Below are 144,179 nucleotides of genomic sequence, written 5' to 3' on the forward strand. Positions count from 1 at the left end.
AAGGGAGTTCCACAATCTCGTATTATATTTTTGAACCTCATCTCTGTGAGTTCATATCGTTGGCTGCAAAATCATCGACCAATCATTCCTTTCACGTTTCTTTTTCAGCTCTTGATATGTCCTGATGTTAGGTATGTCTCATAAATATACCGAGAAAGTCTCGTAGTGGGGGTTACGATTATGTGGGCTGGGGGTGCGGGGGTTACGGCTACTCAGTATGATACATGGTTATTTTTGTAAATATGTACCAGGGTTTATTTATTATAAAAGGAGATGTAACCTAAACCTATGAGACATTGAATTGAATAAAAATTCTAGCGCCGCCTAGGGCACCAATGACGTAAGCAGATTGTTGAACCTCGTTAAAATTCTTGTATTTTTTCATTTTCTTTTCCCGATTATTCAACAATTGACATCAGATGTCAGGAGCAAAATTTGAAGTTGCAAAATTCGATGGTCAGGGTAACTTCGGATTATGGCAAACAAGGGTGAAGGATCTGTTGGTGCAGCAAGGGATCCTGAAGGCTTTGCGACCGACCTACAAAGCCGGCGTCGATGGAGGAGGAAGCTTGAGAAGAATTGCAGCAGCGATCGGCAGGAACCATACGATTATGTTTGGCAGACGAGGTCATGTATCACGTCATGCATCTGTCATCTCCAGATGAAATTTGGAAGAAGTTGAAAAGTCAGTTTATGTCCAAATCCTTAATGACTAAATTGTATCTAAAGCAGCGACTGTATGGGCTGAAGATGCAGGATGATCATGATTTGGCACAACACGTGAATGTATTCAATCAAATCGCTTCTGATTTGGCTCGGCTTGATGTGAAAATTGAGGATGAAGACAAAGCGATGATTTTTTTGTGTTCGTTGCCTCCCTCTTACGAACACATGGTGACTACTCTTACATATGGGAAAGAGACTATCAAAGTTGAGGAGATTACTGCAGCTTTGTTGGCTCACAACCAGCAAAAAGCAGAATGTAGGGGAAAACTCTCAAGCTGATAGCTTATATATCAAGGGTAATCGAGACCGTGGACGGAAGCCAGAGAAGGCATGGTCTGGGGAGAGGAATTTCATATCCAAATCTAGGGATAAGAAGACAATTCACTGTTACAAGTGCAAAGAGGCGGGACATATGAAGCGAGACTATCTGAAGTTGAAAAAGTAGACTGATGAGAAGAGTGATGACTCATCCAAGTCTGTGAATGTGGTCTAGGATGACAATTCTAATTACAGTGAGGGTGATACGCTCACTATTTCAACGACTCAATTGACGGATGCTTGGATTCTTGATTCTGGATGTTCTTATCACATTATGCCAAATAGGGATAATTTTCGATATACAGGTCGGTTAATTCTGGTTCTGTCTATTTGGGTGATGATCGATGTTGCAATATTGTTGGTATTGGTGATGTCAGAATTCAGATGTATGATGGTTCTGTTCGGACGTTGTGTGGTGTTCGGCATATCCCATATTTGAAGAAGAATTTGATTTCTCTGGGTACTTTGCACAAGAATGGTTTTATCCCTAAGGCTGACGAGGATAGGAAAACCATTCAGATTGTTAAAGGAGCTTTGACTGTGATGAAAGGAAAGATGAATACAGGGAATATTTACAGATTGTTAGGGAGTACTGTTGTAAGTGGAGTTCATTCTGTTGAGTCCTGTGATGATACTACCAAACTGTGGTATATTCGTCTTGCTCATCTTAGTGAACGTGGTATGGCTGAATTACATAAAAGAAATCTGGTGCATGGTGTTAAAAGTTGTAAGCTCGATTTTTGCAAGTATTGTGTTCTTGGTAAACAGACTAAAGTTCGTTTCAAGACTGTGAAGCACACAACTGAAGGGATTCTTAATTATGTGCACTCTGATGTGTGGGGGCCTTCCACGACATTGTCTTTGGGTGGATCTAGGTATTATGTTACTTTTATTAACGATTTTTCACGGAAATTTTGGGTGTTTTTTTTGAAACAAAAGTTTAATGTTTTTGAGAAGTTCAAGTTGTGGAAAACTGAGGTAGAAAACCAAACAGGATGAAAAATCAAGCTTTTGCGATCTGAAAATGGTACGGAGTACACAGATTCACAGTTTCTAAACTTCTGTAAGGAGCATGGGATTAAGAGGCATTTTACAGTGCGCAAGACACCATAACAGAATGGTGTTGCAGAACGGATGAGCATGCCGTTGAATAAAAGAGCCAGATGTTTGTGGTTGAATGTGGGGCTTCCCAAACACTTCTGGGTTGAGGCTGTTAACATGGTGTGTTATCTTATCAATAGATCGCCAAGGGCATCATTGGATGAGAAAGTTGCAGAAGAGGTATGAACTGGTCATGATGTTACTTTTGATCACTTATGGATTTTTTGTTGTCCTGCTTATGTACATGTACCTGCTGATGAGAGATCCAAACTTGATGCAAAATCGAAGGAGTTTATTTTTCTGGTTTACAAGAAAGGTGTCAAAGGATTCAAATTCTGGATTCCAATTGCGAAGAAAATTGTGATCAGTAGAGATGTTCTTTTTTATGAACAACCCATGTTGCAGCAGAAGAAAGACACGACAGTGGTGGATTTTGAGCAGTTTCCAGTTGAGAAAACAGAAACTTCTCAACCGACTTCTGGTGGTTCTACTACGGATGATTTGCAGGATTATAGTCTCGCCAGAGACAGGGTGAGACAGACGAATATAAAGCCTCCGAACAGATTGAGTTTTGAAGACTTGGTCTCTTTTGCACTTACTGTTAGCAATGATGATCCCGTTACTTTTCATGATGCTGTTATTAGTCAGGAAAACGACAAGTGGATGGCTGCCATTATTGAGGAGATGGAGTTTTTGAATCACAATCGTACATGGGAGTTAGTTCGCCTTCCTGAGGGTAAGAAGCCGATTGGTTGCAAATGGGTGTATAAGAAGAAATAAGCAGTAACAGAAAAAGAGGGGGAGAAGTTCAAGGCTCATTTGGTAGCAAAAGGGTTTTCACAACATAAAATAGTTGATTATGATGAAGTTTTTTCTCCTGTGGTCAGACACACTTCAATCCGAGCAATACTTGTATTGGTGGCTAGCTAGGATTTGCATTTAGAGCAGATGGATGTTAAAACTGTTTTTTTTTTCATGGTAATTTAGAGGAGCATATCTATATGTAGCAGCCTGAAGGTTTCACTCAACCTGGAAACGAGCATTTAGTTTGCATATTGAAGAAATCTTTGTACGGGTTGAAACAGTCTCCGAGACAATGCTACAAACGGTTTAACTCCTATATGATCAAGATTGGCTACAAGCGATGTGAGTATGATTGTTGTGTCTATGTTAAGAGCCTTGATGATGGTTTTTTTATTTTCTGTTATAGTATGTTGATGATATGTTAATTGCTGCGAAGAACATGGATGATGTTATCGGTTTGAAAACTTTATTGAGTCAGGAATTTGATATTAAAGATTTAGGTGCTGCAAAGAAAATTCATGGAATGAAAATTTACAGGGACAGAGACTCAAGGAAACTGTGGCTATCTCAACAGGGTTATATTGAGAAAATGCTAGAAAAGTTTGCGATAAGCTGCGCAAAACCAGTGAGCATTCCATTGGCAAATCACTTTAAGCTCTCATCAGAACAGTGCCCTAAGACAGATAAGGAAGATGAAGATATGGAAAAAGTTTCGTATTCTAATGTTGTTGGCTGCTTGATGTATGCAATTGTATGTACTCGTCTTGATTTAGCTCATACTGTTAGTCAAGTTTGTAAGTACATGTCTAAACCTGGTAAGCAACATTGGGAAGCATCAAGTGGATCTTTATGTACTTAAAGGGTACTGTGGGACATGGAATTATTTTTAGTAGTCAACGGGATAATCCTTTGGTTGTAGGATATGTGGATTCAGATTATGTAGGTGACTTGGATAATAGAAGATCTACGACAGGATATGTCTTTACTCTTGGTGGATGGCCTATTTGTTGGAAGTCTATTGTTCAATCTGTTGTGGCATTATCTATAACTGAAGCTGAATACATGGCAGCGGCTAAAGCTACAAAAGAAGCTTTATGGCTTACTGGTTTAGTGAAGGAGTTGGGTATTCAGCAAGGTGGAGTTCAGTTGCTTTGTGATAATCAAAGTACTATTCACTTGGCTAAGAATCATGTATATCGTGCTAGAACTAAGCATATTGATGTAAGGTTTAACAAGATCAGAGAGTTGGTTGCATCTGGAGAGATTTTGTTTTAGAAGGTACATACTGATGAGAATGCCGCTGATATGTTCACCAAGCCAATTACGACAGAGAAGTTCATGCATTTGCTTGGACTTGTTGAGTGTTTCAAGTTGTTAAAGAAGTAAGGTAACCCAGCCCACATTGAATGTTTCCTAAGGGGCATGATATTCGCCAAGGTGAAGATTTGTTAGGTATGGCTCATAAATATACCAAGAAAGTCTCGTAGTGGGTATTACGATTATGTGGATTGGGAGTGCGGCGGCTACGGCCCCGCGGTATGGTACATGGTTATTTTTGTAAATATGTATCAGGGTTTATTTATTATAAAAGGAGATATAACATAAACCTATGAGACATTGAATTGAATAAAAATTCTAGCGCTGCCTAAGGCACCGAGGACGTAAGCACATTGCTGAACCTCATTAAAATTGTTGTGTTCTTTCATTTTCTTTACCCGATTTTTCAACACCTGATCTCATTCCTAATTTTCTTTTATCCACAGGCACCTAAAGAAATCAATTGTGTTTGCAAACGGTTCCAGTCGCTTAAAATGGGTACTTCAGATATTGATGATGCATTAAATGAGCAATTCCGTGTTATACCAGGCTTGGGTGAGTTTGGCGACCGCTACTTTGGCACTGATGCCTAATCCACCATGGTCTGCAAGTTGCAATTATAACCAGTATCAGACGCACTAGCTGCTTGAACAAGTAATCTTATAAAGCATATACAGGCAAGATGAGCTTACCCATATATTGTAGCTACATGCTTGGACCATTGTACTTCATCAAGCATCTTGAAAGAAGTTGTATGAATTCTGGGATCTTTTAATTTTGGCTTCGTGCTACAGTTATTGCTCGGTGATCGAGCTCAGATGGAAGAATACTCGAACAAAATAAAGTAATTGGAGTGTGTTTAGAAACTCCAGTTAATATCAGACAAATCCAAGCTAGTTATTGTTCTTTTAAGTTTCTTTTCTGAAATGAGTCAACCCTATATAGATTAAGTTGGACTTGTCAGACCCTTGTACTAGTATGGTTGGCCAACTTGGCACTATATCGTACGAGAAGACAGCAAACAAATTCTTTGTAATATATTCCTAGGATCTTTAATCACATGGAAATTCATTTCTTATTTGACTGGAATTGAATATAAAAGTAATATATGATCGTTGATTCTCTGCTACTGGCAATAAAGTAAACTACAAAACTTAGGAAAGAAAGTAGAAAAAGCGAATGGACATGTGTGGTTCAAACTTCATTCAGATTACCCTCTTTTTCCTTAATGATGAGACATTATTTAACTAATTATGTTTTTTGTGGCTCTTTGTGATTTGCCAGATGAGGAAATACAATCAAAATGTTGTATGCCCTCAAGTCTGCCATGTCAGGATCCCAACTACAGCAGGCACCTGCCAATGTGTAAAGATTAACAAATTATGTCTAAAATATGCGAGTAAGAACGTGAAACAAGAAAAGAGAAATCATTCTGAGATTTTTATTATCTTCAAAGGGGTAAATTTTACAAGGCTTAAGGAGTGTATTTATAATGAGTACTATAGTTGTAACTAAAGATGTAACTGACTTCAACAAACTAATTGCTTCAACCAATCTGCTGCAGTGTATCAATCCTTAGCTGCACGATCATCATGCACAGCAGTTGCACGTGTGCTTATATGCCACACATTCATTTACACTAACATTCTCCTTGCAACCTTCAACTTTAAACCTTTTTTAAAACTCAAAACTAAACAACCATGATCAAAGCTCATTCAAAACTCAAAATGAAATGAATGTTCATTTACACTAACATTTCCCTTGCAACCTTCAACTTCAAAACTTTTCCAGAACTCAAATTGATATGCTTTTAAGTTGTATCACCAGCAACCGTTGTTTGTGTTTGAAAAACAAAGGTGTTGATAAAGGCTTGTTCAGCACATCAGCAACCTGCTCAACTATAGGAACTTCATGCACTTGTAGCTGTCACATAGCCACCATTTCTCGAACAAAAAATAGATCTAACTCAACATGTTTAAACTTGGAATGAAGTACATGATTATCACATACTGCCACTGCACTTGTATTATCACACCACAACGTGACCTTGCCATATGAAACTACATGTAATTCCCCCAACAACGATCGAAGCCACACCATCTCAACAACTGCACAAGCTACACTTCTGTATTCATCCTCAGCAGTTGAACGTGCAATAACCTGTTGCTTTCTAGAGCTCCATGAGACCAAGTTCCAAAAAAAATATATACAGAACCCTGAGGTTGACCGTCTATCATCAACATCCGAGCCCCAATTCGTATCTGTAAAACTAGTCAAAGCCATTCTCGATGAGAGTGTAAATCGTAGTCCAAAGTCAACTGTGCCTTGTAGATAACGAAGTATTCACTTGATTGCCTGAAAATGAACATCCAGTGGGGCTTGCATGAATTGACACACCCTGTTCACAGCAAACGCTACATAAGGTCGAGTAATCACAATGTACTTCAGGGCACCTACAATGCTTCTTTATCGTGCAGCATCTTCAAGTGGTGTTCCGTCCTTGGCCGACAGCTTGATGTTAGAGACCATAGGGGTGGGAAGGCTTTTCACTTCACCAAAACCATGCTTCTGTAGAAGATCTTGAATAGACTTTTATTGACTAAAAACAACATCACAACCTTCATAACTGACTTCCACTCCTAGGAAAAAACTCAATGGTTCAAGATCCTTCAACGAAAATTGAGCATTCAGTCTGTCTATAACACTTTGAACAACCACCTCTTTATCCCCTGTTAATATGATATCATCAACGTACACCAGTAAGTACACCAAGCTATCTGATGTCTTTCAAACATAAGGAGAGGCATCATATTTAGCTAGGCAAAAACCTTCAGACTCCAGGTATGCCATCAGTCGCTCAAACCAGGCCCTCGATGCTTGTTTGAGCCCATAAATCACCTTGTGTAGCTTACATACTAGGTCACCATTTCCTTGCTCATATCATAGTGGTTGAGTCATGTACACCTCTTCAGTGAGAAGCCCATTCAAGAAGGCGTTATTGACATCGATCTATCTCAACTTCCATCCTCGTGAAAATGCTAAGGAAATGATTACCATGACCGTTGTAGGCTTGATTACTAGGCTGAAAACTTCACCAAAGTCAATTCTCGATTTTTGAAGGAAACCCTTTGCCACTAAACATGCTTTATACCTTGAAATTGAACCATCATAATTTCGCTTTATTCGAAAAATCCATTTACAATTTACTGCCTTCTTGTCTCTAGGAAGAGGAACTAGAGTCCACATGTCATTCCTTACTAGAGCATCAAACTCAGCTTGTACAGCTTCTTTCCAATGAGGACTCATCAGGGCCTTTGTTATACTTGTTGGTTCTCGATCTGAACTTGCAACGTTGTAAACTTTCGGCTTCCAAATTCCATGCGTACTCCTGGTCATTATGGGATGTACATTGGAGACTGCTTGTGGTACATCAATCTTCACACCTGGTTAAACTTCTACACTCATTTCTTGGACCCCATGTGAGCTGCCATTTCCACTACTCTCATTGTTTGTATTTCCCTCACCATTACAATTTCCCTCTTGGACCCCACGTGAACTTTCATCACACCTACTCCCATGTACATGGGCATTGAATTCACGTATATAATGGTCGGTCCCATTTCCATTATTATTTGCCGCACCACTATCTCTTCATTGGACCACGCCATGTGCAATTCTCCCATGTGCGTATGCATTGGAATCTCGCGTATAATGACCTGTCCCATATGTTTGTGCAATTCTTCCATTAAAATTACTCACATTATCAACGTTTACCACACCTTGGACCCTATGTGAGCCACCACCACATTCAATATTTAAATTTGTATTATTCTCTTTTTGGACCCTTGTGTTTGTCTCACCTTACTCTGCACCATGCGTACGACTATTTAATTCTTCAACAGGTGAGCCACCACCACTTTCAATATCATTTCCTCCCAGGACCCATGTGTTTGCCGATCCTTGGTCCCCATGTTCATCATGCGTATTTAATCTTTCAACATGAGTGCCTTTATTTAATTCACATGTTCCTTCAACATGAGTGGCATTATTGTTTAATTCACGTGCACCTTGGTCCCCATGTGAGCCATGCACATTTAATTCTTCAACATGGGATGGCACCATATCATTTGCATCAATATTTAACTCTTCAATGCATGCATTTGTTGAAGTCTCAACACGAGTGGGCACCACACCAAGAGCACTATTACTTGGACTTTGCGCACCATCATGCATATTGTGGTGAATGGTTATTAATTCAAGTGGTGTGGCCCCATGTTCATGCGAAATATCTCGCAAAGCTCCAAGCGGCGTAGTCCCATGGGCATGAGCATTGTCTCGTATAGCTCCAAGCAGTGTGGTCCCAAGGTTATCACCATGTGCACAAGATGAGGTGGCTCCAACCCCATGCGCATTATGATGATTTCCAAGCAGTGTGGCTCCACGCTTATTATAGAATATAGGCAATTATCCAGTAGTGACAATTTCTTGTCTATAGCACTTGTACACAAGTTGATTCTTATCAAAAGGAAATCCTTTCTCGTCAAACCTCACATGTCGAGACACAAGGACTCTGCCATCACTGTCTAGACATTTGTACCCAGGATGTGAGGTGTTGGGCCCAAGAAACACACACTGCCTTGACCGAAAATCCAATTTATGTTGATTAAACGGTCTCAAGAAGGGAAAGCAAGCACGCCATAACACTCTCATTCTCGATTAGTCAGGAGCTTTCTGATAGAGAACCTCAAACAGGGTCTTGCCTGAAATGACCTCAGATGGGAGCCTGTTTATGATATACACTGCCAAAGTAAATACATGACTCCATAACTTTATTGGCAGTGATGCTTGAGCTAACATGGCTAGTCCTATCTCAATAATGTGGCGATGTTTACGTTCAGCCTTTTAATTATGCTCTGACGTGCTGGGACAAGAAATTCGATGATGTGCTCGTCAACGCTTTGATTTTCTTCCCAAACTGAACCTTGGCTATTTTAACAAGATTGAGAAAGCATTGGATGACTTCATATTTCTTTCTAATTAGATACACTCAGGTATGTCTGCTGAACACATCAATAAATGATACATAATATACGTAACCTTCAATCGAAACTACATGAGCAGGTCCCCACACGTCTGACACAACCAATTGAAAAATTTCTTTGTATTCAGTCAACGAATTACAAAAAGGCAGGTTGTGAGCCTTGCCATGTAAACATGCAGAACAAACATTGTTCAATTTGTTTTCACTAGAAGAAACATTACACATTTTCATAACATCTTTTACAATCTTCTCACTGGAGTGTCCTAAGCGCCTATGTAACATCCTCAATACCGGGTTAGTGACTAAATTGGAAAGTTTCAGTTTTTGGTGATTAAAATAGAATGAATGAATAGTATAAAGATTTATATGTAAATGATTGTGTAGGATTGAATTGAAAGGAAGAAGGAATGGAAGGGAAAAAGAGCCATTTGCAAGGAAAATTAATTAAAGAAGGGATAAGGATATATATGAGTACAAGTAGGATGAAAAGAAGAGAACACCAAAGCCTTCCAGAGTTATATTCTTCTTCTTTCTTCCTTGTACGTGTGAACCAAAGCAAAGGTAAGAATTCTGATTATTGAGTTTCTTGTTAAATTTAATATTGGGTTTTTATTATTAGATGATAACTAAGCTTAAGGAAAGCATAAGTTATCTTAACATCAAAGGATGATTGAGTTAGGAGAGATTTAAGATTTGAAGTTCTTAAATGAAATCTTGGAATAGAGTTCATAACTAGAATTGAAAGTTATATTTGACTTGTCATCAATCTAGTTAAGATATACGAAGTGTTAAAAACGGAATTCAAACATGTTGATTTATTAATGTAATTCTTGAATTACATATGAAGGATATGATTTGAAGGTTTAAGATGAAATAAATGAGTATAAATTGGTTTAAGGATGTGTACTAGAGTTAAGAATGAAAAAGGGGATTAAACATGAAGGATTTAATCCAAATGAATGAACTTTCGGGTTCAAAAAGAGGATTCTGGGCAGAGTGCACCGATGCACATTCATGGTGCATCGATACATCAAGGTTAAAACCCAGAAATTGTATGAATGTGCATCGATGCATTGGTAGTGCATCGATGCACTCTTTTAAAATAAAAACATCGAATGCAATTGGTGCATCGATGCATAAGGAGTGCATCGATGCATCCCAGTAATAATACTACATCGAATACCTTTTATGCACCGATGCATCAGTAGTGCATCGATGCATACCTTTATTAAAAGATGAAATTGACTTTTCTCTTAGTCTAAAGAGTGAACCATTAGAGTATATTAGTTATAATACTGATATAGATCCATGTGTGATTATGTAGATACTAAAAGTAAGCTTATTCCGGAACAATCAAAGGATTAGAATCGAATCAAAGAAAAGCTAAGGTGAGTGCTACGGGACGAATACTGAACTAAGGTTCGGTGCCCCATGAGGGAATAGATACGAGCTGTGGTGACAGCATTAGTGCACAACCTCAATGCACTCATATACCTCTAATCTCAATAATATACATGGGCTATGCAATTGAAATACCGATTTACAGTGAAAGTGATACAAGAAGGTAAGTTTCATATGTGCATTATATGTTATCGTGCGATAGATACATGCATATTGAAATGTCATGATCTAATTGTAAGTATGAACATTCATAAGTTTATTGTTGTATATTCATTTATTGCCTCACTAAGTCTATGACTTAGCGTGTAAGTGATTTACATGTAGGTACCAAGAATCAGGAAAAGTGGAAATAGAAGTAGCACAGACAGCAATACTACTAAGAGATCAGATCAGAAGTAATTGACAAAGTATGTACTTGGTTATGTATAGAGTGTTGGCATGTAATAAGCGTTAATTACGAATACTCTGATCGATTTTATATTTTATGGTCTTATGTAAATTAAAATATTTCGTTTTAATGAAAGTTTTAAAAATTCCCGGGATTTTCTATAAGAGTCAAGGTTTTGAAAAGTCAATGTGACACCTCAGACTTGTATTCGGGTCAGATATGAGTTAATGGTGTTACATTTAATGGTATCAGAGCTACGGTTTAGTCGATTCTCGGCATAAACCAAAGTCTAGAGTATCTTATAAGGTATACATGCCAAAAAAATAGTGGAAACTTCTGATCTGATGGAATAGTAAGTATGTTGTTTTACTAATAGAACTATATGGTTGTATTTTTATAGATGTCCGAACAAAGTAGATCTAGAAATGAAGCGGGAGACGATAGACCCGCTGAAAGCAGTAATTCACCTGCCCTAGCCAGGCAGAGTGAAGAACAGACATCCTCTGGAATGCCTCTCAATGATCAAGATATATTCTTTAGAACGTTAGACGCGGTATTGACGCGTTTCCGACCTCCTGTTACTTCAACTCCAAAAATGAATGTTGCGAAAGAGTTGAAGGGATTAGGAGCTCCAGAGTTTAAAGGGGAAGCCAATGAAGGTCCTGTTACTGTGGACCTTTGGCTTAATGACATGAAAGAATCATTTAGGGGTATATCGAATGATTTCTAGAGTCTGCTTTAGATGTGGAGACACCGAACATTTCATTCGAGATTGTCCAATGTCAACCAGTGAATCTGTACAGCCAGAGAGGTCTATTTCTGTAGCCCAGAGGGGAAGAGGTAGAGGCAGAGGAAGAAGTCAGTCAGAGTCCTCTGCTCAACAGGAGATACACTCCACTGCTAGAGTGTACAACCTCAAGACCAATGAGGATTGTGATGACCCAGATATTATAACATGTACCTTTCTATTGTTTGACAAAGGTGTTATTGTATTGATTGATCCGGGATCTACATATTCATATATTACTAGTACGTTAGTAAGAGAATTGAACATTCCTTTAGAAACTACTAGTAATGAAGTAATAGTGACGAATCCACTAGGGCACAGTGCTCAGGTAAATATGGTGAGCCGAGAGTGTCCCATACGGATTCAGGGAATTGAATTTCCTGCTAATCTGATGGAATTACCTTTTGACAAATTCGAAGTGATACTGGGGATGGATTGGTTATATCGTTATTACGCTAATGTCGATTGTAGATTGAAAAGAGTGATGTTGAGAAGTTCTGAAGGAATAGAAGTTATTGTATTTAGTGAAAGATGGAATCCATTAGCAAGTGTGATTTCAGTGATGACTGCAAAGAAGTTACTGCTACAGGGATGTCAAGGGTTTATTGCTAATGTACTGGATGTTAGAACCAAGGAGAAAGGGATTGAAGAGATTCCTATAGTCAGAGAGTTTCTCGATGTATTTCCTGCAGAGTTGCCAGGTTTACCTCCTGACAGAGAGGTAGAATTACAGATTGAGATAATACCAGGAACAACGCCCATTGCAATGGCACCATACAGAATGGCTCCAAAGGAATTACAAGAATTAAAGATTCAATTAAAGGAGTTATTGGACAAAGGGTTTATTAGACCAAGTATATCACCTTGGGAAGCTCCAGTTCTATTTGTTAAGAAGAAAGATGGATCAATACGTCTTTGTATCGATTACAGACAACTCAATAAAGTGACCATCAAGAACAAGTATCCACTTCCCCGAATCGACGATTTATTTGATCAATTAAAAGAAGCTTCAGTGTTCTAAAAAATTGATCTACGTTCGGGTTATCATCAATTAAAGATTCAAGAAAAAGACATTTCGAAAACGGCGTTTAGAACAAGATATGGTCATTATGAATTTATCGTGATGTCGTTTGGAGTTACGAATGCACCAGCTGCTTTTATGGATTTAATGAACAAAATTTTCCAACCGTATTTGGATCAGTTTGTTGTGGTGTTTATTGATGATATTTTAATATATTCAAAGTCAGAAGAAGAGCATAGTTCACACTTACAGATTGTTTTACAGATTTTATAAGACAAGAAGCTTTATGCTAAATTCTCTAAATGTGAATTCTGGTTGAATGAAGTGGCATTCCTTGGACATGTAATTTCTGCAGAAGGAGTTCGAGTGGATCCCCAAAAGATTAAAGCTATTCTGGAGTGGAAAGTTCCAAAGAATGTATCGAAAGTTAGAAGTTTTCTGGGGTTAGCTGGTTATTATCGAAGGTTTGTTAAAAACTTTTCGATTATAGCATTACCCATGATTAAACTGTTGAAAAAGAAAGTAAAATTTGTTTGGACTCGAGAATGTCAAGAGAGTTTTGAAAAGTTAAAGAAGATTCTTACAGAAGCTCCAGTGTTAGTTCAACCCGAGTCTGGAAAGAACTTTATAGTGTATAGTGATGCGTCTCATAGTGGTTTGGGATGCGTATTAACGCAAGAAGGCAAAGTGTTAGCCTATGCTTCGAGACAACAAAAACCGCACGAGAAAAATTATCCAACACACGACCTAGAGATGGCGGCAGCAGTGTTTGCTTTAAAGATCTGGCGTCACTACTTGTATGGTGAAAAGTGCTACTTGTATACGGATCATAAGAGCTTAAAATACTTGATGACTCAGAAAGAGTTGAATTTAAGACAAAGAAGATGGGTGAAATTTCTCAAGGATTATGATGTGGTGATTGATTTCCATCCTGGAAAGGCAAATGTGGTAGCTGATGCCTTGAGTCGAAAGACGTTTGCAGCTTTGCGAACTCTTGATGCTAGATTATCGTTAAGAGAAGATGGTGCAATTTGTGCAGAATTGACAGTCAATCCCGTTTGGCTAAATCGAATTAAAGAATTGCAAGTTAAAGATGAAAAGTGTTTAAAGAGGATACAACAGATAAAGAATGGAGAGGGTACGGATTATGAGATTAAGTTTGATGAGAACTTGTATTATCAAGAAAGATTAGTAATTCCAGATGATGATGAATTAAAGAATGATTTGTTAACGGAAGCTCATTGTAGTCCATTGACAATGCATCCGGGAGGGAACAAAATGTATATGGATCTTAAGAGTCGATATTGGTGGCCGGGAATGAAGAAAGATATTTCAGAATTTGTATCAAAGTGTTTGACTTGTCAACAAGTCAAAGCTAAACATCAAGTTCCGTCAGGATTGTTACAACCAATTTTAATTCCTCAATGTAAATGGGAAAACATAACGATGGATTTTGTGACGGGGTTGCCTTTAACTCTGAACAAAAAGGATTCAATATGGGTAATCGTGGATAGATTGACTAAGTCAGCCCATTTTATTCCAGTACGAACTGATTTCTCCATGGATAGGTATACTGAATTGTATATTAGAGAGATTATACGGTTGCATGGTGTACCTATTTCCATAGTTTCTGATCGGGATCCTAGATTCACATCACGGTTTTGGAAGTCATTACATAGAGCATTGGGAACTCGGTTAAACTTCAGTACATCGTTTCATCCTCAAACCGATGGTCAATCCGAGCGAACTATTCAAATTCTGGAGGATATGCTAAGAGTTTGTGTTATTGAATACAAAGGATCGTGGGAAAGGTATTTACCACTTTCTGAATTTGCGTACAATAATAGTTATCAGTCAAGCATCAAAATGGCTCCCTATGAAGCTCTATACGGAAGAATATGTCGTACGCCCTTGAACTGGTATGAACTTAAGGATCGAGAAGTTATTGGTCCTAAGTTGATTCAGAATACAGAAGAGAAAGTTCAAGTAATTCAAAATAATCTGAAAGCTGCAGCTGATAGACAGAAATCGTATGCTGATTTAAAAAGGAAAGAAATTGAATTTCAAGTCGGAGATAAAGTGTTCTTGAAAGTGTCTCCGTGGAAGAAAATATTGAGGTTTGGACGTAAAGGAAAGTTGAGTCCTCGATTCATTGGACCTTATGAGATTACTAAGAGGGTAGGATCAGTAGCATATCAGTTATTTTTGCCACCTAAAATGGAAAAGATACACCATGTTTTTCATGTCTCAATACTTAGGAAATATAGATCTGATCCATCTCATATTGTGACTCCTAAAGAAATTGAAGTCCGACCAGATTTAACTTATGAGGAAGAACCTGTTCAAATATTAGCTCACGAAGTTAAAAAACTAAGGAACAAGACTATTCCATTGGTTAAGGTCTTGTGGAGGAATCACAAAGTAGAGGAAGCAACATGGGAACGTGAAGAGGACATGAGGATTAAGTACCCCTACCTCTTTGCATAATGAAAATTTGAGGACGAATTTTCTTAAGGGGGAGAGTTGTAACATCCTCAATACCGGGTTAGTGACTAAATTGAAAAGTTTTAGATTTTGGTGATTAAAATAGAATGAATGAATAGTATAAAGATTTATATGTAAATGATTGTGTAGGATTGAATTGAAAGGAAGAAGGAATGGAAGGGCAAAAGAGCCATTTGCAAGGAAAATTAATTAAAGAAGGGATAAGGATATATATGAGTACAAGTGGGATGAAAAGAAGAGAACACCAAAGCCTTCCAGAGTTATCTTCTTCTTCTTTCTTCCTTGTACGTGTGAACCAAATCAAAGGTAAGAATTCTGATTATTGAGTTTCTTGTTAAATTTAATATTGGGTTATTATTATTAGATGATAACTAAGCTTAAAGAAAGCTTAAGTTATCTTAACATCAAAGGATGATTGAGTTAGGAGAGATTTAAGATTTAAAGTTCTTAAATGAAATCTTGGAATAGAGTTCATAACTAGAATTGAAAGTTATATTTGACTTGTCATCAATCTATTTAAGATATACGAAGTGTCAAAAACGGAATTCAAACATGTTGATTTATTAATGTAATTCTTGAATTACATATGAATGATAGGATTTGAAGGTTTAAGATGAAATAAGTGAGTATAAATTGGTTTAAGGATGTGTACTAGAGTTAAGAATGAAAAAGGGGATTAAACATGAAGGATTTAATCCAAATGAATGAACTTTCGGGTTTAAAAAGAGGATTCTGGCAGAGTGCACCGATGCACATTCATGGTGCATCGATACATCAAGGTTAAAACCCATAAATTGTATGAATGTGCATCGATGCATTGGTAGTGCATCGATGCACTCTTTTAAAATAAAAACATTGAATGCAATTGGTGCATCGATGCATAAGGAGTGCATCGATGCATCCCAGCAATAATACTACATCGAATACCTTTTATGCACCGATGCATCAGTAGTGCATCGATGCATACCTTCATTAAAAGATGAAATTGACTTTTCTCTTAGTCTAAAGAGTGAACCATTAGAGTATATTAGTTATAATACTGATATAGATCCATGTGTGATTATGTAGATACTAAAAGTAAGCTTATTCTGGAACGATCAAAGGATTAGAATCGAATCAAAGCAAAGCAAAGCTAAGGTGAGTGCATACTATATGTATATTATAATGGAATAAGACTTGTGATAAGTCTAATCCCTATATTGATTTTTATAATACAGTAGTTGTGAACATGCATACATGATAATTATTGTGATACATGCATAAGATATATATGTTATGTGATATGATATGTGATATGACCTGTGATATGAGAACATGATATGAAGTGATATGAGATACATGATCACAAGAGAAATGATATGAGTACATGAACATATGAAATATAAGAATAATGCCCATAGTATACGATATGAGAATTATAGGTGTAATTGGCATGCCAAGAGTCGAGGGTATAATAGTCCTTCGGGACGTAGTCCTTCGGGATGTAGGAGTCCTACGGGACGAATACTGAACTAAGATTCGGTGCCCCATGAGGGAATAGATACGAGCTGTGGTGACAGCATTAGTGCACAACCTCAATGCACTCATATACCTCTAATCTCAATAATATACATGGGCTATGCAATTGAAATACCGATTTACAATGAAAGTGATACAAGAAGGTAAGTTTCGTATGTGCATTATATGTTATCGTGCGATAGATACATGCATATTGAAATGTCATGATCCAATTGTAAGTATGAACATTCATAAGTTTATTGTTGCATATTCATTTATTGCCTCGCTAAGTCTATGACTTAGCGTGTAAGTGATTTACACGTAGGTACCAAGAATCAGGAAAAGTGGAAATAGAAGTAGCACGGACAACAATACTACTAAGAGATCAGATCAGAAGTAATTGACAAAGTATGTACTTGGTTATGTATAGAGTGTTGGCATGTAATAAGTGTTAATTACGAATACTCTGATCGATTTTGTATTTTATGGTCTTATGTAAATTAAAGTATTTCGTTTTAATGAAAGTTTTAAAATTTCCCGGGATTTTCTATAAGAGTCAAGGTTTTGAAAAGTCAATGTGGCACCTCAGACTTTTATTCGGGTCGGATATGAGTTAAGGGTGTTACAGCCTATGCCAAAGTTCCAGACTGTTTGAAGCCTTGGTCACATTTTATTCACCATACAACACGATTTCTTTTCTTAATACAGTAGCAACTGGTATAAACCTTTACGTGTGAGCTTCCCTCTTAACATAATGGTCCGAGTCTGTGCATCCTTCATCAAGCATTCAAAAGGGTGAAACTCAATAAATACATTGTTATCACGAGTGAATTGAGATACTGACAGCAACTTCTTCTTAATGTGTGGGACATGTAGCATATTTTGTAACACCAGAGGCCTGAAACTAGAAGACAGAAAGCCTTGACCAACATGATCAATTTTAATTCCTTCACCATTTCCCATTAAAAGAGTGTTGTTACCTTTGTATGACATACCTGAATTGAACGGTACAAGATCATTTGATACATGATGAGTGGCACTCGTGTCTGGATACCATAAAACATTGGAGTGTTTTGGAACACTGTGAGCTGGTGCCATACTAGGTACAGTGGATACAAAGGCTATAGGTGCAGTATGAACAAATGACTCTTGTCCTTCTGTTGATGTAGGATGAGCTACACAGTCCCCAGGAAAGGTATTCATTACCTGATTCGAGGAGGAAGGCACTCATTGACGAGTCAAGGCATAGGGCATAACCTGCATCGAGCTGGATGGATAGTGGTAGAAAACATGAGAATTCAGCGTGTGATTATACGCATGTCCATTCACAGGAATAATATGTTCAGATGGTTTCTTCCACTGCTCAGCAGACTGATCTTCATTGGCAACTCCAGTAAAATCTCGATCAAAATGACGATAACACCGTTGAACAATGTGCCCAAACTTTCCACACAACTGGCACTGTGGTCGATTTGAATTATTAAACCTTCCTCTACCTCGACCACGATAGCCTCCCTGCTGACCTCTCATGGAATAAAATTGTTTTTCTGTTGTATCCGTTTTAGTGACCGCTTGAGACCTCGACCCATTCTCTTCTTTTGGCTGAATAACCATATTTGCAGCAATATCATCGCTTAAAAAATCTTTTTTCCTAGCCTCACAGTCCAGAAGCATTTCAGTGAGACTATCCAAGGATACTACATCACGAGATGCTATAGCAATAATGGACTCGAATTCCATTGACAACCCAGCAAGAATCACACTTACTTGTTCTTGTTCAAGTACATCACAACCAACAGCATTCAACAAATCAAAGATTGTCTTGATCTTGGCTAAATAATCAATCACAATCAAGCCAACTTTCCTCTGATAGTGCAAATTGTGTCTAAGAGAAGAAATCTTGGCACTAGAACGAACTCCAAACAACCTTGAAACTGCATTCCAGATTGTACGAGCGAATGTAAACCCCGTGAGATGTAGCAAAACCTCCATGCTAACAGTTGTCAACAACCACGAAGCAAGCAACTTGTCTTGTTGCCTATGCACATCATACACTGGATTTTCCTCAAGCTGCCCAGACTCATTTGCAACAAACTGAGATGGAGCAAGACTATCACCAGATATATAGGCCAACAATCCATAGCCATCAATTATAAGGGTCACCTGATGCTTCCAAAAAAGGTATGTTGACTCGGTAAGTTTTATGACATCCTGTTTAGGTATATGTTGCACACTGGACAGGACTGAAGAACCATATGACGACGAAGTAACTGTGGTATTCACCGGAGACTGAACACTAGCTTGTTGCAAGTCCACCATCTTCAAAGAAAAGCAAGAACCTTCAAGAACCTCCAAGAAAAAAAGCAAAACAGAAACTGTAGGACCGTTTTGGCGACTGATACCATGTAAAGATTAATAAATGATGTCTAAACTATGAGAGTAAGAACGTGAAACAAGAAAAGAGAAATCATTATGACATTTTTATTATCTTCAAAGGGGTAAATTTTACAAGGCTTAAGGAGTGTATTATAGTGAGTACTATAGTTGTAACTAAAGATGTAACTGACTTCATCAAACTAACTGCTTCAACCAATCTGCTGCAGTGCATCAATCCTCAGCTGCACGATCATCATGCATAGCAGTTGCACGTGTGCTTATATTCCACACATTCATTTACACTAACACAATGAACCATAGCGTTGTCTTAGCAAGTTTATTTTTCTTTCCAAAACATGGCTGAATAAGCTGATTCTATAAGGTTGATAAACATAAACTCACCCCCGCGCCTTGATATTTTGGCACGATTAGCATATGTCGGATTCCGACTTGCCGGAATAGAACCATGGCTTTAGCCACTGACATGCTTTCCACAACTGTATAATGTGTTATATTGGTAAGGAGATGCAAATCGACGTACATTTCCATTTCTTGATGGATTAAACCATCCTGCTCTATCTTCAGTTCCCGTTCGGATAACTCGATCCAGTTGAATTTCTCTCTCACCTCCCATTCCATGGTTTGTCGTTTCTCGATCAGGAACCATTTCTTCTTCAGGGCTTGTACCAGGTGAGCTCTAAGGATCAGTCCATGCAATTCGGTTAGAATAGTAGCTACGGTGCCTGACACCAATACATCCTCATCAACGATAGGGAATGCGTTATGATTAGTGTTTTTCAATACGTCGATGATACGAGACACTTTTTCAATCCAGCAAAGACTGACCACCGATGGCTTGGCATCAACAAGTTAACCCACGGTGAGATTTCTCATCCAGGGTTCAGGATTTGCATCTAGGAAAGGAAGGCCTTTAAGTTCGAGTATCATAGATGCTCAAGTTGAAACAATCGCCAACGGTTTTCGCAATGAGAAGGACTATCATTGTTATTGGTAGCAAAAGAAGGTTGTTTGTGAGTTTGAGGAAGATCACACAAAGCGAAACCGCCATCCTCATCGAGCCAAACATTAGAGAGGCTGCACCCAGAACAACATAAAGCCCTTGATCTAAGTCTGTATACGGTCCCATGAGCATGCCGAGAAGTCGACCACACCCCGCTCCCATGAGGATGATAGGAAGGAGCTGCAATGCCAAAAGTAACGAGTCCCAAGATGCAATAGAGTGCAAAAAAGATTAATATTGAGGTCTGGTGAAATTCAGAAGAAGTGTTGCTAGAAAAAATGTTTCGAACAACATCGTTATTGGTTGTAAGGAGGAGGGTAGATAGATCATTGTAGTGGCTAGCCGGACAGTTCAACTGCTTGAAGTTCCCGGCTCAATCATTCGTAGGACAAGCCTTCGGAAAAGAGGGATCACAAGGTCTGCATTGGGCTAGAAATGAAAGAAAATATTGGCAAATCGAGGTAAACAGAGAGACGCCGAGAGCTAGTAGTTTATGCAGTTTCCCTTTTCTGCAACAACACAAAAATTATGTCATCACTTATTCAGAAATAAGATCGGATTATCGATTTCAGATTTGCTAATGAACTTACAGGTTAATGAGATTGTAGATCCTAAGGACCTTATGGAGAACATGATTATATAAGCTTCACAAAAGTCAACCAATAATTCCAATGATTAAATCTATGGCATGGTAGCTCACTTTAACATCACAAATATCAAATAAGATCAACCCTCCTGTTCCAAAAAGGCTACATTTCCCGGAACTGCAGATTTCCATGAACGCCCTTAGCACCACCACCACAACAGCTGTACTGAAGAAAGTTCTCCAGAGAAGGGCACTCCACCACGTTGCAACCTCTTAGAGAGAGAATAGAACACCTCCCACCGCAGCACGGAAAGCGGAACAAACACCCGATGAAGAACCACAGGTTATAATATCTCTGAGATCACGATCATTGTTGAAGTAACGAAGCCAATGCCACTTGAGACGGTAATTGTCGGGCCCTCCTTGCGCTAGTAAAGAAGCAATGCAACTCGCAATGTGCACTAAAGGCCCTTCTTTCCCCAGATCTAGATCAGCAGAAACTGCTCCAATGCTACCAACAATCTACAATTATTGAAAATTCATCAATATTGCAATTTTTCATAAACAAAACAAAGTGAAAACACTGTAAGTGGCTAGAACTTTCAAAATGCCTGCACGTATCGGAGTGGATCATTGACCAAAATCCAAATACGATCAACATCTACAACTAGTATTTCTATTGAATCTTAGAATCAAAAGGCAAATATGAAGTCAAGTCTTCAATTTTATTACCGAAACGTAAGTCGAAAACTCAAAATCAATGTGCCAGCCTTCTCAAAATTCCTTGCCTGATGTTAACCATCATTCCTACAGGTAAGTTTCCAGCAGCATGAGTTAAACCTATGGCATTCAAATTCCGAGTACATCATATCCATGTAAATTGAAAGCTAACCAACCTTGACAGGCAGTGTTGTAGCACCGAACAAGATTTAAGCCTTGATTTCGGGAATTCCAGAACCGGCTTCAGTCAGAGCAAAAAACACACACAAAACTGCAGCACTCAAGGTCAATAAAAGTTGATACCGGTGAAGAAAAACAGCCCCGATAAGTATCTGCATCAGTTCACATACCCAATATCAAAATCCAATTCAGATTCTCCTTAACATAAGCCAAAAGCTTTGTTATTAATCATATCATACACAATTTGATTCGTACTCGGGTATAGTTTTGACTTTTGAGTTGCTAAACTTGGAATGGAAAAAAAGGAATGTGAGTAAGAAAACTTACCTTTCATCCTTGATGAAACCGACAATGACAAGAAGCTTGTAGCCAGTAATTTTCTCGATAGCGAGATTGATGAGAGTGATAATTAATCCGGTAAGCAATCCAACAAGAAAAGCCAGTAACCATTTGAAGAATACGTATTGAAGAACTTGTACTCTGGACCTGTTAAGAGAAAGTCTACAGCCAAAAGGTCAACCGAAAGTTGCTGCTCCAAAATCTCCTAATTACATGCAATTACTATTAATTCTCTAATTGTAATTGATTGTAGTTTGATTGCTATCAATTCTCTAATTGTAATTGATTTTAATTTGATTATCATATTACATATAAGGTGTATATAAACCTATCTTTGTTAATAATAAAATATAGTCAACTTTTACATGGTATCAGTAAGCCTTTAAGCATCACTGCAAACTAGATCCTACCTCTATCCATGGCCACCGTCATCCAACTCATTCAAACTCACAAATAAGAATTTCCCTTCCTAGTTTCACCAAATTGAAGCACTTCTCATTGGTTCGGTTTTAATTGGCTATATCACTGGTGATACTCCCTGTCCACCAAAAATCAGTCTCTACAGAAAAGAATGATGCTCATGAATCTAAAGAAGTTCCGAATCCTGAGTACCTTCTTTGGGTATGACAAGACAAACTGATTGTTCACACGATAGGCTCCTCTCTTTCAGAAACTGTTGTACCGGTGATAGTTAGATGTGCCGCCACGTCCATGGAAGCTATGAACAAGTTGATTGTTGTCTTTTCTAGCAAAACAAAATCGAGAGTGATAGCACTCAAAAGATCCTTGATGTTAACGCAAGGAAACAAACGCGTCGTTGAATTAAATCGTCAAGACCTTGGCTGATGAACTCACCCTAGCCCAAGCCTCGATCCCTGATGATGAATTGGTGATTCATATCTTCAGCGGAATTAATCCTAAATTGAATGGTATTGTCACTGCGTTGAAAGCAAGGGAAACAACATTTACTTTTGAAGAGGTTTTCGATAAATTAATTGATCACGAGAAAGACTTGAAACGACAAGAAGGACTCATCACACCTCTTAGTGTGAATTATGTACAACGAGGAAGAGGTAATCATGCTTCGCGACCACCAAACAAGTGAAATTACCGTGGTAACAATTTTGATCCTAATTTCATAAATCGAAAGAAGCAAACTTTGGCCGAAAATTCTGTTTAAGTCCCCAACGTTCAACCTGTCAACTTTGTGGTAAATATGGTCATGATGCCAAGAGATGTTGGAGCTACATCGTAACTCAAAATCAGCAAGAGCAGGCAACAACAAATATGGTTCAAAAATCCCCGAAACAGCAGTCTTGGGTCATTAACAATGGAGCCACTACACATGTGACCAACGACATAACAACCTTGGATTCCTACGATGATTACGGGGGCAATGATTAGCTAATCATGGCAAATGGTAAAGGAATTCCTATCCAAAAAATAGGTTCCACCAAGATTCTCTCATCTTCAAAAAATTTACTTCTTTCCAATATTCTTCATGGCCCTAGTTTACATAACAATTTGATATCCGTTTCTAAACTATGTCAAACTAAAGATGTTTCTGTTGAATTTTGTGCAAATGGCTTATTGGTGAAGGATTTGGTCACGGGGACAACGCTGGCGAAAGGAACTGTCAAAAGTGATCTCTGCTATTTGGGTAGTGATAATTCGTCTAAAAAAACCAAATTTTTTCTTTAGATTTAAATCCAAATACATGGCATAGAAGATTAGGCTTCTAAAACTTTAAAGTTTATGTTAGAAAAATTTTGTTTGGATAAAAAAAGGCTCAATTAGTGATTGTAATGCTTGTCATTCAAATAAAAGTCATAAATTACCCTTTTTTTATTCTTACTTTATCTAGTTCAAAACAGTTGGAACTTATTTTTAGTGACATTTGGGGAGCCCAAAAATCAATTATCTTACAAATCATCACTATTATATAATTTTTGTAGACCATTTCTCTCGTTTTACATGGTTTTATCCACTAAAACATAAATATGTAGTTTAAACAATTTTTCCAATATTTAAGGCCAAAATTAAAAAACTTATAGGAAATAAAATTGTTACAATTTTTACCAACAATGGGGGTAAATATATGGGACTTACAAAGTATTTTAACTAACATGGGATTACACATTTAACTAGCCCACCTCACACTCCAGAACATAATGGGATTTCAGAGAGAAAAACACAGACATATAGTTGAGACAGGTTTAACCTTACTACATGATGCTCATATGTTTGATATTTTCTGAGTTTTTGCCTTTCAAACAGCAATCTACTTAATTAATAGGATGAACCACACCTGTTTTACAAAACAAAACTCCATTTGAACTAATGTTCCAACTAGAAACAAATTACAAAAAATTGAAAATCTTTAGTTGTTTGTGTTATCCTTAGACTAAACCTTTTCAAAATGGAAAACTCAAAGCCTATTCTAGGCCATGCGTTTTCGTAAGATACTCACCCACACAAAGTGCGTACAAATGCTTCAATCCTATTAACAATAAATTGTTTTTTTCTCGGCATGTTAAGTTTGTTGAAAATTGCCTTCCGTTTAAATAAAAATTCTTTTATACTCAAAAGACTACAATTGAAGCTACATAAGAAGGAGAAGTTGCTCAATTTGTTCCTGTAGTTTATGCTAACCCCGAAAATCAAATCATCACACTCTAGTCAATTACATACATCTATACTCCCTGATACTCACCCACCTAATCAGACTACATCACCACCTCTTGAAACTATACATTCTCCCGAACCACAACCTACAGCTGATACAACCCCCATCGATACCAATCTCACTCCTGATCTGTCTACATCCATATCCTATTCTATCCCAACATCAAACATCCACCCAATGAAAACAAGATCAAAAATAGGAGTTACAAAACCCAACCCAAAATACCTTTACCATGTCATGGATAGCTCAACTAGCCCTCAAATTAAACCTAGGTGTGCAACCGAAGCTATGAAGATTATCGAGTGGAGAGAAGCTATGACCAAGGAATTCAATGCCTTAATTTCCAATGAAACATGGGCCCTTGTTCCTCTAGACCCCAAACATAATATTATAGGCAACAAATGGGTGTTTCGAATCAAAAGAAATTCTGATGGTTCAATAGAGAGATTCAAAGCATGATTAGTTGCTAAGGGGTTTCACCAACATCTGAGAATTGATTTCAAGGATACGTACAGTTCAGTCATTAAACCATTTACTATACGAACAGTTCTAGCAATTGTGGTCTCTAATAATTGGGCACTCACTCACCTTGATGTCAACAATGCCTTCCTCTAAGAGCATCTTGAAGATAAAGTCTATATGGCTCAACCAAGATGGTTCAAGTACAAAGACAAAAGAGATTATGTGTGCAAATTGAAAAAGGCGATCTATGGGCTAAAACAAGCTCGTAGGGCTTGATACAAAGAACTCAGCAAGTTTATCGTTGACTATGGCTTCCAAAACACTTCTGCTGACGCATCACTTTTTGTGTACACTCAAAGAGGTAATATAATTTACTTTTTTAGCTTAAGTTGATGATATAATAATTACAGGTAATAACAAGAATGTGTTGGGAAATAACCGAGTAATTTCCCTATAACTAGATTAGTGAGAATGCGAAATAAAAGAGGAAAAATAATACCTAAAATTGATAACGGGGTTCAACCAATTTTGCCTACGTCTCCGGACTACTGCAGATCTTTTACCAAAGAGAGAAAATTTATAGGTGTTTATAAAACACTCACAACTCACAAGAAAGCTCTCTATTATTGGGAGAAATAAATTATTTGGGATGATTTTGAAGCTAAATGGGTTAGGGTATTTATAGTTGAAGCTTAAGGAATAATCTTATAAATACCCTAAAGTCTAGGGACTAAAATTTACAATTTTCCCATACCTAAATTCAACAAAATCAACTACCTAATTTTTGAATTCCTATAGCCACCGACTGCCATCTAGAATGCCATGCAAAATTTCAACAATTGCTGCCATGCAATTGTCAACAATCTCCCACTTGAAGACTAATTTTAACTTGTCTTCACACCTCGATCAATACAATAGCATTTCTGGTCTTGTTACTTTAGTATGCCAATTAAAGCTGAACACAACTTCAGTTTGTCTGTAGTCACCGTCCTATAAACCCACTTGTTATGGAGCGATTTCTCTGTGGTTGCCTTGTCCCTCAATGTCTTGGCTCCCTTCAAATATTGTCCACTAGTCTTTGAAGGATTGTTCCTCACTTGAACATCCTCGGTAAACCCCTGCTTCAACCCTTCTCTTAAGATGGTCTCTGAAGTCATGTTCTCTACACGAACATGCTCGGCAAACTCATTGGACACGGACAACTCTTCTTGCACTTGGCTTCTACTCGCCTTGGCATAAATGAACCTTATTGAGCCAACTCTCAACGCCTCTTCGATCCTAGGTTCGTCTTCTTCTCTGTACAATTCGATCTTGGGCTCATCCATCACCTTGGATGACTCATCTCCCCTCAGGTAATTTTGCAACACTTCTGGCATCTTAAGTTTGTGCCCCCTTGTTTGCTCGACTCTTACCCTCGGCTTAGCATATTTGACATTCGAACTTGTGCCAAGACTGCACATATCTTCCCCATACTCACCATCAAGTTCATCATTGAGTGGATTTTCTCTGCCACTCGAGGAACAACATTCCTCATCCTCTGACTTGCCTTCATCACGGAATCTCTTGCCGCTACCCTCGGATTTCGGATTTGCTTTAAAAATCTTGTTCTTCTTGACTCCAAATTCTTTGATGGACTCAACGATTGTCAAGGCTTTAGACAACTCTTTGACTTCCCTTCGCTCCAACACTCTCTTCGTCCATGGCTTCAATCCGAACATGAAGGTGAAGAATCAATCTTCTTCAGTCAAACTTGGGACTTTGAGCATGAGTTTTCTGAATCGACTCACATACTCCTTAACTGTCCCTTTATGCCTGAGACGCCTCAACTTGGACCACACCTCCATCCTGGCATACTGTGAGAAAACTTGCTCACTTTGCACCCTCGGCTTGACGGCTTTATCTCTTATTATCGCACCGGGTCCCTTCTTGTGCTCGACTGTTTCGACACCCGTAGTCTCGTCATGTTTCGATCCTGCGTTAACTACTTGAGAACTTGTAGTCAAACTACTCTTGCTCCTTGATTCGGCTACTTTGGAACATGTAGCCTCACCAAGCCTTTCCCCTGTCTTGATTGCTTGGATACTCGTAATCTCGAGCTTTCTTCCGAGTTCGATTGCTTCAACATCAACAACCTTGCCTCGTCTCGATCCTTGCTTGTCCGCATTGATCCCATCAATCGGGCCAAGTCTTTTTCCTGGCTTGGTAGCTTTAACACTTGTGACCGCGCCAATTCCCGCTTCTTCTCCTTCTTCCATTCTCTTCATGATGTTGTAAGGCGACGCTTCTCGGGACATCCTCTAATCAAATGAGGACCATCACAGAAGTAACACTTTAATTTTTCCTTGCTCCCATTCTTCTTTACACCGGACTTAGCCTTATCATTCTTTCCCGATGGCTTTCCTTGGCTACGAACAATCGATGGCTCACCTTGGCCATTCGAAGAGCTTTCTCTACCATCTCCTTACTGCACCTTTTCCTGGTCTCCCCCATTGTTGCCACTATCCCTATGCATGGGCCTGGACGACACATTACTACTTGGCTTGACTCTTGCAAGCTCAGTCAGCTTTCCAGCTACAGCTATGGCCTCTGAAAGTCTTTGGCATCTTCTTGCTCTCCCCCGAGCATCTCCCCTTGTCTAAGTCCTTCCAAGAAGGTCTTGAGCATACACCATTCACTCATTGTTCCCTTGCATATGAGCAGCTTCCTCTTGAGCTCATCCACTTCGTTTCTCAAAGTCATCGCTCTTACTCGAATCTGGCTTCTTTTGGATCGTTTCTAATAATTCCTGCGAACCACCGTGTATTAGAACACCTCCGTCGACAAATTCGTATCGCCGACCAAATTTTACTATTCACAAAATTCATACGTGAATAGTAACCTTACAGAAAAACCAAAAAAATCACCACCAAAAGCTCTGATACTAGTTGTTAGAAAATAAAACGAGTAATTTTCCTATAACCAGATTAGTGAGAATGCGGAATAAAAACGAAAAAATAATACCCGAAATTGATAACAGAATTCATCCAATTTTGTCTACGTCTCCGGACTGTTGCAGATCTTTTACTAAAGAGAGAAAATTTACAAGTGTTTACAAAACACTAACAAGTCACAAAAATACTCTCTAGTATTGGGAGAAATAAATGATTTTGGATGATTTTGAAGCTAAATGAGTTATGGTATTTATAGTTGAAGCTTAAGGATTAATCTTATAAATACACTAAAGTCTAGGGACTAAAATTTGTAATTTTACCATACCTAAATTCAACAAAATCAACTACCTAATTTTTAAATTCCTATAGCCACCGGCTGCCATCTAGAATGCCATGCAAAATTTCAACAATTGTTGGTTGCCATCTAGAATGCCATGCAAAATTTCAACAATTGTTGGTTGCCATTTAGAATGCCATGCAAAATTTCAATAATTGCTGCCATGCAATTGTCAACAGGATGCAACTCAACAATTTGTTGAAGAATTATCGAAAACGTTTTCCCTAAAAGATCTTGGAATCTTAAGTTACTTCTTGGGAATAGAAGTAATACAAACTAATACCGGTCTTCTTCTTCTTCAACGCAAATATATACTTGACATACTTGAGCGATTCCACATGCAGGGAGCCAAACCTAAGTCTACAACCACTGTGATCAAAGCCAACGAAGGTTAAGGCGTGACAAATGCCACTGAGTTTCGACAACTCCTAATATCCCAACAATACATACTTTTGACAAGACCGGACATTGCGTATTAAGTAAATAGATTGGCACAATACATGCATGATCCAAAGGTTAGTCATTGGGCAATGGCAAAACGTATCCTTCGCTATCTCAAAGGTACAGTAAATCATGGATTATTCTTGAGGAAAGGAAATGCAACAACAGTAACAACATTTAGTGATGCTGATTGGGGAGGTATCCTCTACAAGTGGCTATGCGTTATATCTAGGTGGCAATTCGATCTCTTGGAGGTTAACAAAGCAAAGAACCGTCACAAGAAGCTCAACCGAAGTAGAGTATCGGTCTCTAGCTAATACCGCAGTAGAAGTCAAATGGCTCATCAACTTGTTGCAAGAATTACATATTCCAATCGAGAAACCGCCAAACTTACTAAGTGACAACATTGGCGCAACATAATTGAGCGCCAATCCCGTCTTTCACTCAAGAATAAAACACTTATCTCTAGACTATCACTTTGTACGGCTACAAGTACAAGAGAATGAGTTGAAGGTCCCATATGTTTCCTCTACAGAATAATATACGAATGGACTTATGAAACCTCTGTCTAGGCAACGGGTCGAGAATCTACGGAACAAGAATGGCATCCTTGATTCGAGCTCATTCTTACGTGGGCATGTTAAGAGAAAGTCTACAGCCAAAAGATCAACCGAAAGTTGCTCCTCCAAAATCTCTTAATTACATGCAATTACTATTAATTCTCTAATTGTAATTGATTGTAATTTGATTATCATATTACATATAAGGTGTATATAAACCTATCTTTGTGAATAATAAAATATAGTCAACCTTTACAGGATATGCTTCTCCAATCATGCTTGAAAAGATCATTGTCGTTTATCCTGCATCAGCAAACACCCCTTACTGATCATCAGTTCTCCAAATAGATTAAAATACAATCAAAATTCAATAGAAAAATGAAAGGAAAAACACAGATGTGTTTTGAAAAGGTTCTTACTCGTAATCCAAGCTTTCTATATGGGAAACAGTGGCTCCAACCAAGGCTATGTTGCGGAAGATGGCTATCGGATAGAGCAAAATCGCAACTGATAATTTGAGAAAATAAAAATAAAGATAAAAGAGACATAAAATTTACGTGGAAAACCCCTAAAAATTTAGGGTAAAAACCACGGGCAACGGTAGAAGAATTTCACTATGAGAAAATAGGTTTACAACCTCTCTCGATCTACCAAGGAGAAAACAATGATAATTCTCTCTAGATAAAAAGGAGAAAATAACTCTCAAGAAACTCTCTAAAATCTCTCTAGTATTGGAAGAAAGCTAGAATGCTTTGGGATGATTTTGAAGCTAAATGAGCTAGGGTATTTATAGTTGAAACTTAAGGACTAATCTTATAAATACCCTAAATTACAATGACTAAAATTAATTATCCCATTACCCAATTTGAACAAAAATTAGGTTCCTAATTTTTGACTTTGACAAAGCACCATTTGGTGCCTAATTTGGTGCCTAAATTATTTGACTTTTAACAATCTCCCACTTGAAGATTTGATTGGAATAATCATATCTTCACACCATTCTTTCTACCTTGTACCTTTATGTTGCTTACGTTTCTAACAGGCCACAGGAGGATCGACACCAGGTAAATTTATCAGCATTGATTGCCTTCGTCATGAAATCTGCTATGTTGTCTTTTGTATGGATCTTCTGCATATCTACCGTTCCTTCTTCCATCTTTTCACGAATGAAATGGTACTGAACTCGTATGTGCTTAGTCCTTGAATGAAATGCTGGATTCCTTGCTAGATGCAAGGCGCTTTAACTGTCACAAAATAGAGAGACATACTCTTGATTGTGCCCAAGCTCCTCCAATAGCATCTTCAACCAAATTGCTTCTTTACTGGCTTGTGTAGCTGCTACATATTCTGCCTCTGTTGTGGACGTAGCCACAACTGACTGCAATTCTGAAACCCTGCTTACAGCTCCACCAGCAATTTTGAACACATATCCTGTAGTAGATTTGCTTTTATCCAAATCCCCTGCATAGTCAGAATCTACATAACCATTGATTAGTAAGTTTGATCCTCTGTAACATAATGCAATATTTGAGGTCCCTTTGATGTATCTGAGGATCCTCTTTACAATATTCCAATGCTCTTTGCCTGGATTCGCCATGTACCGACTAACCACTCCTACTGCTTGTGCAATGTCTGGTCTTGTGCATATCATAGCGAACATTAAACTTCCCACTACTGATGCATACGGTACTCAAGACATCTCCATCATCTCTTCTTCACTGCTAGGACTCATACTGGAGGATAATTTGAAGTTAATAGGAAGAGGGGTAGAAATTGGCTTACAATCTTGCATGTTGAATCGTGACAAGATCTTCTTCAAGTAATTCTTTTGTGAAAGCCAAATCTTCCTATTACTTCTGTCTCGGTGAATTTGCATCCCTAGAATCTTGTTTACTGATCCCAAGTCCTTCATTTCAAATTCCCTAGCCAGTTGTGCCTTCAATTCTTCAATATAATATTTGTTGGGTCCTGCAACCAACATGTCATCCACATACAACAGCAATATAACAAAATCGTTATCACCAGACCTCTTAAAATAAGTACAAGGGTCTGCATTAAGTCTGTTGTATCCAAGGCATATAATGAATGAATCAAATCTCTTATACCAACACCTCGGTGCATGCTTTAGACCGTACAGAGATTTGTTCAACCTGCAAACCAAGTTCTTTTTTTCTTTTTCTTCAAAACCTTCAGGCTGGAGCATGTAAATCTCTTCTTCAAGATTTCCATAAGAAAAGCTGTTTTAACATCTAGCTGCTCTAGATGTAAGTTAAATGTAGCACACATTGCCAAAACTACTCGAACTGTTGTTAGTCGAACCACAGGAGAAAATATTTCATTGAAATCAATACCTTCTTTTTGAGCATATCCTTTGACCACCAGTCTTGCACGATACCTCTCAACTTTATCGTCACCATTTCACTTGATTTTGAAGACCCATTTGTTACCAATTGGCTTCCTTCCTTGTGGTAGTGGCACAAGGTCCCATGTATTATTTTTATGAAGGGCTTCGATTTCTTCTTGCATCGCCATCATCCACAGTGAAACATCTGAGCTGTTTATTGCCTCCTGGTATGTTGATGGCTCACCGTCCTCTGTTAAAAGGAAATATGCAATATTACCTTCTATAACATAATCTGAGTGCCAATTGGGACATCTTCTCACACGATCTGATTGACGAGTTGTTGGAGCTTCAGAACACTCTGGTTCTTGTTCATCATGTGCTGGTTCTACTTCAGAAGAACCTCCTTCTTCAAACTCTTTTTCCACATATATCTGAGTAGTCTCTGACTTTTCAGCGCTATCATCGTCTTCTTTTCTTTGTAGTTTATCTTCTAAAAACATAACATCTCTACTAATGATCACTTTACGGGCAGTGGGATCCCACAAGCGATACCCCTTTACTCCATCAGCATACACCAAGAATTTGCATTTCCTGGATTTTGGATCCAACTTTGAAATTTCTTGGGAGTTGTACATCACGTACACTATACTTCCAAATATAGAGGTTTGAATAATCAACTGGTTTTCTAGTCCACATCTCCATTGGTGTCTTCAGCTCTATTGCAGTTGATGGAGCTCGATTCACCAAATAACAGGCGATATTGACTGCTTCTGCCCAGAATGATTTTTCTAGGCCTGCATCTCTCAACATTGCTCTTGTTCTTTCTAACAAGGTTCTTTTCATCTGCTCTGCCACTCCATTTTGTTGAGGAGTGTTCGCCACTGTGAACTGTCTTTTGATGTCTTTTTTCCTGTAAAAGTCATCAAATTCTTCGCTTGTGTATTCTCCTCAATTATCTGTTCTGAAACACTTGATCTTATTTCCAGAATCAAGTTCCACCCGCGCTTTGAAGTTTTTGAAAGTTGAAAACACGTCTGACTTCTTCTTAATAGGGTGCTCCCAACATCTCCTCGAGTAGTCATCAATAAATGAGACAAAGTATTTTGCTCCACCTAGGGACGTTACTGGTGCTTGCCATACGTCAGAGTGAACCAATTCTAGAACACTTTTGCCTCTAGAATTTGATGTGTTGAATTTCAACCGGTGCTGCTTACTTGTTATGCAATGCTCACACAAAGGAAGTGATACCTTTGTTAAGCCTGGAAGTAGCTTTTGCTCCACAAGGACTTTCATTCCTTGTTCTGACATGTGTCCAAGTTTCTGATGCCATAGCATTGTCGAATCTAAACTACATGAGGCAACATATGCTTCTGCTTCTACCAAAGTCTCTCCCTTCAGCATGTACAAGTTTGCAGCTATTTTTTCGCCTTTCAGCACCACAAGTGCTCCACGGAACACCTTCATGATTCCTTTCCGTGTTTCAATCTTGCTTGCATTATTATCCAACAATCCGTAGGATAATAAATTTTTCTTCAGGCCTTTCACGTACCGCACATCTCGAACAACTTTAATTGTTCCGTCATACATCTTCAATTTGATGGTTCCTACGCCAACGATCTCTAAGGCATGATCATTGCAACTATAAATAGATCCTCCTGAGACAGGTTCATAATGATGAAACCATTCTCTTCTTGAGGTCATGTGATATGTTGTTCCCGAATCAATGAGCCATATATCTGCAAATCGTTTTCTTCCTTCCACAGTGGTTGACGCTTCACAGCATAGAGCATCTCCATCATCTGAAGTGTTTGCGGTATTGCCTTGTGGATTGGAGTTTTTATTTAGACTCCAATAATCCTTCTTCAAATGACCCTTCTTTCCACAGTTGTAACACTTTAAATTCTTCTTGCTCCTTGACTTCGATCTACCATGTTTGTGACTGCTGCTTTGGCCACGTTCTGTTGATCTCCCTCTCATCGTTGTCAACGCTTCTGCTTGTTGCAGATTTACTTGTCTGTCTTCCTTGTTCTTGCGCCGATTTTCTTCTTGTAGAACAACAGCTGTAACATCATCAAAGACTAGACTAGTGACATTACTGTTTGTCAAGTTGATGATGAGTTGATCATACAAATCCGGTAGACTTTGAAGTAGAAGTTCAGCACGTTCTTGTTCTCCTATTTTACAGCTTAAGGATGTAAGCTGAGAAAATAAAGTATTCAGTGTATTTAAGTGCTCCGTCACTGAAGTAGATTATGGCATACAGAGAGTGTACAATTTTCTCTTAAGGAAAATTTTATTGTGCAACGATGTGGCCTCGTACAATTTGGTGAGATGGTCTCATAACTCCTTAGCTGTCTTCTTCTCCTCGATGCTTGACAATACTTCATCTGCTAATGCTAGATGAAAGTTTGTCATAGCATTCCCATCCATTTCGATCCATTTATTGTCATCTGTGAAATCCACTGGCCTTTCACTGATAGTTGCTAGACAACCGTCTTTTCTCAGGATGGCCTTCATCTTCAATTTCCACAATGAGAAATTTCTCGCATTGAATTTTTCAATATCAAATTTCATTGTCATAGCTTCTATTATTGATAGCTCTCACTATTTCACTATCGTGAATAGTTCTCTAGAACCTCAAAGAATGGGTAATACCTTCTTATTTTCTTATGTTGGAGGATCCACCTTTTGATGGCAACCACAAAGACAATAAGCAGATATTACACACTCAAATCTGGCTCTGATACCAATTGTTGCGGAAGACGGCTATCGGATAGAGCAAAATCGTAACTGATAATTTGAGAAAATAAAAATGAAGATAAAAGAGACACAAAATTTACGTGGAAAACCCCTAAAAATTTAGGGTAAAAATCACGGGCAACGGTAGAAGAATTTCACTATGAGAAAATAGGAATTACAACCTCTCTCGATCTACCAAGGAGAAAACAATGATAATTCTCTCTAGATAAAAAGGAGAAAACAACTCTCAAGAAACTCTCTAAAATCTCTCTAGTATTGGAAGAAAGCTAGAATGCTTTGGGATGATTTTGAAGCTAAATGAGCTAGGGTATTTATAGTTGAAACTTAAGGACTAATCTTATAAATACCCTAAATTACAATGACTAAAATTAATTATCCCATTACCCAATTTCAACAAAAATTAGGTGCCTAATTTTTGACTTTGACAAAGCACCATTTGGTGTCTAATTTGGTGCCTAAATTATTTGACTTTTAACAGGCTAATGGATTTGTGGAAAGGGTTCTGTTCTTCTTCAGGAGTGGTTCATTCAGAGAATTGCTTTCAGGGTCAGCTTCCATTGTATTGGAGTTTCTGGTTTTGCCAAATGCTTGAATCCTCCATTGTAACTAAAAAGAAAACTACTTTGGGAAAACGAAAGAATTAGTGGAGATTTTGTAGCTTAAATTTGCTTTTTGGATGCAAATGGATTGAAAAAGTGTTGTTAGTGCTTATATAGTGTCGGAACCTGGAGAAATATTTTTTTATATATATAAAAGATAGGATATAGTTATATTATATAAAATTTTATATTTTTACTCTAGAACTATAACCGTTTAATGAAAATAGATAATTAAAATTAACAATATTAAATAGAAATATATTTATAAAAAATAATAAATTAATTTTAACCGTTTATTTAACGATCTTAAAATTAAGATAAGATTGTCCATCAAAATAATTTAGGGTCAATAAAAGTATACATAATTAGGCTATCTTAAGAAAAGTTTGATTTTAGGAGATAATGACCGAAGAACGCTCAGAACAGGAACTTGATATCCTGACGAGAAGTAAAAAGAAGATCAAAGCCTCTTCTGATGATGCAAAGGCATCAATCTCTGAGATTAACATGGAGGAGGTTCCCGCGCAGACGTCAGTGGAAATACCTGAAGGGGGAAAACTATCTTATCGAAACATACTTATTGGGAAAAGTTTGATAAACGGATTTCAGGAAACAGATGAGTTTGGACCTATCAGAGAAAATGATGGCCTGATTTCGGTTGCTTCCAAAGAGTCATGGCCCTCGATCACCACCTCGGCCAAGTTGAGAGTCAGTCTACAGATTAGATGGACTGATTTTTTGATTTTGAATTTGCTTGGTAAGTATATAGGGTTCAGAGCACTTGATGAAAGAATCCACAAAATATGGATGCCTAAAGCTGAGTATGAGTTGATCGACGTCGGGGAAGGTTACTTTCTTGTCAAGTTTTCTTCTGTCGATGACCTTTTATTTACCCTGGAAGACGGACCGTGGATCATTTATGGCCACTACTTAACATTTCATAAATGGTTTATCGATTTCGATCCTTCGACAATGTCTATAGATTCGACCTCAGTCTGGGTTCATTTCCCTGGACTCCCTATCCATTATTACAATGGGAAGATGTTTTTTTTCTATGGGGAATACCCTCGGTAGTGCTCTGAAGGTGGATGCAAACACTAGCTATGGCTTTAAAGGAAGGTTCATGCGGGTTTGTGTAGAGATTGATTTTGACTGATCTCTTGTCCCGAAAATCGAAATGGATGGTACCCCGTTAAATACGAAGGACTACCACTAATTTGTTTCTACTGCGGTAAGTTTGGCCACCGTGACTGTTTGCTGAAATCCAATTATCTGTCTTTGAACGTCAACGCTGAGGTTGCTTCAGAAACCACAGGAGATCAAATGAAAGATATTTCCTCTGGCAAGACGGTCACTTTGGCAGTAGAAGATCCAGGAGTTTTCGATTTTGGTCCCTGAATGATTGCTTAACGTCAGAATTCAAGGAGAGCAACCAAAAATCAAGGAGCTAACAGTGGGAAAGATACCAATCAAGGAAATATTATCTCGAGTTTGAGATTCTCTCCTCTTACTGAAGTTTCGGATGGACAGCCTTCTCGTATGAAAATTTGCCAAATTAACTCGGATTTGAAGCAAAATGCTGTGAAAGAAAATATTGACCATAATATGCCATCATTTGTTTTCAGGAAAGGAAAGGCTCATGTTTCGAAGGCTGTTAATAAGCCCTAGTGACCAGCCCATTTCGTGCATGAAAAAATCGACCGCCAAAGACAATTCTTTGCATAGAACAGCCCCTGATAATTTACGTGTCCACTCCATGCAAGTTCCTTTGAGAATTTGAATCGATTAGAAGGTGCCACCAACTTTGATATTGCCATGTGTGAAGTGGAGAATATTGGTCCTTGTTCCTCAGATTATAGGATCTTGAAGCCCCCTCATGGTATTGCAACCCCTCAAACAACTAATGCTACAGTGGGTGCCATGGTTATCAATGATGCTGTTGAAGTTCCCTCAAGTGAATAGGTACAACTTGAAACCTCTCCAAATCTTTCTCAATGAATGCTTTAATGTGGAATTGCAGAGGTGCAGGGAGTAGAGCATTCTTACGTAATGCAAAAGTCTAAACTACACAAACTTCAAATCCTTACTATAGTTGAGCAACGAATTTCTGGCCGGTTGACTTATGTTGTGAAGAAACTAGGTTTTCCAAAGACTCATATTGTTGATCTGAGAGGCTTTGCTAGTGAAATTTGGATCGCTTTGGATGATCAAGTCATCTCTCTCGGCATTATCTACTCATCTCGCCAAGTGTTCATTATTCTCTAAAGGTTGAAGGTTCGGCTCCTTTTTTATTTTCTGTGATTTATGCAAGCCCAATCCTAGAAGTTCGCTGAAACCTTTGGACTATTCAGGAGGAGTTTGCAAGTTTTGTTTCTCTGCCTTGGGTGATTGCGGGAGACTTCAACGATGTATTTTTTCTTATGAAAAGTCTGGAGGCCGGCATTCTTTGTATATAAGAAAACAATTTTTTTTAAATAAAATTAGATTTATAAAATAAAACTTGTTAACTTAAATAACTCAAATTCTTTTAATTTAACTCGACCCGATCGAATGCTCAAATATCATGATTGAATCTTAACATTAAGCCCTCCGCAAAAACTTTTGGAATAGGAAATGATAAACTACATCCATCCCATTGAAATGAAGTTTAAAAATTTGGATGTGGTGAACTGACTCGATTTTGTCAGCCACGTGATCTTATATCACATACAATACCATGCATGTTTTGAGTGATTGTCAGTTTGTCACCATTGTCATGGTGGACTCATCAGAAATAATTGCATATGCATGCATGTGGTGGGACATGTTTTGCCCATTTGTAAGCTATCAATGTCTGTGTCCAACAAAAATGTCTGGATAATTTTGGACAGGTACAAAATAACAATGATTCACACTTCCTATCCTATTACAGTAAAAGGAAACATGAATGAACACAAAACTCCATTGCCATAGTATCTAAGTAACACTGATTGCCAAGGTAAGAGGAAGAAGATGAAGTTAGAGAATGGAGGAGCCGTTGTTTTGGATGGTACGAGCTTCAGCTGGTGGATATGGGAGTTTTTGAGGATGTTGGTTGTGGGGCTAAAATTTTTGTGGTTACAAAAGAAACATTGGGTTATAAAGTTTTCATTGGGTCAATTTAGGGTCCAAACAATTTAATAATCAAATACCTCGAAATAGAAATGAATGCAGCCAATTGTCCATACTTTAAAAAAACATTGTTATATCTTGTCTGAAACAGTTACAACTTATCTGAAACAGTTCGACGGTCGTTATTTGCTACAAATAAGTACATCTTTGATGCGACATTGACTCCTGTTATAGCTTGTAACGTGTTTGCCGCATGCACCGCCATTGCTATGTCATTGGCCCATTGGTCCATCAATCCTCAATCCCTTAAGAAAATAGAGAGAGCAGACTATCGATTTTTCCCCATAAAATCTTCATTTTTGTTACCGAATGTTAAAAATAACGTTATGATGATTTATGTTATTGATTTATAATATTTAATTATTTATTATCAAATTATAATATTATGATTATTAAGACATTAAATGATGTTAATTTTATGACATGGTATGTTAGTAAAAAATATTAACTTTTAATTTGACTCTAAATTTTACCTTTAAATTTTAGATAAATATTAATTTAACTCTTACATTTTAGATAAAATATAAAATGAATTCAATCAAAGTTTACTATCATCTATTAGTGGTGACCTTAGGGGTGGCAATCGGGTAGAAAAAACCCGAAAACCGTGAGGATCCGAACCGACGAGGATGGAGAATAACCAAAATCTTCACCTACAAGGATGGGGATGAGGGAAGTTTTATCCTCAAAGCTCAAATGGGGATGGGGATGGGGAAGGGGATTGGTATATCCGAACCGTGGGGATGACTGAACCGTACTCTTGTGAATCACAGTGGGGATCCTCGAAAAATATTCGTAGAAATATCTAATATTTTATAAAATTTTAAAAATATATTTATAATCATTTACCTATATACCCTTAATATATATATTAATAAAAATTATATATGATATGATTGTGAGATTATGTGTTGCCACTATTACATCTCAATAGAACTAAAATCGAAGTTTAGATCTTTTCTCATTTAATTTACATTGATTTGTTGAGATGGAAAATAGTTAAGATTGTACATATATATTGGGTATTAGATGAATATTGACGTTTGAAACTTTCATATTATAGATAGATACCAATTTAAGACAATATGATATACCTTACAAGTTTTAGGTGTTGCATTGATTTCAAAAATGTTTGTTTATTTTTTGGGATAGTGATTAATCAAAATCCGTAGGGATCTGTAAGGGATTAATATGGGGACAAAAAAATCCCTGAAACATATAATATGGATTCCCAAAATTGTACCCACAAATGTTGGGGACGGATTGGGTAATGCAAAACCGTCTTCGTCCCGTTGCCACCCCTATGTGACCATTATGGATCGTCATTCTTGATGATTGTTAGACCCTAAAATTCCAATTCACTCTTTTTTGACATTCAAAACGTGAATTCAATGTGCATTTCATAAAACGATGCCATGAACTTCATAAATATAACCTAAAACCCTTTACTTCTTTTAAATAAATCACAATAATAAATTTATCATTAATAATCTTTTAGAAATAAAGACACTATAAATGAAAATCTATATCATAATAAAATCAATAATATATATTTTTTATAATGATTTAGATTTAGGTAAAATTAAATAATAATACAAATGTTATGATGTAAATTCTAGACTTGTGATAATCGGGAATCTCAATATCATATTATAGTAACAAATTTAAACGGAATATTTTATAGAAGAATTTTACATCTTTATGCTCGCATTACATCTTTTCATGTTAACACATCTTTTTAACATGCATGTTATCATGTTCGAAATACATTAGTAATTGATTAAATCTTTTTTAAACAAATACTATCTTATAATCATCCTAAACTATTCAAATATATATATATATGTCACATGAATCATCAAGTATAAAATTATTATTTTTTTTAAAAAAAACCTTGAAATAAGGACTGCTGAACTTGAATTCTTATCCATCGAGTTGGGTCTATTGAACTTTTGAATATATGTAGACAAAATTATTAGATGTATACTAAAAATAGGCATAACTTACACAAATATATATGTATTATATCATACGGACACCTGGTCCAAGCCTTGGTTAAGCAGTACATGAACCTTAGAGATTCTGAAAGTGAAAGAGAACAACAACTATAATGGATAAAAGATGAATCAACAACCCTTTTCTTTCCTCTTCTTTTTTATGCATTTTGATTCATACTCAGCTTATATAGTAAGTTACAATAACTATATTATTGAAGGTTTGAAATAGGGATCTATGGTGACTTGTTTAGCTGACTTTTCTAGTTTAATGTTTTTCCCATTCTTCCTGCTTTTGTCGAGCAGCCATGTTTTTGTTTGTAGCTAGGTGTGGTGCAAGAGTATTGGCCTCTTAAAAGTAATAAAATTTCATATTATCATCTTTTAAACTTATAAAGTTATACATTATTTTCATATAGAAGTATATTTTAAATCTTCAAAAAAATTATTTTTTAGTATATTTTTTATAATAGCAATTCCTAACTTTTTCCAACATAATTAATTTAACATTATTAATTCCAAAATTAAAATATTTAACTATTGTTTATATATTGACTAAAAAATTAACATGCATAACAAGTAAAATTATATTGTCAAATTCAACAATTGAATTGTTAAAATATTATTCATATAAAAGTGTGTAAATTCACTTAATTTTGTATTCATATAACATTAAAAATATGGTTAATATCATTTAATATACAAGTAATTTATGTCACGTTTATGATTCGGTATATCCTATCCTACCTATGCGGGAGGGAGGGGATGAGTTAAGCAATAACATAAAAGCAATTGAAAATGGTGTAGCATTTCAAATGAAATATTCTAATTTGTGCACTCAAATTTGTGTGATGTCCATTACCTGCGAATAGATGCATTTTTCTTGATATCTTAAAAAAAAAGCATGCCATTTGTTTTATATTTTCCGAGCTTGGAAGCATCCCACTAGCCTCCCAAAAAGTGTTTTTGGTCTGAGTGAATCAAATTAATAAAGTATAATGTCCACCAGTAATCTTTAAAGTTTGATTTCTAATTAATTTTATCATTAAATTTTTAAAATTATAAATTATTATTAAATTTATCGAATTATGAAATAGTTACGTTATGACATCGAAATTTAATAAATTAATATTCCATTAATATTTCAATTATAACTATAATTTTTTTGATACTTTTTAATATTTTTTGAATAATAAATTTAATATTTTAAAAAAATATACATTTCTATTTTAGAAATATATATAATTTATTTTAAAAATTATAAAATTATTTTTTTAAAATATTTGACTCTCGATCAGTTATATTAGGGTTTATTTATATATATTGATTAAGTGCCTACAAGTGTAGGTGTATGTAAAATATTGTATATATATTAAAAATTTTATTCTTTATAATTTAACTTTTGTTTGGTGCTACACTGATTATAAGATAATATATGTTCTAAATATTTTTCAATTATTTGATAACGAACGATCAATCGTCTATGTTGCAGTTACTAGTATTCGAACCATGGCCTTTAGAAATAACAACCATTTTTTTTAACCACCGAAATAATTTATTTTGTACCATAATTTAACAATTAGAAAAAGATTTTCAATCAATATTTTGCCAGACCATTTTATTAATAACAAACTTTATAATAATTATATCTATTAATATATATAATATAATATCAAGAAACTTTAAATATAAATTCACTAACCTTGGAAGTTTAAATAGTATTATTTAAAAAATAGAAATAGTGTTAGTTTAAATAATCTAAAATGTCATTTTTCTAATTACTTTTATAGACAATCTAGTAAAATACATGTCGAAATGGTCCCACAGGCATTTTAGGGTTTTTTTCGATGATCGATCCAACTTAATTTTTAGGAACATGATGGGTTTTAAAATAATACATGTAACAACCCAGAAATTTGTAGAAAAAAATATTAATAATTTTAATTGAAATTGGACGAGTTAATTAAATAAATTAGTGAAATTTGGGGACTAAATTAAAAGTTTTTAAAACTTGTAGCTTGTTTTAGAGATGAAAGAAATTCAGGGACCAAGCCCTGAATTTACCCCTGAAGTGTCGGCATTCACGCATTATAAGCGTGAAATTCATTCTGATTCTGAAATCAGAATGAATTTCACCAAATTTCCTCCTCAAAGCCCCAACTTCCGACCACTATTCTGACGTCGTCCGACCTCTGATCGTCGATTTGAAAGCACCACCGTGTTCATCATCGAGCGAGGAACAAACCCCTTAAAGTAATTGAAGTGAAACGCTTCCAAACGTCGGGAATTTCAAGTCAAAGTCTCGACTTTTTTTAGCACAATCGCCGAGAAAATCTTAAATTTATCGCCAATCGTTGCTCCGTTTACGACACCTTCCGCACCATCGTGTTCCTTGTGCCGTTCCGAGTCCGCCGGTGTCATCCTTGGTCTCCGTAGACGACGGCGCGTGGGGAGGTGAAGTGGTCAAAGTTTCTGATTTGTTGAAATCGAGCTCTCTGCCGTTCAAAAATTTGAACCGAGCTTTGTAATTATCTCGAAATCGCTCAAAATAATTTTTAGAAATTTTTTCGTGAATTATAGGACACCGGATGAGGTCCCACGCGCCGCCACTGCGCGTGGGGAAGACTCGGCCAGTGCTTAAAACCGGTTTGACCAGTTTGAACCGGTCCGACCCGACCCGTTGACCCGACCCGTTGACTGTTGATCGTTGACCTCCTTTGACCAGAACTTTCACCGGCTTTGACCGGCCATTAAACGACCGTTAATCTTTTCCGAGTATACCTATCCTGACATTTTTCGATGTCCCAAATCTATTTTTGGGGTCTGTTTCACCCAATTTGAACCCTGAAAGTCTCTAAATTGTCAGTCAAACCTTCTGACTTTGACCTTTTGACCAAGAATTTAAATATCCGGAAGGTCATACTTTATGTTTTTCGATGTCTTGAATTTGATTCCAAAGTCCGTTTTGCTAAATTATGAACCGAATTTCCCAAATCGAGCACGTGAACCCAAAAAGGGCTTAGTATTTTAATATTTTAATTATTTATTTGAGATTTGGTTAAGGAATTAATTCAATAAAATATTTTATGAAGGTACTCGTGTTTCACCTGAGCGAGGATCAGTTAGGTCCGGAGTTATTCGTTCGTCAGATCAGCCCGAACCGCGTACTACAAGAATTACCCGTAGGTTTCCGTATATTATTTAAATAAAGATTAAGAATATTTATATTAGGATTCCAATATGGATTTTTCCAATTCGTAGGATCTAGCGCTGCAGCAGAGCGTGATCGACAAACCCAGTAGTAGGCTTCCCTATTTGATTTCTCAGACTGTTACAGGTGTGTTTCTTGACAGTATTACATTACTGTTTTAAAATGATTCATCTGAGTACCAAGTATTTGATAGCTGATTTACTGTATATTCCGATATAATTTCTGGATTAATGTATTTCATACCGATTTCTGAAATCTGATTATCTGACATTTGAATTATCGTATATTACTATTTTGAATTTTGATTTCCGTATTTCTGCATATGGTTTCCAAGTATAAAACATTTTTATGTTTTAAGTGATTAATCATTATTTTCACTTGAATATATTCATGTTTAATATTGTCATTGGGGGGTATTGTCGAAGGAAGATTAACTGCAGACTCCTCGGCTTTGTGCTCAGGGTCTAAATGGCATGTGCGGTTGGGTGTATGGTTCTGGGGAACCTACACATTTATGATGTGAACGGATAGGGGTAGTGTTCATGTTTTAAAAACATGTTGCATAAACTGATTTTATTGAAAGTTTTTATCTGTATGTTTTTTTTTATATATTGTTTGGAGCACACTGGGCTTTTTAGCTCATTTTGTAGTTTTTAACCTTTTTCATATAACAGCAGACCGTAAGCTAGCAGATTTGGCATCAGGGGAGATCAACTACTTATTTTGTACAAATATATATCTCTATATGTTTTTCGGTTATGCTTGGTGACATTTATTTGCTATCGTTTTGGATATATATGTATTATTAATATTTTGTTCTATATTATATCTAATGTATTTAAAAAAAAACTCTGAATGGGATATGTGACCACTTAGGTTTGGGTCTAACTTACAGACCGGGTTTGGAGGGTTACATTTGGTGGTATCAGAGCTTTCGGTTTTAAACACTCGGACTGTATATAGGTCCTAAACATTGGATTTTTAAGAAATTTTGAAGAGAAAAAAAAACAAGTCACCTTATTTTATGATTTAAAGTTTTCTCGAGATCCCTGATGCTAATCTGACGTATGTTTGAAATTCTTTCTGTAGAGCCTTATAGATCCAACGATGAGTGTTGCTAGGGGTCTTAGGACAGGACGTGGCCGTGGTCGAGGACGAGTCACTCGACCTTATGTTATGATCGACGATCCGATGTCTCCACGTGATCTTCCTGTTCTGCAAGTAGATCCGACCCTTTCTCATGATGACCAGTTTACCTCCTGTGAGAGACCCTCCCGTCACTGGAGATGAGGATACTGACATGAACGAAGACGCCATTAATAGAGCTATATTCCACATGTTTCAGAGAGCTGTCAGAGCCCCTAGTAATATGACTGCGGTTGAGATTTCAAATTCTCTGGTCGCTGCTGGTGTAGTTCCATTTGAGGGTATTACTGGTGGACCTCCGGCAGACGCTGAGTATTAGCTGGAGGACACAGAGAGGATTATGGATGAGATGGATCTCAGACCTGAGCAGAAGTTGAAGGGGGCTCTAACTATGTTGAAGGGGGCCCTAACTATGTTGAAGAAATGGAGCTTTAGATGGTGGCAATCAATTTCTGGTAGAATTCCTAGAAACTAGTTAACATGGGATCTTTTCAAGACACGTTTTCGGAGTCGCTATATTGGAGAGAGAGAGATCTGCAGGAGCGACACCATGAGTTTCAGGATCTGAAGCAGGGTAATATGTCTGTTATGGATTACGAGGTGGAGTTCATCTGATTGAGTCGTTATGCCCATGGACTTGTTGACACTGAGGTAGATAGATGCATGAGGTTCGAGAATGGACTTAGGTATGAAATCAAGAGCCGAGTTGATACTCACCGGGAGAGGAATTTTGATTCCTTGGTTGAGATAACCAAGACTGCTGAGGAAATATAGTGATTGGGTATGAAGCGCAAGAGAGACAGTGATCGGGCTCAAAGTCGATTTAGGAGGCCTTCTGGTTCTGTTGATTCTTCTGCATATCCTAGCAAGAGAGGAAGGGGTGATTCCTTTCAAAGAGGCGGTGTGAGTTTCAGACCTGCTGCATCTGGTTCTTCAGCTATTCAGCCTTCGAGACATGGTGGATCTTCTGGGTTACAATCTTTACATACATGTGATTATTGTGGGAAACATCATCTTGGGGAATGCAGAAAAAAATTTGGCACCTGTTTTAGATGTGGTTCTGGTGACCATATTATAAGGGATTGTCCAGTGTCAGTTACTACAGTTCAGACACCAGCTCGTATTCCCACTCATAATCAGAGTACTGTTCAGACTCCTATAGGTGGTCGTACTCATAAGAGATCATCGGGATTGGCTAGCAGAGGCCGAGCATCTCAGAGTAGGGGCCCAGTCAGATCTGAGGCCAGACAGCCTGCATTAGTTTACACTGCTAGACTTCGACAAGATCGTGATGGGCCTAATGTGACTGTAGGTACTATTACTATTCATTCAGTTCCCTACTTTGCATTGTTTGATAGTGGTTCTACCAATTCCTATGTATCGTATTCCATTTCTGAGGGTATAAATATTCCTGTTGAGAATACTGAGTATTCGGTGATAGTTCAAAGTCCCATAGGCAAGTCCATAATGTTGGATCATATTTTTAGAGAGTGTCCTATAGAGATCAATGGGGAAATTTTTTGGCCGACCTGATGGAGTTACCTTTGGAAGAGTTTGATTTGATTCTCGGCGTAGATTGGTTAGACAAACATCGAGTAAATATTGATTTTGAGACCAAGAGAGCTGTTCTGAAGACCCCAGATAATCAAAAAATTGTAATGATCAGGAAACACCGTGGATTTCTGACGAATGTTGTGTCTACTTTGGTAGCTGAAAAGATGATCAGGAAAGGTTCCGAGGCGTTTATTGCTTATATATTAGATACTAGGAGTTCCCAATCTGATATTGAATGCATCCGGATTGTTAAGGAATTTCCCGATGTTTTTCCCGAGGAGTTGCCTGGATTACCTCCGGATAGAGAAGTTGAGTTTGAGATTGAAGTCTATTCTGGTTCCACTCCGGTTTCAATGGCTCCTTATCGTATGGCCCCAAAGGAGCTTAAGGAACTGAAATTCCAACTTCAGGAGTTGTTGGATAGGGGATTTATCCGACCCATTGTATTATCGTGGGGAGCCCCAGTTCTCTTTGTCAAGAAGAAAGATGGGACATTGAGACTCTGTATTGATTATAGGAAGCTGAACAAGCTCATGGGTTAAAAACAAATATCCTCTGCCCGGGATCGATGATCTATTTAACCAATTTCGAGGGGATTATATCTTTACAAAAATAGACTTGAGGTCTGGTTATTATCAACTCAAAGTGAAAGACTCGGATATTCCGAAGACTGCTTTCTGTACTCGGTATGGGCATTATGAGTTTTTAGTGATGTCATTCGGGTTAACAAATGCCCCTGCTGCTTTTATGGATCTGATGCATAGGGTGTTTCGACCTTATTTGGACCAGTTTGTAGTTGTGTTCATTGATGATATATTGGTGTATTCTAGAAGTGAAGCAGAACATGAGGAGCATTTAAGGATTGTTCTACAGACTCTAAGGGAGAATAAGCTATACGCTAAGCTGAGCAAGTGTGAGTTTTGGCTCAGCGAAGTGACTTTTCTTGGACATATCGTTTCTGCTGATGGTATTCGGGTGGATCCAAGCAAAGTGGAGGCTATTCTGAACTGGAAGCAACCCATGAACGTTTCTGAGATCCGTAGTTTCTTGGGCTTAGCTGGTTACTACCGTCGTTTCATTGAGGGGTTCTCCCTTATTGCAGCTCCTCTAACGAAACTATTGAGGAAAGATATTCCATTTGCCTGGTCTGAGAACCAACAAGCTAGCTTTGAGAAATTGAAGACTGTTCTAACTCAAGCCCCAGTGCTGATTCAGCCTGAATGTGGGAAAGATTTTTTTGTCTACAGTGATGCTTCTCACTATGGATTAGGATGTGTTTTGATGCAAGATGGGAAAGTTGTCGCTTATGCTTCGTGTCAGTTAAAGCTGCATGAGCGTAACTATCATATTCACGATCTGGAGTTAGCTGCTGTGGTTTTTGCTTTAAAGATATGGAGACACTACCTATACGGAGAAAAGTGTTATATGTATACTGATCATAAGAGTCTGAAGTATCTGCTTACTCAGAAAGAATTAAATTTGAGACAGCATCGCTGGTTGGAGCTTCTAAAGGACTATGATTTAGAGATAAAAATATCATCCAAGAAAAACTAATGTAGTGGCAGACGCCTTGAGCCGTAAGACGATATCAGATCTCAGAGCCTTATTCGCTAACTTGAGTTTATTTGATGATAAAAGTCTGTTAGCAGAGTTGCAGGTTAAACCCACTTTGGTCAAGAAAATTAAGGCCAAACAACTTCTGGATAGCTCATTGCTTCCCATTATTGAACAAGTTAAGTAGGGAATGGGTTCAGAGTATACTGTGAATCAGGATGGTATTTTGTGTTTTCACGGTCGTTACTGCGTACCTAAAGATGATGAATTGAGACGGGTTATTCTTCAGGATTCTCATAGTAGTCCTTATGCTATGCATCCTGGCGGGGACAAAATGTACAATAATCTCAAGGAGCGCTACTTTTGGACTGGTATGAAAAAGAATATTTCAGATTTTGTGGCGAGGTGTTTGACTTGTCAGCAGGTTAAGGCAGAACACCAGCATCCATCTGGATTGTTACATTCAATTAAGATTCTTGAGTAGAAATGGGAGCGTATTACGATGGACTTCGTTACTGGTCTTCCTCTGACTTCTTCTAAAAAGGATTCTATTTGGGTGATTGTTGATCGACTCACCAAGTCAGCGCACTTTATTCCTATCCGGATTAATTATTCTCTGGACAAACTAGCTAAGTTGTACATTTCTGAGATCATTAGACTTCATGGTGTACCGTTGTCTATCATATCTGACCGAGATCCGAGGTTCACTTCCAGGTTCTGGAAAGCTTTGCACGAGGCTCTGGGTACTCGTTTGAATTTTAGTACAACTTTTCATCCTCAGACTGATGGACAGTCTGAACGAGTTATTCAAGTATTGGAGGATATGTTACAGGGTTGTGTGATTGATTTCCATGGTAGCTGGGAAGATTTCTTGTCGCTAGTTGAGTTTGCTTACAATAATAGTTATCAGGCGAGTATTCGTATGGCACCGTACGAGGCTCTGTATGGACGTAGATGTCGTACTCCTATATGTTGGACTGAGTTGCATGATAGAAAAACTTTGGGTCCATACTTGGTTAGAGAGACTGAAGATACTGTCAGATTGATCCGTGATCGCTTAAAAGAGGCATTCGATAGGCAGAAATCATACGCAGATAAGCGACGTAAGGATATCGAGTTTGAGGTGGGAGATAATGTTTTTCTCAAGGTATCCCCCTGAAAGAAGGTATTGAGATTTGGACGTAAGGGTAAACTGAGTCCGCGATTTATTGGGTCGTATTGTATTTTGAAGAAAGTTGGACCTGTTGCTTATCAACTTGAGTTACCTCCACAGCTCAGTCGTATTCATGATGTTTTTCATGTTTCTATGTTGAGGCGATACCGTCCAGATCCGGATCACATCATTCAGGTTAATGAGGTAAAACTGAGTCCTGATTTGTCATATGAGGAGGAGCCTGTTCAGGTTTTAGAGAGGGATGAACGAGTTCTTCAGAATAGGCGTATTCCAATGGTTAAAGTTCAGTGGAGTAATCGTAGTCCCTCAGAAGCTACTTGGGAGACTTTGGAGTCAATGGAGGCTCAGTTTCCTCATCTATTTTTATAAGATAAATTTCGAGGAAGAAATTTCTTGTAGAGGAGGAGAATTATAACAACCCGGAAATTTGAAAAAAAAATAATAATAATTTTAATTGAAATTGGACGAGTTAATTAAGTAAATTGGTGAAATTTGGGGACTAAATTGAAAGTTTTTAAAACTTGTAGCTTGTTTTAGAGATGAAGAAAATTCGGGGACCAAGCCCTGAATTTACCCCTGGAGTGTCGACATTCACGCATTATAAGCGTGAAATTCATTCTGAAATCAAAATGAATTTCACCAAATTTCCTCCTCAAAGCCCCAACTTCCGACCACTATTCTGATGCCGTCCGACCTCCGATCGTCGATTTGAAAACACCACAGTGTTCATCATCGAGAGAGAAACAAACCCCTTAAATTAATTGAAGTGAAACGCTGCCAAACGCCGGGAATTTCAAGTCAAAGTCTTGACGTTGTTTTAGCACAATCGCCGAGAAAATCTTAAATTTATCGCCGATCGTTGCTCCGTTTACGACACCTCCCGCACCATCGTGTTCCTTGTGCCGTTCCGAGTCTGCTGGTGTCATCCTTGGTCTCCGTAGACGGTGGCGCGTGGGGAGGTGAAGTGGTCAAAGTTTCCGATTTGTTGAAATCGAGCTCTCCGCCGTTCAAAAATTTGAACCGAGCTTTGTAAGTATCTCGAAATCGCTCAAAATAATTTTTAGAATTTTTTTCGTGAATTATAGGACACCGGAGGAGGTCCCACGCGCTGTCACTGCGCGTGGGGAAGGCTCGTCCAATGCTTGAAACCGGTTTGACCGGTCTGAACCGGGTTGACCGGTCCGAATCGGTCCGACCCGAGCCGACCCGTTGACCTGACCTGTTGACCCGACCCGTTGACCATTGACCTCCTTTGACCAGAACTTTGACCGGTCATTAAACGACCGTTAATCTTTTTCGAGTATACCTATCCTGACATTTTTCGACATCTCGAATCCGTTGTTGGGGTCTGTTTCACCAAATTCGAACCCGAAAGTCTCCAAATTGTTAGTCAAACCCTTTGACTTTGACTTTGACCAAGAATTTAAATATCCGGAAGGTCATACTTTATGTTTTTCGACGTCCTGAATTTGATTCCGAAGTCCGTTTTTCCAAATTATGACCCGAATTTCCCAAATCGAGCACGTGAACCCAAAATGGGCTTAGTATTTTAATATTTTAATTATTTATTTGAGATTTGGTTAAGGAATTAATTCAATAAAATATTTTATGAAGGTACTCGTGTTTTACCTGAGCGAGGATCAGTTAGGTCCGGAGTTGTTCGTTCGTCATATCAGCCCAAACCGCGTACTATAAGAATTACCCGTAGGTTTCCGTATATTATTTAAATAAAGATTAAGATTATTTATATTAGGATTCCAATATAGATTTTTCCAATTCGTAGGATCTAGCGCTGCAGCAGAGCGTGATCGACAAACCCAATAGTAGGCTTCCCTATCTGATTTCTCATACTGTTACATGTGTGTTTCCTGACAGTATTACATTACTGTTTTAAAATGATTCATATGAGTACAAAGTATTTGATATCTGATTTACTGTATATTCCGATATAATTTCTGGATTAATGCATTTCATACCGATTTCTGAAATATGATTATCTGACATCTAAATTACCATATATTACAGTTTTGAATTCTGATTTCCGTATTTCTGCATATGGTTTCCAAGTATGAAACATTTTTATGTTTTAAGTGATTAATCATTGTTTTCACTTGAATACATTCATGTTTAATTTTGTCATTGCGGGGTATTATCGAAGGAAGATTATCTGCAGACTCCTCGGCTTTGTGCTCAGGGTCTAAATGGCATGTGCGGTTGGGTGTATGGTTTTGGGGAACCTACACATTTATGATGTGAACGGATGGGGGTAGTGTTCATGTTTTAAGCTTGGAGTCGTCATCAATCTTTGGGTTAGGTAGGTAGAATACCTAAAAATACATTTTAAAATAATATTAAGAAAAATAATTTTAAAAGATAAAAATTTGATCTGTGTTTGACCAGAAATTCAATTTGAAACGGATTCTAGAGTCGGTTACGTGAGGAGAATGATTAGCACCCCCACTACGCCCAAAAATTGGTACTTACACGATTATACGTCATCTAAATATTAAAATTGGCAAATTTGAATAAATTTAAATTATTATACTTTTTATAGAAAAAAATAAATGGGATATTATTTTATACGAATAATCCTAAAAAATATCTCTCTAGTCAATTAAGAGGATATTTTTATAGATTCCTAGTACAAAGTAGTATTACCTTAAATTTTCAATACAATAAATATATAAAAAAATATTAAAATAATAAATTTAATAAATTTAAAGATCAAATTATAAAACTAACAAAAGATTAAGGAAACAAATGTAAATAATTAATAAGTTAGGTACTACAAATGTAAATAACCAATAATAATATTCAAAATTAAAAAAAATAAGAGGTTTAAATTGTAAAATAAAAAAAAATCATTGCCACAAATAAAAATAACATGAAATATAGGTACTGGCAATGTAATTTAACCATAAATAAATTTCAGGATCGAAATGGAAATTATTAAAATCTAAGCACTAAATCAGATATTACCCTAAAATATATACCAATACGATTAATGACTAAAATATAAACAAAATAAAATATATAGAAATTAATTTTAGTGACTAAATCGTAAAGTTACAAAATACAAAGGACCTGGATAGGGGTTTATCCATGCGCTAAATACGCAGATACTCCTCCCCTAAATGGCGTCGTATATGGGAGGGTATTTATACCCATTAACTGATCATTTGAGGCCTTCAACCTTCATTTCTCATTTATGCTCCTATCTCTAAAAGAGAGAAGCTCTGGCTTCTCTCTAAACTCCCTCGTCGGAGGGAAACCATAGGGAAGTCGACAGCCTTCGACCACCGTTCGACGGTGATTTCGACCGCCGCCGACTAGGGGTGGCGCTGATTTATAGCTTGGTGCATTTAATGCACCCAGATCTTCTAGATCTGGCCGGTGGTCTTCAACGGCAGCTGCTGAGAGGAGTATATGCCAATGAAGGCGGCGGCTGGCATAGCCCTAGGGTTTCATCTCCTTATCTGAACCTTTGGATCAAGGCAAGATCCAACGGCTGAGCTGGTAGCGGCTGGAGAATATGTGGAAAACCCTAACCTGGTTTGGGTCTTGGGCTTCTGGGCTTCGGGTCGAATCTACTTTGTAACTGGGTCTGAGTTTACCGTTGGGCCTGATTTGTTGTAATTGTAATTGGGCCTCTAGTTTGTTTATAAATGGGTATGTAATAAAATTATTATTTAATAATAATAATAATAATAATAATAATAATAAATGGGACAAAAACTATTGTCAACACTACATATTATAACTTGATACAACATATGTGATTATATTATAGATGTACCTACCATAATTTCGAAACGTGTTTAAAAATGGGAGGTGAATCTTTTTTTAAAATTTTTTTTTGCTTCGAATGAATATTAAATTGTGATTCAAGAAAGTCACCATCGGTTTTTGTTAGTGTGTGATTGGATCACTTAAAAAATTGTTAGTTTAATAAAATTAAAATAAGGGTAAAGTATATTAATGGTCACTAAAATTTTCTGAAGTTTTCATTTAGGTCCTCCAACTTTTAAAACTTGCAATATAGTCCCCCAATATTTAGTTTGTTTGCAATATGGTCCCCAACATTACACTACCGTTAGAAGATGCTGACGTGGCAGTGAGATCACCGTTTGTAGCTATGAAAATTAGGGTAAATTATATAAATGGTCACTAAACTTTTCATGTGCTTGCATTTAGGTCCCCCAATTTTTAAAACTTGCAAAATAGTCCTCAATTTCATTCTAAACCCTAAATTTCAAAATAATTCAATTATATTATAAACCCTAAATTCCAAAATAATGAAAATAATATTGAGTTAACCAAGATTTCATGTTAACCAATATTTATATATATTTTTTTATTTTTTATGTTTTGATTGAGTTCTATTCAGTGAAAATTGTTAGTTTGATAAAATTAAAATAAATCTATTTGCTTATTGAAAAATGATTCCGAACTAGAATTTATAATCTCTTCTCACTCATATGACTTGACCAATTATGTTATAGCTCTAGACATGAGTTATTGTATGCAACATTGGTCTCTCCCATGCATAACTTTTATTGTGCAATATATAAGGAGCCTTGTTTGATCAAGTTATTTTTTGTGAGTTTTTATTTTTATTTTTTCAATTTTTCTACTAAAGTGATTCATATAACTAACATATCATTTTTTTCTGCTAAAGTGAGTTGGTATTAGTTTTTAAGATGATATTATCAATACTCACAGTTTTGTTTGTTAATTGATTCTCCATATTCTTTTTTTCTGAAAAATGATTCTTCATATTTACTGTATTAATAAAAAAATCTTCTTGTTGGGTTATTATCATGACTAACAATCCATGAGCAATCATTATAAATAACGTTGAGATAATTTTATTCTTCAAACAAAAATATTCTTAATTTATCTTTTTCCGCGGCTATGACGATTATAACGTATATTATTCTTTCTCTTAGAATTGATTTAGTTAGATTCAACTGTCCTATATTAAGTTATATTCTTTTTATTATTCTTTCGGTTTCAGGATTTTCTCCTAACTAATCTAGAACGATCAGTGTCGCACATCTGACCTTGGTAGGTGGGTCTCTTAGCAAAGATTTTCTATATACATAATGATTCAAACTCAGAATTTATTTAAGGGAATATTCAATTATTTTTTTTAATATTTCTGTTGAGATTTTGACATTCCAATTTTTTGTGATTAAGTTTTCTATAATAAAAACATATAATTTCAGAGGGAAATATAGATCGTGTACATGTGTTTGTTATAACCTTGAGTCTTAAAATCTTGGCAATTCTCCCATTTTATACAGGACACTTGTTTTAAAAGTAGTGGTTAACAAAATGTGTGTTAAATTGTTTCACCTCGATGAACCTTGAGGTGCAAAATGTGTCACCCAATTAAGATAAAGATTAGTGGACAATGGATATTTAATAGAGTTTTCATGTTAACGCTAACTTCAAGGTTTAATTAGCATGGGTTTCTAAATCTATGAACTGAGAGCTGATTCGGTTTCGCTTGTCCTTTACCCAATCCTATTCGCTTAGTGACATTTTGGGTATTAATTTATCATCCACAAAATGCTAAGCCTATGAGATTATGCCAGTGGAGCTGTGTATTTTATTAGAAATCAAAGGCAAGTCCACTAATCGGTGGACACCTAAAACATTAGAAATATTGAAGAAAGTGTTAAAAAGGGCAGGGGTATCCAATGGAGTTGGGTTTTCTAGGTTGAGGGCGTGGCACCCTACTTTTCCTCCATTCCTTTTCTGATTAATTAACTCGTTAATATAGGGCTTGGAATTGTTGATTAACTTAATTATTATTTGATTAGTACAATCTGATTAGGACAGATGGTAACATAGGCCACATGCTTTATGCCCTACAGTTTACACTATTGTTGTTTGCTTATTGGCCACCCCTTTTAATTTCTATATATATTTATAAAAGAGAAATATTAACCAGCATTATATTTAGTAAAATTATCTAAGAAAAAGAGTTACAAATAACATTGAGTAAATAATGGTAAAATAAAAAAATATAAGAATATATTTTTACGTAAAAAAATTAAAAGAAAAAATTATGATTAAAAAGAGAATATTATATTATAATTTTTTTAATAGAATCAACTAATTTTATTCAAAATAGAAAAATCTTAAATTACAATAAAGATTTAAAATCACAATCGTAAATCAAGTTCATAATTAGGAAAATTTCCTATAATCATTGAAATAAAACTAGTAATTTAAGATCACATAAGAACCATACAAGGAAATACTAAATCTAACCAAGAAATTCGAGCAAAGATATATACAAACAGATCTTATTGCATCGACAAAAGAACCACAAAAGTGGATCAAACTATTGAAAGACCACTGACAAGCCGCAAATCAAACTCGAGCAACGTGAAAAATTATCCACGAACGCAGAACGGATATCCAAATCCAATTTGAGGATCTTAAACAATGAAAATCAACAAAATATCATATAAACATCATCTCGATCAGTCGTGGTGATGTCAAATTAACCACTTAGGGCCCGTTTGGTTTATGGAATGTATGATTACCTCGGGGAATATGATTACTGGAAATGTAACATTACCTAACACATTACTGAGAATGTTACATTATTGTATTTGGTTAGTTTGACAGGAATGTAAGATTATATTGTTTAGTTAAATGAATAAAAGATTACTAGAATGTGTATTTTAACAAATTGTCCTTGTGATTAATTTCTTTTTAAACAAGTTGAATTTTAAATATTCAAATGAAAATATTTATGTAATAATTCATAGAAATATATTATTTTTATATTTTTATATAAAATTCAAATTCATAAAGTTTATTTTTTACAAAATTTAAAAGATTAATGAGTAGAATAAAAAAATAAACATATCATATATTCTTTTAATCTTAATCAATATTAGTTTTTACATCAACTATCTAGAAATATATTAACATCAACATTTAACTATAGAAGAATATGAAAATTTTAATAGTTTATTTTAATCGTTTTAGTTCTAACGAAATGAACATGGATCACTTTATTTTTTTTAAAGATTATTTTCAATGTATTGATTAGAATACATATATATTATTAAAGAAAATTACTTTTTTAATATCTAAATTCGTTTAATTTTTTTTTGATATAACATTTAGAAAAGAGTTAGTTGGAGGTTTTAAGGTCTCGTAGCAACGTGGAAGATAACTCCAATGGCGGCTCTAAGAAAATAGTAGCAGCAATGGGGGCTCCTCGGCTCAAAGCAGCCAATCTATCCGCAACTCTATTACGCTCACGACATATGTGATACATTTGTGACCCATTCAAGTTCAAGCAGTTCATGGATCTTAAAGATCAAAACACTCCCCCACAAGCGCATCCAATGATAAATTCGTTTAATATTGATATTAAGTAAATCTTTCAAAATAATTCTTAAACTCCTATACACAACCAATTTAATATCACAATATTTGAGTATATGAGGGAATCAGTTGATTGAAGTTTTTTTTTTAAGTTTAGAGTTTTCATTTACCATAATTTATTGATTAGTTTCTTTATATTCTTTTTTAATTGTTTGTTTATAAGTTAGTTATACAAAATTATCATAATTATTTATAAACTAGTTATAGCTTTGGGCAGTGAACACAATTTATTTTATGATTTGTCAGTGTATATTGAATTTGGGTCTTGCTCTTCATTTTTGTTTATGGTAACACTAACAGAATATTAATGATGAATAAACAAAATATCTATTTTTTTAGTACTTTTTGCCTTTATTTAAACTTTTTGATATTAGAAAAGTGATGTTAATAAATAAATAAAATATAAACACCTAATAAAATTTGACAAACCTCATATTGTAAAACTCATTGTTGTTGGTAGCAAAGCAAGAACAAGTACAACAGGTTTGGAAAAGTAAAGAAACCACAAGTTTTGTACATACGCACTCCATATTCTATTGAAATATCCATATACTCAATATAAAATATGAATCAAATACTTGAATGAAAATCGCCTAAACATATGAACTATTCATGTTACATAAAAAAATTTCCCATATAATTTAGAGGCTTGCATTCTTGTTCAGTTTACAAACAAAAATAAGTAGAACATTAATAATAAAAAAACAACACCTATGTTCAGATCAACAAAAGATAATAGCATGGCATTATAAACTTAAGCATATATGTTGGCTATATCATATACACAAAAAATTGTTACATTAAAAGTAGTTTGACATATACTTAGATAAAAAATTGACAGCATGTTCTAAAGCCAAAATCAAAAAGAGGTGCACACATCTATAAAATGACCAAAGTCACAAGGATGGTTAATACATATGGCATTCAAGTAAGTGCTTAATCACAATCCCTTTTTAATTCTTTTGGCAAAGAAAAGAAGAAATCTACCTTGTTCGCATCTTTGGTGATATACTCTCATACAGAAAGCATTTCATCGTTAGAGAGGCCTTCAATTTTCATGATTTTTCGTTGAAAATTGAGATTCTTCAATCATTTCCTTCCGCCTCCTTTTTAAGATATACAGTAATGTTCTTAATTTATTGGGCAGTTTCTCGATATGAAAACTAAGTATTATTAATCGAAATGAAACAAGAAAAGGGGAGGAGAAATCTTACCAGAAGGAAAGGATTGGAAAAGAAAAGTGACTTTTCTTTATAAAATGAAGCTACATCAACGATCAAAGGTGAAGGAAAAAAATAATAAAACTAGGGATTTAACATACAATAGGAGCAAAAGGAATGATATTTTTGAAATAAGTCTTTTATTTCTAGGATATTTTAGTCCATATTGATGAAAATTGAGGAAAACCTAAGCCATGGGAGGGATTAGTATTCCCGGTAAAACACCCAAAAAATTGTACTGTTGGAAATGGTTTATTCCCACATATCCAAAATCTTTGCAAACCAAACATGGGTATTAAATTATTGAAAAACATTTTCCCCTAGTAATCATCTTTTCCACCATCCAAACAGCCCTTTAGAAAAAAAGATAAATAAAAAAAGTTTAAAGAACCGAAAAACATACCAAAAAATATAAGAAAACTTGTTATAAAGACAAATGAAAATGTGCAACACATATAGATTTATTAAAAATCAAAAATCAAAAAAATAAAGATACGATATAAAAATAAAATAATATTGATGATCGATAATCAATATTAAAATAAATGCCGCTGTCTATGAATAAAAACTAAAAAGGAAATAGATGAGTGACACACCAATAAGAGAAAACTAAGTTTTAGGATAAAAGTTAAGTAATATTATATTATAATTGACAATAAATATTACAAATTGATTATAAGAGAAAACAGTAAATCTTAGTCGAATAAAATTATAACAGACAACCTCAGATTCATCGCTCTAGATCCACTATAAATTCTTAATTTTTCTCTCAATTTAATTCTTTATCAAACAAATTGTATAATAATTTTTTTGGATCAAATCATATAAATTTTGAATTATAAATTCTTATAAAAATATACTTATGATATTATTTTTAATTTAAAATTATATAAAAAATTACATATCATATCAATATATGATATTTTAATCTATATGATAATATGTAATTATATTTGAAAAAAGTTATTCATTAGTTTTATTTAGAAGTTATTCATTAGTTGAATTAATAAGAAGCACTGTACCAGTATGTTGATTGAAGGGGTAAATAATTTGATATCTCTCTCATTAAAATTAATGTACGATTCGAATCGATTTAAATTAATTAGGTTGAAGTAATGAAACTGGAAGTTAAAAAAAAAGTACGGTGATTAATTTAGTGGTCTAAAATATAATATAGCTTCCATAGGGGTGCTAGCGATTGTAAATTAATCTGTAATTCCCAGTTCTTTATATTTATTTTATTATTTCCCCTATATATCGTCTCTTCTCTCTCTTCCTTTACTTCAAGTGTTGGTGCTTAAGCTCTACAGACTTGCAAGTCTGTAATAAAAATCCCTTTCCCCTTCCCTGGTAAGCTTCTCCTTCCCTCTCTGCTATTTGTCTTTGTATTTTGTTGTTTTCAGGTCTTTGTATTTTCTTATCTATGTTTATGAATGGATATTTATTATCTGCTTAACTTTTTCGATCTTTGATCAACTACATGTTATAGATCTTTTTTTCTTGGTTTATTTTGCTTTATTCAGTTTAGATTTCTACGTAGGATAGTGTTAAAAGATTAAATCTTTGCATTCCAAAGCCTGCATGTGAGTTTCATTATCTTTTGAATGTTTGATCAACTGCTGATATGAAATAACCTGGATTTCTCATCTATCGGGTTCTTCATAAGCATAAACTAGATTGTTAATCAGGTTCTGAAACAATCTGGTTTTGTTTTGTAGGGTGTTTTTTTCTTCTTCTTTTTATGTAATCCTTTACCTGTTTCTGTGAAAACAACATGGCTGCGGATAGCTTTCTTATGCCCCCATGCCGAAAGATTCGGATTCGAGAAGCTAAAGAACCGAATCCGAATCGTAGTGATTACTCAGGTGTAGAAGAACCTCAGGATGCAGATTACCCTTATGTTCCCCAGCTCAGTGATGACATCGAGAAATCGATATTGGCTCGATTTCCTCTATCGGAATATTGGAAACTTAACTTCTTAAACAAGCATTTCTCACGTCTTGTAAAGTGGTGAGTTGTTAAGGTTAGGAGGCAAATTGGGTTTAAAGAATCATCTATATTCATGTCAGCTAGTGGGGGAAACTGTTGGTGGGCATTTGATAGGCTATTCAAGTGTTGCAGGCAGCTTCCGGAGTTACCGTCTAGGGATGTGTGCTTTATCGGTGGTGATAAAGAGTCGCTTTGTGCCGGGAGCCATTTGATTGTGTCGGGAAGAGAGTTCACTGAAGGCAATGTTGTGTGGAGGTTTGAACTCGAAACTAGCAGATGGTTTAAAGGGCCTTCGATGATGGATCCTCGATGTTTGTTCGCCTCTGCCACTTGTGGTACATTCGGATTTGTAGCCGGTGGAATCGAGATGGGGTTACTAGGGGCCAAGGTGTTGAATTCAGCCGAGAAATATAATCCGGAGACCAAGTCATGGGAGAGTCTCCCATGTATGCATAAGAAAAGAAAGCTTTGCTCAGGTTGTTTCATGGATGACAAGTTCTATGTAATAGGAGGGAAAGACGAAAAAGACATGGAACTCACTTGTGGGGAGGCATATAACAAGGATAAGAACACATGGCAACTGCTACCTGACATGCTGAAAGACGAAGATAATCCGGTCGCGAAACGGCAATCACCACCCCTTCTAGCCGTGGTGAACAACGAGCTATACTGTCTCGAAACATCTTCGAATGAGCTCAAGGTGTACCTTAAGAACACCAACACATGGAAGAAACTTGGAGAGGTACCGGTTAGAGCCGATCTTCATAAAGGATGGGGAGTGGCTTTTAAGTCACTTGGCAACGAACTATTGGTTATTGGATACTCATCGGCCATTGCAAATGGCAACGGCAATTGCAATGGGATGACGATATACACTTGCAGACCGGAAGCCGAGAGAGAGGAATTGCGATGGAGGTGCATCGAGGGATACAAGGACCGTCTAAACTTCTTTCTCCTCAACTGTTGTGTGATGGTAGCTTGACCATACAGTGTTTAATAGGGTGAATAAAAGATGGAGGGAATTGTAAGAAACTTCCATATATGTTGTTGTTCCATGTGCTGTGTGCTTCAAAACTAAACTTTTATGAACATAATGGGGGGTGTAGACCGTGGGCAAAACCTGCTGCCTTTTCAATTTCCATATATTCTCCTACTCTTTATATAATCTTAGTTAATTTTGAACCAAATACGTAAAATTAGTTTTTCTTTTTATTTTCTATTTTCTATTTTTCAAAATATAGTTTTCATTTTTAGTTTTCTTTGAAAATTAAAAAATATGTTTTATTAATATAAATGAAAACTTTGCTTTCGGAAATAAAATTAATTAAAATATGTGTTTGACATCTATTTTTCAGAATATAGATAAACAAATAGTTATTAAATAATTGTATTAAAATATAATTATTAAAAAATTATTACATGAATAATATGTGAGTTATGCATATATAAACAATAAAGTTGATAAAAATTATAGCACAAAAATTATTTTAATTTATAATAATAATATAAAGTTAATGAAGACATCAATTAAATTAAAAACAAGTGTAAAATATTGTTGTAAACAAGAATATAGAAAAGTGTCGTTAAATTTTAAAAAAATATGTTTAGTGGTATTTAAGGTCATCAATGTTTTTGGAAAAAAATTATTGTATTCATTTAACTTTTTTACACTCAAATGTCTTTAAATTGAAAAAAAAATCAATCTAACCTTTGATTAACGGAATCAAACGTAGACTGTCACGACCGTTCACAAAGCTTACATGAAAACTTACTGATGTGATTGTTTATGATATTGTTGTGGTAATACATGATAGATGATGATGATGTGGCAGATGAGTTTAATTAAATTTTTGGTTAAGTTCAATGTCCTAATTTATTATTTTAGAAAGTTTAAAGATTTAATTTTTTTAGAAAATTAAAAAAATATTTAAATTTTAAAAAATAAAATATAAACAATTATTAAGATAATTAACACATTAAATATAAAAATACTAAAAAATTAAATTAATGAAAAAATAATTTAAGGATCAAAATGAGTGTAAAAAAAGGTTTATGGACCATATATATTTTTTTGCAAAAGTTTGAAGGTTTTAGATATCATTAAATCAAAAATTATTGTTAAAATGATTTGAATCTGTGTAAGTTAAGTTAAAATCTAGTTTCTATGTATTTCAAGTTTAGAATTTCGAAAATTTTTAATTAAAATAGTGAAAACATTTTTTTATATTTTTATATTTTCATTTATTTTGATTTCACTTTTCAAAATTATTTTTTAATTTTACAACTAAGGATATTTTCTTCACGTTTCTATTTTTAAAAAAAAGAAAATAGTCTATATTTTATAGAACCAAATAGACATTTAGTGTTGAATTATGATGTTTTGAAGTGAGATAAAAGAAATTTTAAATTCAAACTTTTATTAAAAGGATTTCAAAGAATAAATTACTTATTTTTACTTAAATTTAAAATATGACAAGTTAAGAGATGAATTAATTAGAGTGACTAAGGAAACATTGATAATTATCCGTCTTCAAATATTCAAATTCGATTCTTTTCCTTTAATCATATGAGTTATTATGATTAAATTATTTTTTAATACATTTTTTTTGTGTTTTGTAATTATTAGTTTCGATATTAATCTATTGAGATATATTTATATTTCTATTTCAAAATTAAACATGTAGAGACCAACTTATCTTTTATCGTAAAACTACAAATTGATTCCTTAGGCTACTGTACGAAGACAGATGATTTATTAATTGCGTTATTATTTTGATGTAAAATAGTGGTTAATTAATCAAAAGAATTGTGGTCAATATTTTTTCTATGTCAATATTTTTCTAGTTTTATTAGTATATTAAAAAATTACATTTATATTTATTATTATTATTATTATTCTATATAATAAGAATAATTTACGTAGATTAAAACATTTGAATAATATAAAATATATTTGATATATTTTTGAATAATATAATAAGAATCCGTGGGGGAATAAGGAGACCCAGGTATTGTGGAGTCCTATTGTGATCAAGTGGAGTCTATCAAGTAGGACTGTTTAAAAATATCTCATTAGATTGATTTGGTATGTTGACTCGACGATCCGAATTAAAAAAAATCGGGTAATTATATAAAAAAAACCTGACCGGGTCGGGTGTGTTAAAAATATATGATTGGATTGATTTGGTATGTTGACCCGACGATCCGAACTAAAAAAACTGGGTAATTATTAAAAAAATACATGACCGGGTCGGGTACCCGATCCGACTTTTCCCGAGTCGGGCCCGAGTCAAAAAATTAAATTTTTTTGAGTACCTGGTTACACGAATATCCTGTTATTTATATTTTTTATGTATATAATAATATTACATATTTAATTATTATAATTAAATATATTAAATTAAACTAATAAAATTAAAAAAAATCACCCAATGTATGTTTAATAATTAATATAATATTTTGTTTAATAGTATAAGTTGTATGTTGTTTTAAAATTAATAGTTTAAAAATAATAAAAAAAAACGGGTATCCGATTACTCAAATTACGAGTAGCCGTAAAATTGGATACCCACAACATTCCGGTCGGGACATGGGCAGGCCAATCAACTACCCGAAAACCCGGGTACCCGGATTTAAACACCCCTACTATGAAGGACAAGTTCAAGGACGAGATACAACAAGTTGGAGACGATTCGAGGGAGTAATGCTCATGCAACTGAGGTAATGACTTTGAGGAATGAGATGGATGAGGATGAGCCAAAGAAGGAGTTTCTTATGTGCAAGAGAGCAACAAGTGAATGAGATGAAGCTCAAGATCTTCTTAAAGTGACTTAAACCATGGGCGAAGCTCACAGTGGGCGCGCCCATATCCTTAGAGATCTTCAATCTAAGGAATGAAATGGGTTAATTGATGTAATTAGGTAAGGATTGATTTGATACCTTAGATTAGGGGATTTATACTCATCTGAGTCGTTGATGTAAATAGATTCAAGCCATTGATCGAGAGGGAGCTCAGTATAAATAGAAAATTTCCCCAACTCATTTGTATCATCTCTTGTATTAATTCATCCATTCTCTTGAGAGAGTAATAAAATTTTGAGGCATTTATGCTAATTCTCTTTGCCCCTTCTATTATTCTAATTCTCTTTGTGCATGTTGTCTCTCTAGATTACTAGAGTAGACCCTGTATTGTTTACACTTCCACATAAGGTGACCAATTTTGGTGACTTTCATAGCCACTTTTGTGTTAAAGCTTCCGCATCTAACAAAGCCTTGAAGGTTTGTTACCAGCCTTTATCAAGTTTGCATTCTCACAAGGTGTGGTTTGGAACTTAGACGCAGAACCTTCTAAGAAGTGTCAAAGAGCATCTAAGGCCACAAGTCTCGTTGGATCGAAACTTTGTGAGCTTGACAAACACGACTAATCAATTTTACAATAAAAAGTCTATCTAAAAATTATACATCATCAATGATACAAGAAACATAGTTTTACACGAAAAAACTTGCACATTATCAATAATACAAGATACATTATTTCACCCACACAAAAAAATCATTTAATAGAAAAGATAAAAACAACAAATATAAAAGGTCCAACTAAAAGGTGCATTCAGGATGTAACAATATTTTAAGTATCATGATAACTACAAAATTTACTTTTAGTTATGACTTTTTAAAAAAATTGATGATTGAGAATAATAAAATTCAAAAAAATATGATTTTTGTTTAGGGTATAGTTTGGAAAGGTGTATTGATTAGATGATTGATTCAACCATTCAATATTAGCATTTATGAGTCATCTAATTATTTAAAATAATTAGTTTGATTGATCACGAATGATGTTTCAATTGTTCATTTAATTAAATTTGTACATTAAAGGTAAATTATAAAATAACCCTTTAAAGTATCAGAATTAATTTACAAAAAAATAGATATAAATCGTAAGCAGCAATGTATTCACTACTGGATTTTGAAAAGAACAAAAAAGATGCTATATTTGCTTGATCCTTTTAAATGATGATGATATACAGTGTTCCTGTTCTTTAAGCACATGGTATACCAATCTCTGTCGTAGTTACAAAGATGAACCAGATAAGATCCTCTTACCTTAAATTTACCTTCTTTAAATTCTCGTGGTTCTTTATGGACAAATGTTTTACCACTGTTACAGATGCTCTTTGCAAAAGCTTCCTCCATTTTCTGTCTGGCAAAATTTCTTATATTAACATAAAGGGAAACAAACTTTGCAAGGAAAAGCAAATTCTGGAAGAAAAAAAATATCCCAAAGAAAAAAACACAAGTCATATGATAAAATGGTACAAATGCAACGTAATAGCAATGTAAAATTTTGAATATCACATTGCAAGTCCCTTCACATATGCATGTAAACTGATCTGGAAATCTGAAAATAACTATGCAACTCATACCTATTAAAGCTGGCTTTAAACTTTTGACTTTCTCCAGGTCCAGACGAAAGCTAAACATTTTCTACAGCGCTCATCTGAGTTGCACGTTTAAGAAGGCTTCTGTAGTCAATGCTTCTTGACCATTCATCGATCTCACGAGCTCGTAGAACAGGCAGTGGATGTGAGAGTTGTCGCGTTTGAGCATTTCTGAACATCATGAGACAATTAGAGACAACCAAAAGGGGATTGCTAGGGAGAATTCTAAATTGCTTAACTCAACCATTGCTTACCTTATATAATAACCAATTGGGCTCGAAGAAGCCTTATCATAAGAGCGAGCTTGCTCTAAAAATGCATCCACATTTAACTGGTCAGCCATGGATGGGCAGCCACCAGCTAACTTCATCAAAACAGAGATGACAACCTCTTGTCGGCACATTACAAAGAAAGTCAGATAATGGAATCTCAACAATTTAATTGCAGATTATGTTGGCTCAGGGAAAGCTGTTGCATACCTTCGGATCTTGTGCGACGAGAAGGGCTGCCCGATCGCAAGTAAGCTCTGCTGCCCTAAGCCAACGGAATAACTGTTCCTCTAAAGTCTGAGCTATAAAACCACCAAGTCCTGTGAAAAACAAAGGCATTCAACGCTATGCTGTATATTAACTGCATATATACTCCCACCTGATATACATATTCAACCAAAACTAAGGTCATATAGGGATAAAATAGTTATTCTTTTTGGAGGATAACATGATAATGGGCCATCTAAATTTTATATACTAGTTCCTTAAACATTTTAGTCCCTTGTAAATCATCATCATCATTCAGCATATGTTGATGATATAATTCTCACTGGGAGTAGTGAGAATGAGGTTCAAACTGTTATTGACAAATGGAATAAACATCTGGCTTTGAAGGATCTTGGACCTCTTAGTTTCTTCTTGGGAATAGAAGCGTGTCATGACAAGTGCACCAAACTTAAGCTAAGAACCATTTATCCTGAAAGTCCATATGCTGCTTTAGTATTGTCTGAGATGTTTTCTCACACTTCTAATGTGCTCTAGTTAAATAAAAAAAAGGTATCAGAGTAGCAAAGCTTCCACAAGCAATGGAAAGAACCAAATTCATACCAGGAATAGTATAGGCTCCAAGTGTGAGAAGATTTGCAAAGGTAAGCCATACACCATGATCACATTTGAGATGACCCAATTCATGGGCCAAAACAGCCTGTTTCAAAGTTGCAAAACACTAAATTATGGCACTTTCTTTTAAAACACACCACTACTATGAAAAATAAATCATATGTAATCCGATTTATACATTTATAATCATATGTGCATATGAAAACATTTTGTAATAATAAAAGATCAAAGAGAATTGAAAGAAACTAAATCAAACTAAAAAAAATGAACTTTTATCGTGAAGATTTCATGTAGCAGTCAATGTACTAAAAGGGGAAAACAAAAGGAATGGACAATCAGTTTAAGTCATTTCGTGAAAAAAAGAGAGCGGGAAAGAAGTGAAGACCTGCAATTCGTTTCGTGTCAGAAGCTCCACAAGACTAGTATGAATGACAACAAATGGTTTTTTACCACTTATAGCCAATGTATAAGCATTTGGAACAGGACTTTGCCGAACATAGAGATCTGGAGGTTCAATATTCAATATACCCGCAGCTTCGATAATCATTTTATGAAGTTCGGGAAGCTGATACAAGAAAAGAAAAAGACAGTAATTTGAAACAAGTTGCGGTGGATACAACCAGTATAACAAGTTTAAAAAACAACTTTCTCAACATCAAGTAACCTGGTCTTTTGAAACAAGGACTGAAGTCCCTATATTCTCAAGAAGCATGATTTGCTCTGTCATGGTTCCTGCTACAAAGCATTAAAAAATAGCTAGATTGACATTGAGATTTACCATAATTATAACCATTTGTTTTGGTCTAGCCATAGTTTCAAAGTAGTAAATAAATGTCAAAATTACATGATTTCCCTTTAAAATCTAGGAATTTCCTCCCTTTTAATCAAGTTTAGTTTTTTTTTTACGATCTAGTTTTGAATTTTTGAAAATTATGCAAAAATTATCAAATTTAATTAGTAAAGCAATTACCTAGTAAAGCTCTTCCTATTTCGTTAAGCCCAGGAATCGCTTTCAATAACAGCGTGTTCTACAACCAAAACAAGAAAAACAAATAAATTTTGTTAAAATAAATTATGAATTAAATTCGTTACATTTCCAATAGAAACCCCACCTGTTTATCGAGTGGATGCCGGAAATCATCGGCGTCGAGGTCCCGGAACACAAGCGGAGAAGCTCTGGAGTAAACCGAAACCCTAATTCTCCCGTTTCTCTTCTTCGCCGGTCGGAATCCGATTGAGAACGGAGCGACGAATCTGGACTCCGTTGGAGCTCCGAAGCTGAAACGGAGCGAGGACGTGAAAGAAGAAGGCTTTTGAGAAGTAAAATAGAGAGAAGAGAGAAGCAAAGAAGCCATTGATTACAAGAAAAAAAACGCCAAGAGAATGGTTAGCGTGTATGGAATTCTTTGGATTTTCTTTTCGTTTTATTAGTGAAATTTTCAAAGATATTTTTTGTAGTTTTATGGTTACCATTTGGCGCCAATTCTTTATCTTTCGGCCGTTGACGTATTAGGTTTTCCCGCATTTTCAAACTAATCCCAGGGAAAAAAATAGTAAAACCCTTCCATCATGTAAATCCTCCCAAACGTTGCCGTTTCACATGGCGGTCGCCAAAGGGGAAAAGAAATTAAAAATCCCCGTCTTTCTTCAAACATTTCTCATTCTTCAAGCTGTTCCAGGATAAATTTTATTCAATTTCTCTTTCGTTGATTTTTCTTAGAGCTTTAAAATTATGTAAACCTCTTGATTCTATTTAAATTTCAGTAAATAGGTAACCAAGATCGTATCTTTAAGTTAAATTGATTTTTCATAACAGGAAAATTCGTAATCGACCACCACTCCAGTTGCTGCAGACGATCAAGGGAAAGAACCCACCCTTCAAGAAATTATTAACATCAAGGTCAAAAAAATAGTAAAACCCTTCCATCATGTAAATCCTCCCAAACGTTGCCGTTTCACATGGCGGTCGCCAAAGGGGAAAAGAAATTAAAAATCCCCGTCTTTCTTCAAACATTTCTCATTCTTCAAGCTGTTTCCAGGATAAAATTTTATTCAATTTCTTCTTTCGTTGATTTTTCTTAGAGCTTTAAAATTATGTAAACCTCTTGATTCTATTTAAATTTCAGTAAATAGGTAACCAAGATCGTATCTTTAAGTTAAATTGATTTTTCATAACAGGAAACATTCAGTAAATCGACCACCAACTCCAGTTGCTGCAGACGATCAAGGGAAAGAACCCACCCTTCAAGAAATTATTAACATCAAGGTCTTTTTTTTTTCTTTTTTAATTATTGAAAAGATTTTGGTTATTTTAAAAAAAAAAGTTTATTTACTGTGATTTCATTGAATTTTGTAGTTGATCGAGAGTGGGGAAAAAGAGAGATTAATGGAGCTGTTAAGAGAAAGGCTTATAGACTGTGGTTGGAAGGATGAGATGAAAGCTATTTGCAGGTTTTTACTTTTTACTGTTTCCTTTCTTTCAAGCAATTGTTTGAACTTAGATCAATGGTAGTTTCTTTGCAGTGTCTGAAAGGGTTAGCAACTTCGAATTGTTAGTATCTAAAAGTGGACAGAATGTTGAAGATTCATAGAGATAGAATTAGAAATTAGAGTAATTAGAATCAAGTAGTTTCATGTTGCTGTATATGAAAGGATTGGCGTTTGTAGTGTCTGAAAGTGGATAGTTTTGAATATTCATCGTTGTTAAGGAAATTAGAATTCTTCGAACTAATTAGTGTAACCTTATTAACAATACTTCACAATAGGATTTTTTTCCAACCGTCGGTTTTATTAAGTGAGTAATCCATGGGAATAAATTGGTTAAGTGGTTCTTAGGGTTTTTTTAATTGTTGATTCCTACTCTGTGTAAACACAATTTGCAGGCTATGTGCAAATGTTACAGATATGCTTATGCTGCATTTTCTGGATGCTGACTGAAAGCTAGTGGTGTTTTCTATTATGATCGTGTATGAAAGATGCTTAGGGTTATTATTGATGCATCTAATTGTATCTAGCAATGTGATGTCGTGTGATGCTTCGGAGAATGACGACATATATATATATATGGAAATTCTCTTGTTAGTTGTGAGAAGCTGTATAACTCTTGTTGACCTTTTCTTCTTAAGGACATACAATAGATAAACGAAGTGTCATTTCATAAAATAGATAATGTTCCACCGATGGCTTATTTCCTGTAAAATTTAGTTTTTTATCCAATAAGCCATTTAGTTCTTTATGTCCAATCCTGATTATTTTTCATGAAACATCTTTCCGTGATGAATGATAGGGCGTATATTAAGAAGAAAGGAAGAAACAATGTCACTGTAGATGACCTTGTGCATTTGATCACCCCAAAAGGCAGAGGTAAGGATCTATTTTTTTTCCTTCCATTATACGTTGTTTTATATACGGTTTGGTTAAACCCTTGCTTATGCAGCTTCCGTTCCTGACACCATAAAGGCCGAGCTCTTGCAAAGAATTCATATGTTTCTCATGTCTGCTGCTCTTTGATCATCAGCGTGCGTAGGAAAGCAATAGAGCAGCTCATACTTGCTTGATGGGTTTGAATGGTAAGCTTGTTAGGGTTTGGCTGTACCAGCAAGTCTTGTTTAAGGTAATGTTGTTTATTTGAAATACCTGAATACTATTAGGCTGAAGGAATGATCAGTGTTCGCAGCAAGTTGGACGGAACTTCGTTTATGCTTTATTGATGTTTACAATTGTCCGCTATCATATCTATTCCCTATTGCTGTAATCTTTGGAACTTTGGGATAGAAAACTCTGCATTAGTCCTCTGGTGGGAGTTAAGTTTGTTAGTGTTTCTTGAGGATAACAGCGTATACTTTTTCCATTGCCTTCTTTGTACTTCTTTCTTTGTTGAAGCATCCTTTGTTTTGCCTTGTGCATGTTTCAACGAATGCATAATAAAATTATGTTCTCTTGTTTCTTTCGGTTTTGAGTTTCCTAGTGAACATAGTGGCTGTTGAAACGAGCAATTTCCAAGTCTAATTATAACTTAACTAAGATTATCTTGATATCATCATTTGCTTGATTTTGAACCTAAATATCGACATTAGAAAGCTAGAAAGCTTAAGGATTGTTAAAATTTTACTTGACATCCATTGAGATTCTGTCAGCAATAGGAGATTCATTGGCAATAGAAAGAAGATAGGATATAGGTATAAGCACAAAAAGGCACCAATACCTTCATTTCTTAGACTTTTAACATTACACAGTCATATCCCTTTCACATATTGCAAGTCTATCTATAGGGTTTATAATTCATAGATTATCATGCAAAGAGGTTTTACAAAGCATCTTGACAAAACACTAATGCATTTATTCAACTGGCCAACTCCATTTCCTACTTTTTTTTCCAAAGATGATTTCACCAACCGGACTTACACCAACAACTTGCGTTCTATGGAAAATCTTTGATAAGCACACAGCTAACTTGCAGCACAAACCCTATTACATTTGCACTCGGCTGACATTTTGCTTATGGAGAGCCTGCTTGTTCACAAAGGTCTATTAGATCCAAAGTCTGCAAAGTTCAGTACCAAGCTTGTTAGCTTTTGATAATAAAAGAGGAGAAATTGTTGGGGGCGAACTTATAATTGTTTTTCATACCTCAGGAACTGAGAGCTCGAGACGAAACTTAGGACCATCATAGTGGTGCAAGACTGGCCTAAAAGCATCCTCTTCCAATGCTTTGCAGACTTTCCTAATACGGATTCTCACCTATGTATTAGGGTAGAAAATTAAAAGGTTTGGGTTAGTGCAATCTTCCCCTGAAAAAAACAATACAGTTATATGAATGATAAACCCAAACTTTACCTGAGCAGGAAACCTTGACTCGCCTCTACACTTTTTGTCTTCCCAAGCAGTTGGATCAATGTTAGAACTCCCAAAACATGCTGCCTGTTCATATAAGAAATAAAATGGAGGGAGAGATTAAAATGATTATCACAAACTTAATACATCCAAGGCTTATCTCTTCCTTTTGGTACTGAGGTGGAGGTGGGTGAAGGAGCAATCAATCTCACCATTAAAAAGTATTATTGATAAATCTTATTGACTATCACATAAATCTAGCAAATGCAAACATTTGGAGAAAGAAAGGAACTCCAACAGGTGAAGGGCAATACTATCATTGCTTAATCAACCAACAACATCAAGTATCACAAAGTGAATTAAAGGAATGTTAGATGAGAATGAAGTAGAACAAACCTCAAAAATACCATGCAATTGATTAGTTGTGTAGTTATAGAGAAAGAGAGGCAAGCCAGGTGTGATTGCCCGAACAGAGTCCCTGTATCTTGGTGGTAAGCCTATTAAATGAGATAATAGCAACAAGGACTAAGAATTTCTACCTAAAAATGTTAATAATGGGAATTAATGAACCGATAATCTCATATATGAGAACACACGTCTTACCAAACAGTTGGCGCTTTAAATCTTCCTGCATTGTATCATTGTTACAAACAAAGATGTATCCTCCAAGCACTTCATTTCTTGGAAGTGTCTCCGTGGCAGGCAAAGTCTTGAATCTTTTGTCAACAACGTTGCTTGCCTCGTTGCTGTTATTGTTATAGTTGGTGTTGCTGCTATAGTTGACATCTTTGTTGCTATGATTGTTGCCAATATTATTTGTTGCCAGCCAGGTTTCCAAGGGTATTGCTGTTGTTTTTCTGGTAAACAGCATTCATATTGTAACTACCATTTTGGAAGGAACTTTTTCTTACATTATCTCCAGCGTTGGAGTTCAAGTTCAACATATTAAAGTTAAGGTTCTCAAATTTGTTGTCTTCCTGGAACCCAAATTTATCCCTCATCCTCATTTCAGATGGACCCTTAGAAAGATCTAGATTGTTCATACGTTCACCCTTTATCCTCGTCTGTTCAGCCAGTTTTGATGCAGCCATCAACCATTTGTGAACCTCTGAGACTTTCGATTGTCCTCGAAGATCATCTCCCAACTGCCAAAAGTTATTCATGTTCTCCATCTTGCGAATCCTAATCAGAGAAGACAACATAATTTGTAAAGAATTGTTAATTACGAAAGAAGACGTAAAAATAGATCAAAAACTATGCAAACGCGAGAAAAAATATGAATGCAATGATTCGTCATTTGATTCTTTCTTCTCCTAGCTAACACTTGTGAAAACAATGAATGGGAAAAAAATCTTTAAACAGTCAATCCACTCATTTTTATCCAAATGACACATAAAAACCTTGAGAATTCAATCATCATTTGATCGAAAGAGAGAATGTCAAATCACCAAACCAACAAACGCTCGAAAGTTCACATTTCTTTAGCATTTCTCAAAACACAAACAAAGCTCAGAAATCCCAAAACTTAGGAGTCAAGTCTGCACTTGACTAAAAAAGAAACCAGCATTTCTCCAAATCTGAACCCTACACAACAAAATTAAGCTCAAAAACGAAAACCCACACCTCTAAGCAACTCAAAAACGAGAGCCACAAAATCAAAATCATACAAATATAAAGGATTTAAAAACAATGTTGAGATTTAACAAAGAACTAAACAAAGAGTCGCATACTTCACCAGATAAGAAGAGTAAAGCTTCTTTAGCACAAAGGTTGGTTCAAAAGATTTCGAATCCAATTTGAGGAAGATTTAGGGATCCTATGGAAAACGAAAGAGTGCCTTTATCCTTCTATTTATGGCTTGCTGCTGTGCTGTGTATTGTGAAGTGGATTTTCTTTTTATTGAATTTATAGATCCTTGTGACGATAACGCCCCTTGATGGTACTACTATTTTCAGGCTTTTACCCAGTTCGGTTTTTTTAACAAAAGAACAGGTGGACACTGGACGGTGGTGTCAGTGTTTTGAAATTTAGTAAGGTTCGGGGTTTAGTTCTCTTTCGATTACGCGCCCCACTGATCGCGTGTAAAACACCTTTTATTTTTATTTATTTTTTAAAAAGGAACTTGTTAAATATATTTTAGGTAAATATCTACTTGGTCATTTACCTATTAATTAAGTTTTGATATGAAATTTTTATTATCATTTTTAATATTAATATGCCATTATTTTGTTAATATATGAGTGATCAAATAAGTGATTAACCTATATATATTATTAAAGTCTTCATTTATTAAAGGTATCTGCTGAGAATTTCTTACTCTATTAACAATTATACATACGCACTCTATAAATACAGCTGAAAATCTCCGCATACAAAACAATATAAATATCTTGAATTAGTATCCAACATGTAATGGCCATATTTAGACTCGTGAATTCGGTTGTCGGCTCATTATAAAAAATACTTCATACATAAATAGTTGATAAAGCATACCAAACCGCCGTGGTTCAAGTAACATGATCTAATAACAAGTTTGAAATCTGGATCTTTTGGGAGATAATTACTGGAAGCTTCAAAGACACCATCAAGAGAATAAACCACTGGAGAATACTGTGAACCATCAGAATTGTGATGTCTCAATTGGTTCAAATTGTCTGCACAAAGTTAATGCATAAAAAGAGGTACAAAAATCTCGAGAGGGAACTTGTACTTTCAACTGCTGCTTTGTCATCATCAATGCAGGATATTGCACCTTTACTTTTGCTAGCATTATCAGTTCCCAAGCTTTTCATGAATTTCATTGGATCAGCTCCATTCCCATCTGCTGGTTTCAACGAAACAGAGGAATTCGGAAAGTCTGCACGATCGAACATCCTTAGAGGTGAAATGCTGAGTTGAAATGTAAGAACAATGTACTCACCTACTGATTCTGCAACTTCACAGCGAAAGATGAATACATTAAACGTGATTTCGACTATACTAAAGATCTCGGAAACACAAACATCCCCAACATCAAGCTTGTTATCGATCGAGAAGACCTTCCATCCATTGCAGAGTCTTGGTACAAACCGTTTGCTTGTGTTATTATAGTCCTTGCTCCATGTTTTCCCATCAACAACACAATAGATTTTGCATTTCTTCTACGTCAAATATTTCCTAGCAAAGATAATTGGTAAACCCTGCAAGAAACGTATATATATTTCAAATACGAATTCGAGGGTGTGTATATATATATCATATTGAATTGAACAGATTTACCATTCTGTATTTATCAGTGAGAAATGATGGTTGCATGTATCTAATAAAAAAGGAATTTTGGGACTTGAAAGAACTAGCAATTTGACAAGCTTTTTATCCTTCTGTTTGCTTCTCATTGCCCCCACGTACTTCCACCTCCATGTTCTGGACTAGCAATCATCCCTCCATTGCTTTCCGAGCCAAAGCCGATCGTCTGCCTGAAATCAACCGAATTAAGAAACAAACAAAAATGAAACTCAAGTTCTTACTTTTGAACCAAAAGGTCTATACCACTAAATAGACAATTTGAACATCCATTTCTGTTGGAAACATTAACGTATGGTTACCGGACATTGCATTGCTCTTAGTTCTATTAGTGCTCCATCCGATTCTCGACTTCTTACTCATCCTCGGACATGGTGATGGCAATGGTCCCCTTCTTTTCTCCCTTGGGAGAGTGGGAGTCCCATCCAGGATTTCAATAGAGATATCATCATCATCTTTCTTCTTGTTGTTTCACTGCAGTCCTTCGACATTGTTCATTCAAAGTGTGATTTTCAGCATGAATGTATTCAATCTCTGAAGCACCTTTATCGAATATGATAACATTGAAAAGGGGATGCCCTTCGTATCTGAAAACCACAAAGTCTTATAAATCTAACGAGTAATGTTGTACAAAGTTGCTCCACCCTTTTAGCAGATAAAGCTCAGAACCAGACTTGGTTAATTCTACTTCCCAGAGAGTTCCACTCGGGACCTTAAGAAATACTGGGGTTGAGATCCCACTTCCATATTTCCTCACAAATTTTGCAGGAATTTTCTGCATGAAAAAGGAAGAAAACGAGATTAAATAGAAAGTATTCACAATGGGTTTAGAAAATAGAAAATGAAAAGATGACTCGCCATTTTGCCATGCTGAGTAGCATCGGTGAGAAGCACTCTGAAGAAATGAGGTGTTCTGGAGGAGAAGGCTTGGCTTTTAGGATCACTGTTGGAAGCCATTTGATTCAACCAAAGATTAGAGTTTCCCGGGAAAGATGATGTTGTAATTCTCCCAGATAACACTAGACTTGGCTGTTTAAATTTTAAAAACAAAATATAATAACGTCCTGATTTGGAAACAAAAGAAATATCTTTTTTTCCTCACTTGAAATTCGTTCAAATATACACTGAGTGCCATTTGTTAGGTTTTTCGTGAATTATCCCAATCGAATTTCCCCATTGGATAAGGATGTGATTTATACTTAATTTAAAAAAATGTATTTTGAATATATATTAAACATTTTAAAAATAAAAATCCAAAGAACATAGTACATAACGTGGAGTGGTTTATCTCCCAACAAAACAAAAAATATGGGGCCGCTCCATATGGATTTAAATGCTAATTAAAATTTCAGAAGTTTTAAAATAATTATTAATTTTAAAAGTAATTATAAAACCATATTAAATTTTATTAAATTATTATAAAAACGTAACAAATTATTGTAAAATTGTTTTAAATTTTATTAAAATTCATCATTGTTTTATAAGGTGAAGTTATGGTTTTATAATAATTTATTAAGTTTTATAATAATTTATTAAATTTAATAATTATTTTATAACTTTTATAATAAAAAATCTTTTTATTTAATTTAATAATAATTCATATATTTTATTATTTCCGTTGAGGAAACTCCAAGTCCAGGCCAATTAAGTAATGCAAAGAATACTAACAATCAGTTGGTCTAGTGGGATGAGACACTAGGTCCCTTAAGCAAAGTTAGGGGTTCGAATCCTGACGTTTGTGAATGGAGCAAACTGGGTTGGGAGGGTCGCCATTGCCTCTGCAGTACCCGATCTAAATTAGTCGGTCAATAGATCGGATATCAGTGATTAATTCAAAAAAATGAAGGAATGGTAGAGTTTTCAGAGAATGTGAACTTATTAATATGAATATTTCTGGAGCATAATTTACGTGGATGAATACATTAGCATGATTTACGTGGACAGAGGATGTTTCCTAATATGATTGAATCATAAATTAGGTCGAAAATATTATATTAATTGATCAAAAACTCATATTTAATCAAATTATAAATTCATTTCATGATGTTTTGGATGATGTTGTGTAATTCATTTTTCATTGTTTGGTAAATTTTTTAAATATTTTTTATTATAAACATCAAATACAATAAATTATATTATTTATTAAAAAAATATTAATATTATTTTTTAAAATATTAGAAATATTTTTTTCATATTATTTTTATTAATAATATTATTAAAAATATAATATCTATAATTTTATAAAATATTAAGATTATTATATTTTATTAATTAAATTATTATAAATTAATTTAACTATTTATGAAAATAATAATAATATGCTATTAATTATACTAATTACTTATTAAAATAATAATATTATTAAAATATTAAAAATATAATATTAAAATAAAAAATATTTTATTATATTATAGTTTAAGGAATATATTTTAAATATTCAATATTCAATAATATTATTTTTATGAAATTAAGTAAATACTATAAATTTTATTAATAATTTATTATTATTAAATAAAAATATAATATTTATTCCTTCATATTTAAAAATTCTATCAATTTAATATTTATTATTCTTCCAAACTATTTGTTCTTCATTGTTCATCATTATTCTTATTTGGGTACTCTCGTTAATACTAGTACTTCATTTGAAATCATTAATTAGTTTAATACACAAATTTATAAATATAAATGTATTTTTAGTTATTTTTTAATATTATATTTTATTTTCGAAAAAATCAATTACATAAAAACAAATATACCCTAAATTATGAAAAGCTTGTTCTAAACACTTTTATCTTTATCTCACATGCATACAAGCATTATATATTATCGTTAAACATATAAATTATTTAAAACACAAACCAAAAACACATGTAACTTTCGCATGAACCAAATTATCTCGGTAGTTAAAAGAATAATTGTTATTCTTAGAAGTCTCGGGTTCGAGTACCAAGGATACACACTAAACGTGCACCTTAGCTAGTCCTACGTATTATACACATTATAAATACGGATACCTACCATAGATACACTCTAAACGTGCACCTTAACTACTCCTACATATTATACTCATTATAATTAACATACCTACCATAAATACACACTAATGCGCACCTTAACTACTCCTAAATATTATACTCATTATAAATACACATATCTACCAAAATACACCTTAGCTACTCCTACATATTATAATCATTATAAATATGCATATCTACCATAAATACACACTAAATGTATACCTTAGCTACTCCTACATATTATACACATTATAAATATGCATACCTATCATAAAAACACTCTAAACGCGCACTGTAACTACTCCTACATATTATACACATTATAAATATGCATACCTACCATAAATACACACTAAACACGCACCTTAACTACTTCTACATATTATACTCATTATAAATATGCATACCTACCATAAATACACACTAAACGTGCACTTTAACTACTCCTACATATATACTCATTATAAATATGCATACCTACCATAAATACACACTAAACGGCACCTTAGCTAGTCCTATGTATTATACACATTATAAATACGATACCTACCATAGATACACTCTAAACGCGCACCTTAGCTACTCCTACATATTATACTCATTATAATTGACATACCTACCATAAATACACACTAATGCGCACCTTAGCTACTCCTACATATTATACTCATTATAAATACACATACCTATCATAAGTACACACTAAACGTGCACCTTAGCTCCTCCTACATATTATATATATATATATACACACACTAAACGAGCAACTTAACTATTTTTATATTCATTCACTACAACAAAATAGAGTTTTAGCGACGTTTTTTAGTCTTATAGCGGCGTTTTTAAGCGCCGCTAAAAGTATTTGCGACGATAGGAAAAACGCCGCAAGAAGCGCAGGCAATACCAGCGCCGCTAAAGTTAGCGGCGTTTGAGAACAAAAAATGCCGCAATAGGTCAATATCTATTACGACGTTTTTTGAACAAACACCGCAAAAGGTCGATATCTATAGCGGCATTTTTGGAATAAACGCCGCAAAAAGTTATGATATATAGCGGCGTTTCTAGAAAAAACACCGCAAAAGGTCAGATCTATAGCGGCATTTTTGGATACAAATGCCGCAAAAGAGAAGACCTATACTGTCGTTTTTAGAACAAACGCCGCAAAAGGTCAAACCTATAGCGGCGTTTTTGGACACAAACGCTGCAAAAGGTCAGACCTATAAAGGCGTTTTTGAACACAAACGCCGCAAAAGAGAAGACCTATAATTAGAACAAACGCCGTAAAAGGTCAGACCTATAGCGGCGTTTTTGGACACAAACGCCGCAAAAAGTCAGACCTATAGCGGCGTTTTTGATACAAACGCCGCTAATTACCTTTCTTTAGCTAATATTAATTGATTTTGCATATTTCATTTCTGCTATACATCACCTAAATTTATATCTAGCTTTATCTAATTAACAACAACCATACATTTTAATTAAGACAAAAAACATAAAGAAAAATACTTAACAACAAAATAAATTAAATTTTTTTTATGGAGAGAGAACCTTACAAGACATTAAAATACAAATGAGTTACAACTGAACCTCAAAGTGTAGATATACATGGATTTATTTTTCGATACATCCTCAATTTCACTAGCGTCATCATCATAACCTCCAGATATGCCTTCTAAAGCTACTTTGTTTCCCACTTCATTGGAATTGTCATATTCATCGGCTTGACATCTTATTTAAAAGTATCATTTGACAGTGAATGATCTCTCCTCAATAGATTAAAAACAAATGGGAAACGCTGTGCCAGTCTATTGAAGAAACCGCTTTTTGTTGAAGTTTGTTCTTCAATATTACTACAATTACAATAATTTAGATGAGACTAAGAAGAGAAGGAAACAACCAGCAGAACTTGCATTCATAACATACATGTGAGTGATTGAGAACTGAAAAAAGATGTTGCAACAAACAACAAAAACAGGAAGTCAGGAACCATGAAAACTAAAATATATTCTACATAAGAATGTAAAAAATGTCATCATAAAGAAAAAATTTAATAATGTATTGGTTGCCATCTTACTTTTAGAAGTTAGAATTCTTACCCCAAGAATCTGAGCAAGTTTGTATTCTTAGAAAAGTTAAGGAAATAAAAAAGAGGGATAAGCAATGAAATCTTATAATTTTGGATCAAGAAAGCATGCATGTCTAAGTCCCTCAAAGTTCATAGGGAAAACCCTAGTAGGTTCAATCATTTCAAGATTGCTTCATGTGCCTTTTGATCCTATTCATGATCAGTAAAAAAACAATGAATCAAGGACATATATTTCCAGTTATAACTTTGTACTATAAGAATTTTAGACGATAAAAGAACTCAAAAAGTGAACTACTTACTCAAAAAATGATCCCCGAACACTGTGCTAACAAGCATGTTCCCTCATTGCTTGATTCTTCTGAATTCCTTAAAACGAAGAATTATACAATTAATTCAAACCCATAAGGACTGTACATATACAGAAAACAAAGAGATAACAAAGAAAATATATTATATCTGAGTTTGAGCTTCGCAGCTCCTAGAAAAGTATCAAATTATTAGAGTGAAGCTTTCAAAGAAAACATGGACCATAAAACTTTCGAGAGTTTGGTTATTTTCTCTTTCATTGCCAATGAAAGCTTGACCAGTACGGTATAATATAAACAAAAAGAAAAAAAATAAAAAGAATAATATATTCAAGGACTTACCTGTATTGTTACTAGTATGTTATTGGCCACGAGTTTAAAGCTTGAATATATCATCTTACTATAACACTTCACCATGAAGTTGTTTTGATATAAACAAAAAAAATCTCTTTTAAGTATTTACACCAAAAGCTACTCATTGCTTATACTGAATTTCTTCTCCAATTGAAGTAATTGGAAGGCTAGTAACAATCAAGGACCATAAACTCTTAAATTGGTAATTTGAAATAAAAAATTTATAAATAGAATGGGAGATTTATATTCTAGTCCAAATGAAGGTACAAATACCCTAGTAAGGACTATCAAAACCAACCAAAAAAATATTAAGCATGCCAGAGCTTGTCCCTGCAGAAGAAAACAGCTTCATGGTTTCAAAACTTTATAAAACTCCAAACTCAGAGAATTATGATGTACAACTCCAGTCACAATTGAATGATGAGTAAGCAAGAGAGAGTTCAACATGAATACACTTATAAAATGATCTTAAGGAACAATTCCATATTAATTAGTTCTACATGAATTAAGACCCTTTAGTTAGATGGATCACTTGACAATTATGCGTCCAAACTTGAACCTAAATTGTAGGCACTTTACCTGTGATAAATCTAATTTTGAATAGAATTTCAGGAACTGAGCTTGCAAATGCACTACTTGTACAGAATTAAAGATATTGAAATATCAATTGCTTTAATGTTAAATTTGTAGACCTTGGATTTCAAAGTAATCATTACTTCAATAAACTCCAATTCTGTAGACATCATAAAATTTTCAACGAAAATTTTATTTACTCGGCTAAAATGTAAGAAAGCATCTCAATTTCACAGTTCACGGCACCATCACCTAGTAAAAGATAAGTGATTTCTTAACTTTCCAATCATAGGCAAAAGATAACAAATTTAGCCAAAATTAGTTATGGTAAGCATAATCCTAAGTAACAAGTGTAGTAAACAGAGTCAGCGGATTAAACCTGAGTAAACTCATGTAGTATGTCTCTATGTCTTGCAAGTTTCTGGGTTACCGAAGTAGTCGGTGCAGAAGATGCAATACATCTACTCATACGATCAGTCCAACACAAGGATTCAAGCCTGGCGGGATTGTTTCGAACTAAAATGAAAAGTCTAGTCTGACTCCAAAATTCTGCATTTTCATCGTGATTTTAATACCGATAACATTGGACTCTCTATATGGTAATGCTGGTTGCAAACAGATGAGAGACAAATCAAGATTGCCATTATCCTTCACCCCTAACCAGATTCTTTCCATCTATCTCATATGATCTCAAAATTGTGAAACAAGTTCAGCAGCTATAATGGCAGCAGAGGTTGTAACAGAAGTTCCTCTTCTCTAATATTTTATACAGAACGTATCGTGAATACGGATAACAAAACAAGGAATCACAATCTCGGACGTTTTAAGTTTTTTTTCATTATTAATATACGGTAATTACAATAAAGTATATGTTCAAAGATAACTCTTAATTATTTGATTGAATATTTACACCCTACCATTTCTGGTGCTCGAACTCATAACCTCAATGAATAACATAATTTTTTTATCATTAAGGTTGATTGGTTCGTGCGGAAAGTTTAAAGTTTAACAAAGCAAAGTTTAACATTTACCTTGTTCAGAACACTAACCTAAAATAAGGAAACAATAAATAAAATAATCCAATCCACTCTCAAAAATCTATTTTCTCAAATTGACCTATTCAACGCATCTTTGAAGCAGCAGGAGACAATATTACATTAATTAGATATTCAAACATCATCTAGCTTAAAATATCAACAATGACAACTAAAAACTCAAATCCAGTCTACAAAAAATGATTTTTACTGTAATTAAAAGCTTCAATTTCAGGTCAAGTTGGACATATTTAGCAACACGTTTGCAGAGCTGAAGGAACTCTAACATTGAAAATATCAGTTTCTCTTTTTACTGAAAGAACTATTATATATTTAAAAAGCTCATTGAAATCTTCATGAAAATATTGTCTTTTTCCCCTATAATTCTGTCATTTCCAACAAGATTTCTACAAGTACGAACAACCCAGTAAGCAACGAAGTGTCTGAAACAACTCCTACCAAACAGAATCAAACATCAACCATAAACATGGCAGATAGAGAAATGAGAACCAATTTGAAAAAAAAAACAGAACTTTGAACATCAGAAAGAGTACATACTTGGATTAAAAAGAACTACTAAATTCCAACCCAAAAGAAAGCTAAACCAGCAAAAGACCAGAATTCAAGAACCCCACACCCCAGAAAATTAAACCAAGAGAAAACAGACCTTAAATTCCATTCGAGAATAAATTCCAACACACAAGGATTCCAGCAACACGGCGGGATTGAAAAATGCTTGAAAGGGAAAAAAATGAAAAAAGGTTAAAGGGCGCGACACTTAAAATTTGTAAACTTGCGGCGTTTGTAAACACAAACGCCACTGTAGTACAAGCGTATAGCGGCATTTGAATAAAAATGCCACTAAAGTACGAGTCTTTAGCGGCGTTTGTATAAAAATGTCAATAAAGTACGAGTCTTTAGCGGCGTTTGTATAAAAACGCCACTAAACTATGAGTCTTTAGCGGCGTTTGTAAACACAAACGCCACTATAGTACATGTGTATAACGGGTTTGTATAAAAACGCCACTAAGTACAATTCTAGCGGCGTTTGTATAAAAATGCGACTAAATTACGATTCTTTAGCGGCGTTTGTATAAAAACGCCACTAAAGTACTACTCTTTTGCGGCGTTTGTTGAAAAAATGCCACTATAGATGAACCTATTGCGGCGTTTTTATAAAAACGCTGCTAAAGTTACCATTTGTGGCGTTTTCTATGTAAACGCCGCCATATGTTTAAAATTAGTGGCGTTTACTCCTAAAACACCGCTAACAACGCTGCTGTAGAACAATTTTGCTGTAGTGATTGTAAATACACATACCTACCTTAAATACATACTAAGCGTGCACCTAAGTTACTCCTACATATTATACTCATTATAAATACACATATCTATCATAAATACACACTAAACACGAACCTTAACTACCCCTGCATATTATACTCATTATGAATACATATATACATTATCAAAGTAATATGTATACATAGAGCATTAGCTGGTTCTATCAAAACACTATATACACACCAAAATATATTTAATAACTCTAGTTAGATATATTATTATTTTAGGAGTTTTGATACAAAAGAAATTTACATGGATTAGTTAATAGATGACTTGTGATTCTATGAATACAATTTGGATCAAATTAAATTTTATCAAATACTTACAAATGAAGTAAATAACTAGAGTGAGCTTTGAAAAACTCAATGAAAGAATCAAATAAACAATAATATAATCATACAAATAATGTAAAAATAAAAGGGCAATGAATAAAAGTATACGACCACCACATTAGTTCATATACACATTTCATGCTTAATTACCAGCATAGTTCATATTTTTTATTTAGATTCGGATTTGATAGCCTTTTGACTATTTAGACTTAAACGGATAAATTTATCTATAAAACTTAAAAGGACAATGATCTGTTTATTGTTTAATGTGAAAAATTACTAAAATTTTCTTATGGGAAAAATTATTAAGTTGCCCTTATGGACAAAATGGTCAAACGACCTTTGTCTATCAAAATTATTAAATTTTCTTCAAGTATAAAAATGATTACGATATCCTTCCAGGTATCAATGCTTAAAATAACTTTAAGTGTGAAAATTACTAAAATACTCTTATATAAAAAAATTACCAAAATAATCCTATGATTTATTAATTTGGTTTTAAGGGGATAAAACGATTGTAAATCCATTTGATGATTTTTATGTTCATTTTTTTTTTTTATCCCTAATGTGAGGATCATAAATTACAATATTAATTATGTGAGATTAATATGAGGTGTTAGGACTCAGAAAGGAGTTCGGAATACTCTTAAGTAGAGGTGCACAAAAAATCCGAATATCCGATTTTGGGTAAAAAATAGCCGAAACCGGATTTTGGAAAAACCGGTTTTTTTTAAACCGGATCGGATATTTAAAAACCGATCCGAACCGGTTTTTTTAAAATCCGGTTTTTGGGTTGGGAGAAAAAACCGGATCGGTTTTTATCCGATCCGGATCGGATTGAAATCCGGCTTCTGTGCATCTCTACTCTTAAGCTTAGTAAATTTGGAATTAGGAATAAACCGTAAAATATATGTAATAATGAATTATATATCGATTTGTTAAATGTATTAATATTTTGACAGTATGATAATAAGATGATGATTAAATTATACTTGAGCATAAATACTCTAAATTAAGTAATCTCAAATCTGTAATAACCTCATAGGAGTTTCCAGTAACTTTAATATTGGTTGTTGCCCATTGTGTGACTGTACTTCCATAATTATGATATTGTGATTATGATTTGCAATATGATATATTGGGTCAAATTCAAATGACCACCCATTAAATTTTCAAATTGGATAAAAGTAATTTTAAATTTGACCCAAACTTAAGGATCCCATCCCTTCCAACATTGGCGCAACATGGTTTTTTAATATTTTGGGATGGGTAAAATTAGTTTTAAAATTGTTTTAACGAATTTTTAATGTTAAGGATCCCATCCCTTCCAACATTGGCGCAACATGGTTTTGAAAGAAAAAAAAATCAATTGCATTCAACATCTTTCTGTCCTACTTGAACTCGAAACTCGACTGTAAATTGCTTTCATTACCGGCTGCAAGAAAATGCTATCCGTCTCTTTGCCCCTGTAGTTGTGGAATCACTTCTTTTCCCGCGTGGCTGGATGGATCGAGGAACAAATGTAAGGCCGCGTGCGTTACGACGACCGAAGCTAATGTTCGAAGGAGAGGAGTCTGAAGTGCTTAATTTGGAGACAGCAGAAACAAGGCCATCAATCGTTTCATTTTCTACTTCCATCTTGCTGGAAGCTTCTTCATCCTTCTTATGCACTCTGCGTTTCTGTTGGTTCTTCAACCTCTTTTTCTTGGATGGATGTGCCTTCTTAAAGAAGTCGAATGATGTCGGGAACTTATGCTTGTCCACCAGATGTTGTTGCCGACCCTTGTAACTTTTGAACTTCAAACCGCAGCCTTCCACAAGGCATTCATACTGTTACACACAAAGACCGGTTTCTGTATTAAACTAAATTATACCGAGACCGATATTAAAGTAGAAGAATATTACAAAGTTAACAACAAACTAATAACCATTTCTACCAAATCAGAAAGATAAAGAATGTGTGTGTGTAAACTCATGGTTTGGGGGACAAATTAGCACTCCCTTCACACTTCACATTTCTAAGTTAGAAAATCCCCCTCATGGCCTTATCAATATCTTTCCCCGTCATTGGACGTGCCTCGACAGGGGGGAGGAGAGACCTCATTGCAGGCAACTAAATGTGATAAATTGAAATGCATGACGCTAGTTGAATAGTATTTTTGGAGCCTAACTGCCACCATAAACTCGTTCCACTTACACAATTGTGATAAAATGCATTCAACAGAACAAAAGGAAAGGGCCAAACTCAATGAACAATCTCAAAACACCAATATACAAAGTTAATGAGAGAAAGATACCATAGCATAGCCACGAGCGACTTTCGCCTGAAAGAAGGAATCGTGTGCTTCAGAGACATGAATACTTAGCAAGCGAGATGTCGGGTAAACTCTAGAGCATACAGAACATGAAGCAGTATGCAATGCATTGTAATGATCTTCAAAGTCCTCCAAAGAAGTCAGGCATGCGCGGCAACCCGCGATTGGGCAAAATACACCCCTGCTCGCACATTAGAAACAAATGACAATATTAATTACAAAAACAGCATTAAACTTTCAGAAGCCTTATCATCTTTTTCAGATGACAGAAACTTCATTTCCACGTTCACTACATTCAACAGGCAACAACAGCTATTTTATGACCCAAAAAATTACACGGCACAATAGAATTTGAAAAGGAAGTCACAATTTCAGAACATATAAACCCTATTAGAGATCCTGGAAATGCATGATTAAAATGTACGAATAAACTGTAAACAATCAAATAACAGCCCTTTAATGACCATTAACAACTAGTGATTCTAATTTCTAGAGCTAAATAGTGGAACAAAATATGAAACCTGGCAGCATTATCTATCATCTTCTCAAGTTGGTTCCTTTCATCTTCAGTTAAATCCAATGCCACCTGAATTTAAAAAAAAAAATCATTTTTGAGTCTTTGTCTTTAAAATTGAACCTTTTTATAATCATTAACAGAAGAAAAAATTGAAAAGAAATAACTTAAACCCACTTAAATTTATAACTTATTAAAGTAAAATTATTTCATTAGATCTTTTAATAAGAAAAGCCCGTGGATAAAAGTAGAGCAGGGAAGAGTAGGACCTGTTTGGCAAGAAGTTCTCTTTCGAGGTTACCAGAAGAGAAGAAGGGAGAGTCGGGCTCAAAACGACGACGAATCGAAGTCCAGTATGGAAACGATGAGTCGTGTTTGTAGTCTACAACCATCGCCATGGCTACTTACAATTTTGATTAATTTGTGAATGATTTGATTTTTCTTGGGAATGATTTCAAGTTTGAATTTTCTGGAATTTGGGAACTTACAATTGAGCCGAAAGAATGAAAGGCTTCCAATGAGCCCACTCATGGATCCCAATAACTTGGACGGTAGCCCATCTAAAATCTCAATTCAATGTCTTTTCTCTTACCGATTCAAATTTCCATCATCATAATACCAAAACCATATATATATCCTTTTTCTTTTTCACCATCCGAAAACAACAAGTTTAATAAATATATATCATATTTGTTATGATCTGATATACTCAAATATAATTACTATTCTGAATTTATAAGCAATCCAGTATTAGAAAAAGAGTGTTATTCTAATTTTTACCATCCAAAATTCTTTATAGGTCCAACATTTGTACTAGGCATGGAATATGCATCAAGCAAGCACAAACTAAAGGTCTGTTTGTTTCACGTAAAATATTTTTTGGAAAACGTTTTCTTCACTTTTTAGTGTTTGGTCGGAGGAAAACAGATTGGTCAGTGTAAAATATTTTCCTAGTCAACAGAATTTCCTTTGTATTTTCTGGAAAATTACTTACGGTTTAATTTTCCGTAAGTCATTTTTCAAATTTTTCACTTCAAACCATAAATACTCAAAATGATATTATTTTATAGATTTAATATTAATATGATATTTTAGTATATTTTAATAAAAATATTAATTATTAACATATTTAAATATATTTTATTATATTTAATAATATAATATAATAATATTATTACATAATATACTCAATTATTATAATAATATATGATACTTTAATTATATTATTTTTATATATAATATTTATAAAAAATTATTATTTATTTATTTATTAAATAATTTATTGAATATTAAGGTGAATACTTTTATTTATGTATTTAATATTATAAATAGTCTAATAATATTATAAAAATCCTTAAAATATATTTATTAATAATTTAAAATATAATATAATATTTTTATTTTTATAGACATTCAATATAATTTATCATATTTTTTTTTAATAGAATACTATAGTTTAATATTTTATTTATAAAATTATAGAAATAATATTGGCATAAATAGTATTAAATAAATTATTCTAATATTTTTTAAAATAACAATATTAAGTTTTTATAATAAATAATATTATTTATTATATTTTATATTTACAATAAATAATTTCTAAAAAAATTATCAACAGTGAAAAATTCTTTACACAACATCTTCCAAACATCATAAAACATTTTCTAGAAATGTTTTCCGGAAGATGTAATTCATTTTACGAAAAACATTTTCTGGAAAATGTTTTCAATGAAACAAACGAACCGTAAGTTTACTTAAATTCACTGATCAGAAGAGGTAACAAAACGAAAGGGTTTTTTTTAGTGCAAATTGCTACAAAATTAATGTTTATATCATAGCAATGGACTTCTAACCCAGTCTATTCTTTGTGATATTAAAAATTCCCCACCGAGTTACCATATGTAATTAAATAAGCTACAGAAAAAATGGTAAGAATGAGTTCTACGATTCAATTTCTTAAGAATGAAGGTTGTCAAAAGAAGAAACGGTCTTAGAGTCAACTATATATTTATACTTCTAATTGCTCCCAAAACAACTTGTCCTTTCCGGATGAGATTAGTCTTGAAATTCTACACATGAATAGATAATATGTATTATTTTCATTACTTACAGACACATTCTATTTGCAATTATTTTACGTAGTGTAGTTCTTGATGTAGAATAGTTTTACGTTTCAATCGTATTAGATACATATATGTTTGAAAAGGTAATCCCAGTTTACGATTCTTCTTAATATTTGTAATATTTTTTTTTACAAATTCTAAATCTAACCCTAATCTTAATTAGAGAGGATGGGAAAGGGGATTATAGAGGAAGGAACGAGAGTACTCCAAATGGGTCTAGAACTCATGACTAGGGATGGGCATGGGTCGGGTTTTTGGTCGACCCGACCAAAACAAAATTTCATCCAAATCGAACCCGGCCCTACATATAACTTAGAAATCCGACCCGAAATAATAATAAAAATATTTTTTCCAATAAAAACAGTGACTTAATTGAAAAAAATTATATATAAAGGGGTATTATTGTAATTATTCCTAAATATATAAGGTAAAATTATATATTTTTCGTGTCGGGTCGGGTATTTTTCACCCTAAACTTGAACCCAACCCGACCCGAACATCACACTTGAAAAAACCCGACCCGACCTGAACCCGAATTTTTTAAAAAAAACTCTGACCTGATCGGGTCAGAACCCGTCTGGTTCGAGTCCCATGCCCATCCTACTCATGACCCAAAGAAATATAAGAGAATAAAGACGAAAAATTTGCGTAAATATCAATATGATTTTGACAAATATACTTTAACATATTTTAGATTTTGACAAAAGTGTAATATTTTATTTATTTTTCTAATTAACATATCAAGATGATGAACAAGTCATTGATTTATGGTGTACATGACTCAAACAAACATTGACGAAGTGGTAATTACAATTTATATTATCCCACACGTGAAAGCTTATACATTGATTTGTTGCTAAGTCGCTTTCATACATATGTAGTGACTTATAAGAAATTAAAGGTTCTTTTCAAAATGTCTCATCCCTCGTATAGTTGGGGTGGGGGGGAATCAAAGGGTGAGCTGAGCCACACTAATTCGACCAAGCTAATTATGTCAACATTCTTTTCTTCAATATGATATAGGTGAACAGAAACTTCAGAGCAATTGTCAACAATCTTTTATTTTCCTTTGGCAATAAATACATATATTTAATTTTAATCTTAAACTCTATAAATATTTCCACAGTTTTCATATGTTTAAAGATTTTATCTATTTTAGACGTACAAGATATATGTGTTTGATGTAAATATATTGTATATCAATATTTTTTCTTTAACAAATAATTATTATATATAATATGAATTGAAAAACCTAAATTAAAAAAAAGCCCTAGTTCTAAAAATCAAGGCAATAAATACATATTTAATTTTAATCTTAAACTCTATAAATATTTCCACAGTTTTTCATATGTTTAAAGATTTTATCTATTTAGACGTACAAGATATATGTGTTTGATGTAAATATTGTATATCACCAACTTTAATGTTGATTGCCGACCGTCAATATTTTTTATTTTCTTTCTCTTTTCTATATCGCATCTTTATTTTATTTTTCTTTTTGATTTTGAATAAGTCTGTCTGTATTGCATGTTTGTATCTACTTTTATGTTACGTTTTCTTATGTTTTTTTGGCATGTTTTTGGTTCTCTGACCGTTTTTTTTTATTTTTTTAAGGATTGATCTGACATCGCCACGACTAATTAAGATGACACTTATATAATATCTTGTGATCTTCCTGCTTTGGATTCTCATATTGGGTTTGGATACTCGATTTACGTTCATGGATAGCTTTTCACGCCGCTAGAGTCTGATTTTCGGTTTGTGATGGTATTTCAATAACTTGATTTCTTTTGTAGTTCGTTTGTCGATGCATCAGATTTGTTTGTATATATCTTTGTTTGAGTTTCTTGGTTAGATTTAATCTTTCTTGTATGATACTTATGTGATATTAAGTTACTAGTTTTGTTTCAATGATTATAGAAATTTTCCTAATTACGTGTTTAATTTACGATTGCGATTGTAAATATTTATTGTAATAAGAGATATTTCCTATTTTGAATAAAATTACTTGCTTCTATTAAAAAATATTTTTTTCTTAGTGCCCAAAATTATATATTTTTTTTTCAAATAAGAGCCTAGGGAAAAAATTGTTAGGTATCAACTTAAAATCTAGTCTCAATTAAAATTTTATTTTAAAAAAATATATCATTATTTTACTAACTCAATTGACATTTTATTTAAACCAAAGGAAGAGTATAGATAAGGTGAAGTACGACCAAGCCATTACAATTTAATAGTAATAATTATATATAATGACTGATTTTGAAGATGAAAAAAAGAAGGGGCAACTTGCAAATTGTTTAGATATTCTAACCAGAAAAGAACTAAATGAAAGCATATATATATATATATATATAGGTATATATATATATATAGGTATTGTATTTGTGGAAGTAAGATGGTTAGACCAAGTATTAGCCATCAAAAATCATGCATGCCTAAGCTAACATTTTCTTATTACAAGTATTCTTGTTTATATATATACGAGTTATCAGAACTCAGAAGTAAAAGGTAGAAACAAAATGGAGGTACTAAGGAGATGGTTGACGATATCGATGGTTTTAATGATTGTGCAGAGAGGTGAAGGGCAGCCGTCCGAAGATTTCTATGTCAATTCTTGCCCGAATCTGGAATCCATAGTGAGTCAACAAGTGTCAACGAAGTTCAGTCAAACCTTCGTTACGGTCCCTGCAACTCTCCGCTTGTTTTTTCATGGCTGCTTCGTTGAGGTTTGTATCCTCAATAATATCCAGCTTTTGCTCTTGACTTCATCACATGTTTCAAGCAATAGTTTTATTTTTCTTATCAAATTACTCTCGTGTCGTGTCGCGTCGTCCATCATGCATGCTTAGTTTTTCCATTGCACGTCAGATTCCGTTAGATTTATGTCGAACTAATTGAATTGAATTTTTAAATTTGAGTCATAATTGGCATGAACCAACTTATCTTAGTGGTTAAAAAACTCGTTATTGTTCTTAGAGGTCATGGGTTTGAATATCAGCAACTGCAATAGGTGATTGAGCGTTCATTGTCAAATGGTTAAGGATATTTAGAACAGATATTACTTTGTAATTACCTTAGTTTAATCCAAAAAAAAACTTGAGTCACAACTGATACAGCAAGGAGAACTCAAGAGGATGGATCCTCTTTTAGTTGAAGTGAAGTTAAAAATGGCTATTAATCAATTAATTTTGTAGGGTTGTGATGCATCAGTGCTGATTTCATCGCCAAACGGAGATGCCGAAAAGGATGCTCAAGACAATCTCTCCCTTGCAGGCGATGGATTCGACACTGTAATCAAGGCCAAACAGGCAGTTGAAACACAATGCCCTGGTGTTGTGTCTTGTGCCGACATCTTGGCCCTGGCTGCCCGGGATGTTGTTGTCCTGGTAAGATATTTTACCTCAAATCACGAATGCTATTGCGATTCGAATATTGAAAGCATTGCTTCTGTTGTTTGAAGAATAATAATATTAGGCCGGAGGGCCTTCATGGGAAGTGGAACTAGGACGTCCAGATGGCCTTATATCACAAGCATCAAGAGTAGCAGGAAATCTACCAGAGCCTGATTTCAACCTCGTCCAGCTCAACACCATGTTCGCTCGAAACGGCCTTACCCAACTCGACATGATTGCCCTCTCAGGGGCTCATACCCTAGGCTTCTCGCACTGCGACCGGTTCGAGAATCGTATATATTCCTCTCCGATTGATCCTACTTTGGATCCGGCTATGCACAACAATTGATGCAAGGTTGTCCTTGAAACGTCGACCCTAGCATCGCGATCAACATGGATCCCGAAACCCCTCGAACGTTCGACAATGTTTATTATCAGAATCTAATTGCCGGGAAAGGGTTGTTCACTTCGGATGAAGTGCTTGAAACCGATCCCGATTCTGAACCAACTGTGAGTGATTTCGCTACCAACCCGAGAAACTTCAATGCAGCTTTTATCACTGCAATGAGGAACCTGGGAAGGGTGAGAGTCAAAACTGGCAATGAAGGAGAAATAAGACTTGTTTGCACAGCATTTGACTCATGAAATGGAGGACTAAAACGTAAGCCCCAAGTTCTTCCTTTGTTTTGTATTTATATTTTCTGGTTTGACATAGGTGCTTGAAGATCATCATTAAATAAATATTTAAAAAAAAAAAAAAGATTTTCTTGTAATTAATCTTTTCTTCTTCTTTTCTGTGATGCTTGTCAATGCATTTAAAGATGCCATTTATTTTGTAAAACATATTAATAAAATGAATTCAGTGACGCGCTATATTCCAACTTGTCGAGGCCATAAGGGAACTGGGGACGGTTGTTTTCTTTTATTAATTTATAATAAGAAGTAATCACTGAAGTAGATTATAAAAGCCAAGACTAGAATCTAAATGTGTTTTGGTTTTCAAACATGCTCTGCACATCTACATGACAACATCAATATGACCAATTCAAGGAACACTCATGCAGTCTCCGTTTTGGTGCCAAAACATCACTGTAAAACGGATGAAATATTCATAAAAAGAGCCATCCTAGATCTCATCCTTGGAGTCAAGTGCGAGATTTTCCATAAAGGTTGGCGTAAACAGACTTGGTACGATACACTAGTATCAAGCTTAAAAGAGCTGCAACTACGCAGAATCCTGACATAATCATGGAAGTCAGAAAGAAGCATACAGAACCTTCACACTTAAGTGGTTCATCCACGGCAAGCATCCCTGACAAAATTGAATCTGAAATCTGAGTCGGGATACGATGTTGAGCTTGCTTCTCCGCTTCACGGTCATAAATACTGCTAGCAATTACACCAGAGAAGACCAGTGAACCTGCAGGATTGGCCAGCGTGAGGAAATTGTACAGAGCGCCAAACTTTTTCAAGCCGAATAACTCAGAGGCAGCTGCTGGCACTATTGCCCAGTGGGCACCATAGCCAAGCCCTATCAACAGGGTACCGATGTACATTGCTCCGGGCCATCCCATAGCAAAGAAGACATGGCCAACAGCCATCACAAGCTGGGCCACAGCCATAGATATCAGCCTCGGATTAGCATAATCCCTATACAGTGATACCATAACAAAGTAAGATAAAAGAAGCAGAAGCATTATTAAAGACTAATGGTATTGGCATACAGGTGAAAATGATATCCAACCGTACCTCACAATAATCTCCGAGAAATAACCCCCACCAACACGACCGAGAAAGTTCCAAATGCTGATCATGGATACAAAAATATGAGTATTATCATACCCGAGAGACTGACTCATCTGACCAAGATTATCTATCACTGTCAATCCCGATCCCGAACCTAACAGCAGAGAGAAAAAGATAAGCCACAAGTCCGCTTTGATCAAAGCCTCCATCAAGGTAAAGTCCTCCCCTCGATGAGGACCTCTCCTTCTTTTCACCCTCACTGCTCCTTCAGCAGCAGCTTGGAACAGTTTTGCTTGCAACTGAGCAATTCGTTTATGCCTTTCCGATGCTGGAAGCAAGTCTACATCCTTTGGCTTCTCATCTTCAACCTCACTGAATATTACTTCATTCTGCTCGGACTTCCCTGCTTCTTGTTGCTCAGGCTTTGGTAAAAGAGCTTCTTCAACCAGATCTCTAGGCTCATCAAAGAAACTCAATTTAATCGGAATAACTATGGGAACGAGAAGAAGGACGAACAAGAAAAACCGTAAAAACTATTACTATAGTGTGGCTCACATCGACAAGATCTTCCAAAAGCATCACCCCCATCAAGTATGCTGCCAACAGGAGGCACACACTATATATAAATGTAAAACTTAAACTATCAGATGGCCTCATTTGTCTATGACCTCCAACAGGTCTGATTATGAACATTAGAGCAATAACGACCATCGCTGGCCCCACCGCAACCATAAATATTAAGGCCGCTTGATCAGGGAAGTTAATCATTGTGTATATCTGAGTCAAAATTGCACCACTCAACCCAGCAAAGCCCTTGAGAATTCCTACCACAGGACCCCGGCTTTTCGGGAAGTTTTGCACACAAGAAACCAGGGAAGCTGTATTAAAGTAGGTTTCGCCATTGTTTCCGACAAATATTAAGATGCACATCTGCATACTGAGATGAATTAACCGTCTAGCCATAATGAGACCCTAATATTACGAAAACTTTCTGTAGATACAATACTTTTTGGACATAGTTGAAAGCCATCGTTTGAAATCATTTTTAGCAGAAGATGAACAAATCAGTCACCTTAATTTACCTCCTCAAATCCACATACATATTTGACTTCTGATTTTCCAGAACAATAATAAGTAATTTATGCTTCTTGCATTGACATACATACATTTTCTACTCTAATAACTTGTATGAATCAGAAATGAAATAAGTAATCAAATACAAAAGCCTTAAAATGAACAAGTAATGACTCAACATGCAGCAAAGATGGCTACAGTTTCATAGGAATTGAAAGACCAAACTTCATAAGTTAAAAATAAACAGAGGATCAAACCATGTCCAGGAAAATAGCAGGGAAACAAAAAGATAGAACCAAGTGAAGAAAGAAATCAACAATATCGATACTTACAGCCCACAAAGGCAAAACTGGAGCTCTCCCAGTAACAATCAACCAAACCCAACCATAACCAATAAGATTCTGCAAAGCGCCAACAAGCAAAGCCCCCCATAAAGGCAATATCTCAGATAAGCTCCCAGCTAAGAACCCAACACTATCTCCAAGATCTTTAGCCACACCCAGCCTCGAAAGCTGCCTTTGATTATAATTCAATGAACTCTTTATAACGGGTGATATGCTACCAAATACATACCCAACACCAGCACAAGATTGTATCCACATTGCAGCAACGAAAACCAGCCACCTATTATTCACAAAAGCTTGAACGCTTTCTTTCAATTTTCCCATTACTACGTGACTCCAAAAACCACCACCACCAGAAGAAGAAGAAGATTTTGGATGCTCGTCAAGCAAGCCAAGTCTATGAAAAAATGTATTTTTAAATGAAAAAACAGATCTTTATAAAGGCGGAAACTTTGTGGGTTAAATGTTTGTCACAAAACGACAAAAGGGGAAAGGTGTGAGAGGATGGTGATGAGAATTTGGTTTCTTTGTGTGAGAGAGTGAAAAAAAGATAAATTTGGTTTCTTTTGGGTCATCGGTCATGGGGTTAAACAGTTAAGTTGGGGTGGTGTCTGGCGTTAGTTTTTTGGTCTAATCGCGGTAATTGCGGGTTCTTGTTCTAGACATTTACGGTAACTGCAACTTACTATTTATGTGTTTTTCAAAAATGCCACGTCTTCACCATCATACCATCTGTCTATGTTTTTCTCTGGCCCTTATGTTTTCCTCAGAACACAAACAAAATATTACCCATTTTTTGCGTTTTGTAAGCTTATGAATGATTCTCTCCCTCATCTGTAAATATCAACTTTGTATCACGAGTAAGACAGAGTTGTATTTTTATTTATAACCAACGAGTGAGACAGAGTTGTATTTTTATTTATAACCAACGAGTGAGACAGAGTTGTATATATATAAGTGTTAATTTGATGCATAAAGACATTTACTTTGTATCTATTTTTGCAATTGATTACATTTATTAATTGTTTCATTCGGTGGTGAAATTATAAAAGAAAAAAAAATGAAGATCTGATGTAATAATTGTTTAAAAGGATTTTAATTATTGGTAATATATATTTTGTAAATATAACTATTTGAATTTAATTTTTTAAAGAAAGAACAGTACTCTTTGTTTAATTATACTTATTTGATTTTTATAATTTAAATTAGCGAAAACATACAAATGGTACCCGGCTATAAGAGATATTTTTTGAGTTCATTTATTATTAAAAGTTACAGAATGATCCTTTGACTATATATAGTTACTTTTTTTTAGTCTCTCAACTATTAAAAGTTACAAGATGATCATTTGACTACCATTATGTTCCAAACTCGACTTTTTCATTAAAAAAATAACGGTCATTTGAGTTAGATGTTAACATACTAACTGAGATATGATTGTCGTATGAGAATATAAGAGCATATTTTATCATATCTCATCAGCAGTTTAACGTACAACTTAGATTGTAGACAAATTTTTAATAGAACATGACTAGTTTGAAACATAATGAATAATCAGGTGATAATTTTATAATTTTTAATATTATAAGGATTATTTTATAATTTTTAATATCGAAGAACTTAATAAAACAATATATTATAATGAATGGACCATTATTGTACTTTATACTTCAAATTATTAAATAAAGACGATAAATTTAAATGTTTCTCTTTTAAGAGTAGACATGTTGAAGTTGTTGGATTTTATGTTAGCAGTTGAGAATTTCAAAAAGCAAATTCCAATTTCTTTCTAATGGAATTATGGAGCTTCCATTGATCTGACAGCTTTCAAAGAATATGCGTACCACATAAGGTGCACAGAGAAATGTTTTCCAGCGTAAAGTTCATCCAGGACCATGATTTCCATTTTTTGTCTTAATTTTACTTCAGTCCTTAACATTTGAATTGTTCCTTTTGAATCCTCAGCATCCTAAAATGATTTTATTTTCATCCTTAGCTAATTGGCAAATCAAGGCAATCACCTCTAAAGAAAGATTAACTACTTAATTTTTTTTAAGATTATATTTTAAAACATTAAATTCGGATTTAAATTTACTCCAATTTTGTCAGTCAACCCATTTTACTGTTTAAATAGTAGTAAGACGTTTAATATATTTTATGTTAATGTATTTAATACTATATATTTGGTATTAACATTTGAGAAATTAAACTAACATTTTTAATGAGCCATAAGTTATATTGACCACGATTTCCACTTTTCTACTCTAATTCTACTCCAGTCCTTAATCTTTTTGAATTATTCCAATTTCATCCTCAACATCTTAAAATGTTTTTTTATCCTCCTAATAGCCAAATCAAGACAATCAACTATAAAGAGATCTTGGTGATGATACAAGGATTTAACCTAATATTTTAAAGAACAAAAAAACCATAGGAAAATCGTGGTGTATGACTTTGTATTTGTTATGATGTAATAAAAAACCATGAGATTGGTTCACATATTTAATGATGGCATGATACACGAGCTTGTTAGGTGAAAACTAGGACAGGTAGGTTTGATAAGTCGATGAATTATTTTTCTTACTAATATTTTTCTGCCTATTACCTGTCACCCTCAATGATGAAACATATGGAAACTTAACACTTATCATTGTGTATATGTGAAGATTAAATTTAAAAAAAAAAAGTAACAGGAAACGATTGGATTCTTTGAATCACATGGTAAATGTCGTCTACTCTTGAGGTAACTATACACTACGGATCAGAATTACTCACTCAAGCAATACAACGGAAACTAAATCAATAAACCACAAACATCCTCCACTACCGCCAACTACTACCTCCAGAACGCAAGGACACCACTCACACCAGACTACACACATTAGAAATAAAATAAAATAAACACCATAACCCTTTTTACCCCACCCAGGCCAGCAGACTAAACGCAGAAAAAAAAATGGAGCAAGACCGACTTCAATCATCCCAATCTTCACTTTAGCTCCTCCACATGCCATGCTAACTCTGCAAACTCCACAAGCAATTTGTAAAAACAGAAATAGAAGAAACAATATGTGGCCAATTGTTGTTGCCCCAACACCCAATTCTCAACATAGACTGATCGAAAAGTCTATTTTCACAGCAGGATTTTTTAATAAAGATAATATCATTTCGACACAACCATATGGACCACACCAATCCAAAAAAAAAAAAAAAGTCGACCTCTAGAGAGATTTTTTCTCCTTTTTATTCGGTTGAACATACCATTTCAAGAGGAGACCTTTAGCATTTTCCGGCATAACAAACGAAATTTTCAATAAAGCACACCATCTGGTCCAAAGCCTCCATACCACCTTACATTTGCAAAACAGATGCTCCGGGGTTTCTATATCTTCCTTGCACAAACAGCATAGACAAGACTCTATATTTGATATTCCTCTTTTTGAAAGTTCTGATAAGGAAGGGATCGAAAACATAAGCTTCCATACGAATGCTTCAACTTTAGGAGGGGCATTGTTTGTCCAAACCATTTTCCAAATGGGATCCTTTTCCAGTCCACCACACACTACTGTTTCAATATAATTTTTTGGAGAATATACTCCAACTGAATCTCCCTTCCACCACAGTCTACACCACCCCTCTTTACTATTGAATTATTCAATACATTTATGAACTCGTTCCACATTGGATATTCTCATTGAAAAAGTTGTCTTCTTAACTCAATGTTCCACTTCCACTCCCCATTAACAAAGTTTCCAAACTCTCTTAACTTGCCTTATTTTTTTATAGCAATACCGTATATTCTAGGGAATGTCAACCTTAAGGAAACACAATCGGTCCACTTGTCCTCCCAGAAATTAATCCTGCTCCCATCTCCCACCAACATAATGTATAAATTATTATATTTATTTATTGAATTTGTAGTATAAATTATTAAATTTTAAAGTGATAGAGCCTACCAACCTTGACTAATGGTTTCAAAAAACTGGCATGTGATTTTGAAGTTCAATTAACAATTTCAACCTGACCCCAACAGATATTCTAGAATTTTTAGTGTATTGAGCATTTTGCGTCATTCATTCTCCTCTCTAACTCAATTTCACTTTCAAGTTTTGAGCGGTATTTTGACTTTTTCAAATTTGAATGTTGCATATATTTTGAACCCTTATTTAGTCATTTTATCCACTTTAGAACGATGTAGATTTTACGAAATTGATCTCAGTGCCTTCTTATAGATTAGTCCATTGGGTTTACCAATAAATTAGAGGATCAAAACCTTATTTAGTGTGCATTCTACGTCCTCCTCTTCTCCTCTATCTTAATTTTCTTTTCCATTTTGGGCAATTCAAATGAGTTCCGCCTCTCGTTCTTAACAAAGTACTAATAAAAGTTGGATTATACCCAGTGTGAATTATATAAATGTTATGTTTCTAATATGCGATACTTAAAAGTATAGGGTTCTTAGTAAAAGTATGTTTATTTGTTTTCAAAAAAGAGCTCCATCAAGCCTAAAACTACTAATGTCATTCTTGTTGGTTATGCTTTAAGTAATATTGTTTATAAATTTATATATTTTCATGATCAATCTATACATTTGCATGATCAATCTATACGTAAATTTAGAGCTATTGTATTGTTTTTTTTAAAAATATTTTTCCTGTAATACCCCAAATTTTAGTTAGTGACCAAAATGTAATTTTTGAAAGTTTAGTGGCCAAAGTACTAAATTGAGAAAAGTTTAGGGAACTAAGTGATAATTTTACCAAAAATAATTTTTATTCCATAAATGGATAGTTTAATCTTGAGAGTGGAGTTTTATTGAAATCAGATTCCTGATTCGGAATTTATTTTGAAAACTATAAATGGTCAAAGTTTGGTAAGAAATCAGTAAAACATATCGAATAGAAATTTTGGGAAAAATTGAACGATGATAAATCAGGATTAAAAATATTATTTTCACATGTTAAAATGATGGAAAATAATATGGACCATTGGATTTGAGAACTTATTTGCATGTTCAATTTGGATAATTGGATAAAAGTGGCAAGATTACAATTTTTGGAAAGTTGCTTGGTAAAATTGGAAAAGGGTAAAGCATTTTGTTCATCTTTGACTTTGGAAAGATCATAAGGTTATGTGGCTTGTTATTATTGTAAATATCAAGTTTTATTAATGCTAAAATGGACATTTCACATTAAATGAAATTTTAATTCATTTAAGCTTAATATAAGGTAAATTAACATGAAATTCATTAGAAATTTCATGAATAACTTAGTCATTTTCAGACCCTTGGACATACACCCCTATCAAGGTAAGAGAACATTTCTTTCTCATTTTTAGCAATTTCCTTTGAATTTTGGATCATGTCGTGAAATAGAAAATTGTTCTATTCGAAAAACGCTACCACTTGGTACCAATATTGCATGCTAATATTGCTTGTGTTGAAAGATCCCAAAATTTAGGGTTCATATTAGAGTTTGTAAATTGATGAAGGATTTTTTTTCATGTTTACGAGGTTGTAGAATCATATACAAGCATGATTGATGATTAAAATCACTAGTACATGGCCATATAAGCTCATGTTGAATTCGACCAAACCCTAGCTTTAGGAGAAAGAAGTGTTTTGATGAAATTTGATTAGGGCTGTAATAACCCAAAATTGGGGTTAGTGACTAAATTAAAAGATTCTAAAATTTAGTGATTAATCTCATAAAAGATTAAAAGTTTAGGGATTTAAATGAAAATTGTTGATGTTGTATTTAATAACAAAGTTTGAAAGTAATAAGGGTAAAATGGTCTTTTCTAAGGAAGGATTTTATTTCTCCCTTTATATAGGAGAACAACACGTGGTAATAGAGAGAAAGAAAAGAAAATTTTGGAGATTGTTTTATCTTCTTCCTCTTCTCTTCTCGTAAGCTCAATGGCAAAGGTAAGTTGGTTCCAAGTTGATTAATTATTTGGTTTTAAAGTTGGTTTAGATTCTTAGAGTGATAAAAAATATTAAGGAAAGCTTAAGATGGATTAAAACTCAAAGATTATCAAGTTATGAGAGATTGAAAATAAGAGGTTTCAAATTGAAATCTTGGAAAAGAGTTAGTAATTGAAGTTGGAGGTTAAATTTGACTTGTAAAAGGGTTAACTAAGAAGTCAGAGGTGATAGAATTGAATTAACAACACATGGAAAATTTGATGAAATTCTTTGATTCAAGAATTATAGTGAATTATGAGGGATAGTGAAGTGTTATAATGTTATAAGAAGGTTTACATATGTATAGATAAGTTTTATGGTATAAGGATGGGTTAATAAGTAGAATTTGAGGACAAAGTAAGAATTTTCAGGCTCAAAATGTAATTTCTGGGTTGTGTGGATCGATGCATCTTCAATGTGTATCGATGCACTCTTAAATAAATGAACATCGAATACAATTAGTGCATCGATGCACCCCCTTAAGATTAGAACATCGAAGGTGAATTGTGTACCGATGCATGGATAGTGCATCGATGCACATGTTAAAGAATGCATCGATACACTGTAGAATGTACCGATACACTTCAAGGGAAAATAGAATTATACCTTTCTTTTGGTCTAATAAATGATAGATTAGAATATATCAATTGGATACTGACATGTATCAACGTATGATTATATAGATATCGAGCACGAACAAGTTCCGGAACGATTATCAAGTTAAGATTCGATCGAAAGAGAGGAAATCATAAAAGTGGATTGGAACTTAGTGAGGCCAGTGTGAGTGCATATTAGTTAGTTTATGGTGCTAAATGGAAACAAGACTTGCGATAAGTCTATTTCCTATATTAGAATGCATGAATATATGATTATACGTATATGAATGACATGAATTATATGTATGCATGATTATGTGTAACAGCTTTGAATGTAATGATATGAGAAGTATGTGCTATGTGATGTATATATATGAACATATGTGAAACTGAACTATGTGACTGCATGAGAAAGATATGAGCCATATGACATGATATATGTGAACATGAGAAAACAAAGTATAAGATATAAGCTATGTGATCCTATGAGAATATGAAAAAAAGCTATGAGCTTATATGACATGTAATATAAAAGTGTATAGAAATGATATAAGTGAAAATGCCATGTTATGATACGAGAGCTATAGGTATAGTTGGCTTGCCAAGAGTCGAGGGTCTACGCGGTCCTTCGGGACATACAGTGATCCTTCGGGATTTTTCATAGTGGTCATTCGGGACAAAATTTCATATCCCCTAATAGGACCCCTTACGAGCTGTGGTGACAGTATAGTGCACAACCTCAATAGACTCACATATCTACAGTTCTCACAGGTGTACATGGGCTAATAAGAGATAACATTGAATACAATATATGTGATATGATACATGTTTGTAAGTGATTTACACGTAGGTTTCAAGAAGAGTAAAGAGCAATGTGGAACAAGACATGTCAGTTCTCCTTACTGAAGGTCAGATCAGAAGAGAGGTGAATAATATGTATTTTAATATATAAAGTTCTTGTTGGCATGTATTCAAAAGAATATATTGTATAAGCTCTGAATAGTTTTGTAAACATTTTGAATAAGTTATATGTTATAAAAGTTTTAAATTACTCACTATTTTATACAAGTAAATGTTTTGAAAAGTCAATATGACACCTCGACTCGTATTCGGGTCGAATACGGGTTAGGGGTGTTACATTTAATGGTATCAGAGTTACGGTTTAGTCGATTCTAGGATAAAAACGAAGTCAAAAGTGTTTTAAAAAGTATACATGCCACACAAAGTGGAAAATTTTCTGATCTGATAGGGTAAGGAGTGTGTTGTCCTGTTAATAGAGATAAACTATTATGTTATATAAGATAAGTGAATACCTGAGAATGATTTGAGATATATGTTTATATGATATAATAGATGATATGTAATATCATACATATGTTATGATATGAATTAGATGATCATATGCACACGTGATATGTGATAGAAGAAATGATATGAGCACATGAATATATGAGAGCTTCCAAAGTGAAGCACAAGACAATATACCTGAAGGTAATAACATTCACCTGCACTGGCCAGGCAGGGAGAAGAGCAAAAACCTTAGAGAATGCCTGTATAAAATTAGAGAATGTTTTATGATGTTGAATGAATGTATAGAAATAGTTAAAAGAGTTAAGAGCACCTGAGTTCAAGGGTGAATTTGAGAAAGGTTCTATTGTTACAGACCTTTGAATAAATGATATGAAAATAATGTTAGATGGTTTTTATTTCTCCAAAGTGGAGAAGTTAAATTGAGAAGTTTCGTTATTATGAGAGAAAGCTAGAGTATGGTGGACAAATGCCACCATAAGAACGTTAAAAGATCAAATGATATGGTTAGAATTGTAGAAGAGTTCAACAATAAGTGCATCATTGATACGTTTATAAAATGAATGAAATCAGAGTTATGGATTTGAAATAAAGAATATAGTGTATAAGCAAGTGTGGATATGATAAGGGTTTTTACTTTAGAATGAAAGAGTTAGCGTGGGCTAACAAGATTTCGTGATGAAAATGTATTGGATATAGTTGTATATTTTGATCATAGTAAGGTGATATTGTGAAAGAAGTGAGGATTCATATAGTTGAGTAAAGCTGGGGATTGATAAGAAGAGTTTAAGATGAGTATATTGGTGAACAGTTTATAAGACAAAGAAAGTTATAACATTTGACTCTCAAACAGAGGAATAGTACAGTGTACGAGTAAAAGTATGAGTTTGAAAAGTTGAGTACGATACCGTGGAGGAAAGTTTTGACAGAAAAGGAGATATATGATTGGATGATAGGGCTTGTGCCCTAGATTGAACAGTTGATGTTTATTAACTGTAATAGTAAAGGCGATGTAGTTGTAAGATTTAGAAAAGATATAAGGTTAAGTTAATTAAGTATGATGAATCTGGATTTGGTTATGTATTTTGATCATATAGATATGATGTAGACAAAGAAATAAGTAGTTGTATAAGATTAAGGGAACAATTATCAGTACAAGAGATGGTCAAGGAAGAGGATATGTATAAATGAAAGGAATTATCAAAGTTACGAAGATGTGATGAAGATCGGTAATCAGGGATAAGTCTAAGTGATATGAAAAACATGAGAGACTGAAGAAAAAAAAGATATGATCTATGTTACAATGATATTTTGAATTATGAAGGAGTAAAAGGATAAAAGTATTAAAGGGTTAAGTATGATAAAGGTTATATGGAAGTGTAGATGATAAGTTCGATATAAAATACAAAAAGTGTGCAAAGTAATGTAGAAAGCTTGTTTGATTCTGTAAAGTATGTGTTTAATCGCAATTAAAGAAGATTTAAAGTAGTGTTTTGGTTAAATGATGATGGAATAAAAGTTTGGTATTGTGATAAGATAATTAGAGATTAATGAAGAAATAGATGGATTTATGATGTTGAGTGATGAAAATGGATGTTACTGTTTACATAATGAGGAACATTATATGGATTTTAGAAATGTCAAAGGAAATACAGAATTAAAATAGAGAAAAGATATGAATGGATTGAGGTTACTGATTATTGTGTATATGATAACTGACAGTAGATGAATGTATAAAGGAAAAAGGAATTTGAAGAACTAAAGAATGAAATGTTAAGTAAAGAAGGCAACATAAGAACATTAGAAGGTATGTTCTTATTGGTATGTACAATGAAAATTCGAGGATGAATTTTCTTTAAAGGAGGGGAGATTTGTAATATCCAAAATTGGGGTTAGTGACTAAATTGAAAGATTCTAAAATTTAGTGATCAATCTCATAAAAGATTAAAAGTTTAGGGATTTAAATGAAAAGTGTTGATGTTGGATTTAATAACAAAGTTTGAAAGTAATAAGGGTAAAATGGTCTTTTCTAAAGAAGGATTTTATTTCTCCCTTTATATAGGAGAGCAACACGTGGTAATAGAGAAAGAAAAAAAATTGGAGATTGTTTTATCTTCTTCTCTTCTCTTCTCGTAAGCTCCATGAAAAGGTAAGTTGGTTCCAAGTTGATTAATTCTTTTGTTTTAAAGTTGGTTTTGATTCTTAGAGTGATAGAAAAGATTAAGGAAAGCTTAAGATGGATTAAAACTCAAAGATTATCAAGTTATGAGAGATTGAAAATAAGAGGTTTCAAATTGAAATCTTGGAAAAGAGTTAGCAATTGAAGTTAGAGGTTAAAGTTGATTTGTCAAAGGTTATTAAGAAGTTAGATGTGATAGAATTGAATTAAGACACATGGAAAATTTGATGAAATTCTTTGATTCAAGAATTATAGAAGGTTAATTAAAGGAGGCACATGAGAACATTAGAAGGTATGTTCTTATTGGTATGTGCAATGAAAATTCGAGGACGATTTTCTTTAAAGGAGGGGAGATTTGCAATATCCCAAAATTAGGGTTAGTGACTAAATTGAAAGATTCTAAATTTAGTGATCAATCTCATAAAAGATTAAAAGTTTAGGGATTTAAATGAAAATGTTGATGTTGGATTAATAACAAAGTTTGAAAGTAATAAGGGTAAATGGTCTTTTCTAAGGAAGGATTTTATTTCTCCCTTTATATAGGAGAGCAACACGTGGTAATAGAGAGAAAGAAAAAGAAAATTTGGAGTTTTGTTTTATCTTCATCCTCTCTCTTCTCGTAAGCTCCATGGCAAAGGTAAGTTGGTTCCAAGTTGATTAATTCTTTTGTTTTAAAGTTGGTTTTGATTCTTAGAGTGATAGAAAAGATAAGGAAAGCTTAAGATGTATTAAAACTCAAAGATTATGAAGTTATGAGAGATTGAAAATAAGAGGTTTCAAATTGAAATCTTGGAAAAGAGTTAGCAATTGAAGTTGGAGGTTAAATTTGACTTGTCAAATGGTTAATTAAGAAGTTAGATGTGATAGAATTGAATTAAGAACACATGGAAAATTTGATGAAATTCTTTGATTCAAGAATTATAGAAGGTTAAGTAAAGGAGGCAGCATGAGAACATTAGAAGGCATGTTCTTATTGGTATGTGCAATGAAAATTCGAGGACGAATTTTTTTAAAGGAGGGGAGATTTGTAATATCCCAAAATTGGGGGTTAGTGACTAAATTGAAAGATTCTAAAATTTAGTGATCAATCTCATAAAAGATTAAAAGTTTAGGGATTTAAATGAAAAGTGTTGATGTTGTATTTAATAACAAAGTTTGAAAGTAATAAGGGTAAAATGGTCTTTTCTAAGGAAGGATTTTATTTCTCCCTTTATATAGGAGAGCAACACGTGGTAATAGAGAGAAAGAAAAAAAAATTCTGGAGATTGTTTTATCTTTTTCATCTTCTCTTCTCGTAAGCTCCATGGAAAAGGTAAGTTGGTTCCAAGTTGATTAATTCTTTTGTTTTAAAGTTGGTTTTGATTCTTAGAGTGATAGAAAAGATTAAGGAAAGCTTAAGATGTATTAAAACTCAAAGATTATCAAGTTATGAGAGATTGAAAATAAGAGGTTTCAAATTGAAATCTTGGAAAATAGTTAGTAATTGAAGTTGGAGGTTAAATTTGACTTGTCAAAGGGTTAATTAAAAAAGTTAGATGTGATAGAATTGAATTAAGAACACATGGAAAATTTGATGAAATTTATTGATTCAAGAATTATAGAATGTTAAGTAAAGGAGGCAATGAGAACATTAGAAGGTATGTTCTTATTGGTATGTGCAATGAAAATTCGAGGACGAATTTTCTTTAAAGGAGGGGAGATTTGTAATATCCTAAAATCGGGGATAGTGACTAAATTGAAAGATTCTAAAATTTAGTGATCAATCTCATAAAAGATTAAAAGTTTAGGGATTTAAATGAAAATGTTGATGTTGGATTTAATAACAAAGTTTGAAAGTAATAAGGGTAAAATGGTCTTTTCTAAGGAAGGATTTTATTTCTCCCTTTATATAGGAGAGCAACACGTGGTAATAGAGAGAAAGAAAAAAAAATTCTGGAGATTGTTTTATCTTTTTCATCTTCTCTTCTCGTAAGCTCCATGGAAAAGGTAAGTTGGTTCCAAGTTGATTAATTCTTTTGTTTTAAAGTTGGTTTTGATTCTTAGAGTGATAGAAAATTAAGGAAAGCTTAAGATGTATTAAAACTCAAAGATTATCAAGTTATGAGAGATTGAAAATAAGAGGTTTCAAATTGAAATCTTGGAAAAGAGTTAGCAATTGAAGTTGGAGGTTAAATTTGACTTCAAATGGTTAATTAAGAAGTTAGATGTGATAGAATTGAATTAAGAACACATGGAAAATTTGATGAAATTCTTTGATTCAAGAATTATAGAAGGTTAAGTAAAGGAGGCATGAGAACATTAGAAGGCATGTTCTTATTGGTATGTGCAATGAAATTCGAGGATGATTTTCTTTAAAGGAGGGGAGATTTGTAATATCCCAAAATGGGTTAGTGACTAAATTGAAAGATTCTAAAATTTAGTGATCAATCTCATAAAAGATTAAAAGTTTAGGGATTTAAATGAAAAGTGTTGATGTTGTATTTAATAACAAAGTTTGAAAGTAATAAGGGTAAATGGTCTTTTCTAAGGAAGGATTTTATTTCTCCCTTTATATAGGAGAGCAACACGTGGTAATAGAGAGAAAGAAAAGAAAATTTTGGAGATTGTTTTATCTTCTTCCTCTTCTCTTCTCGTAAGCTCCATGGAAAAGGTAAGTTGGTTCCAAGTTGATTAATTCTTTTGTTTTAAAGTTGGTTTTGATTCTTAGAGTGATAGAAAAGATTAAGGAAAGCTTAAGATGTATTAAAACTCAAGATTATCAAGTTATGAGAGATTGAAAATAAGAGGTTTCAAATTGAAATCTTGGAAAAGTTAGTAATTGAAGTTGGAGGTTAAATTTGACTTGTCAAAGGGTTAATTAAAAGTTAGATGTGATAGAATTGAATTAAGAACACATGGAAAATTTGATGAAATTTATTGATTCAAGAATTATAGAATGTTAAGTAAAGGAGGCAACATGAGAACATTAGAAGGCATGTTCTTATTGGTATGTGCAATGAAAATTCGAGGACGAATTTTCTTTAAAGGAGGGGAGATTTGTAATATCCTAAATTAGGGTTAGTGACTAAATTGAAAGATTCTAAAATTTAGTGATCAATCTCATAAAAGATTAAAAGTTTAGGGATTTAAATGAAAATGTTGATGTTGATTTAATAACAAAGTTTGAAAGTAATAAGGGTAAATGGTCTTTTCTAAGGAAGGATTTTATTTCTCCTTTATATAGGAGAGCAACACGTGGTAATAGAGAGAAAGAAAAAAAATTCTGGAGATTGTTTTATCTTCATCTTCTCTTCTCGTAAGCTCCATGGAAAGGTAAGTTGGTTCCAAGTTGATTAATTCTTTTGTTTTAAAGTTGGTTTTGATTCTTAGAGTGATAGAAAATATTAAGGAAAGCTTAAGATGGATTAAAACTCAAAGATTATCAAGTTATGAGAGATTGAAAATAAGAGGTTTCAAATTGAAATCTTGGAAAAGAGTTAGCAATTGAAGTTGAGGTTAAATTTGACTTGTCAAATGGTTAATTAAAAGTTAGATGTGATAGAATTGAATTAAGAACACATGGAAAATTTGATGAAATTTTTGATTCAAGAATTATAGAAGGTTAAGTAAAGGAGGCAGCATGAGAACATTAGAAGGCATGTTCTTATTGGTATGTGCAATGAAAATTCGAGGACGATTTTCTTTAAAGGAGGGGAGATTTGTAATATCCCAAAATGGGTTAGTGACTAAATTGAAAGATTCTAAAATTTAGTGATCAATCTCATAAAAGATTAAAGTTTAGGGATTTAAATGAAAAATGTTGATGTTGTATTTAATAACAAAGTTTGAAAGTAATAAGGGTAAAATGGTCTTTTCTAAGGAAGGATTTTATTTCTCCCTTTATATAGGAGAGCAACACGTGGTAATAGAGAGAAAGAAAAGAAAATTTTGGAGATTGTTTTATCTTTTCCTCTTCTCTTCTCGTAAGCTCCATGGCAAAAGGTAAGTTGGTTCCAAGTTGATTAATTCTTTTGTTTTAAAGTTGGTTTTGATTCTTAGAGTGATAGAAAATTAAGGAAAGCTTAAGATGTATTAAAACTCAAAGATTATCAAGTTATGAGAGATTGAAAATAAGAGGTTTCAAATTGAAATCTTGGAAAATAGTTAGTAATTGAAGTTGGAGGTTAAATTTGACTTGTCAAAGGGTTAATTAAAAGTTAGATGTGATAGAATTGAATTAAGAACACATGGAAAATTTGATGAAATTTTTGATTCAAGAATTATAGAAGTTAAGTAAAGGAGGCACATGAGAACATTAGAAGGTATGTTCTTATTGGTATGTGCAATGAAAATTCGAGGACGAATTTTCTTTAAAGGAGGGAGATTTGTAATATCCTAAAATCGGGTTAGTGACTAAATTGAAAGATTCTAAAATTTAGTGATCAATCTCATAAAAGATTAAAGTTTAGGGATTTAAATGAAAATGTTGATGTTGTATTAATAACAAAGTTTGAAAGTAATAAGGGTAAAATGGTCTTTTCTAAGGAAGGATTTTATTTCTCCCTTTATATAGGAGAGCAACACGTGGTAATAGAGAGAAAGAAAAAAAAATTTTGGAGATTGTTTTATCTTTTTCATCTTCTCTTCTCGTAAGCTCCATGGAAAAGGTAAGTTGGTTCCAAGTTGATTAATTCTTTTGTTTTAAAGTTGGTTTTGATTCTTAGAGTGATAGAAATTTAAGGAAAGCTTAAGATGGATTAAAACTCAAAGATTATCAAGTTATGAGAGATTGAAAATAAGAGGTTTCAAATTGAAATCTTGGAAAAGTTAGCAATTGAAGTTAGAGGTTAAATTTGACTTGTCAAAGGGTTAGTTAAAAGTTAGATGTGATAGAATTGAATTAAGAACACATGGAAAATTTGATGAAATTTTTGATTCAAGAATTATAGAAGGTTAAGTAAAGGAGGCAGCATGAGAACATTAGAAGGCATGTTCTTATTGGTATGTGCAATTAAAATTCGAGGATGATTTTTCTTTAAAGGAGGGGAGATTTGTAATATCCCAAAATTAGGGTTAGTGACTAAATTGAAAGATTCTAAAATTTAGTGATCAATCTCATAAAAGATTAAAAGTTTAGGGATTTAAATGAAAAGTGTTGATGTTGTATTTAATAACAAAGTTTGAAAGTAATAAGGGTAAAATGGTCTTTTCTAAGGAAGGATTTTATTTCTCCCTTTATATAGGAGAGCAACACGTGGTAATAGAGAGAAAGAAAAGAAAATTTTGGAGATTGTTTTATCTTCTTCCTCTTCTCTTCTCGTAAGCTCCATGGCAAAGGTAAGTTGGTTCCAAGTTGATTAATTCTTTTGTTTTAAAGTTGGTTTTGATTCTTAGAGTGATAGAAAAGATTAAGGAAAGCTTAAGATGTATTAAAACTCAAAGATTATCAAGTTATGAGAGATTGAAAATAAGAGGTTTCAAATTGAAATCTTGGAAAAGAGTTAGTAATTGAAGTTGGAGGTTAAATTTGACTTGTCAAAGGGTTAATTAAAAAGTTAGATGTGATAGAATTGAATTAAGAACACATGGAAAATTTGATGAAATTTATTGATTCAAGAATTATAGAATGTTAAGTAAAGGAGGCAACATGAGAACATTAGAAGGTATGTTCTTATTGGTATGTGCAATGAAAATTCGAGGACGAATTTTCTTTAAAGGAGGGGAGATTTGTAATATCCTAAAATTAGGGTTAGTGACTAAATTGAAAGATTCTAAAATTTAGTGATCAATCTCATAAAAGATTAAAAGTTTAGGGATTTAAATGAAAAATGTTGATGTTGGATTTAATAACAAAGTTTGAAAGTAATAAGGGTAAAATGGTCTTTTCTAAGGAAGATTTTATTTCTCCCTTTATATAGGAGAGCAACACGTGGTAATAGAGAGAAAGAAAAAAAATTTGGAGATTGTTTTATACTTTTCATCTTCTCTTCTCGTAAGCTCCATGGAAAAGGTAAGTTGGTTCCAAGTTGATTAATTCTTTTGTTTTAAAGTTGGTTTTGATTCTTAGAGTGATAGAAAATATTAAGGAAAGCTTAAGATGATTAAAACTCAAAGATTATCAAGTTATGAGAGATTGAAAATAAGAGGTTTCAAATTGAAATCTTGGAAAAGTTAGCAATTGAAGTTGAGGTTAAATTTGACTTGTCAAAGGTTAGTTAAAAGTTAGATGTGATAGAATTGAATTAAGAACACATGGAAAATTTGATGAATTCTTGATTCAAGAATTATAGAAGGTTAAGTAAAGGAGGCAGCATGAGAACATTAGAAGGCATGTTCTTATTGGTATGTGCAATGAAAATTCGAGGATGATTTTCTTTAAAGGAGGGGAGATTTGTAATATCCTAAATCGGGTTAGTGACTAAATTGAAAGATTCTAAAATTTAGTGATCAATCTCATAAAAGATTAAAAGTTTAGGGATTTAAATGAAAATGTTGATGTTGTATTTAATAACAAAGTTTGAAAGTAATAAGGGTAAAATGGTCTTTTCTAAGGAATGATTTTATTTCTCCCTTTATATAGGAGAGCAACACGTGGTAATAGAGAGAAAGAAAAAAAATTTTGGAGATTGTTTTATCTTTTCATCTTCTCTTCTCGTAAGCTCCATGGAAAAGGTAAGTTGGTTCCAAGTTGATTAATTCTTTTGTTTTAAAGTTGGTTTTGATTCTTAGAGTGATAGAAAATTAAGGAAAGCTTAAGATGGATTAAAACTCAAAGATTATCAAGTTATGAGAGATTGAAAATAAGAGGTTTCAAATTGAAATCTTGGAAAAGTTAGCAATTGAAGTTGAGGTTAAATTTGACTTGTCAAATGGTTAATTAAAAGTTAGATGTGATAGAATTGAATTAAGAACACATGGAAAATTTGATGAAATTTTTGATTCAAGAATTATAGAAGGTTAAGTAAAGGAGGCAACATGAGAACATTAGAAGGTATGTTCTTATTGGTATGTGCAATGAAAATTCGAGGATGATTTTTCTTTAAAGGAGGGAGATTTGTAATATCCTAAAATCGGGTTAGTGACTAAATTGAAAGATTCTAAAATTTAGTGATCAATCTCATAAAAGATTAAAAGTTTAGGGATTTAAATGAAAATGTTGATGTTGGATTTAATAACAAAGTTTGAAAGTAATAAGGGTAAAATGGTCTTTTCTAAGGAAGGATTTTATTTCTCCCTTTATATAGGAGAGCAACACGTGGTAATAGAGAGAAAGAAAAAAAATTTGGAGATTGTTTTATCTTTTCTCTTCTCTTCTCGTAAGCTCCATGGCAAAGGTAAGTTGGTTCCAAGTTGATTAATTCTTTTGTTTTAAAGTTGGTTTTGATTCTTAGAGTGATAGAAAAGATTAAGGAAAGCTTAAGATGTATTAAAACTCAAAGATTATCAAGTTATGAGAGATTGAAAATAAGAGGTTTCAAATTGAAATCTTGGAAAAGAGTTAGTAATTGAAGTTGGAGGTTAAATTTGACTTTCAAAGGGTTATTAAAAAGTTAGATGTGATAGAATTGAATTAAGAACACATGGAAAATTTGATGAAATTTTTGATTCAAGAATTATAGAAGTTAAGTAAAGGAGGCAACATGAGAACATTAGAAGGCATGTTCTTATTGGTATGTGCAATGAAAATTCGAGGACGAATTTTCTTTAAAGGAGGGGAGATTTGTAATATCCTAAAATTAGGGTTAGTGACTAAATTGAAAGATTCTAAAATTTAGTGATCAATCTCATAAAAGATTAAAAGTTTAGGGATTTAAATGAAAAATGTTGATGTTGGATTTAATAACAAAGTTGAAAGTAATAAGGGTAAAATGGTCTTTTCTAAGGAATGATTTTATTTCTCCCTTTATATAGGAGAGCAACACGTGGTAATAGAGAGAAAGAAAAAAAATTCTGGAGATTGTTTTATCTTTTTCCTCTTCTCTTCTCGTAAGCTCCATGGAAAAGGTAAGTTGGTTCCAAGTTGATTAATTCTTTTGTTTTAAAGTTGGTTTTGATTCTTAGAGTGATAGAAAATTAAGGAAAGCTTAAGATGGATTAAAACTCAAAGATTATCAAGTTATGAGAGATTGAAAATAAGAGGTTTCAAATTGAAATCTTGGAAAAGAGTTAGTAATTGAAGTTGGAGGTTAAATTTGACTTGTCAAAGGTTAATTAAAAGTTAGATGTGATAGAATTGAATTAAGAACACATGGAAAATTTGATGAATTTTTGATTCAAGAATTATAGAAGTTAAGTAAAGGAGGCAGCATGAGAACATTAGAAGGCATGTTCTTATTGGTATGTGCAATGAAAATTCGAGGATGATTTTCTTTAAAGGAGGGGAGATTTGTAATATCCCAAAATTAGGGTTAGTGACTAAATTGAAAGATTCTAAAATTTAGTGATCAATCTCATAAAAGATTAAAAGTTTAGGGATTTAAATGAAAAATGTTGATGTTGGATTTAATAACAAAGTTTGAAAGTAATAAGGGTAAAATGGTCTTTTCTAAGGAATGATTTTATTTCTCCCTTTATATAGGAGAGCAACACGTGGTAATAGAGAGAAAGAAAAAAATTTGGAGATTGTTTTATCTTTTCCTCTTCTCTTCTCGTAAGCTCCATGGCAAAGGTAAGTTGGTTCCAAGTTGATTAATTCTTTTGTTTTAAAGTTGGTTTTGATTCTTAGAGTGATAGAAAAGATTAAGGAAAGCTTAAGATGTATTAAAACTCAAAGATTATCAAGTTATGAGAGATTGAAAATAAGAGGTTTCAAATTGAAATCTTGGAAAAGAGTTAGTAATTGAAGTTGAGGTTAAATTTGACTTGTCAAAGGGTTAATTAAAAGTTAGATGTGATAGAATTGAATTAAGAACACATGGAAAATTTGATGAAATTTTTGATTCAAGAATTATAGAAGTTAAGTAAAGGAGGCACATGAGAACATTAGAAGGTATGTTCTTATTGGTATGTGCAATGAAAATTCGAGGACGAATTTTCTTTAAAGGAGGGGAGATTTGTAATATCCTAAAATCGGGGTTAGTGACTAAATTGAAAGATTCTAAAATTTAGTGATCAATCTCATAAAAGATTAAAAGTTTAGGGATTTAAATGAAAATGTTGATGTTGGATTTAATAACAAAGTTTGAAAGTAATAAGGGTAAAATGGTCTTTTCTAAGGAAGGATTTTATTTCTCCCTTTATATAGGAGAGCAACACGTGGTAATAGAGAGAAAGAAAAAAAAATTCTGGAGATTGTTTTATCTTTTTCATCTTCTCTTCTCGTAAGCTCCATGGAAAGGTAAGTTGGTTCCAAGTTGATTAATTCTTTTGTTTTAAAGTTGGTTTTGATTCTTAGAGTGATAGAAAATTAAGGAAAGCTTAAGATGGATTAAAACTCAAAGATTATCAAGTTATGAGAGATTGAAAATAAGAGGTTTCAAATTGAAATCTTGGAAAAGAGTTAGCAATTGAAGTTTGAGGTTAAATTTGACTTGTCAAATGGTTAATTAAGAAGTTAGATGTGATAGAATTGAATTAAGAACACATGGAAAATTTGATGAAATTTTTGATTCAAGAATTATAGAAGGTTAAGTAAAGGAGGCAACATGAGAACATTAGAAGGCATGTTCTTATTGGTATGTGCAATGAAAATTCGAGGACGATTTTCTTTAAAGGAGGGGATTTGTAATATCCTAAAATTAGGGTTAGTGACTAAATTGAAAGATTCTAAAATTTAGTGATCAATCTCATAAAAGATTAAAAGTTTAGGGATTTAAATGAAAAGTGTTGATGTTGTTTTAATAACAAAGTTTGAAAGTAATAAGGGTAAAATGGTCTTTTCTAAGGAAGGATTTTATTTCTCCCTTTATATAGGAGAGCAACACGTGGTAATAGAGAGAAAGAAAAAAATTTGGAGATTGTTTTATCTTCTTCCTCTTCTCTTCTCGTAAGCTCCATGGAAAAGGTAAGTTGGTTCCAAGTTGATTAATTCTTTTGTTTTAAAGTTGGTTTTGATTCTTAGAGTGATAGAAAAGATTAAGGAAAGCTTAAGATGTATTAAAACTCAAAGATTATCAAGTTATGAGAGATTGAAAATAAGAGGTTTCAAATTGAAATCTTGGAAAATAGTTAGTAATTGAAGTTGGAGGTTAAATTTGACTTGTCAAAGGGTTAATTAAAAAGTTAGATGTGATAGAATTGAATTAAGAACACATGGAAAATTTGATGAAATTTATTGATTCAAGAATTATAGAATGTTAAGTAAAGGAGGCAACATGAGAACATTAGAAGGTATGTTCTTATTGGTATGTGCAATGAAAATTCGAGGACGAATTTTCTTTAAAGGAGGGGAGATTTGTAATATCCTAAAATTAGGGTTAGTGACTAAATTGAAAGATTCTAAAATTTAGTGATCAATCTCATAAAAGATTAAAAGTTTAGGGATTTAAATGAAAAATGTTGATGTTGGATTTAATAACAAAGTTTGAAAGTAATAAGGGTAAAATGGTCTTTTCTAAGGAATGATTTTATTTCTCCCTTTATATAGGAGAGCAACACGTGGTAATAGAGAGAAAGAAAAAAAATTTGGAGATTGTTTTATCTTTTTCATCTTCTCTTCTCGTAAGCTCCATGGAAAAGGTAAGTTGGTTCCAAGTTGATTAATTCTTTTGTTTTAAAGTTGGTTTTGATTCTTAGAGTGATAGAAAATATTAAGGAAAGCTTAAGATGGATTAAAACTCAAAGATTATCAAGTTATGAGAGATTGAAAATAAGAGGTTTCAAATTGAAATCTTGGAAAAGAGTTAGCAATTGAAGTTAGAGGTTAAATTTGACTTGTCAAATGGTTAGTTAAGAAGTTAGATGTGATAGAATTGAATTAAGAACACATGGAAAATTTGATGAAATTCTTTGATTCAAGAATTATAGAAGGTTAAGTAAAGGAGGCAACATGAGAACATTAGAAGGCATGTTCTTATTGGTATGTGCAATGAAAATTCGAGGATGATTTTTCTTTAAAGGAGGGGAGATTTGTAATATCCCAAAATTAGGGTTAGTGACTAAATTGAAAGATTCTAAAATTTAGTGATCAATCTCATAAAAGATTAAAAGTTTAGGGATTTAAATGAAAAGTGTTGATGTTGTATTTAATAACAAAGTTTGAAAGTAATAAGGGTAAAATGGTCTTTTCTAAGGAAGGATTTTATTTCTCCCTTTATATAGGAGAGCAACACGTGGTAATAGAGAGAAAGAAAAGAAAATTTTGGAGATTGTTTTATCTTCTTCCTCTTCTCTTCTCGTAAGCTCCATGGCAAAGGTAAGTTGGTTCCAAGTTGATTAATTCTTTTGTTTTAAAGTTGGTTTTGATTCTTAGAGTGATAGAAAAGATTAAGGAAAGCTTAAGATGTATTAAAACTCAAAGATTATCAAGTTATGAGAGATTGAAAATAAGAGGTTTCAAATTGAAATCTTGGAAAAGAGTAGTTGAAGTTGGGGTTAAATTTGACTTGTCAAAGGTTAATTAAAAGTTAGATGTGATAGAATTGAATTAAGAACACATGGAAAATTTGATGAAATTTTTGATTCAAGAATTATAGAAGTTAAGTAAAGGAGGCAACATGAGAACATTAGAAGGTATGTTCTTATTGGTATGTGCAATGAAAATTCGAGGACGAATTTTCTTTAAAGGAGGGGAGATTTGTAATATCCTAAAATTAGGGTAGTGACTAAATTGAAAGATTCTAAAATTTAGTGATCAATCTCATAAAAGATTAAAAGTTTAGGGATTTAAATGAAAATGTTGATGTTGTATTTAATAACAAAGTTTGAAAGTAATAAGGGTAAAATGGTCTTTTCTAAGGAATGATTTTATTTCTCCCTTTATATAGGAGAGCAACACGTGGTAATAGAGAGAAAGAAAAAAAAATTCTGGAGATTGTTTTATCTTTTTCATCTTCTCTTCTCGTAAGCTCCATGGAAAAGGTAAGTTGGTTCCAAGTTGATTAATTCTTTTGTTTTAAAGTTGGTTTTGATTCTTAGAGTGATAGAAAATATTAAGGAAAGCTTAAGATGGATTAAAACTCAAAGATTATCAAGTTATGAGAGATTGAAAATAAGAGGTTTCAAATTGAAATCTTGGAAAAGAGTTAGTAATTGAAGTTGGAGGTTAAATTTGACTTGTCAAAGGTTAATTAAAAAGTTAGATGTGATAGAATTGAATTAAGAACACATGGAAAATTTGATGAAATTTATTGATTCAAGAATTATAGAAGGTTAAGTAAAGGAGGCAACATGAGAACATTAGAAGGCATGTTCTTATTGGTATGTGCAATGAAAATTCGAGGACGATATTTCTTTAAAGGAGGGGAGATTTGTAATATCCCAAAATTAGGGTTAGTGACTAAATTGAAAGATTCTAAAATTTAGTGATCAATCTCATAAAAGATTAAAAGTTTAGGGATTTAAATGAAAAGTGTTGATGTTGTATTTAATAACAAAGTTTGAAAGTAATAAGGGTAAAATGGTCTTTTCTAAGGAAGGATTTTATTTCTCCCTTTATATAGGAGAGCAACACGTGGTAATAGAGAGAAAGAAAAGAAAATTTTGGAGATTGTTTTATCTTCTTCCTCTTCTCTTCTCGTAAGCTCCATGGCAAAGGTAAGTTGGTTCCAAGTTGATTAATTCTTTTGTTTTAAAGTTGGTTTTGATTCTTAGAGTGATAGAAAATATTAAGGAAAGCTTAAGATGGATTAAAACTCAAAGATTATCAAGTTATGAGAGATTGAAAATAAGAGGTTTCAAATTGAAATCTTGGAAAGTTAGTAATTGAAGTTGGAGGTTAAATTTGACTTGTCAAAGGGTTAATTAAAAGTTAGATGTGATAGAATTGAATTAAGACATGGAAATTTGATGAAATTTATTGATTCAAGAATTATAGAATGTTAAGTAAAGGAGGCAACATGAGAACATTAGAAGGTATGTTCTTATTGGTATGTGCAATGAAAATTCGAGGACGAATTTTCTTTAAAGGAGGGGAGATTTGTAATATCCCAAAATTAGGGTTAGTGACTAAATTGAAAGATTCTAAAATTTAGTGATCAATCTCATAAAAGATTAAAAGTTTAGGGATTTAAATGAAAAATTGATGTTGGATTTAATAACAAAGTTTGAAAGTAATAAGGGTAAAATGGTCTTTTCTAAGGAATGATTTTATTTCTCCCTTTATATAGGAGAGCAACACGTGGTAATAGAGAGAAAGAAAAAAAATTTGGAGATTGTTTTATCTTTTCCTCTTCTCTTCTCGTAAGCTCCATGGAAAAGGTAAGTTGGTTCCAAGTTGATTAATTCTTTTGTTTTAAAGTTGGTTTTGATTCTTAGAGTGATAGAAAATATTAAGGAAAGCTTAAGATGGATTAAAACTCAAAGATTATCAAGTTATGAGAGATTGAAAATAAGAGGTTTCAAATTGAAATCTTGGAAAAGAGTTAGCAATTGAAGTTGGTTAAATTTGACTTGTCAAAGGTTAATTAAAAGTTAGATGTGATAGAATTGAATTAAGAACACATGGAAAATTTGATGAAATTCTTTGATTCAAGAATTATAGAATGTTAAGTAAAGGAGGCAGCATGAGAACATTAGAAGGCATGTTCTTATTGGTATGTGCAATGAAAATTCGAGGACGATTTTCTTTAAAGGATGGGAGATTTGTAATATCCAAAAATTAGGGTTAGTGACTAAATTGAAAGATTCTAAAATTTAGTGATCAATCTCATAAAAGATTAAAAGTTTAGGGATTTAAATGAAAAGTGTTGATGTTGTATTTAATAACAAAGTTTGAAAGTAATAAGGGTAAAATGGTCTTTTCTAAGGAATGATTTTATTTCTCCCTTTATATAGGAGAGCAACACGTGGTATTAGAGAGAAAGAAAAAAAAATTCTGGAGATTGTTTTATCTTTTTCATCTTCTCTTCTCGTAAGCTCCATGGAAAAGGTAAGTTGGTTGCAAGTTGATTAATTCTTTTGTTTTAAAGTTGGTTTTGATTCTTAGAGTGATAGAAAATATTAAGGAAAGCTTAAGATGGATTAAAACACAAAGATTATCAAGTTATGAGAGATTGAAAATAAGAGGTTTCAAATTGAAATCTTGGAAAATAGTTAGTAATTGAAGTTGGAGGTTAAATTTGACTTGTCAAAGGGTTAATTAAAAAGTTAGATGTGATAGAATTGAATTAAGAACACATGGAAAATTTGATGAAATTTATTGATTCAAGAATTATAGAATGTTAAGTAAAGGAGGCAACATGAGAACATTAGAAGGTATGTTCTTATTGGTATGTGCAATGAAAATTCGAGGACGAATTTTCTTTAAAGGATGGGAGATTTGTAATATCCAAAAATTAGGGTTAGTGACTAAATTGAAAGATTCTAAAATTTAGTGATCAATCTCATAAAAGATTAAAAGTTTAGGGATTTAAATGAAAAATGTTGATGTTGGATTTAATAACAAAGTTTGAAAGTAATAAGGGTAAAATGGTCTTTTCTAAGGAATGATTTTATTTCTCCCTTTATATAGGAGAGCAACGTGGTAATAGAGAGAAAGAAAAGAAAATTTGGAGATTGTTTTATCTTTTTCCTCTTCTCTTCTCGTAAGCTCCATGGAAAGGTAAGTTGGTTCCAAGTTGATTAATTCTTTTGTTTTAAAGTTGGTTTTGATTCTTAGAGTGATAGAAAATATTAAGGAAAGCTTAAGATGGATTAAAACTCAAAGATTATCAAGTTATGAGAGATTGAAAATAAGAGGTTTCAAATTGAAATCTTGGAAAAGAGTTAGTAATTGAAGTTGAGGTTAAATTTGACTTGTCAAAGGGTTAATTAAGTTAGATGTGATAGAATTGAATTAAGAACACATGGAAAATTTGATGAATTTATTGATTCAAGAATTATAGAATGTTAAGTAAAGGAGGCAACATGAGAACATTAGAAGGTATGTTCTTATTGGTATGTGCAATGAAAATTCGAGGACGAATTTTCTTTAAAGGAGGGAGATTTGTAATATCCTAAAATTGGGTTAGTGACTAAATTGAAAGATTCTAAAATTTAGTGATCAATCTCATAAAGATTAAAAGTTTAGGGATTTAAATGAAAATGTTGATGTTGGATTTAATAACAAAGTTTGAAAGTAATAAGGGTAAAATGGTCTTTTCTAAGGAAGATTTTATTTCTCCCTTTATATAGAGCAACACGTGGTAATAGAGAGAAAGAAAAAAAATTTGGAGATTGTTTTATCTTTTCTTCTCTTCTCGTAAGCTCCATGGAAAAGGTAAGTTGGTTCCAAGTTGATTAATTCTTTTGTTTTAAAGTTGGTTTTGATTCTTAGAGTGATAGAAAATATTAAGGAAAGCTTAAGATGGATTAAAACACAAAGATTATCAAGTTATGAGAGATTGAAAATAAGAGGTTTCAAATTGAAATCTTGGAAAAGTTAGCAATTGAAGTTGAGGTTAAATTTGACTTGTCAAATGGGTTAATTAAAAGTTAGATGTGATAGAATTGAATTAAGAACACATGGAAAATTTGATGAATTTCTTTGATTCAAGAATTATAGAAGTTAAGTAAAGGAGGCAACATGAGAACATTAGAAGGCATGTTCTTATTGGTATGTGCAATGAAAATTCGAGGACGAATTTTCTTTAAAGGAGGGAGATTTGTAATATCCAAAATTAGGGTTAGTGACTAAATTGAAAGATTCTAAAATTTAGTGATCAATCTCATAAAAGATTAAAAGTTTAGGGATTTAAATGAAAATGTTGATGTTGGATTTAATAACAAAGTTTGAAAGTAATAAGGGTAAAATGGTCTTTTCTAAGGAAGATTTTATTTCTCCCTTTATATAGGAGAGCAACACGTGGTAATAGAGAGAAAGAAAAAAAATTTTGGAGATTGTTTTATCTTTTCCTCTCTCTTCTCGTAAGCTCCATGGAAAAGGTAAGTTGGTTCCAAGTTGATTAATTCTTTTGTTTTAAAGTTGGTTTTGATTCTTAGAGTGATAGAAAATATTAAGGAAAGCTTAAGATGGATTAAAACTCAAAGATTATCAAGTTATGAGAGATTGAAAATAAGAGGTTTCAAATTGAAATCTTGGAAAATAGTTAGTAATTGAAGTTGGAGGTTAAATTTGACTTGTCAAAGGGTTAATTAAAAAGTTAGATGTGATAGAATTGAATTAAGAACACATGGAAAATTTGATGAAATTCTTTGATTCAAGAATTATAGAAGGTTAAGTAAAGGAGGCAGCATGAGAACATTAGAAGGCATGTTCTTATTGGTATGTGCAATGAAAATTCGAGGATGATTTTTCTTTAAAGGAGGGGAGATTTGTAATATCCCAAAATTAGGGTTAGTGACTAAATTGAAAGATTCTAAAATTTAGTGATCAATCTCATAAAAGATTAAAAGTTTAGGGATTTAAATGAAAATGTTGATGTTGGATTTAATAACAAAGTTTGAAAGTAATAAGGGTAAAATGGTCTTTTCTAAGGAAGATTTTATTTCTCCCTTTATATAGGAGAGCAACACGTGGTAATAGAGAGAAAGAAAAAAAATTTGGAGATTGTTTTATCTTTTTCCTCTTCTCTTCTCGTAAGCTCCATGGCAAAGGTAAGTTGGTTCCAAGTTGATTAATTCTTTTGTTTTAAAGTTGGTTTTGATTCTTAGAGTGATAGAAAATTAAGGAAAGCTTAAGATGGATTAAAACTCAAAGATTATCAAGTTATGAGAGATTGAAAATAAGAGGTTTCAAATTGAAATCTTGGAAAAGAGTTAGTAATTGAAGTTGAGGTTAAATTTGACTTGTCAAAGGTTAATTAAGAAGTTAGATGTGATAGAATTGAATTAAGAACACATGGAAAATTTGATGAAATTTTTGATTCAAGAATTATAGAAGTTAAGTAAAGGAGGCAGCATGAGAACATTAGAAGGTATGTTCTTATTGGTATGTGCAATGAAAATTCGAGGACGATTTTCTTTAAAGGAGGGGAGATTTGTAATATCCAAAATTAGGGTTAGTGACTAAATTGAAAGATTCTAAAATTTAGTGATCAATCTCATAAAAGATTAAAAGTTTAGGGATTTAAATGAAAAGTGTTGATGTTGGATTTAATAACAAAGTTTGAAAGTAATAAGGGTAAAATGGTCTTTTCTAAGGAAGGATTTTATTTCTCCCTTTATATAGGAGAGCAACACGTGGTAATAGAGAGAAAGAAAAAAAATTTGGAGATTTTTTATCTTTTCCTCTTCTCTTCTCGTAAGCTCCATGGCAAAGGTAAGTTGGTTCCAAGTTGATTAATTCTTTTGTTTTAAAGTTGGTTTTGATTCTTAGAGTGATAGAAAATATTAAGGAAAGCTTAAGATGTTAAAACTCAAAGATTATCAAGTTATGAGAGATTGAAAATAAGAGGTTTCAAATTGAAATCTTGGAAAAGAGTTAGTAATTGAAGTTGAGGTTAAATTTGACTTGTCAAAGGTTAATTAAGAAGTTAGATGTGATAGAATTGAATTAAGAACACATGGAAAATTTGATGAATTTATTGATTCAAGAATTATAGAAGTTAAGTAAAGGAGGCAGCATGAGAACATTAGAAGGCATGTTCTTATTGGTATGTGCAATGAAAATTCGAGGACGAATTTTCTTTAAAGGAGGGGAGATTTGTAATATCCAAAATTAGGGTTAGTGACTAAATTGAAAGATTCTAAAATTTAGTGATCAATCTCATAAAAGATTAAAAGTTTAGGGATTTAAATGAAAAGTGTTGATGTTGGATTTAATAACAAAGTTTGAAAGTAATAAGGGTAAAATGGTCTTTTCTAAGGAATTTTATTTCTCCCTTTATATAGGAGAGCAACACGTGGTAATAGAGAGAAAGAAAAGAAAATTTGGAGATTGTTTTATCTTCTCTTCTCTTCTCGTAAGCTCCATGGAAAAGGTAAGTTGGTTCCAAGTTGATTAATTCTTTTGTTTTAAAGTTGGTTTTGATTCTTAGAGTGATAGAAAATTAAGGAAAGCTTAAGATGTATTAAAACTCAAAGATTATCAAGTTATGAGAGATTGAAAATAAGAGGTTTCAAATTGAAATCTTGGAAAAGAGTTAGTAATTGAAGTTGAGGTTAAATTTGACTTGTCAAAGGGTTAATTAAAAGTTAGATGTGATAGAATTGAATTAAGAACACATGGAAAATTTGATGAAATTTATTGATTCAAGAATTATAGAAGTTAAGTAAAGGAGGCAGCATGAGAACATTAGAAGGTATGTTCTTATTGGTATGTGCAATGAAAATTCGAGGACGAATTTTCTTTAAAGGAGGGGAGATTTGTAATATCCAAAATTAGGGTTAGTGACTAAATTGAAAGATTCTAAAATTTAGTGATCAATCTCATAAAAGATTAAAAGTTTAGGGATTTAAATGAAAAATGTTGATGTTGTATTTAATAACAAAGTTTGAAAGTAATAAGGGTAAAATGGTCTTTTCTAAGGAATGATTTTTTTCTCCCTTTATATAGGAGAGCAACACGTGGTAATAGAGAAAAGAAAAAAAATTTGGAGATTGTTTTATCTTTTCCTCTTCTCTTCTCGTAAGCTCCATGGAAAAGGTAAGTTGGTTCCAAGTTGATTAATTCTTTTGTTTTAAAGTTGGTTTTGATTCTTAGAGTGATAGAAAATATTAAGGAAAGCTTAAGATGGATTAAAACTCAAAGATTATCAAGTTATGAGAGATTGAAAATAAGAGGTTTCAAATTGAAATCTTGGAAAAGAGTTAGCAATTGAAGTTGGAGGTTAAATTTGACTTGTCAAAGGTTAATTAAAAGTGATAGAATTGAATTAAGAACACATGGAAAATTTGATGAAATTTTTGATTCAAGAATTATAGAATGTTAAGTAAAGGAGGCAATGAGAACATTAGAAGGTATGTTCTTATTGGTATGTGCAATGAAAATTCGAGGATGAATTTTCTTTAAAGGAGGGGAGATTTGTAATATCCTAAAATCGGGGTTAGTGACTAAATTGAAAGATTCTAAAATTTAGTGATCAATCTCATAAAAGATTAAAAGTTTAGGGATTTAAATGAAAATGTTGATGTTGGATTTAATAACAAAGTTTGAAAGTAATAAGGGTAAAATGGTCTTTTCTAAGGAAGATTTTATTTCTCCCTTTATATAGGAGAGCAACACGTGGTAATAGAGAGAAAGAAAAAAAATTGGAGATTGTTTTATCTTTTTCCTCTTCTCTTCTCGTAAGCTCCATGGAAAAGGTAAGTTGGTTCCAAGTTGATTAATTCTTTTGTTTTAAAGTTGGTTTTGATTCTTAGAGTGATAGAAAATAAGGAAAGCTTAAGATGGATTAAAACACAAAGATTATCAAGTTATGAGAGATTGAAAATAAGAGGTTTCAAATTGAAATCTTGGAAAAGAGTTAGCAATTGAAGTTTGAGGTTAAATTTGACTTGTCAAATGGTTAATTAAGAAGTTAGATGTGATAGAATTGAATTAAGAACACATGGAAAATTTGATGAAATTTTTGATTCAAGAATTATAGAAGGTTAAGTAAAGGAGGCAGCATGAGAACATTAGAAGGCATGTTCTTATTGGTATGTGCAATGAAAATTCGAGGACGAATTTTCTTTAAAGGATGGGAGATTTGTAATATCCAAAAATTAGGGTTAGTGACTAAATTGAAAGATTCTAAAATTTAGTGATCAATCTCATAAAAGATTAAAAGTTTAGGGATTTAAATGAAAAGTGTTGATGTTGGATTTAATAACAAAGTTTGAAAGTAATAAGGGTAAAATGGTCTTTTCTAAGGAAGGATTTTATTTCTCCCTTTATATAGGAGAGCAACACGTGGTAATAGAGAGAAAGAAAAAAAATTTGGAGATTGTTTTATCTTTTCTCTCTCTCTCGTAAGCTCCATGGCAAAGGTAAGTTGGTTCCAAGTTGATTAATTCTTTTGTTTTAAAGTTGGTTTTGATTCTTAGAGTGATAGAAAAATTAAGGAAAGCTTAAGATGTATTAAAACTCAAAGATTATCAAGTTATGAGAGATTGAAAATAAGAGGTTTCAAATTGAAATCTTGGAAAAGAGTTAGTAATTGAAGTTGGAGGTTAAATTTGACTTGTCAAAGGTTAATTAAGAAGTTAGATGTGATAGAATTGAATTAAGAACACATGGAAAATTTGATGAATTTTTGATTCAAGAATTATAGAAGGTTAAGTAAAGGAGGCAGCATGAGAACATTAGAAGGTATGTTCTTATTGGTATGTGCAATGAAAATTCGAGGACGAATTTTCTTTAAAGGAGGGGAGATTTGTAATATCCAAAATCGGGTTAGTGACTAAATTGAAAGATTCTAAAATTTAGTGATCAATCTCATAAAAGATTAAAAGTTTAGGGATTTAAATGAAAATGTTGATGTTGTTTAATAACAAAGTTTGAAAGTAATAAGGGTAAAATGGTCTTTTCTAAGGAAGGATTTTATTTCTCCCTTTATATAGGAGAGCAACACGTGGTAATAGAGAGAAAGAAAAAAAATTTTGGAGATTGTTTTATCTTTTCATCTTCTCTTCTCGTAAGCTCCATGGAAAGGTAAGTTGGTTCCAAGTTGATTAATTCTTTTGTTTTAAAGTTGGTTTTGATTCTTAGAGTGATAGAAAATTAAGGAAAGCTTAAGATGTATTAAAACTCAAAGATTATCAAGTTATGAGAGATTGAAAATAAGAGGTTTCAAATTGAAATCTTGGAAAAGAGTTAGTAATTGAAGTTGAGGTTAAATTTGACTTGTCAAAGGTTAATTAAGAAGTTAGATGTGATAGAATTGAATTAAGAACACATGGAAAATTTGATGAAATTTTTGATTCAAGAATTATAGAAGTTAAGTAAAGGAGGCAACATGAGAACATTAGAAGGTATGTTCTTATTGGTATGTGCAATGAAAATTCGAGGACGAATTTTCTTTAAAGGAGGGGAGATTTGTAATATCCAAAATTAGGGTTAGTGACTAAATTGAAAGATTCTAAAATTTAGTGATCAATCTCATAAAAGATTAAAAGTTTAGGGATTTAAATGAAAATGTTGATGTTGGATTTAATAACAAAGTTTGAAAGTAATAAGGGTAAAATGGTCTTTTCTAAGGAATGATTTTATTTCTCCCTTTATATAGGAGAGCAACACGTGGTAATAGAGAGAAAGAAAAGAAAATTTTGGAGATTGTTTTATCTTTTCATCTTCTCTTCTCGTAAGCTCCATGGAAAGGTAAGTTGGTTCCAAGTTGATTAATTCTTTTGTTTTAAAGTTGGTTTTGATTCTTAGAGTGATAGAAAATATTAAGGAAAGCTTAAGATGGATTAAAACTCAAAGATTATCAAGTTATGAGAGATTGAAAATAAGAGGTTTCAAATTGAAATCTTGGAAAAGAGTTAGCAATTGAAGTTGGAGGTTAAATTTGACTTGTCAAAGGTTAATTAAAGTTAGATGTGATAGAATTGAATTAAGAACACATGGAAAATTTGATGAAATTTTTGATTCAAGAATTATAGAATGTTAAGTAAAGGAGGCAGCATGAGAACATTAGAAGGTATGTTCTTATTGGTATGTGCAATGAAAATTCGAGGACGAATTTTCTTTAAAGGAGGGGAGATTTGTAATATCCAAAATCGGGTTAGTGACTAAATTGAAAGATTCTAAAATTTAGTGATCAATCTCATAAAAGATTAAAAGTTTAGGGATTTAAATGAAAATGTTGATGTTGTATTTAATAACAAAGTTTGAAAGTAATAAGGGTAAAATGGTCTTTTCTAAGGAAGATTTTATTTCTCCCTTTATATAGGAGAGCAACACGTGGTAATAGAGAGAAAGAAAAAAAATTTGGAGATTGTTTTCTTTTTCCTCTCTTCTCGTAAGCTCCATGGAAAAGGTAAGTTGGTTCCAAGTTGATTAATTCTTTTGTTTTAAAGTTGGTTTTGATTCTTAGAGTGATAGAAAATAAGGAAAGCTTAAGATGGATTAAAACTCAAAGATTATCAAGTTATGAGAGATTGAAAATAAGAGGTTTCAAATTGAAATCTTGGAAAAGAGTTAGCAATTGAAGTTAGAGGTTAAATTTGACTTTTCAAATGGTTAGTTAAGAAGTTAGATGTGATAGAATTGAATTAAGAACACATGGAAAATTTGATGAAATTTATTGATTCAAGAATTATAGAATGTTAAGTAAAGGAGGCAACATGAGAACATTAGAAGGTATGTTCTTATTGGTATGTGCAATGAAAATTCGAGGACGAATTTTCTTTAAAGGAGGGGAGATTTGTAATATCCTAAAATCGGGGCTAGTGACTAAATTGAAAGATTCTAAAATTTAGTGATCAATCTCATAAAAGATTAAAAGTTTAGGGATTTAAATGAAAAATGTTGATGTTGGATTTAATAACAAAGTTTGAAAGTAATAAGGGTAAAATGGTCTTTTCTAAGGAATGATTTTATTTCTCCCTTTATATAGGAGAGCAACACGTGGTAATAGAGAGAAAGAAAAAAAAATTCTGGAGATTGTTTTATCTTTTTCCTCTTCTCTTCTCGTAAGCTCCATGGAAAAGGTAAGTTGGTTCCAAGTTGATTAATTCTTTTGTTTTAAAGTTGGTTTTGATTCTTAGAGTGATAGAAAATATTAAGGAAAGCTTAAGATGGATTAAAACTCAAAGATTATCAAGTTATGAGAGATTGAAAATAAGAGGTTTCAAATTGAAATCTTGGAAAAGAGTTAGTAATTGAAGTTGGAGGTTAAATTTGACTTGTCAAAGGGTTAATTAAGAAGTTAGATGTGATAGAATTGAATTAAGAACACATGGAAAATTTGATGAAATTTATTGATTCAAGAATTATAGAATGTTAAGTAAAGGAGGCAACATGAGAACATTAGAAGGTATGTTCTTATTGGTATGTGCAATGAAAATTCGAGGACAAATTTTCTTTAAAGGATGGGAGATTTGTAATATCCAAAAATTAGGAGTTACTGACTAAATTGAAAGATTCTAAAATTTAGTGATCAATCTCATAAAAGATTAAAAGTTTAGGGATTTAAATGAAAAATGTTGATGTTGGATTTAATAACAAAGTTTGAAAGTAATAAGGGTAAAATGGTCTTTTCTAAGGAAGGATTTTATTTCTCCCTTTATATAGGAGAGCAACACGTGGTAATAGAGAGAAAGAAAAAAATTTGGAGATTGTTTTATCTTTTTCCTCTTTCTTCTCGTAAGCTCCATGGAAAGGTAAGTTGGTTCCAAGTTGATTAATTCTTTTGTTTTAAAGTTGGTTTTGATTCTTAGAGTGATAGAAAATATTAAGGAAAGCTTAAGATGGATTAAAACTCAAAGATTATCAAGTTATGAGAGATTGAAAATAAGAGGTTTCAAATTGAAATCTTGGAAAAGAGTTAGCAATTGAAGTTTGAGGTTAAATTTGACTTGTCAAATGGTTAATTAAGAAGTTAGATGTGATAGAATTGAATTAAGAACACATGGAAAATTTGATGAAATTTTTGATTCAAGAATTATAGAAGTTAAGTAAAGGAGGCAGCATGAGAACATTAGAAGGCATGTTCTTATTGGTATGTGCAATGAAAATTCGAGGACGAATTTTCTTTAAAGGAGGGGAGATTTAATATCCAAAATTAGGGTTAGTGACTAAATTGAAAGATTCTAAAATTTAGTGATCAATCTCATAAAAGATTAAAAGTTTAGGGATTTAAATGAAAAATGTTGATGTTGATTTAATAACAAAGTTTGAAAGTAATAAGGGTAAAATGGTCTTTTCTAAGGAAGGATTTTATTTCTCCCTTTATATAGGAGAGCAACACGTGGTAATAGAGAGAAAGAAAAAAAATTTTGGAGATTGTTTTATCTTTCTTTCTCTTCTTCGTAAGCTCCATGGAAAAGGTAAGTTGGTTCCAAGTTGATTAATTCTTTTGTTTTAAAGTTGGTTTTGATTCTTAGAGTGATAGAAAAGATTAAGGAAAGCTTAAGATGTATTAAAACTCAAAGATTATCAAGTTATGAGAGATTGAAAATAAGAGGTTTCAAATTGAAATCTTGGAAAAGAGTTAGTAATTGAAGTTGGAGGTTAAATTTGACTTGTCAAAGGGTTAATTAAAAGTTAGATGTGATAGAATTGAATTAAGAACACATGGAAAATTTGATGAAATTTATTGATTCAAGAATTATAGAATGTTAAGTAAAGGAGGCAACATGAGAACATTAGAAGGTATGTTCTTATTGGTATGTGCAATGAAAATTCGAGGACGAATTTTCTTTAAAGGAGGGGAGATTTGTAATATCCTAAAATCGGGGTTAGTGACTAAATTGAAAGATTCTAAAATTTAGTGATCAATCTCATAAAAGATTAAAAGTTTAGGGATTTAAATGAAAAATGTTGATGTTGGATTTAATAACAAAGTTTGAAAGTAATAAGGGTAAAATGGTCTTTTCTAAGGAATGATTTTATTTCTCCCTTTATATAGGAGAGCAACACGTGGTAATAGAGAGAAAGAAAAAAAATTCTGGAGATTGTTTTATCTTTTTCCTCTTCTCTTCTCGTAAGCTCCATGGAAAAGGTAAGTTGGTTCCAAGTTGATTAATTCTTTTGTTTTAAAGTTGGTTTTGATTCTTAGAGTGATAGAAAATATTAAGGAAAGCTTAAGATGGATTAAAACTCAAAGATTATCAAGTTATGAGAGATTGAAAATAAGAGGTTTCAAATTGAAATCTTGGAAAAGAGTTAGCAATTGAAGTTAGAGGTTAAATTTGACTTGTCAAATGGTTAGTATAGATGTGATAGAATTGAATTAAGAACACATGGAAAATTTGATGAAATTCTTTGATTCAAGAATTATAGAAGGTTAAGTAAAGGAGGCAGCATGAGAACATTAGAAGGCATGTTCTTATTGGTATGTGCAATGAAAATTCGAGGATGATTTTTCTTTAAAGGAGGGGAGATTTGTAATATCCCAAAATTAGGGTTAGTGACTAAATTGAAAGATTCTAAAATTTAGTGATCAATCTCATAAAAGATTAAAAGTTTAGGGATTTAAATGAAAAGTGTTGATGTTGTATTTAATAACAAAGTTTGAAAGTAATAAGGGTAAAATGGTCTTTTCTAAGGAAGGATTTTATTTCTCCCTTTATATAGGAGAGCAACACGTGGTAATAGAGAGAAAGAAAAGAAAATTTTGGAGTTTGTTTTATCTTCATCCTCTTCTCTTCTCGTAAGCTCCATGGCAAAGGTAAGTGGTTCCAAGTTGGTTAATTCTTTTGTTTTAAAGTTGGTTTTGATTCTTAGAGTGATAGAAAAGATTAAGGAAAGCTTAAGATGTATTAAAACTCAAAGATTATCAAGTTATGAGAGATTGAAAATAAGAGGTTTCAAATTGAAATCTTGGAAAAGAGTTAGTAATTGAAGTTGGAGGTTAAATTTGACTTGTCAAAGGGTTAATTAAGAAGTTAGATGTGATAGAATTGAATTAAGAACACATGGAAAATTTGATGAAATTATTGATTCAAGAATTATAATGTTAAGTAAAGGAGGCAACATGAGAACATTAGAAGGTATGTTCTTATTGGTATGTGCAATGAAAATTCGAGGACGAATTTTCTTTAAAGGAGGGGAGATTTGTAATATCCTAAAATCGGGGTTAGTGACTAAATTGAAAGATTCTAAAATTTAGTGATCAATCTCATAAAAGATTAAAAGTTTAGGGATTTAAATGAAAAATGTTGATGTTGGATTTAATAACAAAGTTTGAAAGTAATAAGGGTAAAATGGTCTTTTCTAAGGAATGATTTTATTTCTCCCTTTATATAGGAGAGCAACACGTGGTAATAGAGAGAAAGAAAAAAAAATTCTGGATTGTTTTATCTTTTTCCTTCTCTTCTCGTAAGCTCCATGGAAAAGGTAAGTTGGTTCCAAGTTGATTAATTCTTTTGTTTTAAAGTTGGTTTTGATTCTTAGAGTGATAGAAAATATTAAGGAAAGCTTAAGATGGATTAAACTCAAAGATTATCAAGTTATGAGAGATTGAAAATAAGAGGTTTCAAATTGAAATCTTGGAAAAGAGTTAGCAATTGAAGTTGGAGGTTAAATTTGACTTGTCAAAGGTTAATTAAGAAGTTAGATGTGATAGAATTGAATTAAGAACACATGGAAAATTTGATGAATTTTTGATTCAAGAATTATAGAAGGTTAAGTAAAGGAGGCATCATGAGAACATTAGAAGGCATGTTCTTATTGGTATGTGCAATGAAAATTCGAGGACGAATTTTCTTTAAAGGAGGGAGATTTGTAATATCCAAAAATTAGGGTTAGTGACTAAATTGAAAGATTCTAAAATTTAGTGATCAATCTCATAAAAGATTAAAAGTTTAGGGATTTAAATGAAAAGTGTTGATGTTGTATTTAATAACAAAGTTTGAAAGTAATAAGGGTAAACTGGTCTTTTCTAAGGAATGATTTTATTTCTCCCTTTATATAGGAGAGCAACATGGTAATAGAGAGAAAGAAAAAAAATTCTGGAGATTGTTTTATCTTTTTCCTCTTCTCTTCTCGTAAGCTCCATGGAAAAGGTAAGTTGGTTCCAAGTTGATTAATTCTTTTGTTTTAAAGTTGGTTTTGATTCTTAGAGTGATAGAAAATATTAAGGAAAGCTTAAGATGGATTAAACACAAAGATTATCAAGTTATGAGAGATTGAAAATAAGAGGTTTCAAATTGAAATCTTGGAAAAGAGTTAGCAATTGAAGTTTGAGGTTAAATTTGACTTGTCAAATGGTTAATTAAGAAGTTAGATGTGATAGAATTGAATTAAGAACACATGGAAAATTTGATGAAATTCTTTGATTCAAGAATTATAGAAGGTTAAGTAAAGGAGGCAGCATGAGAACATTAGAAGGCATGTTCTTATTGGTATGTGCAATGAAAATTCGAGGATGATTTTTCTTTAAAGGAGGGGAGATTTGTAATATCCCAAAATTAGGGTTAGTGACTAAATTGAAAGATTCTAAAATTTAGTGATCAATCTCATAAAAGATTAAAAGTTTAGGGATTTAAATGAAAAGTGTTGATGTTGTATTTAATAACAAAGTTTGAAAGTAATAAGGGTAAACTGGTCTTTTCTAAGGAAGGATTTTATTTCACCCTTTATATAGGAGAGCAACATGTGGTAATAGAGAGAAAGAAAAGAAAATTTTGGAGATTGTTTTATCTTCTTCCTCTTCTCTTCTCGTAAGCTCCATGGCAAAGGTAAGTTGGTTCCAAGTTGATTAATTCTTTTGTTTTAAAGTTGGTTTTGATTCTTAGAGTGATAGAAAAGATTAAGGAAAGCTTAAGATGTATTAAAACTCAAAGATTATCAAGTTATGAGAGATTGAAAATAAGAGGTTTCAAATTGAAATCTTGGAAAATAGTTAGTAATTGAAGTTGGAGGTTAAATTTGACTTGTTAAAGGGTTAATTAAGAAGTTAGATGTGATAGAATTGAATTAAGAACACAAGGAAAATTTGATGAAATTTATTGATTCAAGAATTATAGAATGTTAAGTAAAGGAGGCAACATGAGAACATTAGAAGGTATGTTCTTATTGGTATGTGCAATGAAAATTCGAGGACGAATTTTCTTTATAGGAGGGGAGATTTTTAATATCCTAAAATCGGGGTTAGTGACTAAATTGAAAGATTCTAAAATTTAGTGATCAATCTCATAAAAGATTAAAAGTTTAGGGATTTAAATGAAAAATGTTGATGTTGGATTTAAGAACAAAGTTTGAAAGTAATAAGGGTAAAATGGTCTTTTCTAAGGAAGGATTTTATTTCTCCCTTTATATAGGAGAGCAACACGTGGTAATAGAGAGAAAGAAAAGAAAATTCTGGAGATTGTTTTATCTTTTTCCTCTTCTCTTCTCGTAAGCTCCATGGAAAAGGTAAGTTGGTTCCAAGTTGATTAATTCTTTTGTTTTAAAGTTGGTTTTGATTCTTAGAGTGATAGAAAATATTAAGGAAAGCTTAAGATGGATTAAAACTCAAAGATTATCAAGTTATGAGAGATTGAAAATAAGAGGTTTCAAATTGAAATCTTGGAAAAGAGTTAGCAATTGAAGTTGGAGGTTAAATTTGACTTGTCAAATGGTTAATTAAGAAGTTAGATGTGATAGAATTGAATTAAGAACACATGGAAAATTTGATGAAATTCTTTGATTCTAGAATTATAGAAGGTTAAGTAAAGGAGGCAGCATGAGAACATTACAAGGCATGTTCTTATTTGTATGTGCAATGAAAATTCGAGGACGAATTTTCTTTAAAGGAGGGGAGAATTGTAATATCCCAAAATTGGGGTTAGTAACTAAATTGAAAGATTCTAATATTTAGTGATCAATCTCATAAAAGATTAAAAGTTTAGGGATTTAAATGAAAAGTGTTGATGTTGGATTTAATAACAAAGTTTGAAAGTAATAAGGGTAAAATGATCTTTTCTAAGGAAGAATTTTATTTCTCCCTTTATATAGGAGAGCAACACGTGGCAATAGAGAGAAAGAAAAGAAAATTCTGGAGATTGTTTTATCTTTTTCCTCTTCTTTTCTCGTAAGCTCCATGGAAAAGGTAAGTTGGTTCCAAGTTGATTAATTCTTTTGTTTTAAAGTTGGTTTTGATTCTTAGAGTGATAGAAAAGATTAAGGAAAGCTTAAGATGTATTAAAACTCAAAGATTATCAAGTTATGAGAGATTGAAAATAAGAGGTTTCAAATTGAAATCTTGGAAAATAGTTAGTAATTGAAGTTGAAGGTTAAATTTGACTTGTCAAATGGTTAATTAAGAAGTTAGAGGTTATAGAATTGAATTAAGAACACATGAAAAATTTGATAAAATTCTTTAATTCAAGAATTATAGTGAATTATGAGGGATGGTGAAGTGTTATAATGTTATAAGAAGGTTTAGATATGTATATATAAGTTTTATGATATAAGGTGGGGTTAATAAGTAGAATTTGAGGACAAAGTAAGAATATTCGGGCTAAAATGTAATTTCTGGGTTGTGTGCATCGATGCATCTTCAATGTGTATCGATGCACTCTCAAATAAATAAACATCGAATGTAATTAGTACATCAATGCATAATGAGTGCATCGATGCACCCCCTTAAGATTAGAACATCGAAGGTGAATTGTGTACCGATGCATGAATAGTTCATTGATGCACATGTTAAAGAATGCATCGATACACTGTAGAATGTACCGATGCACTTCAAGGGAAAATAAAATTATACATTTCTTTTGGTCTAAGAAATGATAGATTAGAATATATCAATTGGATACTGATATGTATCAATGTATGATTATATAGATATCGAGCACGAACAAGTTCCAGAACGATTATCAAGTTAAGATTCGATCGAAAGAGATGAAATCATAAAAATGGATTGGAACTTAGTGAGGCTAAGGTGAGTGAATATTAGTTAGTTTATGGTGCTAAATGGCAACAAGACTTGCGACAAGTCTATTTCCTATATTAGAATGCATGAATATATGATTATACATATATGAATGACATGAATTGTATGTATGTATGATTATATGTGTTAACAACGTTTTAAATGTAATGATATGAGAAGTATGTGCTATGTGATGTATATATATGAACATATGTGAAACTGAACTATGTGACTGCATGAGAAAGATATGAGCCATATGACATGTTATATGTTAACATGAGAAAACAAAGTATAATATATAAGCTATGTGATCCTATGAGAATATGAAAAAAAGCTATGAGCTTATATGACATGTAATATAAAAGTGTATATGTGAAATGATATAAGTGAAAATGCCCATGTTATATGATACGAGAGCTATAGGTATAGTTGGCAGGCCAAGAGTCGAGGGTCTACGCGGTCCTTCGGGTCATATAGGTATCATTCGGGATATTTCATAGTGGTCATTCGGGATAAAATTTCATAGCCCCTAGTGGGACCCCTTACAAGTTGTGGTGACAGTATAGTGCACAACCTCAATAGACTCACATATCTACAGTTCTCACAGGTGTACATGGGCTAATAAGAGATAACATTGAATACATTGTATGTGATATGATATATGCGTATAAGTGATTTATACGTATGTTTCAAGAAGAGTAAAGAGCAATGTGGAACAAGACATATCAGTTCTCCTTACTAAAGGTCAGATCAGAAGAGAGGTGAATAATATGTATTTTAATATATAAAAGTTCTAGTTGGCATGTATTCAAAAGAATATATTGTATAAGCTCTGAATAGTTTTGTAAACATTTTGAATAAGTTATATGTTATAAAAGTTTTAAATTACTCACTATTTTATACAAGTAAATATTTTGAAAAGTCAATGTGACTCCTCGGACTCGTATTCGGGTCAAATACGGGTTGGGGGTGTTACAAGGGCTTTGATTGTAGAGATTGTATAAGGTTGAATTGAGGTTGTTTTCATGATTGAATCGAATCAAAATAGTGTAAAATAATGAAAATCATAGTCTTAGGCACATAAACCATTCGGCCTTGAGGAAGATGATGGGGAAATTTTTTGAAAAGTTTATGTGGCTTAGAAATGATATTAGAAAGGTTTTACAAGCCTTAGAAAAAATTTAGGCCAATATGTAATTTTGTGAAAGTTGGGAGACCAAATTGGAAATTATGAAAAAGTTGTGGGTTATTGTATAATTGTTCAATTATTGTTATACTATGCTGGAAATTACTATTTGGGGGCTGAAATTGTAGTTAGAATGTGAAATTTAGTCATTTTGGAAAGCTGACAAAGTTTGAGTGCTAAATGGTAAACATTGAGAAAGTTAGTGGATTAAATGTTAAATATGGCATAATTGAGGCATTTTGGCTGAAAGTTTAATGCTGGAAATTATTGGGCTTATTTGGGCATGGAATTGAATAATTAATGACAAGAGCCCAATATGAACAAAAAAGAAAAAGTTAAGATGAATTTTAGATGAATTAGAAAATAATAGTACTTTTAGAGTATTATTATCAAGTATGAAATGTTAGTAAGAATACTATCATGTATTTTATATTTGTATATGCTTTGTATGGATGCTCATGTAGATCGTGATCAAACTCGTGGTATGAGCAAAGCGAAAGGCAAAGAAAAAGTTTAAGAATAATCGGATTTATTTGGTAAGACATAATAGTGAAGCATACCAGATGAGTGCATTTATTATGTACTTATATAATATGAGGACAACTGGCGATGAGTCAACCTAAAATGTTTTTATAAAAGCATATTTTACCGTATTTTGAAATATTTCCATAAGGTTTATGAACATGGTTTATGGTGATTTTGGAATATGAACTGCCCTAAAATAGATGCATGAACTTTTATATTTTTATACCAGCTATCGATTTTTTAGAATAAATGCTTAATCTTCGAATTTGATTTAAAGGCCTATTGTATGTGCATTAAGAGTCATAGGTGCATTTTGACATACTTGGAGTATGATGGTTATCAATATGTTGCATTTTCGTATTATTACCTTTGTGTACTTTCGGCACTATGTGTGCATTCATGATATTCATAATGAGTTTGTGAATTACCATTTTGATATATTAGTATAGTGTCGATGTTACTACAGTATATATACTTTTGTTTAGAACTTATGTGCAACTCATGTACCTTGCATTCTCATATATCATACATTGACCTAAAAATGGATATTTTGGATTATACTGTATGTTAAGTATGCTAGGCATACAAGATAACGTTTCGCAGGTCTATTGAAGGAAACTTGGCTTACCAAGTTAGTTTTATGTGTTATTATATTTTATATGATTAAATTAATATTTTGATCTTTTATGTAATACTTATGTTTTGTTACACCTCATTTATTTTATTATGCCTCACTAAGTGAATACTTAGCGTATGATAATTTTCACACGTAGGTTGCTGGGTGTCGAATCCAACAAATAATAATACTTGCTTTTTAGAAATATAAATTATAGTAATGATAAGCAAGGTCGAATCCACAGGGATTGGGTAGACTTATTCTAATGAAAATTAAAGCAAAGAAAATAGAGTTTTGAAATTGATGAAAATAAAGACAAAAAGCAATTATAATAAACTAAGAATTTAGAGAAATTAATATTAAGTAAATATCCAACTAAACGTATAATTTCAGAATTGATTCAGAGAATTGATCATAGATGCAATGATAAAATCTTCTACTTTTCACTAAATTGGTTATGGTTATTGAGAAGCTCTAACAACCTGTCTCTCCTTAGTTTCTCGATAATCAAGACAAGCTCTTTGATTATTTCCCTAGTTAATGAACAACCCTATACAAGCTCTTAAGATTTAATCCACCAACATCATTAATCACTAGAGGGACCACCAATTCTAGCCAACAAATACGCAAGCTCGATTCATTTAGACTAGATTATATACCTTCATAACATAATCATAATCAACCATGTTACTTTACCACTAATATTATAACATTTAAACAATTACGGATTTAAAGTTCTAAATGGCAACTTATCAACCTGATAATTGAACAACGGATCCTTTGCATAATCAATCAAGACAATAATTCTTAATAAAAACAGAAGATATATAAATAGTAAAGAAGTAAAAGAACAATGAAAATTATTTAGATCTCACAATCCTTGAAGAACCAAAACTTCAATTATCCTTCAGTTGGAACAAAAGTATTTAGCTACTCATAATTGAAAGAAAACTAAAAGAAAATAAAGATGAAAACTGATGTAAAACTTGATGATCCATTAATGAAAGCCCTAGCTCCCATTTTATAAGGATTTTCCTATTATAGATAAGGAAGTTTCCCTTAAAGAAAATCCCACAAAAATAGGAGTTTTAAATGCCCTCATCTTTTTTCTAAAGATAAGAATAAATCAAAAGAGTCTTCCAGCAGTCATTAAACTCTTTTTCCTTTGTAAATTCGTAGCCCTAATTTAGGGTTACACGGACTAGTAAGGCGTGCCCATTCCTTAACTGAAGACTTCTTCTACGGTAGTTCAGGATGAATAAGCTGTGCCCATGCCTTATGCGAAAACCTCTTCTGGTCTTGCCAACTTCTTGAATTCCGATTTTTCCTCCTTAATTTGGGGCTTTTGTGAAGATCATGCTAATAATTATATTTTGAACTTGTTTTATCCAAATCTTCAACCTAATCCATAAAATACGAAATATAATCAAAATCCATGATTTAAGCAATTTTAGTTATTCAAATATGAGGAAAATATCATAGAATATATGTCTAATATGCATCTTATCAAATTTCCCCACACTTAAACCAATGCTTGTCCTCAAGCATACAATAGTTTAAATTCATAACTCTTCTCAACATCAATCCTTCTTCTTTGTTTGCTCATCCTTCCACAATCAAAACTGTCATGCCTTAAAGAATCAAATCTAGACACAAGTAAGGAAAGAGCAATTAGTAGAAGAAATTCTCATAAACCAAACACATGAATAATCACTCCATCAATCTTTTCGAAATCAAAATGCAGTGGGATCTAATACCCTCACATTGGATTCACTCAATACGCTCGAAGTGTTTAAGGGTGTCAACAAACTCTCAAGCCAAAACATAGAAATTTTTTACCATAGGCTTGCTAACCTATCACATCCCCACCACTAGTCAATGAATTGAATGCATAAAAACCTCAGGGTCTTAAACATGGTGTAATGGGGCTTAGGCGAGGTTTGATAGAAAAGGAATTTGAGCTATTTTATTGAAGGAGTCATACAAACTTATCCACATGAAACTCAATCTTCAAATGTTCTCTTCAAGCCGTATAACTTTTTTTTCATTGCACAATCTCTCTTTCTTTATTTCCTTTGCACACTTTTGCTTTTTTTTTTCTTTTGTTTTTTTTTTCACTGAAAGAGATTGCAACTCGAATCACTATATTCCAATATCTTCTGATCTTCTCAAGATAATTTGAATTCTCATGTGAAGAAGCTCATATAATCCTCTAATTCAAGGTTCAAAAGAGGGGAAATTAACAAAAAAGATTTAATATTTACTTGTACCATGGTTAATTTCAAACAAAAAGGCTCAGGCTCAAAATTGGCTTTCTAAGGATGATAATCAGGGTAGGCTCTTTACAAAAGCTAAAAGTGGTTTCACCTAAATGCCCTTATCGTTCTTGATGCATCCAATTCTAAAATGTGGTCTTCGACATGTATAGCAAAACAAGTTCTAGAAAAATTAACTATGTATGACAATCACTCAATCAAGAAATGGAGCATGCTGAAAGTGAGTGCTGATTGGCCTAAGAACTCACAAAAAGGGTAAATATGTATCAAATCCCACACATTTTTCATTCAATCAATCATCAAGAGTAATCAACCAGTGTGTAGTAAATAAGAAGTCAACTACTCAAGCTAATCCCCTATTATGTTTCAACTTAATTCGATAATTCAAAACAATCCAAAATATGTAAGGACAAACTTCGAAAGAATCTGGAATTTTTAAGAGAAAAATCACAAACAAGAACTAAAGCATACTTGTTTTTTCGGAAAAAATTTGAAGCAAAATTATGTACAAAGCAAAACCATGTATGAAATACTCTCCCCCACACTTAATCCATACATTGTCCTCAATATATCAAAAGTAGATGCTCAAAAACCACAAAAAGGGTAAAAGTAGAAAACTCCCCTGAAAATATTGAGCATCAACCACGATATCTGTCACGAGATAGGAGTGAAGGCGCTGTGCATCGGCTGGGTTGATTCTCGGACTGAGCGAAGATATGGTTCAGGTGGAGCGGAGAGGACGGTTGGTGGCGCGCATTCTTCTGAAGGAGAACAAAAATAAAGAAAAGATGAGGCACATTTATATTTGAATCTTGTTTCCCGAACCAGAAGTGGTGTTGAGTTTAGACGTGGGCACGTCTTATACAAAAACATCTTCTGGATAGTGAGAGACTTTAGGAATAATTCTGCTTTTGTAAGCCGTGCCCACGGGTTACAAAATTCATCTTCTGACCTAAAGAGGAAAACAAGAATAATTGTATTCTGAAAAATGAAGGAAAAATAAAATAAAATAAAAAGAACGAAAATAGAAATTAAAAAAAAAAATTGGGTTGTCTCCCAAGAGCGTCTTTCTTTAATGTCTTTGGCTAGACGTTGTAGTTTCTCAATCATCCTAAGTTAGGTACTCCAAAATTGTTTGACCAATAGTATGCACCAGAGAACCTTCATAAAAAGGTTTGAAACGATGATCGTCGACCTTAAATATTTGACGTGTATCCAAACCTTGTATTTCATAGAATTTTTTTCTCCACCCAATAGCTTCCTTGTACTCTCTAAGCATTTGAATCAACTTTTCTTCTTCAAAGCGGGAGAATTTGTTGGGATTGATCACTGGAATAGTTCCCTCTTCTCCTAGATATACATGCTTCAGATGATTTGACAAAGGTTTTGTTTTCAATTTTGGTGCCTACACAAGAGAAGGAAGAAGCTTGGTATGAGAAAGAGGTGACTCAATATAAGATACATCATACGTCATGGGTTTGAGTGATTCTAGTTCTTGGATTGTATCTTGCAAATCAAGATCCAATACAGACTCTTTCATGATTCCCTGCAATCATTCAAGAGTGAAATTCATGTTGAGTGCAACTTTCAACTTGTCATCATTATTTAAATAAAACATTTCATGCGCTAAAGGGTCAATAACATCCATGACAAAAACAGAGGACACATCACCAGGACATCTCATGGCATCATAAATATTGAATTTAATAATTTCCCCATCAAATTCCATGGTAAGTGTACCATCATCTACATCAATTTTGTCCTAGCTGTTTTCAAAAATGGACTTCCTAACAAAATTGATGTTGATTTAGAATAATCATCTTCTTGCATATCAAGCACATAAAAATCTACAGGAAAAATCAATTCATTGACTTGCACCAAAATATCCTCTAAAACTCCCTCATGATATACATTAGATCTGTCAGCTAGTTGAATAATCACTCATGTCTCTTTCAAAGGACCAACGTTAAAAGATGAGTAAATAGAGAGAGGCATGACATTTATTAAAGCTCTTAGATCTAACATTGCTCTCTCAATCCTAACATTACCGAGTTTACAAGGGATAGTAAACATACCTGGGTCCTTGTAATTAGGGGGTAGTTTTTTCTGGAGGACAGCTGAAACATTCTCCCCCATACTTACCTTTTCATTGCCCTTGAGCTTTCTCTTATTGGTGCACAATTCTTTAAGAACTTTAGCATATCGAGGTACTTGTTTAATTGCATCAAGTAAAGGAATATTTACCTCGATCTTGCGAAATGTCTCAAGAATTTCTTTCTATTCTGCTTCTTTCTTGGATTTAGCGAATCTAGAGGGAAAAGGAGGTTCTATGACAAATTCCTTCGGTTTTTCGCTTTTGAGTCCTTTAGGTTGGTCTTTCTGAGTTTGAGGAGCAACAACTTCCTTTTCAGCTTTTTCCTCTAAGGCTCTCCCATGTGCCAATGGACTAGGTTCCTTCAACTCCTTTCCACTTCTCAATGTGATTGCACTAACGTTTTGTTTTGGATTAACAATGGTTTGTGATGGTAACTTACCTTGGGATTCTAACCGATTCACGGATGATGCCAATTAACTCACTTGATTCTCCAAATTTTGTATGCTTGTTCTTGTCTCTTGCTGAAATTGTTGTGTATTGGTTGCAAGTGATTTGAAAATTTCTTCTAGGGACATACCTAGCTTTGAAGAAGACTGCTTAGGTGGAGAACACTGGAATTGCGATGGTCTTGGTCCATAGCTAAGGTTAGGATGATCCCTCCATCCTGGATTGTAGGTATTTAAGTAAGGATCATATTTCCTTTGTGGGGGATCGAGAAACCTTCCAACTGCATTAGCGTACTCATGAGAATCATCTTGAAGTGTAGGACACATGTCAGTTGGGTGACCGATCGCAGCACATATCCCACAAGCTTTCACTTGCTGCGTTTTTCCTACAACTAGTTGTTGAACAAGGGAGGTGAGATGCGATAATTGATGTTCAATGGAGGATGAACCTACCTCGTTCACCCTTCTTAAAGATGTGTCTTGCCTAAAGCCAAATTGTTGTGAATTGGCGACCATGATGGAGATCAATTCCCTATCATCGTGAGGAGTCTTGTTCACTATGGCACCTCCACTGGCTACATCCATCATCTTCCTCTCCATGGGTAGAAGTCCCTCATAGAAATATTGGATGAGAAGTTGCTCAGAAATCCCATGTTGAGGGCAGCTTGCACTGTAACACCCCAAACTGATGCGGGTAGCCCGATCCGATTCGGGAAGTCATATTAGGGCCACCGGAGTGACCCACCGTAAAAATAGCGGAAATTTTAAAACTTTTTATCATAACATGTAAACTTATAAAATCATTTATCACTATTTAAAAATAAAACAGATTTCCAAACTCGTATATAAATCAAAATACAATTACATGCCCCCTAATCACAAGTACCATACTCTGCAACCACGCCGGAAGAACTCCCTTACTGAAGTCGATAGATGCACTGGTACAATTGTTTTAACCTGAAAAGGTGAGTAATAGAGTGAGCTTTGGAAAGCTCAGTAATACAGAACTACCAGATGATGCTACATGACATGTAGATAAATGGAAAGCCATATAATTTCCTTATTGAATCATATGTATACCAGCTTGTAGAATAATTTGGGGTTCCCTTAGAAGTTCATCGAGTAGAAGCCATGAATCTCAGTTCATAAGAAACCTTTCAAAGTATGACATTTTCAGGAGATCGAATAGGATGTCTAGTGTGTTCCAACAGTATAATAAAATCATAATAGGTACAAATCATAGTCCAGTAAATCTCACAATTTCGTAAAAGAGTTTAACTTTTGAAAATCATAGTTTAAACCCTTTTCTGGTACACCATCAGTAGTTCCCAAAATTATTTTCCAATAGCTTACTTTATGCACATAGCAAAAAGAAAGCCGACTAAGGATAGGCTATGAAGCTTGTATCCTTAAGCCCAAGTCAATAAGTCCATATAGCTTACCCTAAGCACACAGCAAAGGAAAGCCGACCTAATGAAACATCTTGGGGCCCTCAAGAGTCACATTAGGCCCATTTAGCTTGATCAGAGCTATTCCATCGTAATTCAATTCCAAAATTCAATTGCACCGTGACATAAATTCCATAAATCCAAAAACATGGTAATCATATACCATTTCAAAACAAAAATTAGATAGTAGCCATATTCCATAAATTGTCACATTAAATTGGTGCATCCATAAAACAATAACCAATTAATTCGGTGTACCACATATTAAAACCAATAAAACAGTTCAGTAATAAGTAGGGAACACACTAGAGAATCCCAGTATTTCCAGAGGCCATTGTAGTTATCATTTTGGATAACATGAAACTTATGAAATTTGATCGAATTCCTGGAACAAGGTCCTATTGAGGAGAATCGATTACTAACCGATCTAGCCAGACATTTAATGTTGATACATTATAATCCCACTATATTTTCGTGTGCTTTAGGAAAACGTTCAGGAACCTTTATACATAATAATTCTAAATTCAGATTTACTGCGAGTGATTCCATTACCCAAATAATCAGGGGTATTCAGGAATATACTTTAAATTCATAGGATTTCAGCCTAATTGAACCAAATGAGATATTCAGAATCTTTTCCATCTGCGTTACTTGTTTTTTTTTTCAAACATGACCGAAGTGATTTTAGATGAAATATAGAATCGAAGATTCAAGTCATTTACAATCTACGACTATCGATCATATTATCAAACAACTCGAGTTACACAACTCTCAAACTGATGCATGTCAACAAGTCAATTCATTATCCTTCCAGTGTATTCACTCTTTAATACCATAGTGCAGATCCATAGATCATCCCCATAATCATCACTGAATAAATCTTCCAACGGTCTTTATTTCATTTCCACGTTTCAACAATATCAGGAAATACTGACGTACTTGATCCATGGCTCATAACCCATAATGACAATTCATCATGTAAGTTCAACAGTGTTTCCAAACTCATCAAATCACCTATTTAATCCTTACTCATTGATGTTACTTAGTTCGTTTGGTAAGCAAGTCTATCCCGATTACTTTAAAGTTTTCCAGAATAATTCAGACGTTTCTGAATTTCAAATACACGTTGTACTAC

At 33.5% G+C, this 144,179-nt stretch overlaps 5 protein-coding genes and 4 pseudogenes across 8 annotated transcripts; 3 read left to right on the forward strand and 6 right to left on the reverse strand.

Moving 5' to 3' along the window:
- Positions 1-5,326: 5,326 nt before the first annotated feature.
- LOC120216156 lies at positions 5,327-35,206 on the reverse strand (annotated as a pseudogene).
- A 23,692-nt stretch (positions 35,207-58,898) lies between these two features.
- LOC120216204 (F-box/kelch-repeat protein At3g27150-like) lies at positions 58,899-60,815 on the forward strand. The gene is made up of 3 exons (XM_039213693.1): positions 58,899-59,016; positions 59,385-59,531; positions 59,736-60,815. The coding sequence occupies exons 2-3, from the start codon at positions 59,441-59,443 to the stop codon at positions 60,635-60,637; spliced, it is 993 nt and encodes a 330-aa protein (XP_039069624.1). The 5' UTR covers positions 58,899-59,016; positions 59,385-59,440; the 3' UTR covers positions 60,638-60,815.
- A 3,917-nt stretch (positions 60,816-64,732) lies between these two features.
- On the reverse strand, positions 64,733-67,589 carry LOC120216207 (protease HtpX homolog). 2 transcript variants are annotated; one of them, XM_039213695.1, is made up of 9 exons: positions 67,318-67,589; positions 67,176-67,233; positions 66,870-66,937; positions 66,591-66,770; positions 66,194-66,290; positions 65,576-65,685; positions 65,351-65,484; positions 65,082-65,267; positions 64,733-64,858 (listed from the first exon to the last, which is right to left on the reverse strand). In XM_039213695.1, the coding sequence occupies exons 1-8, from the start codon at positions 67,558-67,560 to the stop codon at positions 65,132-65,134; spliced, it is 1,026 nt and encodes a 341-aa protein (XP_039069626.1). In that variant the 5' UTR covers positions 67,561-67,589; the 3' UTR covers positions 64,733-64,858; positions 65,082-65,131. The 2 variants fall into 2 exon arrangements, with proteins under 2 accessions (XP_039069626.1, XP_039069625.1); XM_039213694.1 differs by having other exon boundaries at positions 66,870-66,940.
- On the forward strand, positions 66,093-70,031 carry LOC120216210 (transcription and mRNA export factor ENY2-like). 3 transcript variants are annotated; one of them, XM_039213699.1, is made up of 5 exons: positions 66,093-66,099; positions 68,384-68,471; positions 68,562-68,656; positions 69,492-69,568; positions 69,642-70,031. In XM_039213699.1, coding segments are annotated over exons 1-5 (336 nt in total). In that variant the 5' UTR covers positions 66,093-66,097; the 3' UTR covers positions 69,716-70,031. The 3 variants fall into 3 exon arrangements, with proteins under 3 accessions (XP_039069630.1, XP_039069631.1, XP_039069629.1); XM_039213700.1 differs by lacking the exon at positions 66,093-66,099 and adding an exon at positions 67,919-67,939; XM_039213698.1 differs by lacking the exon at positions 66,093-66,099 and adding an exon at positions 68,194-68,301.
- Positions 70,032-70,482: 451 nt separating this feature from the next.
- Positions 70,483-72,930, reverse strand: LOC120216208 (annotated as a pseudogene).
- A 1,841-nt stretch (positions 72,931-74,771) lies between these two features.
- On the reverse strand, positions 74,772-75,277 carry LOC120216157 (B3 domain-containing transcription factor VRN1-like). The gene is made up of 3 exons (XM_039213661.1): positions 75,179-75,277; positions 74,965-75,095; positions 74,772-74,907 (listed from the first exon to the last, which is right to left on the reverse strand). Exons 1-3 carry the CDS (start codon positions 75,275-75,277, stop codon positions 74,772-74,774), a joined length of 366 nt encoding a protein of 121 aa, XP_039069592.1.
- A 9,378-nt stretch (positions 75,278-84,655) lies between these two features.
- On the reverse strand, positions 84,656-86,625 carry LOC120216209 (zinc finger protein 511-like). Its single transcript, XM_039213697.1, has 4 exons — positions 86,467-86,625; positions 86,205-86,269; positions 85,666-85,864; positions 84,656-85,198 (listed from the first exon to the last, which is right to left on the reverse strand). The coding sequence occupies exons 1-4, from the start codon at positions 86,593-86,595 to the stop codon at positions 84,797-84,799; spliced, it is 795 nt and encodes a 264-aa protein (XP_039069628.1). The 5' UTR covers positions 86,596-86,625; the 3' UTR covers positions 84,656-84,796.
- A 4,167-nt stretch (positions 86,626-90,792) lies between these two features.
- Positions 90,793-92,480, forward strand: LOC120216194 (annotated as a pseudogene).
- Positions 92,481-92,695: 215 nt separating this feature from the next.
- LOC120216211 lies at positions 92,696-95,206 on the reverse strand (annotated as a pseudogene).
- Positions 95,207-144,179: the final 48,973 nt, after the last annotated feature.

The sequence above is a fragment of the Hibiscus syriacus genome, unplaced genomic scaffold, assembly GCF_006381635.1.
Source record: "Hibiscus syriacus cultivar Baekdansim isolate YM2019G1 unplaced genomic scaffold, ASM638163v2 tig00110159_pilon, whole genome shotgun sequence".
NCBI classification, from domain to species: domain Eukaryota; kingdom Viridiplantae; phylum Streptophyta; class Magnoliopsida; order Malvales; family Malvaceae; genus Hibiscus; species Hibiscus syriacus.

Coding starts and splice junctions, on each gene's coding strand:
- LOC120216209 (XM_039213697.1), bottom strand. CDS start 86,595: ATGGCGATGGTTGTAGACTACAAACACGACTCATCGTTTCCATACTGG. Junction 86,270..86,466: donor GAGAACTTCTTGCCAAACAG/GTCCTACTCTTC, acceptor TTTTAAATTCAG/GTGGCATTGGATTTAACTGA. Junction 85,865..86,204: donor ATGATAGATAATGCTGCCAG/GTTTCATATTTT, acceptor ATGTGCGAGCAG/GGGTGTATTTTGCCCAATCG.
- LOC120216204 (XM_039213693.1), top strand. CDS start 59,441: ATGGCTGCGGATAGCTTTCTTATGCCCCCATGCCGAAAGATTCGGATT. Junction 59,532..59,735: donor GAATCGTAGTGATTACTCAG/GTGTAGAAGAAC, acceptor TATTCATGTCAG/CTAGTGGGGGAAACTGTTGG.
- LOC120216210 (XM_039213699.1), top strand. Junction 68,657..69,491: donor GAGATGAAAGCTATTTGCAG/GTTTTTACTTTT, acceptor GATGAATGATAG/GGCGTATATTAAGAAGAAAG. Junction 69,569..69,641: donor GATCACCCCAAAAGGCAGAG/GTAAGGATCTAT, acceptor TTGCTTATGCAG/CTTCCGTTCCTGACACCATA.
- LOC120216157 (XM_039213661.1), bottom strand. CDS start 75,277: ATGGCTTCCAACAGTGATCCTAAAAGCCAAGCCTTCTCCTCCAGAACA. Junction 75,096..75,178: donor CTACTCAGCATGGCAAAATG/GCGAGTCATCTT, acceptor TTTTTCATGCAG/AAAATTCCTGCAAAATTTGT. Junction 74,908..74,964: donor GAGCTTTATCTGCTAAAAGG/GTGGAGCAACTT, acceptor TGTGGTTTTCAG/ATACGAAGGGCATCCCCTTT.
- LOC120216207 (XM_039213694.1), bottom strand. CDS start 67,560: ATGGCTTCTTTGCTTCTCTCTTCTCTCTATTTTACTTCTCAAAAGCCT. Junction 66,771..66,869: donor TCCTTGTTTCAAAAGACCAG/GTTACTTGATGT, acceptor TTCTTGTATCAG/CTTCCCGAACTTCATAAAAT. Junction 65,268..65,350: donor CCAATTGGTTATTATATAAG/GTAAGCAATGGT, acceptor CATGATGTTCAG/AAATGCTCAAACGCGACAAC.